This window comes from Trachemys scripta, chromosome 1 (assembly GCF_013100865.1).
Source record: "Trachemys scripta elegans isolate TJP31775 chromosome 1, CAS_Tse_1.0, whole genome shotgun sequence".
In the NCBI taxonomy this organism is placed as follows: Eukaryota; Metazoa; Chordata; order Testudines; family Emydidae; genus Trachemys; species Trachemys scripta.
In genome coordinates, this window is record NC_048298.1 from 97,089,764 (window position 1) to 97,233,942 (window position 144,179).

A 144,179-nucleotide genomic window follows, 5' to 3' on the forward strand; every position below is an offset into this window, starting at 1 on the left:
ACATATGATTGTAAAATTGATAGTGATACTCAAGGGCAGGTATGGTAACGGATAGTACTTTTAACTCATTACAAAAAAATTGACTAGATTTCAGGTTGATAATATCCCTTTAATCCATTATTGTAGTAACTTCTATCCCAAGCTTTAATTTGCAGCCACTTTTTAAATAGAAATAGATTAAATCTCATATTAGTTTCTAATGGTACCTTTGACTCACCAGCAGTGTTATTAAAAATGCACCTGGAAATGACATACTATTAAAAAACCCCTCAAGATATATGCAAAAAGAATATAAAAATGAACACAAAGAACAGGACAGACAGAACGTTCTAACTACCTCAGTTCAACCTTTATTTTTTTAAAAATGAGAGGACAATGCATCAATGCCAGCTGTATCAATTTAGGAGCTTAATGTAGTTTTTATAGGTAAGATGTATAAAATGATTATTTGAGTTTTTTCTCTCATGCTTTAACTGGCTCTGTTTTGCCAAGAAGTAACCTGAGTAAAGAATGTTATTTGTTCAACTCCCTTTCTGAGTAAGTGGCTTTTTTCTTAATACGGGCTGTCTTAGCCCTCAGGGCCTCGTTACATATCCACTGCTCACTTAGGGTGAGATTTATGTGGCCCTTCCTTTTATATCCACAAAAGGTATTTTGCCCTGAAAGTTCAGGGAAGTAATTGTACCTCTCTATCTTTGTGATAAAAATACATACCTTTTCACATTTCCAGGGTCAAGATATTTAATTATAATAGTGTATTATTCTGTTAGCATTGTGTCAGCTTATATAATGGCAACAAAATGGTGAAAAACTAAACAGGTAATAGTGGTCAGATAAAAAAAATTACTTTTAGAACTGCAGTGTGACTTCAGACATGAGTATGTATCCCCTGTTGAAGTCTGTGAGAATTATACGTGTTAAAGTGATTGAGTAGGACACATTCATTAGCACAGGGGTGGGCAAACTTTTTGGCCCGAGGGCCACATCTGGGTATGGAAATTGTATGGTGGACTATGAATGCTCACGAAATTGGGGGTTGGGGTGTGGGAGGGAGTGAGGGCTCCAGCTGGGGGTGTGGGCTCTGGGGTGGGGTTGGAGGTGCAGGAGGGTGCTCCAGGCTGGGACCAAGGGGTCCAAAGGGCAGGAGGGGGATCAGGGCTGGGGTAGGGGGTTGGGGTGCGGGAGGGGGTCAGGGGTACAGGCTCCAGGCGGTGCTTACCTCAAGTGGATCCTGGAAGCCAGGCAGCTCGGCGCGCTGACCGGTCCACAGGCACTACCTCTGCAGCTCCTATTGGCCATGGTTCCCGGCCAATGGGAGCTACGGGGGCAGTGCTTGGGGTGGGGGCAGAGTGCAGAGCCCCTGGCTGCCCCTATGGATAGGAACTGGATGGGGGACATGCTGCTGCTTCCGGGAGCCAAGCAGAGCCACAGCACGCACGGAGCGGGGCAAGCCCCTGGCTGGAGCACCGGAGTGGGGCAAACCCCAGACCCCACTCCCCAGTGGAAGCTTGAGGGCTGGATTAAAACATCCAAAGGGCCGGATGCAGCCCCCGGGCCATAGTTTGCCCACCCCTGCATTAGCATCTTCTTTGGGTATATTTGTAAATCTTAACACTCATGAGTAAAGTTACTTAAATTGTTGAATGACCTCAGTTTATTTTATTTTGCACATCCTGTCATATCTTTAATTTGATGATCTCAAAAAGCTTTACAAACATTAATTCATCAACCCTCACAACACTCTTTAAAGGAGATTGATATTTTTCAGACGAGTTAAGTGACTTTCCCAACATTATACAATATGTCAGTGGCAGAGCCAGAAATAGAATGTAGACTCCCAATCCCATTCTGTAATCACTAGATACACTTCACTGAACGATCAGCTTTGCCTTTCCCCGACTATATTAAGGCAACTCGGAACTGATAAAGGGATACAGACCTTGACTTTTTGTTTTATTATTTATTATTATTATTTTATATTTTATGTTGTTATTATTAATACTTCAATGCCTTTCATTAAAAGATCTTGATTGGCTTTCAGACACTAACTGAATTACCATTTGGCCAATGTAAGTTTTTACACCTTTAATCCTACAGTAAGTGTGATGCATGCTTTAATGACAAGATGTAGCGAGGAACCCAGATTTGTCTCATCCAAAAGACAGCAGCAAAGAACCCTCAACATCATAAAAGAAAGCTTGTTCTGTACTCATTCAGAGAAAAGAGTATCATCACCTGAATGGCCAATACTTATCCTAAGTTTTTAGTAGAGGTCTCTTATCCCAAGTACTAACCTAGGAAAAATTTCCAAATGGCTGTTGACTTTCCATGAGACTTAGGTGCCTGTCATTTTTGAAAATGGGACTTAGATACTTTTGTAAACTTTACCCTGGTGTTCTGAAATCTGTTGAGATCAGAATACTATACCACCCTTAAAACAGTGTTGTAGAATGTGAAGGGATCCTTTTTTTAAAACTAAGGTTTTTTTTTTCTTTACCTGTATTTTAAATAGCATTGGGAAGTGTTCAGAAATGTTACTGAAGTTTTTATCTTGGTTCCTGCACTACTTGGTCTCAAAGGTAATTTGGAAATGACCTTGGCATCTAGACTATCAACTGCAGTAAGTAATCTTTTTTTTCTCTTCTCACATGTCTTGTAATATAAAAAGACAAAATTAATTTTCTGGAATAGAACCTGGCTTAGTTTATTTACGTGTTGCAGGAGGTCCCCATAGCAAGGATGGGAAAAAATATGTTACTCTTCCAAACTCCATCCACAAAATAATCTCTACCATGTGAGTCACCAAAATGAGACTGCTCACAGATTGAGTAGTGTTCCAGATATGATCATGCATGGTCTGTGCTCTACTGGGATCCTTGACCTTGGTTCCCTGTTGGTTGGGTTTGAATATGCCAATGGGTTCTCATAGGCTTCATGGGGGAGGAGGGGAAAATGTGTTGGTATCTCCTAAACACCACCCATTCGTGGTACCAAAACAAGACATCACTCAAAGTAAATTATGCAGATCTATGATCCTCTCTCTCTTCTTATATGAAGAATGAAATAGTTAACAATGTCGACATTTAAAGTATCATTGGGCATCTGAATGATCACTTCACTGAGATGTATGGGACAGTTCACACCTCTAAGAGCAATTTGTTGCAGGCTCTCCATAGACTCACCATGTTCTCTCTGCATTGGTTACACTCAGTTTATATTTTGGAAGCTTTCTTCACAACCATAACAGCTAGAGACTGCCATTATAAAAAAATGAAAGCTAAGATTCTGGAGAACAAGATAGGAGCTTCAGAAAGGTATCTGAATGTTGTACCTTTGCATACTGACCCAATCCAAGCTCTGGCTGGCAGAGTATAGTCATTTAGGATACTGATTCAGAGAAGTGCTGAGAACCCAAAATTCAATTTGAAGTCAAAGAAGGTGACTTAGGATATGTCTACACAGAAAAAAACAAAAACAAAAAAACCTCCTGTAGCAGCGAGTCTCAGATCCTCAAAGTCTCAGGGCTCACACTGCAGGCTAAAAATAGCAGTCCAATCCAAGCCCAAATATCTGCACTGCTATTTTTAGCCCTACAGCAGGAGCCTGAGTCAGTTGACCTGGGCTCCCCACCATGGGTCTTTTTTGCTGTGTAGATGTACCCTTAGGCTCTTAATACTTTCTCTGGTTTACGTATGTAATGTTGGACTCGAGAGGTGGTGAAGGAATCCTTCCACTACCTCTCGATAATTTGAAAACACATATAAAACCCCCAATCAGGCTGAAACAGGAAACTTTTTTTTAAGCATATTATTTCAAGTCCTCTCTAAAATCCGAGTAGAGTTCACTTCATCACTTGGCAGTATGCAGGCTAACTAGATCTAAGGCCATGTCTACACTAAAACTTTTGCTGGCATAGCTCTGTCAGTCGGATGTGGATGAAGTGTGATTTGTGACTGACATAGCTATGCTGCCAGTAGCCCCTAGGGCAGGGGTCGGCAACGTTCGGCACGCAGCTCGCCAAGGTAAGCACCCTGGTGGGCCGGGCCAGTTTATTTACCTGCTGACGTGGCAGGTTCGGCCGATCGCGGCCCCCACTGGCCGCGGTTCGCCGTCCCGGGCCAATGGGGGCGGCGGGAAGCCGCGGCCAGCACATCCCTCGGCCCACGCCGCTTCTCGCCGCCCCCATTGGCCCGGGACGGCGAACCGCGGCGAGTGGGAGCCGCGATCGGCCGAACCTGCCGCGTCAGCAGGTAAATAAACTGGCCCAGCCCGCCAGGGTGCTTACCCTGGCAAGCCGCGTGCCGAATGTTGCCGACCCCTGCCCTAGGGTTTTGCCAGTGTAATTTATTCCATCAAATCACTCTCCTCCTCCTCTCCCCAAGTGAAATAAGCTGTATCAGTAAATGTTCAGTTTTGCTAGTATAAACTGTTCCCACACTAAGAACGCTTTTTCAGCATAGTGTACTGGTACAGCCATACCGATAAAGTGTAGACCTGGACTAAATATAGCTAGGGTTCTGCATCAGAACAGAAGATTCTAGGGAAAACACCTATATTAATTAAAACTGCTATAGGATGTTAATGTCCACTCAGGCAAACCTTGGTGTTTTTTAAGGATTCCTCCTACTAAGGAAGAAACTCCTCACGTTTTACCCATAACTCATTATACAGCTGGTTTAGCAGATGTATTTATTAAGAATGCCAGCAAGAAATAATTGAGAGATCTACTTCTCTATAGGACTATTTATGACTTTTATTGAGTGTACTTTGAACACTAACATATTTACTTTATATTGTAGGTTGTGATAAAGTACCTTATAATTAACTTTCTGTGAGTTTAGCTGGGTATTCCCTCTGACCTGCAATATTCCTCCTAAACCAAAAGCAGCAGGAGCAAAATAGAAAAATAACAGCAGTAAGAACCAACTTAAAAACATTCAACTGGGAAAACCAAACAGCAGGGCTTTAATTAATTTATTTAGAAAGTGATATTTTATCCCATGGTATATAAATTAATTAACTTCAAAAAAAAGTTTAAGCAACATAGTATCTTTGCTAGAAAACATGAACGTCTGGCCAGTTTGCTCTAAAGTCTTTTAAAATGTCCTCAGACAGTGTTCAGTGATTGCATGAGTCTCCACATTTTGTGTTAGTTTTGCTCTCACCAAAAAAATAAATATTAAAGAAATATGAAATACATTGTGGAAGATCTTGTATGAAGGGATTTGTTGTTGTTTTTTTAAAAAGTTTCATTTGAAATATATTGGATATTCTCAGGTCCCAGAACTGGATTGTGAAATTATTTACAACAATGTAGTTGCATTGGTGTAAATCCAGAACTGGGAGGCCAAATTCTGCTCTCAGTTATAGAACCTGATTTTGTAAACACTCGCACATGTATTTGTATTCATTTAGGTAGTTCTGTTGAAGGGAAGTTGCGTGCATAAATGTTTACATTATGAGGCCAATGGAGTGTAAGCTTAGTGGTATTTTAGACTGACTTTGTCCTTAAACGTTAAACATTGACACAATTCTTTTTTGTGCCAACTGATCTGATAGCTGGTGTATTTGGGTGTGTTCATGGAAATTAAGTAGCATTCACAATGCAATTGGCTAAAAAGTGTGTGAGAAACACTTAATTGGTAAGACTTTTGTTCATCAAACCCCATCAGTTTAGGGTAGTTTTGTAGATGCTATTTTAACTGAACAGCAGCCGCATCACTATATAAATATGGCTAATTTTTAATTCTTTTAAAATAGCTGAATTTAAGCATTAATCCTCCTGAAAAACTTTTCAAGTAAAATATTGTTCATGTCTTATCAATATCTTATTAGCAGTTGTGTTTAGTGAAATTATGCAGGCATGTTATTGATTTGTATTAATCTAAAGAATGGGTACTACAGCAACCTTTTTCTAGTATGACAACTGAATGATCATACACATCTTATGATAGAGGGGATATGATAGAGGTCTATAAAATCATGACTGGTGTGGAGAAAGTAAATAAGAGTTATTTACAGTAACTTCTCATAACACACGAACCAGGGGTCCCAAATGAAATTAATAGCATCAGGTTTAAAACAGACAAAAGGAAGTATTTCTTCATACAACGCACAGTCAACCTGTGGAACTCCTTGCCAGAGCATGTTGTGAAGGCCAAAACTATAACAGGGTTCAAAAAAGAACTAGATAAGTTCATAGTGGATAGGTCCATCAATGTCTACTAGCCAGAATGGGCAGGGATGGTGTCCCTAGCCTCTGTTTCCCAGAAGCTGGGAATGAGCGACAGGGGATGGATCACTTGATGATTACCTGTTCTGTTCATTCCCTCTGGGGCACCTGGCACTGGCCACTGTCAGAAGACAGGATACTGAGCTAGATGGACCTTTGGTCTGATCCAGTATGGCTGTTCTTATGTTCTTACCTTTACTTTACTACTAAACCTTAAAGTTAATAAATGGTACCATAAATTTAAATCTAAATGTCTAAAATTCACTTTTCTTATTTTGAAAGGTAAATGTTGGGAAAATGGATTCTCCCATTGAGAAGTGGAACCTAATAATTGGCAATTTGGCCTTAAAACAGGTAAGTACAACTTACTCATTTTGGCATACTCTCACAAGAACAGTTACTTAAAGTGCCCAGCACAATTTTTGATGCTGACAATAGAAAAAGAGTTAAAGGATACAACACTGCAACACTCAATCAGTTCAGAGTTAACTTACTTCACTTTAATTTCTAATTTCTAATGGTAGTATATAGTCAGTTTCTAAAGTAACACAAACTTGCAGCAGAAATAGAGCAGTTTTATCAGTAAAAGGTATAGTACAGGTAACATCCATGTAAATTTTCCCATCCTGCCTTGTCAAATATATCTCATCTCTTTTTTTGAAAGAGACTATTTCTAGGGATGATTAAAAAATAGTTCCATTGCCAGTAAAGTCCATTTAAACTTGACCTCTCAAATGCTTTCTATACTGTACTTTCACAGGTTATAATATTTAAATAACTGTGAAGTGGTTGTTAGACAATAAATAGTATTAATGTCACTATAACATTTGAGAAAATGACTGCATTTAAATCCAAAACAGCTGCTAGATTTTGAATACCTGCTTCATATTTATACATTATAGTTAAATACATACAGTGCTAAGAAGGTGTATAAAATACCCATGTTTTGACTCATTTATTTAAGTATTAGATGTAGTCTCCCATTTGCCTTCAGACATAGGTTTGTTGTGTATGTCTTTTTAGGCTCCTGAGAATCCCCCAGTTTTTTGTTGTTGTTACTAGGGCTGTCGATTAATCGCAGTTAACCTACGCGATTAACTCAAAAAAGTTAATCAGGATTAAAAAAATTAATCGCGCTTCATCGCAGTTTTAATCGCACTGTTAAACAATAGAATACTTATTGAAATGTATTAAATATTTTTGTATGTTTTTCTACATTTTTAAATATATTTATTTCAATTACAACACAGTATACAGAGTTGACAGTGCTCACTTTATATTATTATTATTTATTACAAATATTTGTACTGTAAAAATGGCAAGCAAAAGAAATCGTATATTTCAGTTCACCTCACACACGTACTGTAGTGCAATCTCTTTATTGTGTAAGTGCAACTTACAAATGCAGATTTTTTTGTTACATAACTGCACTCAAAAACAAAACAATGTAAAACTTTAGCACCTATAAGTCCACTCAGTCCTACTTCTTGTTCAGACAATCGTTCAGACAGACAAGTCTGTTTACATTTATAGGAGATAATGCTTCCTGTTTCTTATTTACAATGGCACCTGAAAGTGAGAAGAGGCGTTCGCATGGCACTTTCATATCCGGCATTGCAAAATATTTTCATGCCAGCTATGCTAAACATTCGTATGCCCCTTCATGCTTTGGCCACCGTTCCAGAGGACATGCTTCCATTCTGATGATGCTCGTTAAAAAAATAATGCATTAATTAAATTTGTGACTGAACTCTTTGAGGGAGAATTGTATGTCTCCTAACCCGCATTCTGCCATATATTTCGTGTTATAGCAGTCTCGGATGATGACCCAGCACATGTTGTTCTTTTTAAGAATATTTTCACTGCAGATTTCACAAAACACAAAGAAGTTACCAATGTGAGATTTCTAAAGATAGCTACATCACTCAACCCATGGTTTAAGACTCTGAAGCGCCTTCCAAAATCTGAGAGGGACTAAGTGTAGCGCATGCTTTCAAAAGTCTTAAAAGAGCAACACTCCGATGCGGAAACTGCACCCGAACTACCAAAAAAGAAAATCAACCTTCTGCTGGTGGAATCTGACTCAGATGATGAAAATGAACTTGCTTTGATCTGCACTGCTTTGGATGGTTATCGACCAGAACCCATTATGAGCATGGATGCGTGTCCTTTGGAATGGTGATTGAAGCATGAAGAAACATATGAATCTTTAGTGCATATCACACATAAAAATTTTGCGACGCCGGCTACAACAGTGCCATATGAATGCCTGGTCTCACTTCAGGTGCTATTGTGAACAAGAAGTGGGCAGCATTATCTCCTGCAAATGTAAACAAACTTGTTTGTCTGAGTGACTGGCTGAACAAGAAGTAGGACTGAGTGGACTTGTAGGCTCTAAAATTTTACATTGTTTTATTTTTGAATGCAGTTTTTTTGTACATAATTCTACATTTGTAAGTTCAACTTTCATGATAAAGAGATTGCACTACAGTACTTTTATTAGGTGAATTGAAAAATACTATTTCTTTTGTTTCTTTTTTACAGTGCAAATATTTGTAATAAAAATAATATTATAAAGTGAGTACTGTACACTTTTTGTATTCTGTATCGTAATTGAAATCAATATATTTGAAAATGTAGAAAACATACAAAAATATTTAAATACATGTTATTCTTTTAATTGCTTGACAGCCCTAGTTATTACTTTCACCATCTTTGATGCATTGAATCATTGTTAAAGCCTTTCTTATTGAAGAAGAGTGAACAGTTCTTCCTTCAGACTCCATAAATTCTGCTTCTTAATCATCCAGGGAGATCACAATTGAGCTATACAAATTCTCCCTTTCCATAGTGGCTGAGCGTACTTCCTCTGATGCCTCCCAAACATGAGACACGAGAGCCAGGGAATGGTGGCAATTGGTTTATGTCTAACAATTATTTTAAGTTGGTGACGTTTTCTGATATTAATGAACTTTTGTTTTACTCTCCTAGGTCCAGGCAACGGTAGTTGGTTTCCTAGCAGCAGTGGCAGCAGTCACACTGGGCTGGATTCCAGAAGGCAAATATCGCCTTGATCATTCAATCCTTTTGTGTTCTAGCAGTGTAGCAACTGCCTTCATAGCATCTCTTCTACAGGGTAAAAATATATTTGTAATGTTCTACAGTGTCTGTTTTTCAGTAAATACAAAAAGTGTATATGTGTCACAATGTTACTTAAGTTATAAATCCCAGCAGAGTACAATCTGTCTGAAGCAGACAGATGGCAGTTGGATACCCTGTGCACTTTTCATGCTAAAAACTAAAATCACAGTAATGAAATTGGATCAAAAAAAGAACCTAGGCATAGATTTTCCTGGATATCCCTTTTCCAAGATGTTTAATTTGTGGGGAAACAGCTGTGTTGAAATTTGCTTCCTCTGTTTATTATTGCTAAACTGATTTTGAATTATGACCACAATTCTGGCCCACTTCTTCATTATACTTGCCCATAGATTGTCATATCCTTTGAAGGAGTTTTAAATAAAACCTTACATCATATTCAATCACCCACCTAGCACTTATACCTTTTATTGAATCTCTTAGTGAAACCATGTTTAAATTTAAGTTTGAAAAAGTATGGTGCTAATTGTGTCCACAGCAAAAGAAACATTTTAAAAAGCAAATCTTAGGGGGCTTTAAGACAGATAGTGTGATGTGATATGTTATTCAATCACATGGCACTCCAGTCATGATTCTCTGTGAACAAAAAGGGTTGGTTTTAGATTCTAAGCTCTTAACAACATACACTGAGGTGGGTTTCCAGCAAAATGTCAAGACTGGAGCAGCTTTCTTAGACTTATATGCCACCTACAACACTGTATGGAGAAACAGCCTTTTCCTGAAAGCCAATACAATTATCCCATGCATTGTGACAATAATCTTCTTCAGAGAAGTTCTGATCAATCATAGGTTTCACATTTTCTTGGGTGACCCGTTCAGCAGACCACACATTCTCTATGATAGCCCACTATGGTGATCAGTCTTAGCGCTGATCCTGTTTAATATGTACCTTCCCCAAACATCATCACAGAAATTCGTCTGTGCTGATGACATTGCTCTAACTACATAGGCACAAGATTTATCTGTCAAAGAACAAATCCTAAATAAGGACCTGAATACCAGGAAAGAATATTGGTGGCTAAAACCAGACCCCACCAAGACTGTTGTGCCAGCACTTCATCTAAATAATCAAAAGGCCAGTGTGAAACTACATGTGAACTTCTGTGGCCAGCAGATAACAAACGATACCATCCTGAAATATTTTGGTGTAACATTTGACCAAAGCCTCACATACATCCAGCACCTGAAAAATATTCATGACTAAATAAAGATGTGTGTAAGTCTCATTAAGAAACTGGCAGGAATGACCTGGGAAGCTGTTGCAAAAACCCTATGGATCTCTTCACTGGCCCCTGTTTATTCTACCACAGAATACTGCTCAACCATATGGATACATAGCTTCCACGCTTCACTTGTCAACTTTCAGCACTGCCACTCGCAATATTGTGGCACAGTAAAATCAACACCACAACTGTGGCTTCCAGTTGTGGGGTACATCCACCCCCCAAAATTTTTTCCGATGTGAGAATCCTTCAAAAATCGTATCATATTCAAGGGAGCAAGGATCTCCCAGTATATGAAGTCTTAAATAACATACCAAGATTCTGACTCAAATCCAGAAAACCCTTTTTTGGCTCACAATGCAAGAGCTTAAAGATTCAGACTGAAATTCAATTGCAAGCAAAGTGGAAGGATGCCAAACTCCCGAGCAAATGTCTCATCAAGGACACAACCAGAGAAAACCCAGTGGCTTTTCATTCCCATAGAAAATATGGTCCACTTTGAACCATAGCTGCATATCACAAAGGAGATGGGCCTATCTCCTTCATAAATGGGAACTGAGACACAATCGTACTTATGACTGTGGAACAGGGTGGATAAAAATCAATGATTTAAATAAAATGTTTTTTTTTTATTTAAATCTGATTTTTTTATTTAAATCTGATTTTTTTGATAAAATGCTTTTTCAGGAAAAAACCTATCTAAAGATAGATACATTATAGCTCAAAGATATCTCATCATGGAGTAGGGATTATAAATTCTAATTCTGTAGTATGAGACAATATATTCATGTAATGTTTAAGAAAAGTTTTGTAAATGAGTTCCAATAGTTCATGGATTAGGGACCCAATTTTATGGGGTTCCAGGAGCTTCTGTATAGATTATTTAGTTTAATCTTTCTATCTACCCAATGGGACTCAGTGCTCAGTCTAGAAGATACCATCAGAGATGCTTAGTTTTGCAGTTCTCAAACTGAGGATTTGTGTCTCCAGAGATAACATGCTTGTTAACAGCAGAAATGTTTTTAAATACATAAATAAATAAATAATATACAGAGGTGAGAAATAACAGACCTCAACCCTATTGTCCCTCTACACAGAGTCAATCCCTTACCTCTCTCTAAAAGTGCAAAGTTTCAAAAAGTTCAATGAATAGAAGATTGTTGGGGGCGGAATAGATCTGGACAAGGAGAAGAAGTCTGGAGATAAATGTGAGAAGGGAGGGACAGGCAGTAGAAACAAAAGTGAAACTGTTTGAGCAGCATATTCCAGAAGTCTTGAGGTTTTTCTGAGTGTAGCCTTCATTGATTTGAGATCTACCATACCATTCTCTCACCAGAAGGGAAAATCTATTATGGCAGCAGGCTGTAAAAGAGACCCAGTTTGGGAATATTTTAATGAAGTTCCTCTACCTGTGGGTAAGACAGGCATGCGTGCAAAATGCAAACAGTGCAACAAAGAAATGCAAGGCCTGATTGCCCAAATGAAACAACATCATGAGAAGTGTTCCTTCTCAGGAGGAAGCTGCATTGAAGATGATTAAAGGAACATGTCTGAACATGCAGGATCTTCAGGTTGGTAAACTTTTTTATTTCATACTTCTCTCTTAAGGACTGCCTGTCTTCCTTCTGGACTATTCTTGAATTCACATGTTTGAGCAAAAAATATAGTTTTTACTCTATGGTATTATCATTTTAGATGCAGTTGTGATAAAAAATAAATAGCTGAAATAGGCAGATCTTCCTGTTACAATTTCACCTTTAAAGTAGTACTGAGTGTCAGTGAATGCAATGAGTAATACTAAATGAGCAGTACAGTAATAATAATTAAATAACTGCATTGACTTATTTTGTTTAGGAGAATCCATCCTCAACATACAGGATTCTGAAGACTATCCACCTTCAAAATCACTATCATTTTCTATAGTTTCAGAGTTATCTGCCAATGATAGTGTTTCAGTCACATCATGTATGTGAGATAGCCACAGTATATCACCTGTAGCAAAAAAAAAAAAATCTCCATCATCGAGAAACAACCATAGATAAATTTGCGATAAGAACCAGCAGATTACAAAAAGAAGTAATTGATGAAAAAATTGCCCGGTTTGTTTATGCAACAAACTCTCCTTTCCATATGATTGAGAACCCACACTTCATTAACATGGTTCAGTCATTAAGACCAGGATACAGTCCACCCAACAGAGTAGATGTCACAGGCAGATTGCTGGATAAAGTGTATGAAAGAGAAATTGAGCAGTGTGCAAAAGATCTAGAGGGTAAAATTGTTAACCTGAGTCTTGATGGGTGGAGCAATGTCCACAATGATCCTCTTGTGTGTGCTTGTGTGACAATAGAAGAAGGGAATGTCTTCCTTACAGAAACAATTGATACATCAGGAAATGCACACACAGAACAATACTTAAAAGAAGTAGCAGTAAAAGCTATAACAAACTGTGAAAAAAAATTCAAATGTCTAGTAGGCAGCTTGGTCACAGACAATGCTGCAAATGTATCCAAGATTAGAAGAAATTATTTAGAAGAGAGTGAAGATAGTCCCAAGCTAATAACATACGGTTGCAGTGCTCATTTGATGCACTTCCTAGCCAAAGACTTCAGTGTTCCAGAAATAAACGCTAATGTTGTTGAAATTGCAAAATACTTCTGTAACAACCACTTTGCAGCAACTGCTCTGAAAAAAGTGGGAGGAACCAAGCTAACTCTCCCACAAGACGTGCAATGAAACTCAGTAGTGGACTGTTTTGAGCACTATATCAAGAACTGGCCTAATCTGATGACAGTTTGTGAACAAAATGGTGAAAAAATAGATGGCAGTGTCACAGCCAAAGTTCTCAACATTGGGCTTAAGAGAAATGTTGAACACATGCTGAGTCCCTAAAGCCTATTTCTGTAGCCTTGAACAAAATGCAGGGAAATAGCTGTTTTATTGCTGATGCTGTTGAAATTTGGAAGGAACTAAGTGAGATCTTAAAACGAGAAATATGCAGTGACAGAGTTAAATTACAAGCATTAAAAAACGAATGGGACAAGCACTATCTTCAGCTCATTTTCTTGCAAATATTCTCAATAGTCGGTACCAGGATCAAACCTTAACTGTTGAAGAAGAGGAGTTGGCTATGACATGGACATCCAGCAATCATCCCTCCATAATGTCAACTATAATAAACTTCAGAGCTAAGGCTGAACCATTCAATAAATATATGTTTGCTGATGATGTTTTAAAGAAAGTCACACCAGTGAACTGGTGGAAGTCACTTAAGCACTTGGATTCAGAGACTGTTGAAGTGATAATCTCACTTTTAACAGCAGTAGCTTCTTCTGCTGGTATAGAAAGAATATTTTCTTCCTTTGGACTAATTCATTCCAAATTGAGAAATCGTTTGGGACCTGAAAAAGCAGGAAAGCTTGTTTTTCTTTTCCAGATTATGAACAAACAGGAAAATGAAGGTGAAGACGACTGAGTTAGCTGCAGAAGCCAATATTTTAAGATTCTCATGTTGACCTGGCTGACATTGTCAATTTTAATTTTTTTTTAATATTTCATTTAACTATTTTAGTTAAAAACAATTTTAACAAAAACAAACCTGATTTTAAAAAACTTGACTGTTTAACTAAATTCAAAAATTCATATGCTTGTTTTGTTAAAATATTATATGTTTGCTGTTGAAGAAAAAAAAACAGAATACATAACGTTGATGTTTTCGTTAAATAAAACAATTTAAATGTCTGTCTGGTGATGTTCTCCTCCTAATACAGCATGGCAAGAAAATCCTCCAAATATTAATGATTAACTTGTTGAATTGGAGATAGTTCACCTCCCAGTGACTTCATAAATATCTGCTTCAGTTACCTTTGGTAAATGAAATAACCAAATAATCATTCATTTTCTGATATAGCTGTAAAACTAATCTGAAAAGTTTTCAAAATAAATCACTTAAAAATGTATAGTGTGTACCTTCTAAAAATGAAATCTACATCTATCTCTGAGTTGTGAAGAGTATGTATTAAGGTTATTACAACCAACAAGAATGCACTTTTATGTAGAAATCCATGATTAAATTGAGTCTTCCTGACTAGTGATTTAAATCATGATTTAAATCAATTTGATTTAAATCAAATCCACCCTGCTGTGGAAATAGACTTCAAACTATGGAACATATTGTTGAACAATGTCCCATAAGATCATATTTTGGTGGTATCTCTGCCATCCACTCAGCTTCACCTGAAGCAATCATTTGGATTGCCAACCTAGACTTGGACATTTAACACTGCTGGTTTTTAGCCATATGAAATAAGACTTTGCCTATGTGGCCACATAGGGGAGTAAGAGGGTGTTGGAGAGGGCCTTATGCCCTGCGAGGCTGTGCAGGCTGACTCATTGTCCTCGTCTACACTAGGAAAAAAAGCATACTCTTAACTTGAGGCAAATTCCTAGTGAAGACAAGGCAGTTTGTAACTTTCATGTACTAGGCTTCCTCATAGTCTTTAACTTGACTTGTTTACTCACGTGAAAATGTGCAAACTGCCTTGTCTTTACTAGGATTTTACCTCAAGTTAAGAACACACTTCTTTTTTTAGTGAATACACAGCCATGGAGACCAATCATGGAAGCAGGGTGGGATCAGGAGTAGGGATGGGGAACAGACTTATGGCTGTGCATGCCCCCACCCGTGTACTGGCTGGACATGAGTGGGAAGTTTGCTATGTCAGATAGTGGGATGACATAGCATATTCCCTCCTAAATTTCCAACTCCTTCAGGAGCTCAGGAAGTACTGTGACTCACACTGTCCCTTAAACAGGGCTCAGAAAAACCTCCTAATCTACAATAAATAGTATATACAAATAAGGTGAAGGTGGAGAAGAAATTAATTTCAAAAATATGTAAATAATGTTAAAAATAAAAGAATAAACACATCTGAATTCTCTTCAGAGCTTCTCTTCTCTCTTAGGTCTACTGGATGATGAGAGGGAAAATTCTCTTCAGTACCAAATAATATTGCTAATGTAACACTGTGATTAACATTCTTGACAGCGATTTGAATACTATCGGGAAATTACTCTTAAAAATAATTTCAGTGTTGCTGTTTTTAGAAAGCATACTAACTATTGACCTCTGTGTAAAATGTTCTTTTGATTGACTGTGCATCTAATAGTGAATTTTTTTTTTTAAATGACACAGTTTAGTGACTTGTGGCCAAGTTTCTGGTAGGACATCCTGAAAAAATGTGTGCCTCTGATAATAGCTAATGCATATTTATTGAGTGATGAAATCTTTGACTGTTCATTCAGCTAGACCAGGGGTCGGCAACCTTCGGCACGCGGCCCATCAGGGTAATCTGCTGGCAGGCCGCGAGACATTTTGTTTACGGTGACCATCCGCAGGCACGGCCCCCTGCAGCTCCCAGTGGCCGCGGTTCGCTGTTCCCAGACAATGGGAGCTGCGGGAAGCAACATGGGCTGCAGGGACTTGCTGGCAACCACTTCCCACAGCTCCCTTTGGCCAGGAACGGCGAACCACGGCCACTGGGAGCTGCGGGGTGCCATGCCTGCGGACGATCAATGTAAACAAAATGTCTTGCGGCCCACCAGCAAATTACCCTGATTAGCTGCATGTCAAAGTTTGCCGATCCCTGCGCTATACCTAATTAAATAACCCTATTTGAAAAAAAGAAGAAATAATTTTTGTTGAGTCAGGTGGGAGGAAGCATGATCTTAGGACAGAGGCACAAGCTTGTATTTGTCAGGAGCTCTGGTTTTGATTTCCAGTTTTTCCATAGATTTCCTGTGGGATTACAATGTAGATAAAGATTGACATGCTTTCTTCTTACCTTCGATCTAGGGATAATAATGGTTGGAGTTATTGTTGGATCAAAGAAGACAGGCATAAATCCTGACAATGTTGCCACACCTATTGCAGCGAGTTTTGGAGACCTTATCACTCTTGCTATACTAGCTTGGATAAGTCAGGGTCTTTATAATTGCCTTGGTAAGTATGTTCCTAACTACATGTGCCTTTGAGAGGCTCTTCTTTTGTTGTTGTTAAACATTTAAATAGATACACATTCTTTTTAAATCAAATGATAGATCTTTGGTTGAAACATTAGGTCACAGCTATTTATTCTTTTTAAGATAAACAGGATCTCAAGCCACTAGCTGCAATCAGTTGAAGTCCCTATTTTTCCCCTTCGCCGTATCTATTACTATACTAATCAGTCCCAGTCAGTCAGCAGATGTACTTGTCACTGGAACTCCTGAACTAGCTCCTCTTCCTGTGAAAAAGAAGCTGGCTTTGTTAAGAGTTTCTGAATGTCCACCTTCAAATCAAATCTTAGCCCTCTCCAGACCATTGTTTGACTTGTCACACTTGCTCTGGTAGTTACTTGTTTCTTTGTTGACTAGCTGGTTTTGGGTATGTCTACACTGGCAGAGTTACAGCGCCGGCAGTTACAGCCCTGCTCAGAGAGTGCTGAAGGGAAACCGCTGTTATGTGTTCACATTGTCAGCTGCCGGCGCAATAACATGTTCACACTTGCGGCACTTGCAGTGGTATTTGGAGCGGTGCACTCTGGGCAGCTATCCTACAGAGCATTTCTTCCTCTTCTGCCGCTAAGAGTTGTCAGAAGATGGAGGGGGTCACGGAGCATCCTGGGTCCTGTCCCAATGCCCCGTGATGCATTGCTTTGCATCTCAGCAATCCCTGTGCTTCCATCCGCATTTGGCGCCATCTTTCAATGGTTTGTGTACTGCGAGCTCTGCCTTTTTGGTCTGCAGGAATGTATCTGACCACAGTGGAACTCCGCTTTTGGGCTCGGGAAACAAGTACTGAGTGTTGGGATCACATCGTGATGCACATCTGGGATGACAAGCAGTGGCTGCAGAACTTTCGGATGAGGAAAGCCACATTCATGGAACTGTGTGATGAGTTCGTCCCAGCTCTGCGGCGCAAGGACACAAGAATGAGAGCTGCCCTGCTGTTGGAGAAGCACATGGTGATAGCACTGTGGAAGCTGGCTACTCCAGATTGCTACCAATTGCTCGCTAACCAGTTCGGAGTGGGAAAGTCGACCGTTGGACTCATGTTGACAGAAGTGTGCAAGGCTGTTAATCACATCCTGCTCCGAAAGACCGTGACTCTAGGCAACATGTGTGACATTGTGCATGACTTTGCACAAATAGAGCAAAATAGAGACAATGGATTTCAGGAAGGCAGATTTTGGGAAGCTCAGAGAGCTGATAGGTAAGGTCCCATGGGAATCAAGACTGAGGGGAAAAACAACTGAGGAGAGTTGGCAGTTTTTCAAAGGGACACTATTAAGGGCCCAAAAGCAAGCTATTCCGCTGGTTAGGAAAGATAGAAAATGTGGCAAAAGATCACCTTGGCTTAACCACGAGATCTTGCACAATCTAAAAAATAAAAAGGAGTCATATAAAAAATGGAAACTAGGACAGATTACAAAGGATGAATATAGGCAAACAACACAGGAATGCAGGGGCAAGATTAGAAAGGCAAAGGCACAAAATGAGCTCAAACTAGCTACGGGAATAAAAGGAAACAAGAAGACTTTTTATCAATACATTAGAAGCAAGAGGAAGACCAAAGACCGGGTAGGCCCACTGCTTAGTAAAGAGGGAGAAACAGTAACAGGAAACTTGGAAATGGCAGAGATGCTTAATGACTTCTTTGTTTCGGTCTTCACCGAGAAGTCTGAAGGAATGCCTACATAGTGAATGCTAATGGGAAGGGGGTAGGTTTAGCGGATAAAATAAAAAAAGAACAAGTTAAAAATCACTTAGAAAAGTTAGATGCCTGCAAGTCACCCGGGCCTGATGAAATGCATCCTAGAATACTCAAGGAGCTAATAGAGGAGGTATCTGAGCCTCTAGCTATTATCTTTGGAAAGTCATGGGAGACGGGAGAGATTCCAGAAGACTGGAAAAGGGCAAATATAGTGCCCATCTATAAAAAGGGAAATAAAAACAACCCAGGTAACTACAGACCAGTTAGTTTAACTTCTGTGCCAGGGAAGATAATGGAGCAAGTAATTAAGGAAATCATCTGCAAACACTTGGAAGGTGGTAAGGTGATAGGGAACAGCCAGCATGGATTTGTGAAGAACAAATCATGTCAAACCAATCTGATAGCTTTCTTTGATAGGATAACGAGCCTTGTGGATAAGGGTGAAGCGGTGGATGTGGTATACCTAGACTTTAGTAAGGCATTTGATACAGTCTCGCATGATATTCTTATCGATAAACTAGGCAAATACAAATTAGATGGGGCTTCTATAAGGTGGGTGCATAACTGGCTGGATAACCGTACTCAGAGAGTTGTTATTAATGGTTCCCAATCCTGCTGGAAAGGCGTAACGAGTGGGGTACCGCAGGGGTCTGTTTTGGGACCGGCTCTGTTCAATATCTTCATCAACGACTTAGATATTGGCATAGAAAGTACGCTTATTAAGTTTGCGGATGATACCAAACTGGGAGGGATTGCAACTACTTTGGAGGACAGGGTCATAATTCAAAATGATCTGGACAAATTGGAGAAATGGTCTGAGTTAAACAGGATGAAGTTTAACAAAGACAAATGCAAAGTGCTCCACTTAGGAAGGAAAAATCAATTTCACACATACAGAATGGGAAAAGACTGTCTAGGAAGGAGTACGGCAGAAAGGGATCTAGGGGTTATAGTGGACCACAAGCTAAATATGAGTCAACAGTGTGATGCTGTTGCAAAAAAAGCAAACATGATTCTGGGATGCATTAACAGGTGTGTTGTGAGCAAGACACGAGAAGTCATTCTTCCGCTCTACTCTGCTCTGGTTAGGCCTCAGCTGGAGTATTGTGTCTGGGCGCCGCATTTTAAAAAAGATGTGGAGAAATTGGAAAGGGTCCAAAGAAGAGCAACAAGAATGATTAAAGGTCTTGAGAACATGACCTATGAAGGAAGGCTGAAAGAACTGGGTTTGTTTAGTTTGGAAAAGAGAAGACTGAGAGGGGACATGATAGCAGTTTTCAGGTATCTAAAAGGGTGTCATAAGGAGGAGGGAGAGAACTTGTTCACCTTAGCCTCTAAGGATAGAACCAGAAACAATGGGTTTAAACTGCAGCAAGGGAGGTCTAGGTTGGACATTAGGAAAAAGTTCCTAACTGTCAGGGTGGTTAAACACTGGAACAAATTGCCTAGGGAGGTTGTGGAATCTCCGTCTCTGGAGATATTTAAGAGTAGGTTAGATAAATGTCTATCAGGGATGGTCTAGACAGTATTTGGTCCTGCCATGCGGGCAGGGGACTGGACTCGATGACCTCTCGAGGTCCCTTCCAGTCCTATAATCTATGAAATGGGCTTCCCTAACTGTGGAGGGGTGATAGATGGCACGCATATTCCAATTCTGGCACTAGATCACCTAGCCACCGAGTACATTAATCGGAAAGGGTATTTCTGTATGGTTCTCCAGGCACTTGTGGATCAGCGTGGGAGTTTCACAGACATTAACACAGGCTGGTCCAGAAAGGTGCATGATGCACACATCTTTCGGAACACAGGCTGTTCAGGAAGCTGCAAGCAGGGACTTTCTTCCCAGACCAGAAAATCACCATAGGGGAAGTCAGAATGCCCATTGTGATCTTGGGAGACCCTGCTTACACCTTAATGCCGTGGATTATGACGCCATACACGGGGCACCCTGACAACAGCAAGGAGTGGTTCAAAAACAGGCTGAGCAAGTGCAGAATGACTGTTGAGTGTGCTTTTGGCCGTGTAAAGGCCTGCAGTCAATGCGTTTATGGGAAACTGGACCTGGATGATGACAATATTCCTATGCTTATAGCCGCGTGCTGTACGCTCCATCATATTTGTGAAGGGAAGGGTGAAAGCTTCACTCTGGGCTGGACCGCTGAATTCTGGGTCGTGCTTGGTTTGCTGGTGCCTGGAGCTGGCGCTGCCCAGAGGAGGCTAGCCAGTCTCACCTGTTGGAGCTTGGCGAAGCGCAAACAGGAGAGGAGGCTCCTGGTAAGTGGATTTGATTTTGGAAATCGCTGAAGAAAGTTGTTGGGTGCAGGAGGGTTGCAGACAGCAGGCTTGTGTCTGTATGATGCACGTACTACCACATGCCTAGTCTGAGCGGCGGAACAGGCTGTTGATTGACTCCCTCAGTTCACAGGAATCTGCCTCAGAGTTCTTCAGGAAACTCTCATGGAGATACTGGGCAATTCACTACTGCAAGTTCTTTGGCAGAGCTGCTTTGTTTCTTGCCCCATTAAGGGTAATGTTCCGGCACCACTCTGCTGTCATGGGGGGATGGGGACCACCATTGATGCACACAAGCGAACCGCGTAAGGGCCAGTATGAAAGCCGCAGTCTTGGAGAAGACCCTCCTTTGATTCCCTGCTCACCCTCAGCAGCGAGATACCTTCCATAATGAACACAGCCTGTGGAAAATGTGGGCACAGGAATGATTATCAGGCCCCTGCTACAGTGCTGGCTCTCCCCAAAAGCCACGTGCTCGGTGTACAGTAGGGTCAGGGAACACCCATTTCCCCTGTCCCTGCAGCTACTCACCATTTTGGGGGGTTTGTTGGCTCATGTGTGCTTGCCTGGGGTCAGCCAGTTAGTGACAGGTATGTGAATAGTGGCTGTGTTTTAAATCACTGAATCAGTGTTCTGTGTGTTGCAAACAATACTGCTTCTGTAAAATGTTGCGTTTTGGCTTCACAGAGTTGACCTTGGGAGCCCAGACTCCCTCTTTGTTATCGCAGAATTAGAAAGCGGCCACAAAGAACTAAGGAGGACTTTCTGCGTGAGGTTATGAGATGCTCCGCGGCAGAAAAACAGGAATTGAAGGAGTGGTGGGACAGCGAGAAGAGGGACTGAAAGGAGAACACGGCGCGCCAGAATGAAGCCACGGAGCGGCTCTTAAAAGTTAAGGAGCACCAAGCGGACACACTCCAGGCGATACTAGCACTGCAGACCGAGCAGCTCCGTGCCCACCCTCCCTTGCAACCGCTGTTGCAAAACTCTTTCCCATGCGCCTCCCAGACACCGCCAACACACTCTTATCAACCTCCTGGCTCCAGTCTGTACCTGCGGCATTCCACTCTTCTCCCCATCACAGTCCAGCACTGCAGACTCCCAGTACCCACTGCACTCAACACCCATTCCTCTGCAGTTTAGCCCTTCTGAAGTACAGTACCTGTTGCACTGTACTCCAAAGGAGAAGGCTGGATATGATCCCTGGACATACACAAATCCTTAACCATCCTGGGATCCTCTTCCTCCTGGGACCTTCCCTTCCCCCATTCCCCTCAGTGCTGATGTGGGTTTTTTTTGTTTGTCTCTCTCCTATGGTTGTTGTTTTTTAATAAAAGAATTGTGTTGGTTTGAAAGCAATCTTTATTCTATTAATTGACAGGAAACAGAGCTCTGCAAAGCAACACATAATTATCTTAAACCTTCATAGTGCATCGTCTGCACCAATCACAATCACCTCCTAGCACTACAAGCACTGCACTCCTGAGCATAGCAACAAATATTAGTGGCTTTCAGCTTCAAATTGCTGTCTCAAGGCATCCCTGATCCTTATGGCCCCGCACTGCGCCCCTCTAATAGCCCTGGTCTCTGGCTGTTCAAATTCAGCTTGTTTGTTTTTTTGTTTTGTTTGTTTTTTGCTTGGGGCAGCAAAAAACATAGAGCCGGCCCTGTCTCCAGGGTAGAAAAGAACTCCTGGCTGCATGTATCTCTGACCTCCAAGTTGTCCTCTGCTTCTGGGTCCCCCTCCACAACCTTGTCCAAGATTTCCTGTTCCTGGCTCAGTCCACTCTCGAGTGGCACGCAAGCCACCCAAGTATCCACAGTGGCCTTCGCAGTGGAAGTGGGGTTGCCACCGAGTATCGCATCCAGCTGTTTGTAGAACCGGTAGCTTGTGGGCGGAGCACCAGGGCAGCGGTTTGCCTCCTGTGCCTTGTGTTAGGCATTCCGCAGCTCTTTCACTTTGACCCTGCACTGCAGTGTGTCCCGGTCATGGCTCTTTTCTGTCATGCATTGTGAAATCTGTCCATAGTATCATAATTCCTGTGGCTGGAGCACAGCTGGGACTGGACAGCCTCCTCTGCCCAAATGTTGATGAGGTCCAGCAGCTCGGCATTGCTCCAAGTGGGGGATCACCTGGTGTGTGGAACAGGCATGGCCACCTGGAAAGATGTGCTGAGACCACTGCACGCATCACCAAGCAAACAGGAAGGGGACTTTCAAAATTCCAAAGGAATTTACGGGGTGCAGATGACGGTTGGTCACCTGAGGGCAGGGTAGTAGAGTTCAAACCGATGACCAGGAAGCAAAAACAGGCATTGTGGGACACCTTCCGGAGGCCAATCGCAGTGCTGTAATCTACAGCTGGCACCGCGGCACTGTAGCCCTAGCGCAGAAAGCTGTATGCCTCTCATAAGGGTGTTTTTTTTACAGCACTGCAACTGTGCAGTTTCTGCGTACTAAGTGGCTTGGCAGTGTGTACACCTCAGGAGTTACAACACAGAAAGCTGGTTTACTGCGCAGAAACTTGCCAGTGTAGACAACTTGCTTTGTGTAGAGAGGTCTGCTTCTGTTTTTTGAATGGTTTGTGGTTTTAGTCATTGTTAAAGTGCCTAGAGTCAAAGCTATATATGTATACACGCAAATCAAAATATCTAGATAAAATAAAGCTAAAAATAACATAACCTGGAAAAATTAATCCATTGAAATAACAACGGACTCTTGTTATTCCCCAAATTGCAACAAAATATTGGGCTTTTAAAGTATAAACATGAGCTAGCTTGTGGGCATCATCAAACTGGCCTAACTCTTTACTGCTTTTTCCTTTGGGAACCACCACTGCTCAACAGTAAATAATGTGATTGTTGCTAGCTGCTCCACAGAATGGTGCTACGCTTCCCTTGTTGTCTGTGTTTTGTCTGTCTTCCAAGGATGGAAAATTCTTTTCTGAACCTAAACTTGTTGATTTTATAATAGCCCTGTACATGGCAGCAAGGACTGCTCAACCATAACACTGACTTTCTAATTCAATCTTAAAAGATGAAAAGTGGAGAACTATCATGAGATTAGACCCACCACATAAATGAGGCCTACAATGAGGCCTACTGACCACTAACCTCAAATGGCAGTGTTTTAACACTGTCAGGTTGTCGGCCAGAGTTGCATTTTGTCTGGCTTCCTGGTGACCTTTTTTTTCCCCTCAGTCATCTAGGAATTGAGATTGGTAGGCTATGAACATGTGAATTGCATGTCCATCTCTCCCAACTCTGTTTGGTTGTGGACTGGTCATGTTTTTGCCTATTTTTCTACTTTTATGGCAGAACTAGAGTTTTTATGTTTGTGTAGCTCTTGAAACTATTGCTGTGGCTTCTAGGACAGGGGTCGGCAACCTTTGGCACACAGCCCATCAGGGTAATCCATGGCGGGCCATGAGACATTTTGTTTAGGTTGACCATCTGCAGGCACGGCCCCCCGCAGCTCCCAGTGTCCATGGTTCACTGTTCCCGGCCAATGGGAGCTACAGGAAGCAGCAGCCAGCATGTCCCTGTGGCCCGCGCTGCTTCCCACAGCTCCCATTGGCCAGGAACGGCGAACCGCAGCCACTGAGAGCTGCGGGGAGCCGTGCCTGTGGACAGTCAAGGTAAACAAAATGTCTCGCAGCCCGCCAGCGGATTACCCTGGTGGGTTGCGTGCTGAAGATTGCCAACCCCTGTTCTAGGACCTGGACTGCCTGTTTGAGTGAGAGGAGTAGAGTCAACTCGAACTGAAGAAGGCTCGGTGTCATGATGTTCACCAGACTGTAGATTCCTTTTTACAGGTGTGTGCTGATAGCTTAGTCTTAGATTCTAGCTGAAGTGAAGTTCTTGTGGCTTGTGAAGTTCTTCAGATTGTCCTATATGGCCGAGAATATAGCAGAACTCTAAAAAAGAAGAATCTTGGCCAATTTTAACTGTTCTTTCTCTGCTTCTGCAGCCATCCAAATCACTTGCTTACTGACATTGAGGAGCAAGCTATGTACGTAAATGCGTGAAAGGATGCTCTAGAATACTCAAATGGCATTTCAGTCATTTCCATCTCTCTTTCCTTAGGGCCGCTTCAGAGATACTGCCCTTTTCATGGAACATATAATCAATCTGGCTATTCTTGAGATGACTGCATCTACCCTTGGGTTCTTTGTTATTGTCTTTGTGTTCTCCTTTTATAGGGATATAGAGGGTTTTAATTTGCTGGTGAGGAATTCCTGTCTGGTACATCCCTCACATTGTTACTCTGTCTCATATGAGAATATACTGTAAAGCCCTTGGAAGGATTGCTAGAGCTGAATTTCCCAAGAATAGTAATGTCTAGCTTCTTATAGTTTCAGGCTTTCAGATGTTTCTTTTGGTAGAACTTTCCTGCAAAGATTAAGTTCTCTACTTTCATGGAACTGAGAGTCAGGAATGTCTTGGTGTTCTTCATTTCCTATGATTTATTTGTCCACTACTAGCCTCCTGCCTTTTCGGAAATCTTCTCAAGATCCGAGCAAGAAGAAGTAGAAGTGGTAACTTGGCCCATTGTAAAGAACCTCATACTCATCAAGGTAGTAATAAAGCAGTGTGAATTCACTTCTCCGTCTTCCTCTGAATATACTGTCCTTCCCTACAACCTATTAGGCTGACTGCAGAAATTTACTGAAGCGAGGTTTAAATTCCTGGCTCCATTAGCATAGGGAGAATTGTCTTAGGAGGAAGAGACTGTGAGGGGAGAAAGAACTAGTGGTGATTGCATACCTTTCTGCGGAAAGGAGTGGTCCCACTTTTGATCGTCCTATCGCTCTGTGATAGGAGGGACTAAACATATGTTGTCTTTGTCAGGGTGCTGGAGCAAGTGCCACCATGTTTTGGTCACACAATGCTATTGTGAAGCATGATGAGAATGATGATACAATGCAGAACAAATATAGAGTTGGGTGAAGTCTTTTTACTTGGAATCCTTCATGGAAACATAATAATAAGGGTGGGTTTTTTTGTGTTTGTGTTTTCTGAGAATTAATAAAGTGAAAAATCTACATGCTTTCAAGGTTTCAAATGAGTTTATCAGAGATGGACCCATCAAGACAATATATTTCAATATAAATCCTCTCATATTGGATTTTATATAATAAAAAAGTTATGTCTTCAGCTAACTAAGGGGAAATATGCCCGTGTGTCTAGACTGATACACTTTAAGTGAGATAATTATCAGATATTAAAATTTCTCATCAGATGCTTAAGCTTGTTAAAGCATTTAATCAGCTTTGGGCTAGCCTTCAGTACCCTGCCACCTTAAATGCTTAGAACCTCTAAGCCTGCTAAGGCTTTGTCTACAGTAGACAAATGAGTGGTGTTATAGAACACATTAACTAATATTTTAATTGTTCATATGATCAGTTAAAGGTAGTTAAATAGTGATGAAGCTCTGTATTCTGATGAAGAAGATGTACTACTTCACTTCTACTGACTACCAACAGGTTAGATTAGCTGCCTTGATCAAGTGTAACTTATTTCACATGAGTAGTAGCACTGCCTTTTGGAACACTAGAGGGCTCTATAGGATCATAATTGGGAATACAGTCTGTACTCTTTGACTACAAAATTTTTAGTATGCAAATGGTTTGAAATTCTAACACCTAATTTATTAAAGTGAAAAGTGTATCTGTGTTGTTGAAGCTTTGATAAATTCATTTTTCAGGATTTGGAAACTCAGTTTATAATCTTCAGAAAATACGGATTTTCCTCACAGAACTTTGTTAATTCCAAAAAAAATACATGTACACTTCCTGGTGCTATTGTGAACTTCAAAAACACTGGCTTTTCTCTTGTTAAAGATAAAAAATTCAATAATATCTCTTAACCTTCTCAAATCTATATTAAGAAGACAAATTACATTGGCCCCTATTATCCTATGAAGATTTTTAACTGTACTGAGAAGTATAGTATGTCCAATTATATTTGTCCAATAAAGGTTGCATTTTTTGAGTGGCATTAGATTTATTTTTCAAGTCACTGTAGATGTGCTGCACACTGGATAAATGTGAAGTGTATGTTTCTTGTAACCGAAGGCTGATTGAGATCACAGTTTTCGTGAGGTGGATGAATGAATGCATAGAATAAATGAGGGTTCATATGAAACTTCTTTGGGATCCTTGTACACCCTTCTTTAGCTAAGACTCATTTCACCATGTAATCTAAGTACTAGACAACAATTTTCTTTAGTTACTGTGTGTTTCTTTTTCTTCTTTCTCTCTGGTGGTGGTACTTTTTTCTTCTTCTTTTCCCTTCCCCATTGTGGATTGGCCATGCAGGGAAGATGGCTCTACTATAAAAGGGCCTCATAGAAGAAGTGGGTCTTGAATTCAGTCCTGAACAAGGTCAGACTCTGTCTGAACTCTTCTAGTAAACTGTAGCATAGCTAGAGTCTCTCAAAGCTCAGAATATTCTGCTCTCTGTTTCCAAAAGTCTGAATCTGGACCTGAGTGGCTGCACTTTCATTGTTAGAGCATCATAGACATTCATTCATAATCCATCATGACAGTCTCTGAGATACCTTGTCTAGCCTATTAAATGCCTTGTGTATTTGGACTTCTTATTAAATAGATAGGTAGCGAGTGGAATTTAGAGTATTGGTAGTGGGCAGCCATTTGCTTTAATTTTTGGACGGTCTTTGCCTTTGAGCCCACGTAGGTGAGTTGTAGTAGTCTAGTCTAGAGCTTGAAAACTGACTAATATAAAGCTGAGACTGCCTTATCATTTGCCCTTCCTATATTGTTAAGATGGTCATGGCCTCCTGATGTTTAGTTGTGACCCCTGCCCTAAAGAGAAGCTAATGAACTAATGCAGCTGTGAAGCAGAAATTAAAAGTTTTAGGCTCTGACTGTATCCTATGCTAGACTTAATTTTCTTAGGAACTGATTGTATTGTCTTCTCATTGGAAGTTCCTTCCTTAGATGGAATCCTAGTAATTAGTTTATCTACACTGTTCTGTTTATGCCAGGCTATTTGTATGGAGCAGGCAAATAACATGTTTCATATTTTCCCCCACTCTTCAAGGAATTGAAATGTGTGTGAATACTAAAAAGTGGGGAGTAAGGGTAGGGTTTAAAAAGCACTGGCCTAATTCTATTTCCTATTTCACTGTTGACTTCAGTGGGAAGAAAGTTAGGCCAGTTTTGAGCACCCTTCTGAAGTTTCATAATGCTTTTTGATTAATTGGATATACATTTTATATGACAGCCTGTGTTGATTTGTATAGTTGTATATCTGTTCCATACAGTTGTTGTTAACTTCAAAATTTACTCAGTTCAGCCTGTGAAAGCATTGATCGCCAGTTGAGGGTTAGTTTGGCTTCTTGAGATTTGTGAGGCAGCCCCTGCAGCTGGCTATTTACACAGCATTTTTGAAATATTACTGTCGTCTTGTATTGCAGAGGGAATCTATATTTGTTTGAACTGTAGTTCATTAATCATTTTCTACAATAGCTCAGGCTCTAACTCTAGAGTTTTTCTTTGTGTTGTCATCATAGATAGCGCTGTGGTAGTGTTAGATATTTGTATGTAATTCTAATGTACTATTTTGAAGTATTAGTATTTTATTTGAAAAGAAAACATTTGATCATTCTTATTTAGTATTCTTTATGTCATTTTCCTAGTTAATTTTAAGGGTTATTTCACCTGTGAGGAACCTCTCTTTCCTCTGCACCTTTCAAAAGAAAGGATCTATACCAGATACTTTACTTTGAGTGCGGAACTGGGGAGGTAACTACAAACAAACAAACAATTTCTTTATCCACTTTCCCTTGAGAACTGCTTAAATATGTCTCTTCCTTTCCAAATGAACATGTTCCAACAGGTTCGTATATTTGTTTATTGGGTTGCAATGATTGCTTTATTTTATTATAGTAAATAAGTGGCTTCATTTTAGAGTTTTAGTTGCCTTTAGAGTGTGTGTGTGTGTTGTTTTTGTTTTCAAATTACATGTTGTCCAAGGCTGTGGGCTAAATGTTTTTGTGATACAAGCAAGAGGCTTTCATGATTCATTAGGGTATCTTTTCTCTCTGCTAAATGTTGTTGTCCTTTTTGTTACTGTTAGTGTTTTATTATACAGTGAATCCTTATTAGCCTGTGGACTTTATCTTCTACACAAAATGGGCACCCACTCGGCATCCCTTAGCAAAGAGTTTAACCAGCAGAATATCTTAGAAATAAGTGACTTCATTAGGACTTCATTATTCTTACAAAATATGCTATAGTACAGAAATTCCCTTGACTGTGTCCCACAAACCACTACTTGGGTGGAGGGAGGGTGTCTGCAGAGAGAAACAGAACAGATGGAAGGGGCAATGGAATGAAGAGCAAAATTAGACAGTGTGATTAACTTTTCAAAAAGGACAAAACATTTAGTGCACTAAAGACTTTCAAAAATACATACATTACTTTTCCATGTAAGCAATTTCTGTAGTAGTCACAGGAATTTTATGTGATTGCAAGTGTGGAGGGAGAGAATCCTAATGTGACATACAGATGAGGAGGTGATTCACAAAAAATGTATTTTACGGTGTGATCCACATGATGAAAAAGTTGAAGAATCTCTGCAATAGTACATTTCTCTTTATGAAGTATTATTAAAACTAAGCTACAGTGGTTTAAAAAAAAAAAGGGACCCAATACTGTTTGATTTGTGATTCATTATCTTTCCTTTTTATTTTTTAGTGGTAATTGTTCTCTTACAGTTTCACAAAATTAAGTATTTGGAGCATGTAGCAAAGAGCCGGCTCACTGGCGTGGCGCTTCCTGCTGGTCAGTCCAGCAATTAGCTCATCCAGCTCAGGAGCGCCCTCCTCTGGCCAGTTTCTTGCCCTCAGTTACCTGCCCTGTTGTCTCCAACACCTCTGGCCCCATGTTCCTCCCGGACCCCGGTGCCCCTTATCTTGGGGTGCTGCCCCACAGCAGTGCCCCCACACTCTGGGTCTCCCCAGGGGAACTCCAACTCCCCTATACTCACCTTGCCTCAGTCACTACTGCCAGTCATCATCTATCCCCTTCTCTAGGGGCAAACTGCAGTCTGAAATGGCCACTCATCACTGGCAAAGGGGTTGGACCTGCTGCCTTTTCTTGGCCTGGCTGCCTCCCTGCAGCCCTAGTACCTCCTCAAGCCTTTGCTGCAAGGCCTCAGCCTGGGAGGTCGCCAGGCCAGAGCTCCCCAGCTCAGCCTGCCCTTTCCCAGTACTGCTCTGTCCAAGGTACCCCTGTCTGTAGCAGGCAGCTAAGTCCTTCTTGCTCCACTGCTGGAGCAAGAACTCACTTCCTTCTCCCTAGGAGCCGTTCTTATGCTGGCTCAGATGGGCCCTGATTGTCTGCCTCAAGCCCACTCCTGATTGATTGGCTCCCTGGGGCAGCCCTTTCCCCAGGCTGTTTTTAACCCCTTCCAAGCTGGAGCGGGTGACTGCCCCGCTACAGAGCAGATCTCCCAAAGAACTTTTGAAAATAAATTCTATTGAGAAACAATAGAACTATTCAAACACAGTTTTCATAGTTTTAAAATATTGCTTCAGTAAATGAGTTATCATTTGACTTCTGCAGACTCGTCCATGAAACTGACAACTAGACAGCAATTGACACACAAAAAACCCCAAAGGCTGGCAAAATTGCAGCCTGTCTCTAACTGGAGAACACATTTATTTAAAAATGTCTCTGGTCTGGGATATTTCTTGCATAATGTTGTTTAATTTTTCACTATGTCTGATGATCTTCATTATTTGATATTGATGAATCATTATGGGGTTTTTGTTGGCTGTTGTTTTGAGATGATGGAATGTCAAACTTTCTTTAGTTTTTTGTCCCTAACTCTTTTGTGACAACTCTTTTTTTCCACCTTTGCAATTACTTATTATCTGTTGTGCTGCTATGTTGGTATTTGCTCCACAAAGTTTTTCCTTGATCCTATGTTATGACCTGAATGCTTAGAGATGTCTAAACTACCAAAAAAAAAAAAAAAAAAAAGACCCACCATAGCTGCCAGCTTAGGGTCCAGGTCAACTGACTGAGGCTTGCACTGTGGCGCTTTTTCTCTCACATCCTGAAACACTCCCATGGCAGCAGCATTTTTGAAACTCTTTCAGAACAGATTTTTTTCTAAATGCCACCAAAGTAGTATTTGCTTGACTTGAAAGGCTCTGCAATAAGAATCTTGATGTTCAGGGATTTGATGTCACACTGATAAGTTATGGTGCTTGGGTGAAGTCATACCTATAAACTGATAATCTTCTATTTTCCAATGTTTTACATGCAGTTACATTAAAAAAATTTGCACATTCATTCAAAACTTGTTAGGGATAATTTTTTTGCCCAAATTCTGTACATGTGGGCAAAATACGGCCAGTTGTTTAATACTAAATAACAGTGCTATATTTTTCGTAAGATTAAGCATATGCAAAATAGTATTGGGGCATTACTGTGTAATTTACATTTATTTGCCATTAAGTGACTTATACCATTATTTATGTTGTTGCTGCATTAGGAAATATAGCATCAATGGGACAACTCATGTGGGGAAGGACTGCAGGACTGAGTCCTAAACTCATTTATGGAGAAAAACTGTACTCTTTCTATGCAGACAGACTACAGTTTGTATAAGCAATTCTGCTTTATAAATATATTACCTTACTGTGGAGTCCTTGTTCTCTGCTGTTTTTCCTATGAATTATGATGCAATTTTGATGAAATTGCTGCTGTTGTATTTTTAAGCATTACACTGTGCAAGCTGGTTATATGTATTTTTAAAATGAGCTACTCAAAGTAAAAACAAAAGTAGGCATTTTGGTATTCTGCTCAGAACTGTCCTAGATATTTAAAACCTAGCATGATTGATTTATATGCATAATATTAAGCACGATGATTTAATCAGTTAAGGCTTGCTATTTCTGTAGAGCGTACTTTGCAATCTATTGTTGGGGGAGGAGGAAGACTGGGTCCTTGTTTGTTTGTTTCAGTTGAATTAATAAATGAAAACTTGATTTCTACTTCTTTACAAAAATTGAGATATGCATCACGAAGTTTGTTCTATTTTCCAGGTCTTCTTTATCTTCTCTAACATAGATACACGGTGCAGTGTTTACACTTAAAAAAAAAAAAAAAAAACCTCCCAAAACAAATCACTACACTGCACACATGATTTGTCCCCTGGGCAAAGGATGAAAGAAGAAATGTATGTGATATTAATCATGTCACTTAATGCTCTACTGGAAGACACTCGGATACTATGGTGATACGGACAGTATAAAAATGGATAATATGTAGAACAGAATTCCATGTTAAAGTTTAAATTCCTTAGGAGAAAATTTGTAGGAACCCCAAAAAGGCTAAATCAATGTTTGTTTTTTTATTTTAGAGACATATTACTATATATCTCCTTTAGTTGGTGCCTTTTTCTTGGCTCTGACTCCTATGTGGATTGTAATAGCTGCCAAACATCCAGCTACAAGAACTGTTCTCTATTCAGGGTGGGAGCCTGTTATAACTGCTATGCTTATAAGCAGGTAAGTAATTTTTTTAAATTGTTTCACTGTGCTCCCCTGTCTGAATCTACCTGTTGTCCCTGTCTTATTAACCCCCCCAAACTTCATTAATGCAGAGTTAAAATTGTTCAGTGATGCCTTATGCCCTTCCAGAATGTGGAGAGTGGCTAAACTTAAATCTCTGAAAACCAGGATATACTGTACAGAGTTGAGATACACCTTACCCCTGCAATGTATGCAACCTTAGCTCTGACCTCCTAGAGCTGGCAGTAGCCTCTGAGAATGCTCAGTAAGGGGGAGGGATAGCACAGTGGTTGAGCATTGGCCTGCTAAACCCAGGGTTGTGAGTTCAATCCTTGAGGGGGCCATTTTGGTGTCTGGGGCAAAAATCTGTCTGGGGATTGGTCTTGATTTGAGCAGGGGGTTGGACTAGATGACCTCCTGAGGTCCCTTCCAACCCTGATATTCTATGATTAACAAACTACTAAAGGAAACGGTGGATTTTTCCATCTCTCTAAATCTTTAAATCAAGATTGAATGCCTTTCCGAAAGGTTTGCTTTAGTCAAATACAAGTTGTTAGGCTCAAAACTTGAAATTCTATGGACTAGATAATCTAATGGTCTCTTGTGGCCTTAAAATCTATGAAGCCACAATTAGTAGAGAAGAGGAAGGACTAAGGGAATTGTGCCCATTGTTATGTCGTGTTCCACAGATTTGGATTCCAACAGTATTTGCATGCATGCCCTTGCATTCACTGTGTTAGATGTAGCTGTGTTGAATGGTAGAAGGATTAGTTGGAGCGGCTTGCAGATCTGTGACTGTGCTGTGAACAAAGGTGCATACAGTATGTACCTTGAGAGGTGACATATGCCTCATTTCAGCACTGAATTTTGTGGGTTTTGTCAGTAGCAGTCTTCTTGCCATGGGAATTGTCAGCAGTTTGGTGGCATACATCAGTGGTCCTCAACCTGTTTCATTTGTGGACCCCTAAAAAATTTTGAGTGGAGGTGTGGACTCCTTTGGAAATCTTAGACATAGTCTGAGGACCCCCAAGGGTCTGCGGACTACAGGCTGAGAACCACTGGTATGCATGACAGTAGTCTCCAAGGCTTAGTGAAGGGTAAGTAAAGACAATGTCTCAGAAGGATTCCCCTGGACAAGGGTGAAGAGGTGGTAATGTTCAGCAAGACTGGGGTTGTTGGTGTGTTTTAGGCTCTCGGGTATGTCTGTACTGTGGTTGAAGGTGTGATTGCATCTTGGGTAGGCCTAGCCAAGGTGAGCTGCTAGCAGGGGTATAGGGCTGTTTAGCTGATGGGTAAAATTGAAGCGCCAGGTCTTCTTTTACCTTGGGATAGTTCTACATGTTAGTTACCTCATGGTAAAAAAACTCATCTTTATTAGCAGTGAAGACAAAGCCTGAGCTACACAGAACAAAAAGAAATGGCGGGAGAGAGGAGGAGCAGCAGCAAAGCGGGGAAGGAGACTCCTTTTCAAGCCTGAGCTGTGGGATTATGGTTGTGGGAATGGCAACGGAGAAGAAGCTCAGTTGCCTGTGATGAAATGGGTACAAGTTCCCTCCTCAGGTCCTCCTACTTGTTGCTCTGGCCCTTTTGAACTCCAGCAATTATGGGCTGGATGTTTATGAAGAGGGAATTGAGGACTGGAGGAAAGACTGGCCTGTGGGCCAAATGCTTGACAGCTCTGCAGGAACTTAAAATTTGCCAGGGATATAATGCTCAGGTCAGAAGAGAGGATCTGTTTTTGTCTATATCTTGTTTGTAACTAGAGATCTGTGTATTGTAGGCTTACAGTGGAGGAGGTGCAGCTTGTTTTGGAAGCATGGGGACTGTGACTGGAGCATTCAGAAAATAAAGGGACAAATCCTCACTGACTGGGCAGGGACTGTCTTAAGCTATGTTTGTATGGTGCTGATCTCCATCGCTGCCTCTAGGCAGTCCTATAATACAAATAATAAACAGTGCTGATAATTCTAATGTATAGTTAAAATAGTAATTCTCTATGATTTATAAATCTGCTAAATCTGAAAGGATTTTCACAAGGATATTGAAAGACACCTTTTTGACATTAGCACCTCCCTCTTTCAAATATTAGGTTCCTATTTCAAACCTCTTCGGTGCAAAAACTGTTTTTAAAAGGAGCATTGATAAAACTGTGTGTTTTTCACTAATAATCTCCTCAGGAGCAGTGGAACTGTATGCTCAAACTTTCCTTTAAAAAGGGGAGGCGGGCGGGAGGGACAGTGAGAGAGCAACCAAGCATAGAAAATTTTCAGGTCACTTTTTGAATAAGTGTTACTAAGAATTTTGAATACTTAAAGATTGATTGATAGAATTTGAAAAATAAATATTGATGCACCTATTTGCTTTGTTCTAAATGTTGTACTTTATATTTTTCAGCATTGGTGGCCTTATTCTGGACACAACTGTTTCTGATCCTAATTTGGTTGGGATTGTTGTTTATACTCCAGTAATCAATGGTAAGGCAGTAATAGGATTATTTTAGAATAAATATCAACAAGTCTCTATACATGTTTTATAAAAGATTATTACACTAAAGTTCAGCTGCAGTGGGTGGGTATCTACTACATTAATTTTAAGTTGTAACTTTGGTGTGAGAACAGGGTAATTTAAAATAGTAGCAGTGACTCCTGGTCATATGTACCAGAAACATCGAAGTGCATGTGAGAGAGAGAGGAAAAACAGGAGGCTAGTAGTACATATTTAAAGTTTGTGTAAGAAAGGGGGAAAGTTGAAAGAAAACATATTCAAATATTGTTTTGAAATTATTATGACTGTTAAATATAGGATTCCAAGATGTAATTCTTCAAGGGTTTTCTCTTGGACATATGGGGCAGATTATCAAAAACAGTCGCTTAAACGCCATCTCCAAAATATGCAGGTGCAAGTATTAAGTGGTAATAATGCAGGCAAAATATAGAAATCATAGAGCAAGTTGAGTGTTGGTTCATATGCTTGCCTATATGTGCAATTGCATGTACAAATCAAACATTTTGCAGCCATGCAGATATATATTTGTGAACATTAATTAGGTCCATGAATTAAATGTGGATATTTCCTAGATTCTTGTCTCTGAATTAGTTCTTTAAGCATAGATGTGGAATGTTGGATGAATTTGTCAGCATATTAAACTATTTTTTAAAAATAAAATGTCTTGTAAGTCAAGCCCTGCACAGATACAAAATTTGTATCCGCATCCGATCTGTGATCCACAAACATGGTCTGCGGATGCGGATATCCGCAGATTTGTACTCTACGTAGGCTCTACTTGTAAAAAATATATTTATTTTCTAGTTCTGATTTATTCTTCATTGGTCTACTTTGCAGTGTGCAAAAAGATCTCACGTAGAAATTAGACACGGGACTTTCTTATTTGCAGTAGGTTTTCTGCTTACTGTGTAGCAAGTGTGGAAGGTACACCTCTACCCCGATATAACGCAGCCCGATATAACATGAATTTGGATATAACATGGTAAAGCAGCGTTCCGGGGCGGCGGGGTTGCGCACTCCGGTGGATCAAAGCAAGTTCGATATAACGCGGTTTCACCTCTAATGCGGTAAGATTTTTTTGGCTCCCGAGGACAGCATTATATCGGGGTAGAGGTGTATAAAGGAACTTTCTCTAAATATAAATACATCTCTACCCTGATATAACGCTGTCCTTGGGAGCCAAAAAATCTTACCACGTTATAGGTGAAACCACATTATATCGAACTTGCTTTGATCCGTCAGAGTGCACAGCCCTGCCTCCCCAGTGCACTGCTTTACTGCATTATATCCGAATTCGTGTTATATCAGGTCGCGTTATATCGGGGTAGAGATGTATTGTGATAAATCTCTGCTCATTTCCATTCATAAAAATATACAAAAGGGAGCCTAAGATTCTTAGGGCTGGTCTACACTACAAAATTAGGTCAGCTTAACTACATCGCTCAGGGCTGTGAAAAATTTCATGTCCTGTGCAATGTAGTTAAGCCAACCTAAGCCTTGGTATAGACATCTCCAGATTGATGGAAGAATTCTTCTTGGAGAGGTGGATTTACTACAGCGATGGATAATGTTTCCTCTAATGTTTTCATCCTTGTGCGGAATGAATTTTTGTATGTGCACCAATATTGAGATAATGTGTGGATGTGCGTCACACATTATCTCAATATTGGTGCACATACAAAATTAAAAAGTAGAAATTAAAAACCTAGGTATAATATATATTTTTAAAAAGTTGTCATAGGGATAATTACTCCAGCCAAGACAGGTTAGGCATTTTAGAACCACTACTCAAAGAATTAAATTTAAGCGTAAGAGAGAAATAAAATTATGAAATGCATAGACCAGTCAAAAAAATAAAATAACAGCACTTTGAAAGAATAAAATTACAGAGCATATATGTGTATTGCAGGAAGTACCAAGAAGTAACAACAAAACCAATAATACAAGTTTGTGTTGGGAGGTGAGTGTAAAAGAGACAGTGTGTGTGTGTGAGAAAGAGTGTGGTTTTTTTGTGTGTGTGAGAGAGATAGTGTGTGAGAGAGACAGAGAGACTGTGTGTGTGAGAGAGAGACTGCGCTGTCACTTTAAGCACGGCTGTTACTCTGAAACCTGTCTTTAAGCAGAGCGACACTCACCAGTCTGAAAGCTTGTTCAGATACAGCAGCAACCGCCAGCAGCTCCGTCTCACTCCCTAGTGCTATTCCCCCCTCATCTCCACTGCTCTGTGGAGATAGGGTACATGAGGGGAGGAGGGGGACACCCTGACATCAGTGCCCCTCTCTTTCCCTTCCCTACTCTGCACAGCAAGCATGAGGCTCCAAGGAGCAGCTGGTCAGGAGTTCCAAGGCAGAGGGCAGGAGCAGCGCAGCAGTGGGGGAAGGGCACCTGAACACAAGTCGTCATTGCTGAAGATGTGTGCGACTAATAATCAAGTGTGCAGCACTTGATGGACTGTTGTATGGCCACACAGGCGTGCAGCTTAGAGGGAACACTGGCAATGGATGAACCCTTTCTGTCGTTTTAGTATTTATGCTACAGCGCTGCAGTTGTGCTGCTGTACCATTTCTAGGGTAGACTTATTCTAGATGCCTTTGAATTAATAAACAAGTGAAAATCAGTATCTAACCCATTAACATTCCCTTCCTCACTCCCCAAAAAACTCTACCTTCAACACAACTACCCACCTGAATTTCAGTTCCCCTTTCAAGGGAGCTGACTTTCAGAGGATCATTGCTCAGCATTTTTCTAAAAACCAGTTCTTTTTTAAGGTTTTTCAAGTTTGGCATCCAAAATCACATCACTTCTGAAAATCTTGGCCTTAATTGTTTTTCCTGTAGTGTGTGGCTGACAAGCTTCTTGATTCTGGACCTTTATGCAACAAGATCCTGGAATTAATAAGCACCAGAGATGACAAAGCTTTATAAGGCACCCACTCCTTACTATAGTGGCAAGAAACTATAATAGCTGAAGGCTTTGAGGCAACTGGACTATCAGCTAGAATTCTGATCAGTATAACAAAACATTTAAGAGTCTCCTAGCAGACAGCCTTGTGCCAAGTGAAAGAACTTATGTCAAAGAACTAACATCCAGCTTCATCAAGCTTTCACAGTCTTTGCAAAAGTACTGATGAAATACTTCCAACTATCTGTGTAGGACAGTAGTTGATTTTGGAATGGTGAGGTGGAGAACAGGCAATATATTTGTCTTAGTTACATCCTTGCACTGAAGTGGAACACTGCATCAAGACCGCCACAGATGAGTCCCTCCACTAATGTGTCCCTACACTGGGCAGAAATGCTAAAGAGCTGCTGACAGTGGTTGCCACGACAACCTCCGTCAATGTATCAAAAGCACACTAAGAAGAAAGGCCAATAGGTCCCCATGGCAACATCTCATGTATCGTGAGGAAGATTTGGCAAAGGTTTTTGTGTCAGTTTCCCTCCTTTGGCAAATCAGTGTTCATTAAGGAGAAACATTGGCCTGACAAGAAACCAATGATTATTTAAATTAGTATTGCAAAGGCATTAGTCATCAATGTTCTCATTTCAGCCAGTCTCTGAGACTTGAGCATCCAGTACTCCAGATGTGCAATATGAACTGAGTTTTCCTGCAGTTGAGCTTCCAAGCTAAACAAAGTATAATTGGGGAGATTCCAATTTTTCAGTTGATGCCACCTGTGTTAAAGTGAGGTGTAAAGAAGTCATGTTGTACCTTGATATAATCGTAACCTATGCTTTCCTCTTTTCTGGGCCTTGGACGTCTCACAGGCTTCTCTTTGAAAGAATTTGAAGGATGTGACAGCATCACCTCTGAGGTGCCATAGCCATCTGAGTCCATACTGACTATCCAAGTACCTGCTTGCTCACCTGGGATACTGGGAGTGTATAGGAGTCCAGACATTGAGGGTTTGGGCTCAAAACCATATTTCTACCTATAAGAATGCAATAAATTTTAGATTTCACAGGAGGTTTCACCATACCTACATCTACAAAAGTCTCATCATGCTATGAGATATTTTTATTTGGGTGCTGTCCAACTAAACCACTAGATCTTAAAGTCCCCTTTTCTTCTGCAGTAGTTCAGGACAGATAGTTCTTGATAAGATTGGGATTTAGCTGGAAAGATTTGCCACAGTCAGTAGTTTCAGCATAGCAGTTGAAACAGATAAATTCCATTGTAGATAGGTTCTTGTACCACTTTGAGTGGAAGTTGATAAGGTAGGTGGTAACTCTTAGTTCCTGTGGGAGCTCATTCCATAGTTTGGGACCAAACACTGAGAAGGCTCTGTTTCCTGCAGAGACTACCTTTACTTTTGTGGTAGAAAGTTTGAATGTGACTGAGGAGCAGAGTTGTTGACCAGGGTCCTCATCCCAGACCGTTAGGCAGTCTTTTAGATATCCTTGGCCCAGACTTAGGACCAAGACCTTGAATTTGCGTCAACATTTTATTGGAAGTCAGTGTGGAGAGCGGCAGACAGATCTGATGTACTCATGGTAGCCTGCATTGCTGAGGAGGTGTGCAGCTACATTGTGAATTTGGTGTGGAGTTGGTGATTCCTAAGGGCTGATGGCTTTGTGCTCAGGTATATTGCATTTTAGTCCATCCAGGAGGTAAGGAAGGCATGTATAATTGAGCCCATGTAATCATCCACTAAGATGAGACTAGTTAGCCTAGTCAATCAGAGGTGGTAGAAAATGTTACTTGTAGATGCTGCTATGCAGCTTAATATCAGTAAATTAATTCAGGAACCTATTTAAACTGCAGACTGAATTGACCAATTGATGGGTGGGTACCTGCAAGCAACGGAGACTGCACAATGGCAGCCAACTTCTCCACCTGGATTTCCTTTGCCCACGTCATCACCTTTGTCTTGCTTGGGTTCAGCTTCAGCCAGATGTTCTGCATCCCTAAGTTGATCTTGTCCAAGCACTGAGCGATCTTGGTGGTAGTGATATAGTCATATATAGTGAAGGATAACTAGAGCAGTTGGCATTCATACTGCTGGCACTTGAGTGTGTTCTCTTACCCTACTCCCCCTAGTAGCTGTATGGAGATATTGAAGAGGACCAGAAATAGAATTGATCATTGTGGGATCTTGCAGATGAGGGGTCTGTTGGCAGAGGTGCAGTTTCCCAAAAGGTGCAACTTGCTTTTGGGTGCATCCCAATGTTTATAGAACCCAACTGATACATTTCCTTTATACCACCTTGGTGGATTCTGTTGTATCACTGTAGTGGGTCACACAAGCTTTCATGGTGTAAAAATGGCAACCTATATCTGAGATGCACTGGCAGGGAGTCAGTCCAAAACAGTAAAATAAAAAGTGGATTTCCAAATTTCTGATTTGGATTCAGCATCCAAGAATGTGTCCACAGTGGTATTGTGGACATATACTAGGTGGGTTGATACACCACCATTGTGTGTATCAAGGGTGGCATCCCCTTAAATGTCTTTTAAAGGCTACGGCTGTCTAAGTCAGGGGTCGGCAACCTTTCAGACGTGGTATGCCGAGTCTTCATTTATTCACTCTAATTTAAAGTTTCGCGTGCCAGTAATACATTTTAATGTTTTTAGAAGATCTCTTTTTATAAATCTATACTATACGACTACACTATTGTTGTATGTAAAGTAAATAATGTTTTTAAAATGTTTAAGAAGCTTCATTTAAAATTAAATTAAAAAGCAGAGGTCCCTGGACTGGTGGCCAGGACCCAGGCAGTGTGAGTGCCACTGAAAATCAGCTCGCGTGCCGCCATCGGCACGCGAGCCATAGGTTGCCTACCTCTGGTCTAAGTAAAACTGTGCTTCTATTTAAAGTGGTACCTTCACACAAGTTGACTGTGTGAAACCTTCATTTACTTTCCCCCTTTTTAACATCCTCTAAGTAGTGATTGGACTTCATAGAGCTTTTTAATTGCTAAGAATGAGTCTGTTATAACATCTCTCTTCAGAAAAAGGTTATGTATAATTCTTGTTCTCCTGAAGTTATTGGGTTCATTGATTCTCTCTCATTCACTTCCCCAACGAGTTGGGGGAATATGTTCCTTAAAACCTTCTACCTCTTTCCTCAAAAATAAATAAATAAATAAATACTACTGCTGTTCAGGTACCAGGGGCTGCTGGTTTCCCCTCCTCCCCTTTAGCCAAGCAGTGGAGAACATAATATTTGCTGAGAGGGTACAGGTCTGTCTCATTTTACGGGGGGTTCCGTTCCGCGGTTACTGCGTAAAGCGAAAGCCGCGTATAGCCAAAACCCCATTGAGTTCAATGGTGGGCGAAATCGCTCGCACTACAGGTATAGTATTGAAATTGTTGTTTTTCTCTTTTTTTGTTTTTGCCTACCGCATAAAGTTGAAATCGCACATGTTAAATACACGTAAGATGCGACAGATCTGTATATGCTTGGCTACCCTCAAATTCTATAGCTAAGGGAATTTCTGCAAATTCATATATGGGACACAGAGAGCAAAGAGTAGTGGTTCTCAAACTTTTGTACTGGTGACCTCTTTCACACAGCAAGCCTTTGAGTGCAACCTGCCTTATACTTTAAAAACACTTTAAAAATATTTAACACTATTATAAATGCTGGAGGTGCAGCGGGGTTTGGGGTGGAGGCTGACAGCTTGCGACCCCCTGAGAGGTCTTGACCCCCAGTTTGAGAATACCTGGCTATATTATAATGTGCCTTCTGAAAGAGAAAATTACAGGTAAGTAATTTGCTTTTATTCGATGTAGGCTCTCCTGTGCTTCATGGTTGCTCTGGCGCCTCTTGATTATTGCTGTTGTAAGTGTAAAGTATAAAACTGGAATTTAGAAAATCCTTTTACATAAACATATCTGCACATACCTTATTAACTATCAAAGATCCTAAGTGTGGATTACCTAATAGGTAGCTTTTGAAATATCACTGTTGCTGACCAATCAAAAAAAAACAAAACAAAAAACAACCAACCCCCCTCCCCCTCACAAACTTCCCCTTTCTTTTCTTCTCTTGTGTTTTTCTGAAGATGGCAGGGCCCCTCATCAGAAAGTCAGACTCTGCTTCAAAGTCTGTCTTATGAAACCTAAAACTACTAGTTTACCCTGCTCCCTCGGTATGGTGTAAAAGAGAGACTGTATGGGTATGCACAGCACCACCTGAATCAGCCCTGCTGAGGGGATTTCCAGCCTTCCATACACTTGGAATTATTATCTTGGGCCCTAAACAAGGACAGCAGCTGGGAGTTTCTCCCTCAAAATCCCAAAATGCTTCCAGGACCCCTTTCTCTTGCTCAGTCCCTGTCCCACAAGACTTTTCCCACAAAACCCTCCTGGATGTAGTAATGCTGACCCTAAAGGATTTCCTTACCAGCTTTAAAGGACTGGTAACCCTGGTACCTCATTATAAGAATTTGCCAAAAAATAATATAATTATACTATAATAAGATAATGATCTGAACAATTTGCTTCAGACTGTGCTACAGACATGAAGTAAAGTGCAGCTAATGGAAATAGCTACTTTATGTTTAGGTTTTGGTATCATTCTCAAACAAAACATAATCTAGTGTTTTGGAAATAGGTGAGGTTTAGAAGTGATTTTATATATAGCAGCAGTGTATATGTAGATATTTTGTCCATTTTCTGTGTTATGCAAACGTTTTTTCTACAAAATCTGGAAATTCCTGCAAATCACAAATGCTTTGCAGGGTTAGATAATAAAACCTTACTATCCAGATGGCATAAAACCATCCTCTTTAATAATAAAACAGAGCTATACTTCGTATATGCTACTAGCTTATTCTGCTCATTAGCTGGTTTTGTTTATTATAAGATGGTCAGATATCTGGGGAGAAATTTTAAGTAGGGATCAAAGCGACTGGGAAAAGGTTTGCAGAAATCAATATGAGAACTTTAATACAAAACTCAGATGACTTGCATCTGAAGAAGTGAGGTTCTTACCCACGAAAGCTTATGCTCCCAATACTTCTGTTAGTCTTAAAGGTGCCACAGGACCCTCTGTTGCTTAATACAAAACTGTAATTGTATTTCTATTGTCAAGGAGATGAAAACTAAGATCACATCTATGCCATAAATATATCTTTTCTTTCATATTAGTATGGTAAGTTGAACAACAGACCCTCTGTTTTTCCACAAATATTTTGTAAATGGCCATTGCCTGTTATAAACAGAAGCACTTGTTTTCAGGTGGGATGGTGGTGATGTGGATTTGTGGGGGATATAGGAGGAAAATCCGGTGCAATCATTCCCCATTTTAAAAATGTAAAATATTTCCCATTAGAAGAGTAAAGTATCTTAATAAATACATATATTGCTTTAAAATAGAGTGTGTGTGGAGCTCTCAGACAACACAAAAGTGCTTTTGCTATTAGATAGCCTCAGACTATTCAACAATGAAATCTGATGCCACTATAAATCAGAAAGCAAATATATTCATAAGTTTGTATGGTAGCGGAGAGACTTGGTTGGGCAGAGAGTAGACTATTTTGCATCCTCAATTGGAAGAAAGTGTATTGGTCTCAGAATGGCACCTGTTCTGTATGAGTAAGTGCATAGTTCAATCTTTATTTTGGCATATACAGAAGTTGAGAATCCTGTTTATGGATATTTAATTCTGACATATTTGGGGTGATAGTTCTTACTTTTTCTTAGTTGTTACCTTATACAAGTAAAATGGTGTATACTTTGTGCTGTTTTGCGTTTTCTAAAAGTCTTTCTTTTAAAATTTTTACAAGAATATTTCAGGATTTATTAATTTCCACATCATAATTTGTTAGGTATATCCAAAATATTCTCACAATTTTAGTAAAATGAATCAATTTTTAAAATACATTATTTTCCTGGCTACATGCATTAGCCAAAACAAATATATATTGTTCCTATAAAAAAGTAATAACTTGCTTATACAATGTTGGCTCGAAATCTTTTCTGGAAAGACAGCTGTATAGGAGAACCTAATAGTTTATCTAATTCTGCCTATTTTAATACACTTAACTTTTAATACAAATGCATACAACATGCATCTCTGAAGACAAGAAATTTGTAAGAAAGGACAATGCATGTAGGTACTAAGACAAATAAGGGAGCTAATCTAAGCACTTCAGTTCTATAAAATGTAAGTTTATGAAATCGGTGGTCAGATCTCCATGGCAGTATTTCAATTTGAAGTTTCGGAGAAATAATTTGGTTATATTTTGTTAGTGGTGTGCCTTGTTATAGAGTTGTGGAGCTGCATTGACTATTGTAATGGAGAATATTTTTCTCCTTTTTGTGTCCTGGATGGTTATTTTTATTATAAAAACTGCATGAGAGACTATTTGGCAGAATGCCAGATGGACTAATCAGCACAATTCATTGCTTGCAACTGTGGACTGTGCTGATTAAAATCACTGCTCAGAGATCGGAATCTCCTCAGATCCTATATATATTACCTTATAATATTTTATAGCCAAAATCAGATTTCATTTGAAAATTGTGCTGAATTGGTTCTCTCCTTATTGTGTTGACTTCATTTAATCTTTGGCCTGTTGCACAAACTATATAGTAGGTATGACTATAATACCTCTTATACCCTGTGATTGGTTAACTCTTAGCTCAGAAATGTTCATAGATAGTATTGAAAATCTAAAATATTGTTCATCTAAGTATCATAAATATTAGGTTGCTTCTAGAAGGAGAAAAGTTGGGGTGAATTGTACATTACTTATATTCAGTATGCCTACTGATACTAACTGATATTATAGGCAGAGCTGATAGGTACACCAGTAGTTAAGGTTGACTAATGCTTCCCATTATAAGGCTCTGTTTTCAGTTGCCTGTAACTTTGCCCAATTTTAGCCATTAGTCTGAAACTTTCCTTGCCAGGTGTCTGCGTTAGGCATATCTGTTTTGGAAAGTTTCAGCTAAAATAGTTTGCCCATTTTGGGGTCAAGCAAATTTTTCCTTGCAATTTCTTCTCTTGGATGCTGGGGGCCACTGTGGCACTAGGAGCCACAAATGAGAGCAGGTAGGCAAAGAAAAGCCTAGGGCTGGCCTGTGCCAGCAAACTCAGGCTTGCAGAGGTAGGTCTCCGGCACTGTTTCATTGCTGTGTAGACTTTCAGGTTTGAGCTGGAGCCCAAGCTCTGGAACCTTGTGAGGTGGGAGGGTTCTAGGGCTCGTACTGGAGCCCGAGCACCTGGGCAAGGCATTTGAACTAGTCTTTCCACAGGTTGCCATTAATTGTGTGTACCTTATTTTTTCTGGGTATCCAACTGGAGACCCTGCAGTCTGATCTGCAGAAGTCCTGAGCATTCACAGCTGAAACTGAAGTCAGTGGGAGCTGTGCTTTGAACATATTAATTTCTATATCATGCTAAGTACTCTGAAAAATATGGTCCTAGATGTCTCAAATTAGGCATCCAAAATTACTGGACACTCTTAACCTTACTCTTTCTGTGCCATCTGTAAAATGGGAATAACACAACTACCTCACCTCATAGGGGTGTTCTGAAAATAAATTCATGAGTGTTTGTTAGGCATTCAGATACTATAGTGATGAGTACCTTAGAAAAGCCCATGAGGAAATTAATAATGCTGTATACATTTAAGATTTTGAATAGTGTGCTGTAAATAAGGTATGGGGCACACACCGGACAATAAGAATAAAATGAAATATTGAATAGTTGCTCAGTCGGTGACCACAATTCATCTTGTGCACTGAATGAGGTAGGGAGGGTCCTATGGAAGAAATAGTATGTGATCATGTTAAAGACTGTATCATAATGCGTACCAGCTCCACCTATAATAGGTATGTTTTTGGGATTCATTGCAACAATGTACATATAACTTATTTCTCAAATTGTAGATTAAAAAGTTATTGCAGCTTGATATAGCAAAAGTCATCAGCATTTGATTAGACGTATTGGGTTGGGGAGATGTGCACACAACTGGAAACTTTAAATATATTGAACATCTTTATACAGGTGGAGTCAGATTCTACAATATGCTGGATGTCGTCTGTGAATTGCTAAATGGCCTCCACTCCCATTGACTTGCAGGCAATGCTCAGTAGCTTGTAGGATCAGACCCTTGAAGGAGGGAGGTATATACATTAAGATTACCCAACTCTTCCCTTTATAAGACTCTGTTTTCAGCTGTTTACAACATTGTCAAATGTAAACCATTTCAGCTGAAACTTTCCATGCCAGGTGTCTGTCTCTGGCTTCAAAGTTTTTGGAAAGTTTCAGTCAAAACAGTTCAGCCATTTTAGAGAATATGTTGGCGGGGGGGGGGGGGGGAAATAAATATTTTATTAAAATGTTAAAAATATTTTAAAATTGCTATTGAGAAGTTCTAGATTTCCATACTTTAGAGAAGGGATTTGAAATTTGGCAGAGGGGTGATGTTTGTGTCAGGTATGTACTTTTTGCTGTTCCTATGGAAATCTGCCCAAGTGTTCCAAGAAGTCTTTGAAAAATCTGTTTGCACATGCTAAGTAGAGCCATGGCTAAAATCTTGGAAAATTCCATTCACAGTGAGCATGCTCCAGGATCTCTCAGGTCCTGTGTATGTGGACTGTGCATGAACCATCTCCATACAGCAACCACATATGTCCATTCCTAGGGTACAGAGGCTCAGCAGGACTTCCCCTGAACTTTCAGCTCTTGGCTGCTGTGGGCTGGGGTGGGACTGGACACCAGAACTGAGAGAGAACAGAGAGACTATTTCCCTTGTGCTCTCAATATCCCCACCCCACTCCCTGCAGCTGGTGCCCAGGCAGCATGGAAGAAGAAGGTGCCTGACTCAGATACAGGGAGCCAAGAGCCAGTCGAGGGTGAGGGAAGAGGAAGGAGTAGATTGGGAGAAGGGGCCACAGTGGTTGGGGATGGGGGAAGACTGAGAGTGGAGGCTGTGAGACAGAAGGGGAGGAAAAACTGACTGGGACCGGAGGGGTTGGGACTGGGAGATAGGAACTGGTTGGGCAAGATGGCTAAGGGGAACTGAGAAGCAGTTGGTGTGGAGGGTGAGACTGAGATTGAAGGAGGAGCTCAGGGAACTTGGACTTGTTAGGCAAGCAGACTATAATTGGGAATCAGTGAGGTGGGTAGGGGGAAAAGCAAATCTGATGAGAAGCTGTGGCACATTGGAAGAACTGGGACTAGCTGGGCAAAGAGACTGGGACAAGAAGCCAGTGAGGGGGGCAGACAAATGGGGGAAATGACTGGAGTTGGGGAAGGGTGAGAGACAGATTGGACCAGAAGTTGTGCGGGGGGACAACTTGGGGCTGGCAGAGTGCTTGACTTCACAATCTTAATATTCTTTTACCATAATCTCTGGCTGTGCACGTGCACAATAAAATGAAGATGATGGGTTGATGCAAAAATATGTAATTCTCTCTCTCTCACACACACAAAATGTTGTTTTGTAGAGCAACTTATTTTTTTGTAATCAAATACAGAGAGTCTGAAGATGGGCAAATATGTATTAGTACAACACATTAAGTATACTTTAAACACCTCAAATATTTAGAACGATGCTATTAACAAGCATGTTTAACCATAGCGTAGCCAGGACATAACATTGTTTCCATGATAAATTAGGACAGGTGTTTTTTCTTTGAGAAATGTTATATCCATGTTATATAGCCAAGCTAACAGACTAACTCAGTGTAGTCTGTAGCAAAGCTCCTTTAACACAGTTCTCAGAAAAAAATTATTTCCAGTACTAGACACTGAAATTATGTTAGCAACCATATTCATAGATATAACTGGCATGATTTTGGCTGTACCATGGACAGGGTCTTATGTGTTGAGAGTGTTTGTTAAATGACAATGAACAAGGCTGACAACTGTTCTGTAGAAATATTTATCCTAAGGAAAGGGGTTGTCTTTTAACTCTAAAATGGTTCAGTGAAGTGACAGGTTTTTTTGGTATTTTTTAATAATGAAGTCAGGGATGGCATCCTTCTCTACTAGAGAGCTTAACTTCTGTTATCCTTAGTGACAGTGTAGTATTCTTATGCAGAAGTTAAGCAGATCTACTTTGCTGTGAGGGATACAAGTCAATTTTTAAGATTTTACTTTCAAATAAAATGTCATTATATATTATGGTTCCCATGTGACTAAAAAGAAACTAGCAAAATTAGTCTTTATAATAACCAGAAGGCTATAGCATGATGAGAGCAACATTTTTTTTCAGGAAACATATTTCTGATATAAAATAAACATAAATTTGTGCTTTGAAACAGTCCATAGGCATGCCTGCAGTTAATTTCTTAATGCTATCAATTACAGGGCTTCCTTAGGCACTTAAAAGGAGTTCATTCAAAAGCTAAGGATTCACACCAGTAATTTGGTGAATTGACAACCTGTTGTTTTTCTAATGTTGTTAATCTACAGAATTGTATCTTTTAATGCTTTTCTGCTACCCTCAGTGATGTAATTAGTCTGGTATTGCCTGGGTGATTTCATGGGCATGGTAAAAAAAAGCAAGCAGCTATGAGAAGAAACAAATTGAATATTACTCCAGAAAAATACCTTTCCATTTGGCATTGATATTCTTAAGGTCTGAATAACTTAAAAATCCTTAACTCTGTAGCTGATGAGAATTTAGATAATTTAATCTGAAATATTTTCAAAACTAATAAATATGACTTGATGATCACCAGACAAGCTGCAGCGGCACAGGCACCACCAAACAGAGCTGTAAACAGGGGAGTTTCAGGGGGAGTTTGCAAGGGGAGTTTGTGTGGAAGACTAAGAGAGATAGGCAGAGGAATAGACAGGCTAGTGAAGGGAGTGGGTGGTATTCTGGTGCCTGTTGGGGGTTTGTTTTGCTGTGGGTGGTGGTGTTTTGGTTCGGTTTTTGTTTCCCAGACTAACAGGTTTTAGGTGGGAAGGCTATGACAGATACAGAGGCAGCAGTGGAAGACACAATGAAGATGACTGGATGTGGAAGCTGCAGCATGTACATAATCCTGGAGAGGGTACCTGAAAAGAGTTTCATGTGCATGAACTGCCGCCTGATAGAGCTGATGGAAGAAAAGATCTGAGGATTGGAGATGCAGGTGGAAACTCTGGTTGAGTTTAGAAGGGGGTTCGAGCAGATGATGGAGCAAAGACATGAGGAGGCTGAAGGGAAAAGCTCGGACTTACAGATGGAAGCAGGACCAAAGAACTCTGAGGGAAGACTGTTGGATGAGGAAAGTGGACAGTGGAAGCATGTGACTAAGAGAACCAGGCAGAGGAAAAGACGGGCTAGTGAAGGAGAAATAGAGCTAGGGTGACCAGACGTCCCGATTTTATCGGGACAGTCCCGATATTTCCTTCTTTGTCCCGCATCCCGACCGATGTTCGGTCGGGACACTGGACAAAAAAGCAATTTTGCCCTCCGCTCCGGCGCTCACGCCCCCCCACCCCGACTCCGCCCCCTCCTTCCCCCATTGGATCCCTCCATGGAGGGAGGAGGTTAGGAGGAGGGAGGAGGGTCGGGCAACTACCAGGAGCGTGGGAGGGGAAGGGAAAGTTGCCGCGGCTGCCGGGGGCTAGCTGGGCATGGCCCGGGCTGCGTGCAGGCAGCAGCCGGGGCTGGCTCTGGCCCGGGTGGGCAGCGTGGGCCGCCGGAGACACGCGGCGAAGAGGGGCTGCGGGGGCGAGACTTGTCCCAGGCAGGGAGGCCGGCGGACAGGGGCGAGGGGCCAGCCGGGGTCCCCATAAACTTCCCCGCCGCTGCCAGGGAGCCCCGCGCCTCTCTTGCTTGGCTGCGCTCCAGCGGCTCGCCCCGCCGAGAAGGAGCCGCTGGAGCGCAGCCGAGCGGGAGAGGCGCGGGGCTCCCTGCCGGCGGCGGGACGCGCCGCATGTGCCCACGGCGGGCTGGGGGGCGGGAGGCTCTGCAGGGCTGGGAAAAGCCCTGGCTCCTGCCCGTTGCCCAGCCTGGAGCCCCTCAGGCGACCGGCTGCTGCTGTGGCTCGGCTGTGCCAGCCCTGGCCCCTTGCACGCCTGCGCCGCGGCCAGCCTCGGACTTTGCTTCTTGTCCCCCCCCATGCCCTCTTTATCCCTAGCCCCTTCTGCATCGGGGCCAGCTTTTGCCCTGGGGTGGGCAGCACGTGCTCCCCCCGCTGCTGGGGCCTGCTAATGCTCCCCGCCCCTGCGAAACTGCTTTTTTTTTTTTCTCCCCCGCCATTTTTTTTTGCTCCGCCCCCCCTCCGCCCCTCTCCGCGTCCCGATATTTCATCCCTGTGATCTGGTCACCCTAAATAAAGCTCAGGAACAGGTTTGCGGAGTTGGAAAATGAAGGGGCACAACAGGTGGTCGCTGAAGGTGAGAGGGCAAGGAAGAAGAGAAGAGCAGCTAGTCCTATAGGAAGAGGGGAAGAATCAATGGAGATAACACCAAATATGAGCCCCAGGAGGATATGGGATGGGTCGCAGAGGATTGCAAGGGACAACAGGAATCGTGAGGACTTGCAGCCAGAGGGAACGGGATAGACCGGAGAATCGTACCGTCACCAGGAAAAGGCAGGTCTACATGATTGGGGACTTCTTACCGAGAAGAATAGACAGGCCTGTAACCAGAGCTGATCCGGAGAACAGAAGGGTGTGCTGTCTGCCAGGTGCTAAGGTACAGGATGTGGACCTGAGGCTGAAGAGGATCCTAATAGGAGCAGGAAAGAATCCGCTGATTGTCCTCCATGTGGGAACAAATGATATGGCTAGATTCTCGCTGGAACGTATCAAGGGAGACTATTCCAGGCTGGGGAAGATGCTTAAGGAAATCGAAGCTCAGGTGATCTTCACTGGGAGTCTGCCTGTTCCTAGAGAAGGGTGACAAAGGTGTGACAAGATTACGGCAATCAACAGATGGCTCAGACAGTGGTGCTATAAGGAGGGCTTTGGAATGTATGGCCCCTGGGAGGCATTCATGGACAGAGGACTGTTCTCTCGGGATGGACTTCATCTGAGTAAGGAGGGAAATAGAATTCTAGGATGGAGGCTGGCATAATTGATTAAGAGAGCTTTAAACTAGGAATTTGGGGGAGATGGTTGGGGGATGTCCAGGTAAGCTCCACGCCGGAATTTAACATTGAGAGGGAAGAAAATGAAGTAAGAAAGGATACAGCCGTGGGTATGAAAATGGACATAAAGAGTAAGGGTAGTGTAGATACCAGTCTAATAGGTAATACTGGTGGTAGAATGTCTGTGCCTAATCGGGTAAAGAATGTCATTGAAGCCAAACGGCAAAAATTAAGATGTTTGTACACTAATGAAAGGAGCCTAAGTAACAAAATGGAGGAACTAGAGCTACTGGTGCAGGAAGTGAAACCGGATATTATAGGGATAACAGAAACATGGTGGAATAGTAGTCATGACTGGAGTACAGGTATTGAAGAGTATGTGCTGTTTAGGAAAGACAGAAATAAAGGCAAGGGTGGTGGAGTAGCATTGTATATCAATGATGAGGTAGACTGTTCCTGGATGAGGGCAGACAAGGGAATAACTTTGCTTATTCACTCCTCTGCTCAGCAGATTATGGAACTGGCTTAACTCTAGAGATCAAACTCCTAAATCTGCTCAGAAGCTCTATAGATTTCCTAAAGAAATACTTTGTCTCCTTCAAAGTGGATTCAGCAGTAATAGCCTGATTGAAAAACAAAACAAAAAACCCCCTACCCTCTCTTTGGATGTATCCTTGTGGAATCCCATTAACAGAAATTTGGAATTGGGGAAATAAGAACATTTCTGACTGACTAATTACACTGCTCTACAGCCAAAATGCTTCTGAAATAAATGTAGTCAAACTTTACTAATTCTGGGTCACTGGGAACGAAAATGATGCTTAAAATTGTTGATTGGTTCTAGTTTTCAAGATATGCTATTGGGTCAGTATATACGACCCTTGACTTGGGAATGGCAGAGGATAAGTAAGTTATAAAGGGAAGGGATCTCAATTTAAACCTGAAATGACTAAAATACATCTTTGACTGGATCTATGAATAAATTTATGACTGTGTTTGGACAGTATTTGCTTTTTAGGCAAAACAATGAATGATGCAATCTGAAGCTGGTATTGCGTCATACATGAGATGAATTGCATCATGTTATTCCTAGAAGTCATGGATGATGCAATCATAACGAAGCTTACATCACTCTGCTGAACAAATTGCCCTATATCAGCTCTAGAAATCATACAGTGTCATGCTCTCTTATTTGTCAGTGTTTGATTTTGCAAAGGGACACATTTCTGTTTAGCCAAAGTGAGCAGAGATGCCTCGTACTTGTGTGAACAGTGCAGATAACTTCTGATATGTTTGTGGTGAAGTGACTTTTGCATCACAAAAGCGCAGTATAACCACTATGGTTAAGAAAGCCTATCCCCTTTATTTTGGCTGCAAAATTGGAGATCAGGACAAGAGGTGGGCCCCACACATATGCTGCAACACTTGTGCAACAAATCTTCGCCAGGAAACAGGTTGAACAGGAAAAGGAAATCTGTGCCTTTTGCAGTGCCAATGATTTGGAGAGAGCCAACAGATCATACCAGCAATTGTGACTTCTGCATGGTGCCTCCAGTTGGGAAAGGTGTGTCAAAGAAGAAAAAGTGGACTGTGCATTATCCAAACATTCCATCAGCTATACGCCCAGTACCCCACGGAGAAGGACTGCCGGTTCCTGATGCAGCAGAATCATTCTCACTTGAGTCAGACAAGGAAGAGGATGAAACTTCTGGTCCTGAACCATCAATGTCACAGGACCCACATTTTCTCCCATCCTCCTCCTCTGAACCACACCTCATAACACAAGGTGAACTGAATGACCTTGTCAGGGATTTGGAACTACCCAAGAGTAAGGCAGAGCTGTTGGGCTCCAGACTACAGCAGTGGAATCTCCTGGCAGGTGATGTTAGGGTTTCCATGTTCCGTGACCGTCAAAAGGATCTTGTCCCATTCTTCTTCATGGAAGGTGATCTTGTAGCCTGCAACAACATCGATGGTGTGATGGCAGCCCTCAACATCGTTCACGATCCAGATGAGTGGAGACTGTTCATTGATTCATCAAAGACGAGTCTTAAAGCTGTTTTACTGCATAATGGCAATGTTTTGCCATCAATTCCAGTTGGTCATGCAGTCCATATGAAGGAAACCTATGACAACATGAAACAACTTTTGAGGTGCATAAACTATGACCAACATCAGTGGCAACTTTGTGGCGATTTGAAGGTTGTTGCTCTCTTGCTTGGTCTGCAGACTGGATACACAAAGTACAGCTGTTTTCTCTGCGAATGGGATAGTCGTGCAAGAGATTCCCACTACATCAAGAAAGATTGGCCACTCCGACAGTCATTGGAGCCTGGGAGGAAAAGTGTTCAGCATCCACCACTTGTTGAATCAAGGAAGATTTTGTTACCACCCTTACACATCAAGCTGGATCTGATGAAGAACTTTGTCAAGGCCATTGACAAAACACAAGCAGCTTTCAAGTACCTCCGTGGAAAATTTCCAAGGTTAAGTGAAGCTAAGATAAAGGAAGGTGTCTTTGTTGGTCCTCAGATTCGTGAACTTCTTCGAGATGATGCATTTGACCATGCACTGCGTGGCAAGGAAAAGATGGCATGGAAAGCCTTCCAGTTAGTGGCAATAAATTTTCTTGGAAACAACAAGGCAGACAACTACAGGTTGTTGGTGGAAAACCTCCTCGAGGCATACAAAAGCCTTGGTTGCAACATGTCACTAAAGATACATTTTTTGCACTCTCATCTAGATTTTTTTCCACCGAACTGCGGAGCAGTGAGCGACGAGCACGGCGAGCGATTTCACCAGGACATTGCAACAATGGAGAAACGCTATCAGGGCAAATGGAGCCCATCAATGCTTGCAGACTATTGCTGGACAGTGACAAGAGATGCTCCATTTAATGAATACAAGAGACAAGCCAAGAAGCGCCGAGTAGACACTAAATAGGACTAAACTATGTACAGAATAGTTTTTTGCCTTTTGTTTCATAATAAATTTTATTTAGATAACCCTTTTGCTGATTTTTAAAGTGTTACATAAACAGGACAGGTGAAATATTATCATGTAAAGCAACCATAAACACATGAAAAGACCTAGGTTTACAATTTATGATTAAAACTCTACTATCTACACAATATACATAGACATAAAATGTAAAAACTTAAATATCTTAGAAACAGTAGCCAATCAGTTGTTTTAATTGTCATATTTGAATTCAGCACATCAAAATACATAATAAATAGCACATTTTATCTCTGAAGCAGACGACTTCTCAAAAATTGTAGACCAGTGTTACAGCTCAGTTTTCTGTTGTGTCTTGTCCCTTCTATCTCTATGCTGACATAACATCTATCTTCCTATCAGAGTTGTGAACATTATCTACATTTTTTGTTGTTCGCTTTTTGAATGCTATCCAAACATTTTGAGGCTCTTTAATTTCAGAAGAAGTCATTTTCTTTCCTATGACTCTTATTTCTATAGATTTATTTCAGAATATGTCTTTTAAAAAAACTGTTTACCATTTTGAGGCTATGCTCTTGTGGTTTATTAACACCAGAATTGTTTCATAGAAATGTGGCATTATACTGGTATGGTGCAGCTACTTTGCTTTATACTGCCAATATATATACACTGTACACTATTCATATATATAGTGGCTTAACTTCAAATATGTTCTATTTTAAAATATTTTGGCAAAATGCTAATAATAAAATTAAGTTCAGAATAATCTTACAGAGGCCAGCCATGGGCCAGTCCAAAGAAGTAAAGTGTATGTGGGTGGTTGGTTAGCCAAGAGGTTGATTGGTATCAGGGGCAGTCCGGGGCACTGGCTGGAGTTCTCACAGGGGTCAGTAACTGGAAGATCCAATCAAAGGGACTGGGTTAGCAGGTTAGGGAGGCGAGGTAGGGCAAGGCAGCATGGCAACAAATTGGCATCAGACAAGGTAGGGTGAGGCAGCAAGGCAGGATCAGGTGAGGCAACCTAGGCAGCAGTGAGCAGGCAATGGTTTGTTGCTTAGACAGCGTCCTCTTGGGGCCTTTGTATAATCCAGGCTCCCAATGAGAGTGCTGCCTGTCCATCCAATCAGAGACCTGGGGTTTAGTTGCTGTGGCTCTGTAGGCCTTTAGCACTAAGGCTGTTGGTCCAGGGCAGTGGTTAAGTGCTCTGTCATGGTTCAGCAGCTAAGTATGCTGCCTAAGGACCTCGAGAGTCTAGGTTCAGTATTGATATCCTGACAGTATTCCAAGACAAAAATAACTACATTAAAATAGTGTTAAGTCTGAAAGAACTTATAACTTAAGGATGAAAAAATGTAGAGATGTTGTCTTCATCTCTAAACCAAGTACTGGAAATTCAGCATTAAGATTTCACTTAAAAGAATTCCAAACATGTTAACGTACGGATATGCACAGTTAATGCAGCCAAACAACCTTAATTCCTGCCCAGTAGCAAAGCTGTGCAGTAACCATCTGATTATGCTTAAGACATTTGGTGTATGTGGTCCTAGATTAGATTTTGTTTTTTGAAGACAAGAGGTTTTTCTCATATTTTTTCCCTTTATGGTGTCCTTAGCTCTTTAACTATTGTCCAGAGCTCCACAATTAATACTACTCTCGTCAGCTCCCTGCGTTGGAATCAAACTCTCTGCCCCCTCCATCATTTTTAGTTATTATCCTGAGTGGAGTGATCTTTGGTGGTTTAAAGTGATACATTCTACTCTATTGTCCAATACATGAATATATTTATAATAATCAAACTTTTATTCCTTAAGCGAAAAAGTGATGAAAAATTAGATAATTTGGAAAAATTTACTATAAAGATGGAAAATATAAAAACAGGTGAAAAGTTCTCTATACCTGCTGTCCAAAGACAATTATTAAGATGATAGATCTAAAATTCTTGAATCCAGCCCTCCAGCAGATGAATAGTAAGAATTCTCTGACCATAGAATTCTGCAACCATTAAACTGCCTCACCAGCATGCAATCCTCTTCATGCTTCTAAGGGTATCATGGCTCTCTTGCATTGGTTCCAAAAGCAATTTAGTCTTTAAATGAAGACCGGATATCTTTTTAAAGAGATGTGCTATAGCTTAAATTGAAGTTATGGGCTTGATATAGGAATTACTGGCTGAGGTTCTATGGTCTATGTTGTTCAAGAGGTTAGACTAAATGATCATATCGGTCCCTTCTGGCCTTAAAAATCTATGAATCTATGCAAATCAAATCTGGGCAAGAGCTGAGTTCAATTTTATTTTGAGTCTTCCAGTCACATTGTGTTTAGTGTTGGCCTGACTGGAAGCAGAATAATAAATTTCCATGGTGAAGATGTTTTCACCTTTTGACCTTTGTATGCTGTGTGATGGGCGTAATAGCAGTTGATAAGTTTGATAAATTGTTATCTGTCTGAGAAAAATCAGTGAAAGATGTCTTTTTTTTTTTTCTGTTTCAGGTATTGGTGGTAATTTAGTGGCAATTCAAGCTAGCAGAATTTCTACCTACCTCCATTTACATAGCATTCCTGGAGAGTTGCCAGAAGAAGCAAAGGGTTGCTATTACCCATGCAGAACCTATTATGGTACAGGTATGTGTTGGTGGTTGTTAATTGTTGCAACTAGATTGTTGCACTCTTTTTTGCTTCTGTAGACCGACCTGTACACCCAGTGAATGTGGGCACCATATTCAGTTGTTGCTGTGATAGGTAGACAGTAATGAAAGATTCCTCTACCTGCAACAATTGAGCGGTAGGGAGGTCATGTATAGGGCTTGAGTGGGAGAAGTGTAACAGGGACCGAGAGACAGAGATGGAAGTCAGGAGTGGCTAAAGACACTCCCCAAATGGCTGCACTCAGAGCTGCTTTGTCCTTTTATCCTCCAGTAACTCATTAACTTCTGCAGAAGTTAATCTGCAGAAAAGGACCTAGGGGTTACAGTGGACGAGAAGCTGGATATGATAACAGTGTGCCCTTGTTGCCAAGAAGGTTAACGGCATTTTGGGCTGTATAAGTAGGGGCATTGCCAGCAGATTGAGGGACATGATCATTCCCCTCTATTCGACATTGGTGAGGCCTCATCTGGAGTACTGTGTCCAGTTTTGGGCCCCACACTACAAGAAGGATGTGGAAAAATTGGAAAGAGTCCAGGGGAGAGCAACAAAAATGATTAGGGGGCTGGAGCACATGACTTATGAGGAGAGGCTGAGAGAACTGGGATTGTTTAGTCTGCAGAAGAAACGAATGAGGGGGGATTTGATAGCTGCTTTCAACTACCTGAAGGGGGGTTCCAAAGAGGATGGATCTAGACTGTTCTCAGTGGTACCAGATGACAGGACAAGGAGTAATGGTCTCAAGTTACAGTGTGGGAGGTTTAGTTTGGATATTAGGAAAAACTTTTTCACTAGGAATGTGGTGAAGCACTGGAATGGGTTACCGAGGGAGGTGGTGGAATCTCCTTCCTTAGAGGTTTTTAAGGTCAGGCTTGACAAAGCCCTGGCTGGGATGATTTAGTTGGGGATTGGTCTTGCTGTGAGCAGGGGGATGGACTAAATGACCTCCTGAAGTCCCTTCCAACCCTGATATTCTATGATTCTATTAACTTCTCTCTCCCATCCAACCTCAGAAGTTCACTCCCGTTCTCCACCAACACCCTGTTTACCCTCGCTGTCAAGTCCTGGCTAGGAGTCAACCAGGGCTGGCTCTAGGATTTTTGCCGCCCCAAGCAAAAAAATTTTGGCCGCCCCCCCCTTTTTTTTCATGCCCCCCTGCCCCCGGCCCTGCCCCAACTCCACCCTTTTCGAACCCCTTCCCCAAATCCCCAGCCCCGCCTCCTCCCCCAGCGTGCTGCATTGCCCCCCATTGCTTCCTGCGGGCCCCCCGCAACCTCCCGCCCTAGCTCAACTCCGCTCCGCCTGCTCCCCCCGGGCATGCCACCACTCCGCTTCTCCCACCTCCCTCTCAGGCGAGGGAGGGCGGAGAAGCGGAGCAGCAGCGCATTCAGGGGAGCAGGCGGAGCGGAGGTGAGCTAGAGTGGGGGGGGGGGCGCAGGAAGTAATGGGGGGGTAGAGGAACCACTCCCCGCTCCAGCTCACCCCCGCCGCTTCCCCCGAGCGCCCCGCCACTCGGCTTCTCCTCCCTCCCAGCGGTGCTGCGCGAAACAGCTGTTTCACGCACGGCGAGCCTGGAAGGGAGGGGGGAGAAGCAAAGCGGCAGTGGCATGTTCAGGGGAGCAGGCGGAGGTGGAGAGAAGGTGAGCTGGGGTGGCAAGCTGGGGCGGCGGGGGCCCTTTTTCCCCATGCTCCGGAGTCGGCGCCTATGATGGCCGGCGCCAGAATGCCGCCCCTAGAAATGTGCCGCCCCAAGCACCTGCTTGTTTTGCTGGTGCCTGGAGCCGGCCCTGGAGTCAACACACATGCACACATTGTCCTTCTCTTTCCAGTATTTGTGGAGTGTGGCTGATTAAATACTGGGTTAATTATAAATAGTCTCTGCTTTCCCCTTGCAAACCAACCCTCTGACTCTCTTGGACCTCACCCCCTTCTCTGGGTCCTTGCTTCTTCATCACCACCACCACTCCCACCTCCCAATCCCTGCTTCCTCATCACGACCACTGCTCCCCTCCAACACACCCCTCCAGAATGCCTGCTTCCCTCCCATTCCCAACTCCACTTTATCACCTTGCCTTCAGGTGTCTGCTTCCCCTTCCATGCCCTAGTCCCCACCTTCCCCCTTTACCCCCCCCAACCCTATCTTCCAGGCTTTCATGTCTGTTAGCCTCCTAGCTACTCAGTCTCCCCATACAGCAAGTTATGCTGCTGCCTCTGATCTGTGTAGGCAGCAGCAGAGATTCCATTGCCTGCAGCACCAGGTAGTCTGACTTTCCTCTAAGCTGAGATATTCTGGTTTTCTAGTTTCCCCAAAAATCAACACAGTTCTCTCCACTCCCTGAAATTTTGGAAATGATCAGATGCGGTGTTCCAACATTAGCACCTTACGAACAGAGAAGCAAAGAAATGCCATCAAGTTGAGTGTAGAGTCTCGCTTTGCTTGGCTAATAAGGAATTTCATTCATTCAAGTGTAAATTTTGTAATATGTCAGCCTATCCTGTAGGAGTTGAATCGTATTAAGGCAAAGACTTGATTCTCCCAGAACTTGTTTTGTTTCCCGACTTTCTTCACCCTCTTTACTAATTGGGAAAAGTATCCTTCAGCTATCTAGTGCTGTTCTATAAACCAGCAGATAGTGTTGTAGCTGAAACTTTACCCAGATGCCAAGAACTTTTTATTTCCTGCTTCACCTTGTTAGCCTAAGTCATAATGGTTTTATTCCATCCATGTGATAATACTTGAATGAGAAGTTTCCAGTCAAGTTGTTATCATCATGCCACACAATGGTTGCTCTGACTTCCACAGTTTTTCCTTAAATTTAGAACAGAAGGTACCATTTGTAAATGTGTGATAGCTTTTGGCAAGAGTTGATTTTTGAGACGCTTCAGTTGCTCTTTGATATTTATTAAATGTACTTCTAACTAATAAATAAAAAATAGGTGAATGTGAAGTTACTACTTAGCAATATAAAAAGCCCTCTGAGGGACTTATGTAGAAGGTAAGGGTGGCCAAAACTTCCCTCTCTTGAGGGAACATATAGGGGCCTACTGCAATTTAAAGTGGGTGGTAATGTTTAGGTAAGGAACCCAATCAAGGTGGCCAGGGGATGGTCTGATTCAGAGTAGACCGTCAGCAGTCCTGTTGATCCCCTGGCAGACACTAAACATAGAAGAAACTCTGAGGGAATTTGATGGTGAAAGTCATGCATGCCCTCCCAGAAGGGTACAATTTGCACTCCTTCTATTATTGATAAAAATATTTTCCAGCTTTCAAAGGGATAAACAGCATTTTTATTTTTATTTTTGTATTACAGGAGTAAATAACAAATCAGCCCAAGTTCTTCTCCTTTTGGTGATTCCTGGGCATTTAATTTTCTTGTACACCATCCATTTAATGAAAAGTGGTCATACCTCTTTGACTCCAGTTTTTATAGCAGTATATTTGTTTGCAGCCCTGCTACAGGTAAGAATAAAAAATGGTTATAATATGTTTTAGCTCTCAAAGAATACCATGTTTGATACTTGCTTTTAGATATGTAAAGAGTAGAAGCAATAGGGTGTGTGTGTCCGTGTTATGGGTTATCTTTGTAATAAATTATTATCACACATACCCAACAGCTTCTACAACTGCATTTTGGGGTTTCTCATCAGATATCTCACCGTGTCATTTTCCCAAGTGTATGTTGTGCTTTTTCTCTGTTCCTCATGTGTCAGCACCATTAAAGCCAGTAAGCATTATGATAAACAATGGGAAAGGAATATGGCCTTTATTAATAGAAAGCAGGCCAAGAAAAATTCCTAAAAAAGTCTCAACTTGGTTTCATTCAAATAAAATGGATCACAATCTTGTTGGTTAACATAACCCACAAATGTAACAGTCTTACCTATATGCTTGTGTGCATCTCTTAAACACTCATTAAAGGTGAAGTCAGTTTAGCAGTAACCAGAATAATAATTGTTAATTGCATCTGTTGTTTTTATTAATTTTTATTTATGTATTTATTTTTGCATTACTTTTGCTGGCTTTATTTAAGTCTCTAGCCCAAGCAATAGCAGCAGTTGAAAGGAGCCTTTGAAATAGTCATAGCGTAAGCTGAAGTCGCTCCAAATAAAGAAATCAGCTTATACATTGAATTGTTTTATGTACAGTCAAGTTTTAGTTAAAACTTTGCTGAGTTGAATAAAACATTTAGTTATATTTTTTTTTTTTAAAATGAAGGACATACTTGAAAGATCCATATGTGGAGTGTAGGTTTTACTTCTAAAATAACTATTACCAAGTTATCTTTAAAACTAACATAATCCTAGTCAACAAATCTCCTACATAAAAAAAACCACCTGTAATACAGTGTTCTGAACTCTGTTTCTCTGTGTTTATTGTAGTGGTGTTGTTTCAGTTTAATTGTAAATGGATAAAAAAAATCACCTGGATTGTATATTTTAAATATACTAATATTTTTGTGTAGATCTGCTGAAGTTAGAAATTCAGTGATTAAAAAGATGAATTTTGCGAACTGCCAGCATTTGAATTTTATTTGAGAACACCACCATTTTTTCAGCTAGTATACAACTGGAAAACTCAAGGCCTTGCATATAACTGTGTCTCATACATAAATTGTCATGCTATTATTTTTAACTCTTTTCCTTCATACTTCATGTTCTTTCCCATTCTATCACTTTGATTTGTTTAATTTCTCCTTCTCCACCCCACTCTCATGGACTTACTTTACATTGTGCTGATGCAGATTTCACTGAAAGCAATGGAACTGCTGGAAGAAATTGATTTTATGTTTTTCTGTTATAATTATATTAGCAACTATGCAAATACTATATTATAATTTCCCTCAGTTTTGAATTGGCATTTGGAAAGTCTCAGGTGTCTCTTGCTGCTAACTGCTGATGCTAAGAATAGGCAGGGCTTTTTAGAATGGCATGGTAGAAAAATCTTGGCATCAGCATAAGTACACATTTAAAGTACATTTTCAAAAATGCAAGAAAATTGCAAGGCCTGATTCACCTTTCACTTATGCCAGTTTTAAAGTAGTAATATTCCACTGACATCAGTACAGTCCATCCTGATTTTTAATCTGATATAAGCAAGAGGAGGCTGAAGCTTGCAGTTTTTCCTTTTGTGGATGATTTTCCCTTTACCACCATCTATCTCTGGCCATGACAGACATTTTGCAGTTATTGTTCTTTAGTGGCTGAATCACAACTATTGCACACTATAATTTTTCAAGGGTCTTTTGCAAAGTTACAATTAAGAATCCCATATTTCTAGTCACCTTATGAAAATGTTCCACTACATTGATGGTTTCTTTTCTCTTCCTTTATTCCCATTTTGTTATACCAGATATAATCACATTTCTATAATGCTGGTATATAGAAAGGTTTTGTATAGCTTTAATTAGCAGAATTCAGATTTTCATGTAAATGACACTTCCCTGTCCCTTGAGTCATGATTACATCTTCAATTATCTGTACCACCTTAATCAGTTATGCTGGTGCTCTTTCTTACTGCCTATTGGGACCTTAAGAGTGGGGGCCTCCCATGCAATTGCACGTTTCTTAGTTTTCTTCTTTTTTAACATTAAACCACTTCACTTCTTGCCTTTCATTTTCTGCTCAGCACTAGTGACCACATCTAGACACCTTGATAGTAATGAGAATAGTTTGAAATTACAAACTCAATCCTTCTCTGCTGGCCTTTCTTTAGAGATATGCATAGATCAACTCTAATCTTGTTCTAATTCTTTTTTTCCCTTGGGACTTTTATATTTTGTCCTCCTTCAACAGTTAGCCTTTTCAAGGATTTAGTGTTTTGCCTTCATAGTAAGATTAGAAAATCTCACAGCTAATTACTCTCATTTCAGTTATCAACCAAACCACAATCTCTTGAGCAATGAGATGCAAAACTTGGAGTTGTTTCCACTTTGTGTTTAAATCTTCAGTATACATCTTGTTTTATGAAAGACCTACATTTTAACAGGGTAAAAGTGCTTTTTTTAAATCTGAGGTAACAAATGAATATCTGTAGACAGCCAGAACACAATAATACCCAAAGGCAATAATCAGTTATGGGCAGTCTAAACTGAACAGGTTTGATATCCTATTGTTTAATTCATTATATTCATTTAGGGCAAAAATCTGTTGTAGAATATTGGCACTTTCTTTCTGTTATGGTGATCATAGCCACATACTGAATCTATTTATAGTCCCTCTGGTATACTAAAATTCTGCTTAATAAATGAAAATGGATGACTTTTCTAGCCCTAAAAACCTCTTGATATTTTCAAGATGATTATAAAGGAGAACAGAGCTTTGATCATGATGGGAACCACTGGTTTAATGTAACTAATCTCTCCACAGCAACACCGCTGTATCTTCCACCGAGTAGCCCACCCAACAATATCCCATCAAATTGTCTTTATTCTTCTTCATCACCATTGTGATGTCTCTCTTCCTGTTTATCGCCCCTCCCTGGGTGTGATTCAAAGCTCACAGAGTCAGTGGCTTCCATTAAATTCAGTGGTCTTTGGAGCACTTTCATGGGGTGTCTTCTTTCCCTATCCTCACCCCTGTTGTTAATTTTGTCTTCATCCCTTCCTTTCTTTCTTATTTCTAATACCTTTATACTCTTTTCCACTGCTACTTTATTCAGTTCACTTCATATTTCTCTGCTGCTTGCTCACTCCCAGATGTTCTATGCCTCCTCTGTGTAATATAGTTAAAAACATTTATGGGAATGGAGTCATTATGATTCGTTTACATTAGGGCTGTCAAGCGATTAAAAAATTAATCGTGATTAATTGCACTGTTAAACAATAAGAGAATACCATTTATTTAAATAGTTTTGGATATTTTCTACATTTTCAAATATATTGATTTCAATTACAACACAGAATACAAAATATGCAATGTTCACTTTTTATTTATTTTTGATTACAAGTGTTTGCACTGTAAAGAACAAAATAAATTGTATTTTTCAGTTCACCTAATACAAGTACTGTAGTGCAATCTCTTTATCATGGAAGTTGAATTATGAAATGTAGAATTATGTACAAAAAACTACATTAAAAATAAAATAATGTAAAATTTTAGAGCCTGCAAGTCCACTCAGTTCTACTTCTTGTTCAGCCAATCACTCAGATAAACAGACTTGTTTGTATTTGCAGGAGATAATGCTGCCCGCTTCTTGTTTACAATGTCATCTGAAAGTGAGAACAGGTGTTCTCATGCCACTGCTGTAGCTGGCGTCACAAGATATTTACATGCCAGATGTGCTAAAGATTCATATGTCCCTTCATGCTTCAACCACCATTCCAGGGAACATGTGTCCATGTTGATGATGCCCGCTTCTTGTTTACAGTGTCACCTGAAAGTGAGAACAGGTGTTCTCATGGCACTGCTGTAGCTGGTGTCACAAGATAGTTACGTGCCAGATATTCTAAAGATTCATATGAACATACGTCCATGCTGCTGCTGCTGAGTTCTGCTCGATAACAATCCAAAGCGGTGCAGACAGATGCATGTTCATTTTCATTATCTGAGATGCCTCCAGTAGAAGGTTGGTTTTCCTTTTTGGTGGTTCGGGTTCTGTAGTTTCTGCATCAGAGTGTTGCTTTTTTAAGACTTCTGAAAACATGCTTGACACCTCGTCCCTCTCAGATTTTGGAAGGCATTTCAGATTCTTAAACCTTGGTTCCAGTGCTGTAGCTATCATTAGAAATCTCACATTGGTACCTTTTTTGAGTTTTGTCAGATCTGCAGTGAAAGTATTCTTAAAATGAACAACATGTGCTGGGTCATCATCCAAGACTTCTATAACAAGAAATACATGTCAGAATGTGGGTAAAACAAAGTAGGGGACATACAGTTTTTCCCCCAAGCAGTTCAGTCACAAATTTAATTAACGCATTATTTTTTAATGAGTGTCATCAGCATGGAAGCATGTCCTCTGTAATGGTGGCCGAAGCATGAAGGGGCATACAAATGTTTAGCATATCTGGCACGTAAATACTTTGCAATGTGGGCTACAAAAGTCCCATGCAAATGCCTGTTCTCACTTTCTGGCGACACTGTAATTAAGAAGCAGGCAGCATTATCTTTTGTAAATGTAAACAGACTTGTTTGTCTTAGTGATTGGCTGAACAAGAAGAAGGACTGATTGGACTTATAGGCTCTGAAGTTTTACGTTGTTTTGTTTTTGAGGGCAGTTATGCAACAACAACAAAATCTACATTTGTAAGTTGCACTTTCACGACAAAGAGATTGCACTACAGTACTTGTATGAGGTCAGTTGAAAAATACAATTTCTTTTATCATTTTTACAGTGCAAATATTTGTAATCAAAAGTAATATACACTTTGATTTCAGTTACAACACAGACTACAATATATTTGAAAATGTAGAAAAATATCCAAAATACTTAATTCATTTCAATTGGTATTCTATTGTTTAACAGTGCGATTAAACCTGCAATTAATTTTTTTGAGTTAATTGTGTGAGTTAACTGCAATTAATCAACAGCCCTAGTTTACATAAATATAAATTAGCATTAATATAGATTTAGTTATTACTAATTGATAGTACGCTATGTGTAGTAACAGAAAAACTTGTAGAAAGTCACGGAATGAATTTACAATCACTTTTTAAACATAACCATTGACCTCTGTAAATACTGGTTTTGATTTTGAAAATAATGTGAACTAGTCAGTATTATGGACTAATGATCATTTTTATAAACAAAGCTGTTTTGATTTTCAAAAGATGAAAAAAAATTGCAAACAACTTTGTTTTGTTCCTCTAACTGTAAATGTACCATGTCTTTTAACTAAATAAATGATTTGGATCTATTGCTTGAAATCTTGGCTCTGTTGAACTTAATGGCAAAACTTCTGCTAACATCAATGGGGTCAATATTTCAATCATTTTATTTACATTACATCTGAGAAAAAGTAAACTACTTTTCATGCAGGGATACTTTTTTTTTAAGATTGAGTATAAAATCTCAGAAATAGGTTTCTAATATAAAGCCTGGCACATGCTTATCTATGGCACCATTCTCAGGTAATGCAAAATAAGTATTGTAATTATGCCAGCACTATGTACAAATACCTACTGAAACCTATACATTACTTTCATTTTATGAAAAATGCAAATAATACAGCATATATTGTCTGGGCAAACAATTGTATATTGCTGAAAATCAAACATGACAGCAGACTGATTTAAACATGGCTTGGGTTTGGTGTGTATTGTATTGTTGAGGGGGGAACATATTTGTTTTCTGAAACCTATACAAAGCCAAGCTTTTGGTACCTTCTTCATGAAGATACAGTCTGGCTATGGACCAACGATGCATATCTGATTGAATAGCTCAGGGACATGCAAAAGGGAGGCAAGCAGGGGTACAGGGTTCCCCCTCCCCCAATAATCGGCACAGAACTCCTCCAGCCCCAGTGCCACGGCAGGGAGAGAAAGCGAGCTCCTCTGGCCCTGGCTGGAGGAGCTCTCTCTTTCTCCCCTCCGCGGCCCCAGGGCCAGAGGAGCTCTGTGACCCCACCACAGCCAAGTACTTGTGAATACATTTATTCAGAGGGCTCCACGGTGCATGGATTTTCGATGAAATGGTGAATGCACTGCTGTTTATTTCTATGCATATAATGTATGTGCGTGTGTTGATATGGTTTAATGCACATGGCCCATCAGGGTAATCCGCTGGCAGGCCATGAGACATTTTGTTTACGTTGACCATCCGCAGGCACGGCTCCCTGCAGCTCCCAGTGGCCAGGAATGGTGAACCACGGCCACTGGGAGCTGCGGGGGGCCACGCCTGCGGACGGTCAACGTAAACAAAATGTCTGACGGCCCGCCAACGGATTACCTTGATGGGCCGCGTGCCAAAGGTTGCCGAACCCGGGTTTAATGTGTATACTATATGTTTGTTTAACATGCCCCTCCAAAAATGGTCAAATTTAAATTCCTGCACATGCCCCTGGAATAGCCATACGGTCGTCGTCTTTTTTTTTTTTTTGAGGCACAGCGTGCTTTAACTATTTGCAGCTAGGCAAAAAGAATAAGGTTCATTTTCAGCCTTGTCATCCAGCAATAAAATGAAGGCAAAACTGGAGTAATGAAACCATCAGTCTTACAGCAAGCTGCTTTGAACATTCAAAGGCTGCCTCTGTGCTTCAGGTTCCTGCTGAGCCAATAAAGAGCCCTCTGAGGAATTTTCACACCTACCAACCAAATCTCAGCGTGCAGCTGTGTTATGGACTCTGGAAATAAACAAGTAATGGGAAACTCTAGAAGCTATCACCCAGTAAATTTGCCGTGATAAAATACAACTACTCGTATCAGTAAAAATCAGAACAGTATTCTTGTGGAGTGACATATTTTGAACATTCCAGAGTAGTTTTCTATTTGACTGCAAACTGGAGAATTCAGTGGTGTTTTGATGACTCCTTTCTTTACAATTAAAAGGTGTCTTGGGTGCTACAATAGCCTGAGGCCATAAAGAACCTTATTTTTATCATTTGGGAATGTTTACTAATGGCCCTATTCTGTACTACTTACACAGAGGGGAAAAATACCTCATGAAGTTCAATGCAGTTTTTGTCTGAATAAGGATAATAGGTCTATATGGAAGGAGAATATTGCTGAATTTTAAAGACTGCTTTTTATATTATCCAAAGTTGACTTCCAAAATCTACAGCATGTACCGATACCAGAGGTTCTCATGATTCAAGAAAATGTTAAAATAAACGCCCAATCCTGGCCCTGCTTCTGCCAGCTTTGTGCCACAAAGGAGCTGGAAAGCCAGTTGAGGATTCCAGGTTTACACTGTTATAAAGGTGTCCACACATAAAGTTGCACTGGTTTAACTAAATTGATTTGAAAACATACCTTAAGGGTATGTCTACACTATGGGATTAATCCGAATTTATATAATTCGAATTTTGGAAACAGATTGTATAAAGTCGAATGTATGCGGCCACACTAAGCACATTAATTTGGCGGTGTGCATCCATGTACCGGGGCTAGCGTCGATTTCCGGAGCGTTGCACTGTGGGTAGCTATCCCATAGTTCCCACAGTCTCCCCCGCCCATTGGAATTCTGAGTTGAGATCCAGTGCCTGATGGGGCAAAAAACATTGTTGCAGGTGGTTCTGGGTACAGCCTCACCCCTCCCTCCAAGAAAGCAACGGCAGACAACCATTTCGTGCCTTTTTTCCTGGGTGAACACTGCAGACTCCATACCATGGCAAGCATGGAGCCCGCTCAGCTCAAGACAGCAGTCATGAACATTGTAAACACCTCGCGTGTTCTCGTGCAGTTTATGCTGAACCAGGACCAGAAAAATGAGGCGAGGAGGCGACGGCGATGGCACTGCAGCGACAAGCGTGATGAGGACCTGGACATGGACATGGATACCCAGAATTCTCTCAAACCGCGGGCCCCGGTGCTTTGGAGATCATGTTGTTAATGGGGCAGGTTCTATCCGTTGAACGCCGATTCTGGGCCCGGGAAACAAGCACAGACTGGTGGGACCACATAGTGTTGCAGGTGTGAGATGATTCCCAGTGGCTGCGAAACTTTCGTATGCGTAAGGGCACTTTCATGGAACTTTATGACTTGCTGTCCCCTGCCCTGAAATGCCAGAATACCAAGATGAGAGCAGCCCTCACAGTTGAGAAGCGAGTGGCGATAGCCCTGTGGAAGCTTGCAACGTCAGACAGCTACCGGTCAATCGGGAATCAATTTGGAGTGGGCAAATCTACTGTGCTGTGATGCAAGTAGCCAAAGCAATCACTGAGGTGCTGCTACGAAAGGTATGTGCAGGTCATAGTGGATGTCTTTGCTGCAATGGGATTCCCTAACTGTGGTGGGGCGATAGATGGAACCCATATCGGAGCACCAGGGTACCCAGTACATAAACCGTAAGGGGTACTTTTCAATGGTGCTGCAAGCACTTGTGGATCACAAGGGACGTTTCACCAACATCAACGTGGGCTGGCCGGGAAGGGTTCATGATGCTCGCATCTTCAGGAACACTACTCTGGTTAAACGGCTGCAGCAAGGGACTTACTTCCCGGACCAGAAAATAACTGTTGGGGATGTTAAAATGCCAATAGTTATTCTTGGGGACCCAACCTACCCCTTAATGCCATGGCTCATGAAGTCATACACAGGCAGCCTGGACAGGAGTCAGGAGCTGTTCAACTACAGGCTGAGCAAGTGCAGAATGGTGGTAGAATGTGTATTTGGCCATTTAAAAGGTCGCTGGCAATGGTTACTGACTCGCTCAGACCTCAGCCAAACCAATATCCCCATTGTTATTTCTACTTGCTGTGTGCTGCACAATCTCTGTGAAAGTAAGGGGGAGACCTTTATGGCGGGGTGGGAGGCTGAGGCAAATTGCCTGGCTGCTGATTACGCGCAGCCAGACACCAGGGCGATTAGAAGAGCACACCAGGAAGCGCTGTGCATCAGAGAAGCTTTGAAAACCAGTTTCATGACTGTCCAGGCTACAGTGTGAAATTTCTGTTTGTTTCTCCTTCATGAAAACCCGCCCCCTTTATTGACTCATTCTCTATAAGGAACCCACCCTCCCCCTTCCCCCAGCTTGCTTTCAAAGGAAATAAAGTCACTATCGTTTAAAAATCATTTATTCTTTATTAATTGATTATAAAAAGAGGGAGAGAACCCGGGTGGGAGGAGGATCGTCGGGAAGGAAAAGGCCACTAAAAAAAGGTTAAAAAAAATGACAGCCTTTTGCTTGGGCTGTCCACTGGGGTGGAATGGGAGGGTGTACGGAGCCTCCCCCCCGCCCCCCGCGTTCTTACACGTCTGGGGGACGAGGCTATGAAACATGGTATGGGGGGAGAGAGGTTATACAGGGGCTGTAGCGGCACTCTGTTAGCCTGCTGCCATTCCTGAAGCTCCACCAGATGCCGGAGCATGTCTGTTTGCTCACGCAGCAGCCCCAATGTTGCATCCTGCCTCCTCTGATCTTCCTGCCGCCACCTCTCATCTCGAGCGTCCCTCCTGTCCTCACGTTGGTCCCTCCTGTCCTCATGTTCACTGGCTTCTTTCCTATACTTTGAAACTGTGTCCTTCCACTCATTCAGATGAGCTCTTTCACTTCAGGTGGATTCCATGATTTCTGCGAACATCTCGTCTCGCATCTTCTTTTTCCGATGCCTTATCTGAGATCGCCTTCAGGACGGAGGAGGGAGGCTTGAAGAATTTGCAGCTGCTGGAGGGAGGGAAAAAAGGATAGAATTTTTTTAAAAGTTACATTTTGCAGAACAATACTTATACTCTTTCACGGTGACCAACACTATTCACATTACATAGCACATGTGATTTCTGTGCAAGGTCACATTTTGCCTCTTAATATTGAGTGCATGTGGCTTTGCTGCTAGAGATCACAGACGCAGGTCCGGGCAACAGAATTCGGCTTGCATGCGGCCATGGTAAGCCATTGTCTTTCGGCTTCTGCGCTCTCCTTTCCCACATACCAAGCAAAGCCCGTTGAGTGCTGTGGTTTTCCTGTTAACCTTCAGCAGCAGAAAACAAATTAACCCCCCCCCCATCCAATTCTCTGGATGATCGCTTTATCCCTCCCCCCACCGCATGGCTGGTATCAGGGAAGATCCCTGAAGGAACCAAACTAACACCCCCCACCCTGCCATGAATTCTCTGGGATGATCGCTTTACCCCTCCCCTGCATGGCTGGTATCAGGGAAGATCCCAGCTAGCCAAACGCGAAAAGCTCTGGGCCAATTACCCCCCCCCGCGCTTGGCTAACTACAGGGAAGGATTTCCCCACAGGCAAACAGCCCAGTAGGAACGGCCACCTCTGTCCCCTTAATTAAATTCCCGTATTTCAACCACGTTACCATGAGCGATATCACTCTCCTGAGGATTACACAGCGAGATAAAGAACGGATGTTGCTTGAATGCCAGCAAACACCGGGACCATACGCTGCCTGGCTTTGTCATGCAATGATACCAGATTACTTGCTTCAAGCATGGCACGGTCAAGTGTCCTACCATGGAGGACGGAATAAGGCTGCACTGCCCAGAAACCTTGTGGCAAGGCTTTTGGAGTACCTCCAGGAGAGCTTCATGGAGATGTCCCTGGAGGATTTCCGCTCCATCCCCAGACATGTTAACTGACTTTTCCAATAGCTGTACTGGCCGCGAATGCATCCCAAGTCCTCAGGGCAAAGTAATCATTAAAAATGCTTGCTTTTAAAACAAGTTTTATATTTTAAAAGGTAAACTCACCTGAGGTCCCTTCCATGGGGTCGTGGTCTTGGATACTGGCTTGGGAGGGTTGGGAGGGTACTTCAGTCAGGCTGAGAAAAAAATCCTGGCTGTTGGGGAGAACGGAGTGCTGGGTGCTCTCCGCAAGCTCATCCTCATCCTCCTCTTCCCCGTCCGCAGAATCCTCAGGTGTAGCTGATGAGATTATCCCCGCCTCGGAATCCACAGTCAGAGGTGGGGTAGTGGTAGCAGCCCCCCCTAGAACTGCATGCAGCTCGGCGTAGAAGCAGCATGTCCGCGGCTCTGACCCGGAGCGACCGTTTGCCTCCTTTGTTTTTTGATAGGCTTGTCTGAGCTCCTTGACTTTCACACGGCACTGATCTGAGTCCCTATTGTGGCCTCTCTCCATCATGCCCTTGGAGATTTTTTCAAAAGTTTTGGCATTTCGTCTTTTTGCACGAAGTTCTGCTAGCACTGAATCCTCTCGTCATATAGCGATCAGATCCAGTACCTCCCGTATGGTCCATGCTGGTGCTCTTTTTCGCTTATCGGCCTGCATGGTTACCTGTGCTGATGAGCTATCTGTGGTCACCTGTGCTCTCCACGCTGGGCAAACAGGAAATAAAATTCAAATGTTCACGGGGCTTTTCCTATCTACCTGGCCAGTGCATCCGAGTTCAGATTGCTGTCCAGAGCTGTCACAATGATGCACTGTGGGATAGCTCCCGGAGGCCAATACCATCGAATTGTGGCCACACTAACCCTAATTCGAAATGACAATATCGATTTTGGCGCTACTCCGCTCGTTGGGGTGGAGTACAGAAATTGATTTTAAGAGCCCTTTATTTTGAAATAAATGGCTTCGTTGTGTGGACGGGTGCAGGGTTAATTCGATTTAACGCTGCTAAATCCGAATTAAAGTCATAGTGTAGACCAGGCCTTAGTTAAACCAGTGCAACTCTGTGTTTAGAGCAGGCCTTAGTTTTTGTCTATCAAGGTTTTTATACCACACTCATCTAGGTACTCGGATACCATGGTGATAAGCACTTTAGATAGATATCATGTAATTATACATGTTGCTTAGATACATTTTAAGAATTTTAAGGCCCCATCCTAGCAAACCTGGGGATCATCAAAGCACAAAGTAGTCTTAAGCAATGCCTCCTTTTTCTTGGCCTTGCTCCCAATACATCTTCTCTGCTGGGATTGGGAGGGAGGGGCACATAGAGCTGGTTATGCTGTCAATGCCACTTAGAGATTTTCCAACATTTATCTTGGTTTATCTTATGTCTGTAAATTTACAGGTGCAGGTTAAACTGATATTATAACCAGTTTTAAACGGATATGATTATCCATACACTGAGTCACACCAGTTTAAAAAAATTAGTTTGATGCAACTTCTGTGTGTAGACCTAGCCTTAGTGTGTTATGTATCAATTTGTTTACCATTTTGAATTTTGTCCAGAAGTAAACGAGGAGCAAGTGGAATATACCCATGCTGGTGTCTATTGCTTAAGAGGCAGGCTGTTGAATGATGAATACATTGTAGCTTTTGCGTTTGGTGTCCACTTACACCCCCAAGCAGCGTGAATTGCACTTTTCTAACATGGAAGTAATTATGGCATGGCTGACAGTGGCAAGGTCCTTCTTAGAGAAGAAAGGGGATAGTATTTTTTTGGAGAGCCAGAGGTGGTAGAAATTCTTTGTATATTTGGTGAAGGCAGTGGATTGATTCCTCTGGTTATGACATGGAAAGAACCAGGACTGTTGACGTGTGGCCACCAGAGAAGATTGGTTATTGTTTTGTTTTAAAATGTAATGGAACAGTCTGCTTTTTTGGAAAAATGAGGTATCTGCATCCAGCAACTATATTCTCTGAGTATTCAGAGCCTACTTTGCAAGTACTTTGAATGCAGAATTTTCATTGCAGTCAATGGGAACTCCATGAATGGAGGCTTACAGAATGAGACCATTATAGGTACTTTTCAGTTACTATTCAGACAAGGCCCCATAGGGATGCCATGAAGGGGAAAAAATCTGAGAAACCTAATGTGGAATTAAAAATAATTTTAATCTCATCTGGGACCACAGACAACTAAAATGCTATAATCATAATCCTGTGGTTATTGCATGACATCACGTACAGGTCAGAGTTGTGGTTGTTTTGGTGCCTTAATTGTGCATTTCTTATATTAACATGTTTGGAGTTCTTAACTGTAAATTTAACTCTGAAGTTTCTGGTTTATAATAGTTGGTTTGGGGATAATTACTACATCCATCTGATGGATTTTACCCAATATGCTACATACTCACGACCTTCATTCTACCTTTCTCTCAGAAACAGAATACTAGAAATGAACATATTATCCAGTGCTTCACGCATGAAAAATATACACATGTAAACAACCTCTGTCCTGTTTCCTAGCGATAGCTAAATGAATTAGTAATGGGAAAATAAAACTGTATTTCATAATACATTATCACATTGAAACAAGGGTAAAAGCATGAGGCGTAACAGCAGTGAATTTAGTACTAGCAGCAAGCCACAAGAAATGCTGCCAATACACCTTCCCCATAAAAGAATCTTCAGCATTGGTAAAACCACTGAGTGGTATTGGCTCCAGACCCAAACTTATGGCTGAATGTTGAAGTGACCTGGATATTGAAATGATAGAACATTAGAACTATGTAGCTAAATTTTACCCATTTCTGTAGTTCAGTATTGGCACTCTGATTACACAAGCTACATATATCTTCATGAAAGATATTTAAAACCTCTTATTTACATATAAATAAAAAGATAATGGATGTGCTTATAATATTATGTGGTTCTAAAACTTTTATCAGCATGAATTAATCTGGGTTTTATCATCATGTATTTGGCATGCATCATAATGGTGAAACCATAAGTCAGTCATGCAGGAAATCCTAAATTAATATACTGTACCAATAAAACCGTTATAGTATACCGCAACATGCCATAATGTATTCTTTTGACACTGCATAAAACAGGAAATCTATTTTAGTAATGTTTAAGAGATTTTTTAAATGTCGTTTTTTATTGGAAATATTTTTTGTTTCTTTCTGCTTGTGAAGCCAGGTGCCTTAATAACCATGAGTCCAACTGCAGAGGGCTCAGAGGTAGTAAAGATATCTAAAAATGACCAAAAATTAGCTTTTTTTAATCTAAAATCAGAAATTGAAAGTTTATCCCTAGCCCTACAAAGATGAGAAGCAAATTCTAAGTCCCATTAAAAAAGAAGTAATATTTCTTTTTCTGTGGTATAATGCTCCCATTTCTAGCCCTGCAGAGTCATGAGATATTGAATTTCAAACATTAGGCACTTAGTTTTGAAAATATAGGCATATAGTTTTAATATGAATCTGAGATGGCTGCCACAAACTTCATTCTCAAAAAGCCCTCATTTCCTCTCTGGTTAACAGGGCCGGCTCCAGGCACCAGCCCTACAAGCATGTGCTTGGGGCAGCACCTGGAGTGGGGGGGCGCTCACCCGGGGAGAGTGGTGCCGCGGCCGGGCTCACCGCCCTCCCCCCAGCGCTCCGGCCGGCCGGGAAGAGCGGGGCTGCCCTCCTCCCGGCGCTCTAGCCGGTCGGGGAGAGCGGGGCTGCGGCCGGGCTCGCCGCCCTCCCTCGGTGTTCCGGCAGGCCGGGGAGAGCAGGGCTGCCGCCGGGCTCGCCGCCCTCCCCGCAGCGCTCCAGCTGGCCGGGAAGAGCGGGGCCGCCCTCCCCCGGTACTCTGGCCAGTCAGGGAGAGCGGGGCCGCGGCCGGGCTCTCCACCCTCCTCCCTGCGCTCCGGCCAGCCGGGGAGAGCGGGGCCGTGGCTGGGCTCGGCGCCCTCCCCTGCCGCGCTCCCCGCCGGGGGCTGGGGGCGGCGGGAAGCTTTTTTGCCTGGGGCGGCAAAAAAGCCAGAGCCGGCCTTGCTGGTTAATGACTATCTCTTCCAGTTTTATGTTATATACACATATGTACTATTTACTTTATGACTTTGCATCATTAGTACAGTGTTTAATCTGAACAAGATTTGTCTTCTCAACAGTCTCTTTTTGCCACTTCCATTATACTGTTTTCCACTGTTCTCTGACCTCAGCTGCCAATATGTTTTTATCAAACTGAGTTTTACCAACACCATCATACATGCTAACTTTACATACTGTTTTTTGTGACACTAAATACAAAAGCCTTCTTGAAGTCCAGGTTGATTATGTCATCTGTTTCAATTCTGTCAATTTCTTTTGTCAGTCACATTAAGAAATTAATCCGATTAATTCAGCCTGACCTTCCTTTTAAAATGTCAATATTTCGTTCTTTAACCAGTCTGCCTCTTTCCAAGTATTATCCTATCTTTTCCCTGATCCATGACTGTAGAGTCTCTCAGTTCTGAGGTCAGTCCTTTTATGTATGCAGCTACTCAGTTATGTCTTTGACCTTTCTGAAACACGGTGGTCAATTTATCCTCCCTTTAAGTCTTGTAGAATTCAAGGACTACTTTTCTCCCAAACCTACGTCAGCCAGATATTTTAGAAATGGAAATATATAGGCACAATTTGGAGTTTTAAGTCTTTAATTTAAAAAATGTCACATTCTGCACTACATTTTACTGTGTATTGTATTTCTAATTAATCATGTGTCTCTTTTTGCAGTAAGTAATATTCTTCTTAAAAAGAGTTCCCGCATCATTAGATTGATAAACCTGTATAACTATTGTCTATTTAAGTTATGGAGTCTGCTATGTAGGGCCTGCAAGGGACTGTTTATGTACAGTATCTCTATATACAGACCTTTTTTGTCTGTGTTGGTAGAAGGAGCTGAAAGAATCTGACATAATCTTCCAAAGAAAACATCTGCTTTTAAATATATTTGTTTGGATTCCAGTAAGCACACCTAGCACATGCATAATTAGCTTAAACTACAGAGTTGCCTATTGAGAAGATGTGTTTATCTAAATAAGTTATGCATATTTCATAAAGAGAAAATAGGGAGAGTGTTTGGTAATTTCTTAAAAAATTCACAAGTTTAGATTTAAAATATGCTTTTGTAGTGTAAACCATGAATTTTTTAATTTTTAAAAAACGAAGTGCTGAGAGGAAGTTTTGTAACGTATTTAATCATTTTAGTATATTTAACGTGATATTTTCTAAACTTGGCTTTAATCTAGAGATCATTTAAAAAAATCTTATGAGCACTGAAAATGTTTTAGCAACTGATAGCATGTGGAAAGATAATGTATGCATTTAGTTTTAAATGTTCTACTTTTACCATTTTTGTATTACCGGTACATATATTTTCTTTAATGTATATAGTAAATCTTCTTCTGTATGTTAGTAAGATAAGAACTGTCCTTAGTTCAGACCTCATGTTATAATACCTGAAGACCTGATTAGCTAAAAAGACATTGTGGTGTCTGACCATTTATTTCAGCCTAGGCAGTACCATCCAAAGAGACAAGAAGAGATGGAGATTTCCCCCTACTCACGCCATGCCACATGATTGAAATGAGCCAGAAATTCTTATACAGCTGTGGAATATTCAAAAATGAATCCCTACTAGTACTGGATTACTAGTCACACGTACCTTCAGCATTAAATTCATATTTCTTAGGTGTTGAGATAGTCACAGCTGGGAATAAAGTCTTTAACACAGCACTCTGAACCAAATTCAGACCTGGTGTAAAAGTGCAGATCTCACAATGCCTATGGGAATTGGGCCTGGGTTGAAATTGATACTTCATGATTTCTAGGCCATTTACATTGGTTCCTACTGTCTGGGTGAAATGTTAGATCACATCTTTCTAATTGTTAGAAAGATGTGATCTAACAAGTGCTCCTGTGCATCACACTAAACTTCGGTTTATTCAGCACTGCTCCCCTAAAGCCAATCTCCCCACTTACTCTCCCAATTTCAATCAAATTATGCCTTGTGGCATTTGGTTATTTTGATATTAACCCTCAAAATTTCATTGTTTCTTATATTTTTGTATTGAAAATATAATTGCACTGTAGGACAAAGTATTGGGAAAGAGCACTAATGGTGTGGACACCAGGGAGACAGCTTTGGTTATTGGAAACTAGGAGGTAGTTGAGACTTTACGTACTGGGGAGAGGATGCATCTTATCTTTCCTTCTAAAGGGCACATCAAGTGGGGTCCCACAGGGATCAGTTCAGGGGCCCGTTCTATTCAATATCTTCATCAATGATTTAGATAATGGCATAGAGGCACTTATAAAGTTGGCAGAGGATACCAAGTTAATGGGAGTTGCAAGTGCTTTGGAGAATAGGATTAAAATTCAAAATGATCTGGACAAACTGGAGAAATGGTCTGAAGTAAATGAGCTGAAATTCAATCAGGACAAATGCAAAGTACTCCATTTAGGAAGGAATAATCAGTTGCACACATTCAAAATGGGAAATGACTGCCTAGGAAGTAGTACTGTGGACAGGGATCTGGGGTTATATAGATCACAAGCTAAATACAAATTAACAGTGTAACCCTGTTGCAAAAAAAAGCAAATATAATTCTGGGATGTATTAGCAAGGGTGTTGTAAGCAATACATGGCAAATAATTCTTCCGCTGTACTCCTTGCTGATTAGGCCTCAGCTGGAGTATTGTGTCCAGTTCTGGGTGCATTTCAGGAAAGATGTGGACAAATTGGAGAAAGTCCAGAGAAGAGCAACAAAAAATGATTAAATGTCTAGAAAACATGACCTATGAGGGAAAATAGAAAAAAAATTGGGTTTGTTTAGTCTGGAGAAGAGAAGACTGAGAGGGGACATAACAGTTTTCAAGTACATAAAAGGTTGTTACAAAGAGGAGGGAAGTAAATTGTTCTCATTAACCTCCGAGGCTAGGACAAAAAGCAGTGGGCTTAAATTGCAGCAAGGATGGTTTAGGTTGGACATTAGGAAAAACTTCCTGTCAGGTTAGTTAAGCACTGGAATAAATTGCCTAGGGAGATTGTGGAATCTCCGTCATTGGAGATTTTTAAGAGCAGGTTAGATAAACACCTGTCAGGGATGGTCTAGATAATACTTATGAGCACAGGAGACTGGAGTAGATGACCTCTCGAGACCCCTTCCAGTTTCTGGTTTCTACAATTCTGATATTTCACCTTTTAGGTAAGGGTGAAAGTGATCTTGAATTTGTGCGGAGAAGGGTTTGAATTCCTCATTCCCCACACCACCAAGGCACTAACTGCCCCAGTTCACCCAGTGTCTACAATTAACCCACCAATACACACACAGTATGACTGTCAGAGTTGCTGAGCATCCACCACCTCCTGCTGAAGTTCAATGGGCATCCCAGATGCCCAGCATATCTTAGAAATCAGGCCTGTTAGGTTAATGTTTCAGCTAAAATAATCAGCAGTGAAATAGATCAATGTTAACATTTAGGGTGGGATTTTCAAAAGTGCTCTAATTCCATTCCCACTGATTTTGGATTATCTTTTGTTTAATGTTCTGCCATAGGTGTTTACTTTGTTATGGATTGCTGACTGGATGGTGCACCACTTCTGGAAAAAAGGAAAAGATCCTGACAGTTTTTCTATCCCTTACCTTACTGCGTTGGGAGATCTGCTTGGAACTGCCTTATTAGCTATGAGTTTTCACTTTCTGTGGCTCATTGGTGATAGAGATGGGGATGTTGGAGACTAATCATTCAGATGGACATATTGTTCCCAGTAGATTCAGAAGAAAAATAGGAGAAAACTGCTTACCATTCCACTTGAAGGATTTCAAAACAATTGTTCAATTTAGTATGGGTAATTCAGTTGGCACAGATTTTAAATGGCCTTAATATTTTTTAATGAAAGGTGGAACAGGAAGGATTTTATCTGACTTTTACCCTGAAAGTGAGGACTGTTACCACTTGAAAACATCTGACCAGATACAATGAAATGTAGGCTGATTGTTTGACAGGTGTTTTGTATTAGGAAAAAAATGGAGCGTTTAAAAAAGGAAAATCATGGGATATCATATAAATCAGAGCTTTCTTTAATTGACAATAAATGAACAGTGAAGAAGGGAGATGAAAACAGATCAGTGGCTTATCATGTCTCTTTTAGCCCTCACAAATTGGGTATATATTTCAAATCACAATGCACAAAGGGTTCATTGAGTCAAAATAATTTCCTTCTCACAGACACAACTACTTAATTGATTATGTGTCTTTGCCATTTTTAGGATTTCTCCAGTTGACACAGGCTGTACATCAAGAATAATAATTATTGTAATGATTTGGGCCCTAATCCTTCAAACATTTTGACACATGCTTAACTTTACGCACATCAGAGGAACTACTTGCATGTACTGTTACGCTCTTTGAGAAGTATTTGCATGATTGGGCCCTACCACAGTGTAGCAAGAGAACTGCAACCTACTTCTTTTGCCCTTGGTATCTATCTAAATCAATGATGTAAGCTAGGGGTTCTCAAACTTCATTGCACCATCACACTCTTCTGACAACAAAAATTACAACACGACCCCAGGAGGGGGGACTGAAGCCTGAGCCCACCTGAGCTGCCTTGGGTGGAGGGGCCAATTCCAAAGCCTGCTGAGGCCAAAACTGAATCCCAAGGGCTTCTGCCCCAGGCGGGGGGGCCTGTAACCTGAGCCCTGCCACCCAGGGCTTGGGCTTTGACCCCAGGTGGTGGTCAGGGGTGGTCCTAGCTTTTTTGCCACCCCAAGCATCGCAGGCAGGCGGCTTTCGGCAGCATGTCTGCGGGAGGTCCCCGGTCCTGCGGATTCGGCAGCATGCCTGCGGGAGGTCCGCCGGTCCTGCGGATTCGGCATACCCGCCGCCGAATTGCCGCCAAATCTGTGGGACCGGGGACCTCCCGCAGGCGTGCCGCCGCCGAATTGCCGCCAGACCTGGGACCTCCCGCAGGTGTGCCGCCAAAGGCTGCCTGATTGCCGCCCTCACAGGGACCAGCAAGGCGCCCCCCGCGGCTTGCCGCCCCAGGCATGTGCTTGGAGCGCTGGTGCCTGGAGCCGCCACTGGTGGTGGGACTTGGGCTTTGACTGGCCAGTGGGGCTCAGGCTTTGGCTTTGACCCCGAGCCCCAGCAATTCTAATGCCAGCCCTGGTGACCCCATTAAAACAGGGTCGTGACCACCTTGGGGTCCTGACCCACAGTTTGAGAACCGCTGGTATAAGCAAACACATTTAGCATGATGCTGCACTGATCTATATTAAGGAGGATAAGCTAGAATGAAGCTAGTTTTCTGTTGAAAAATGTACTTTTAGTTGGCAACTGGAGAGGCTTCTAGTATTAATATTAAAAGTACTGTCATGGCATTGACATTTATTATGTACTTTAAGGTTGTGTCATTGTTCCCATTATAATAATCCGTTTTCAAGTGTTTCGGTTGTAAATATTTACCCCTGATCAAAACTTGGGGCGTATAAGATTGTGTTGCTTCTTAGACTTTTTTAAAATTTATTTGGACTATTTGAAAGTTTATGTAAACTTTTAAAAATATAGGGCCAGATGTGCCATCAACTTTTAAGCAGAAATCACCATTGTTGTTAATAAGGATTTCTGTTTAAAAGCTGTGGCAGAATATGGCCTATAGAGAAAGAAATTACTGGCTGAATGCTTTCTTATATTTGTTTAACTCAAAGCTTAAAACATGAAGTTTGGCAAGTGATTAGTCTAATTAGTAATTTGAAAAAATATATTAAATTGTACAGATATATTTTGAAAATTGGCTACAATTCATGCACAGCAAATGTTTCTAAAATTTAAAAATCATGGTGGACATCCTAAATACATAATTGCATGAATCATTCTGGTTAATTGTGTAAATACGATAACCAAAAATTTCAAATTTGGAGACTTAAAATTAGACACCTGAATCCATATTAGACTCCCAAATTAGACTCCTAAGTCAGCGTGTATCTTTATCCTGCAAACATTTGTGTGTGTGATTTTATGCATATGAGCAGTCTCTCTGAATTTAATGGGACTACTCAAATTCATAAAGTTACATTTGCGCATAAGTTTTTACAGAATTGGGGCATTAGACACTTAAAAAGTTGGCCTGACTTGCAAAGAGCTGCTGAGCATCTTCATCTCCATGGAAAAAACAGGGTGTTTGCAAGTCCAAAAATAAAGCTAGATGTGGATTTAGATGCCTAACTTTAGGCACCCTCATTTGAAAATTTTTACTTGAGCTTTTTCTTAAAATTATGACTACCTAGTTGACAGATTGGAAAGGATCATAAACCTGTTATGTCTTCTACGTATGTGAGGTAAAGATGACTATCACTTTAAGTTCCCTGACTTTTGATAGTTTTGTATTAATGTTATTTAAATTAGTTTATTGTAATGTAAATTGTGAGAAATATTCTAAATTGTTTAAAAACGGGATGGTTATAATTCACTTTTTGTTTGACTTCTTTAAAATGCTGTTTTTATTCTGTGCTATAGACCTAGAAATAATTACAGAATTTAATTCTGGTGGAACCAGAACCTTGTTGAACTACATTGTCATGGCAAACTTTTTTATTGGAGGAATTTCTGGATTTTAAAATCCTAATAAATGAACTGCAAAGCTCTTTAAACAATAAAACATAGTTTCTTCACTGCATTGAAATACCTGAGTGAACAGTACTTATATAATGTATGTTTGTATTGTAGTATTTGTTGTTTGCTGATGGTAGCACCCTTGCTGTACTAAGTGTTTTCCAGACAAACAAGAAGGAGTGATCCCTGCCCTGAAGAGTACACAATCTAGGGAGACGCAGAGAAGGTATGTGTACACTGTAGCAGGGAGCGAGCTTCCCAGTCTGGGGAGACAGCCCTGTGGCTAAAAACAGCAGTGTAAGCATTGGGGGTTGGGTGTCCAGGTCAGAAGCAGTGAATGGACTTGGGGGGAGGGGAGCTGTGGAAGCAAAGAAGGTAGAGGAACTCGAGCATTAAGGCAATGAACAGGGAAACTAGAGGGATGTGAAGCGGAACTGAGAAACAGAGGAAGACTAGATATATTGAGGGAGAGAGGGGAGGATATTGGGGTGACAGAGCAACATGAGTATCTTGTGGAGGTAGTGCGTGTAAGGTCCAGAGAGACATTAGGTGAGGCAGTGCCAGGGAGCAACAAAGTCCTTGCTGTAACAAACAGAAGGCAGATATTTGCAGAAGAAGAAAAGTCTGGGGGAATAAATGGTGGGACCCACTGCACTGTTTTCAAGAAAGGAAAAGGGAATGGTCTTGGAAGGGAAGACAGATGGAGGAGGAGAGAATGAGGGCCCTGGGGGGAGAGGGAGTGGGGGATTTGGAGGGAGCATGAAGGGTATAGGGTGAGATAGTAAGGGGGGATAGATGAGTGAGGGAAAATGAGGGCTTTAGGGGAAAGGGAGGGGAGAGTGAAGCATTAAGAGAGGTTTGTGCTGAGAGGGAGGAAAAGTTGGAGATCTGGGAGCAAGAGAGGGGGAGGACATGATTGTGGTGAATGGGAAGATTTATGAACCTGGTGGGGTGGGTTAAAACAATATATAGTGTGGGGGCCTGAGGCAAGCTTGTGGTAGTTTTCAGAAAGAATCTTTATCCCCATACGCTGCTGCATGGGAGCAGTATGGAAGAAGAAACAAAGGAGTTGTCAGGGTCCATACCAGGGGTAGGCAACCTATGGTACATGTGCCAAAGGCGGCACGCGAGCTGATTTTCAGTGGCACTCACGCTGCCTGGGTCCTGGCCACCGGTCCGGGGGGCTCTGCATTTTAATTTAATTTTAAATGAAGCTTCTTAAACATTTTAAAACCCTTATTTACTTTACATTCAACAATAGTTTAGTTATATATTATAGACTTATAGAAAGAGACCTTCTAAAAACGTTAAAATGTATGATTGGCACGCGAAACCTTAAATTAGAGTGAATAAATGAAGACTTGGCACACCACTTCTGAAAGGTTTCTGACCCCTGGTCCTTACCATCCTTCAGCCACACAGGAACCATACGCATGAGGTCCAATTTTGATTCTGGCATTGTTGAATTCAGTGGTAGGAAACTGACAGCTCTGCAGTACCCCACGATTACAGGCCCAATTGGCCACTCACTAAGCTGCTGTGAGGGAACACAGCCACTGGGTCCACAGGTGTTTTAGGCTTTCTGAGCCTGAATGGAGCACACCCATTGCCCCGCACTGGGGATCAATGGGCACAATCTAGGGGTATAGACATTGTCTAGCACCCTTTCCTGAAGTCTGGAACCCACTGTCCTGCTGCCTAGTCTCTGGGCTAAGTGTTGGCCCTTCAGACTCTCCCATGTCTTACACACACCCTCTTTTGGAATCCCATTGAAGGTGAACTCTCTCAGGGCTGGTCTACACTGTGTGGGGAGAAATTGATCTAAGATACACAACTTCAGCTACGCGAATAGCGTAGCTGAAGTTGAAGTATCTAAGATCGAATTACCTGGGGTCCACATGGCGCAGGATCGACGGCCACGGCTCCCCCGTCGACTGCGCTACCGCCGCTCACTCTGGTGCAGTTCCGGAATCGACGGTGAGTGTGTTCGGGGATCGATATATCGCGTCTTAACGAGACGCGATATATCGATCCCAGATAAATCGATTGCTACCTGCCGATACAGCGGGTAGTGAAGATGTACCCTCAGAAGGCATGTGGCAGTTGCAGCATATAGCACAAAAATGCTTTGCATCAGCTGCGAACACCATTGCTCTTTTACTTAACAGATAAAACAGATGACTACAGATTGTTTAGAAAGCAATAAACATCCTAATACATGCCCTTCACTTGCTCACGCTTCCCTGGTGGGACCATCTGGATTCAGGTGCCTCATCTGGCTTTTAGGTGCTGGATTGTTCTCCCTCATCTTGAACTGGAGAAAAACAGCCAGGGAAGACCCAAATAGAGCAGCTCCAGTCCTGTAATCTTCCAGAGATTGCTGGATCAGCTTTCCCAGGGGATCAGAGACCTCCAGTAGGTGACTTTGTTGCCAGGTGACTTCTCCTCTGATAAACCAGTTCAGGATGGGAGTCAGTCAATTGTTCAGATCTGTCCCATTTCAATGGGAGAGCAATCCAGATTTAACAACCTGCTATTGTCTGTCCTGTACCACTACCCTGTTGGAATTGCAGGCCAGTATGGTGGGAAACAGCCATTAAAGAAGGCCCAAAGGCTACACATTCAATTTGTAACTTGGTAAAGATATATTCAGAGAGTTCATAATCTCACGCAATTCATAAATTGAACAGACATGTTCCATAAATCATCACACAACAAACTTTTTGTTAAACCACAGCCCAATAATAGTCATACTTTTTTAAAAAGTAAGATTTTTTAAATATAATTTAATATGGGTCTCTTTCCCGCAACTATTCGCCTCCCAGCCATATCTCCTACCTCACCTCTTTCTCTCGCCTGACCTGCAGAAGACACTTTGCTGTAACTCCATTTGCCTGTCCTTTTTCCTCTTTCATTCTAGTGGCCACGTACATAGATAGGACTGCTTTGCTCTTGGTAGATGCTGCAGGTCACTCTAGGTTGGTAGAGGATTGAGCATTTCATGAATGCCTAGAGAATTGTGGAGAGCCCTGTATACTTTATGGCTACACATGTACTCTGTTAAGTAAAGGTACACAGATCTTTTATTTTCTAGTTTTAGTTTATTTTGCAAAAGGAAAATTTAAAAAGTGGGATATTTCCCCCCTTCAAGTTACTTTCCTGTTGGTTTCTGCAATTCCCCTGCACTACTTGAAGTCACAGCTATTTGAAACTGCAGAGATCGCTGTCCTAGCAGGTTGAAGTGGTATTATCAGTAGTAAGCCTCAGTCAAACAAGTGAGTCCCCCCTGGTTTTCTTTTTCATAAGGCAGTAGATTCCCCTTCCAGGTGTCTGTATTTATTCAGACTTTACTGACTCAGCTAAAACCCAGTATCAGTCAGCCATACATTTTACTCCAACAGCTAAATCAATAAACCAAATGAGATGAAATTTTGTTTCAGTATCCTCCTGGTCAAGCTATTTTTTTAAATTCAAATGAACTTTCATTTCCAGTCTTTCATATCCACTGATCATGTTATCAGGACCTATTTGTTTCTGCTGACAGGGTCAGAAGCACAGCTGCCCACTCTCAGCCTAATAAACCTGGGATGGGAGGAACACAGCTGTATTTCCTTAACCACTCCCAGTGGCCTGCACATTTTCTGTAGTTCTAAGTTATTCTTAGTTTAAAAAATAGGTGGATGGGTGCTGAACTGATGTGAGTATCACTTGGAGCTTTGAAAGGGCTGAACTCTGCTGTCACACAACAGAATCTTGAACTCTGATAATCTTGGTAAGTAAAGGGAAAATATTTTGTTTTTCAATGTATTTATAGTTTTACATACAAAATTAAAATCAAAACTAGGTTATTATGGGGGGGGGGGGGTTACTTCTTTAAAAAGCTTATCCTTAAATACTTTTCAGGAATTGAATTGCTATTGTTTACCTTATGGTAACAGTGTTAACTTTGTAATCATCTTGTTAGGGCATTTCCATGTATTGTGCTACATTGAGACAGATTTTATGTTTTGACTTAGTTGGAACAGCCATCTTCTTTTGCTATCCTAGGTATGGGCTTTGTTTTTACTTTATGATGTTTTGTTTTATTATATTCCCCTTATTTTCTCTTCCAAATTGATAATAAAATTGTCCCATCTTTTGAAGTTAGAGTATTTAAAAATATGAAAAAAGTGATTTTTCTTGCTTTCATGTCACGTCACTACCTAGAACAAGCTGAATCTCTACTACGAGGATTAAAACTACCACCATAGTGGAGCTTTGTAGGCTTGGGGCCCAAAATGGTAGCCAGTTTCTCAATTTAGGTGTATGTATTGGTTAATCTAAATCCTGAAAATACTTGTATTAACTTAAATTAAATAAATAGGCTAAAAGTGTTAATGTAGTCCTGTCCATGGTCACTGTCCAAAATTCAACAGTGTTAAAGGTCCAGGGATTTGTATACAGAGATCCCAGCTATGGCAAGCACACCATTAAAAATCCTTTTTACCTTTTATTAAGATACAAAAGAAGGAAAAACAGTTAAAACATTTGAAATGTAAAGCATTAAGTAAGCCTTTTATTTTAACATCTTTTATTCCCTTTCCCTTTTTAGAAGGAAGAAATTCTTGTTTTACAGTCCTTCACATGGAATCAAAGATAGTAATAACTGTCCTTTCGGGTAAAAGACAATAAGTTAGTTGTTGTGAGCTGGAGCTGTTGCTGCCGCTGTTAAGGTCCGATCTTGCTTCATCTGAGGTGGTGTTTCTGTTCAGCTGGAGCTGGTAAGGGTGGTGATTTTATCTGGATCCCTCTCTCTGGCCTGGTCTGGTCAGGACATCTCTCAGGATGACAGAGGCCCAGGGTCTCAGAAAACAGTGGGAGTGGCAGCAATGGTGATGAAGCTCGCTCCAGTAGCTTTAGTCAGTTCTTCCCTTCTTTATCCCCAAAGTCTCTTTAAGAACCCCAAAAGGGAGTGATGGATGGAATATCCCATTCCCTCATTATTTTGTCCACGAATTATGCGTAGTATCTGACACACCAATTTTGGTTCATTTATTTCCGGTCCCACATCTTCTGTTTTTATCAACCATGATTTCCATATAGTCCTTGAACCATATCAGTAGGCCCTTTTTGCTTAGACTAATGCAGTTTGTCTGTCTCCTTTCCCCATCAAGATTTGTAAGGTATTGTGGCGCTTTATGGACTTTCACATACTTTGTACAGTTGAGCTCACAATTAGAGTAAATTTGTATCACAACAGATAGTAACTGGTTCACTATACTTAACATTTTAAAATACAGCATCTGGATGCATACTTAGGAGAACTCTGAAATGGAGTATTTAAAACACCTTGTTATAAAGAAAAATTGCTCTTACAAAGAAGAGAGCATGTCAGTGGAGGTAGGAAAAATTGATATAGCCCCTTAATTATTGAATGACTATATGGGTCAAAAACTACAGCAGTGGTTTTAGAAAACAGCAAGTGCTATATATTTGTTAGTAATGCAAACTCTCTGGTGAAATGACTGCTTCTTTTTGCTGGTGTTATGTAACTGATAATGTTTTTCATTTTTTTATAAATGAGATTGAATATTTTAATTTCTAATCAAAACTAGTGTTTGCTCTCCAAGTGTCCTTTTCATTAGCAGTTACCCATACATGTTCAGAAAGCTATAAATCACTCTTCTGCATTTATAAGTGGTGGGTACAAGATTTTAATCAGAATTGGTGCATTTCAGCATGAAGGGCTCTTACCTAATACTCATGGAGATCTTTTCATTGATTTTAATGGGTGTTGGATCAGTCCAGTACTGTTCTGCACTGATGTTCTACTGTAAGATAAAAGTACAAAATACACTATTAAGGTAAAAAAAACAGGAGTACTTGTGGCACCTTAGAGACTAACAAATTTATTAGAGCATAAGCTTTCGTGGACTACAGCCCACATGGTCCACGAAAGCTTATGCTCTAATAAATTTGTTAGTCTCTAAGGTGCCACAAGTACTCCTGTTCTTTTTGCGGATACAGACTAACACGGCTGCTACTCTGAAAACTATTAAGATAATCACAGTTGTAGCACCAGATACAAGTGCAGTATGTGTAGGGGTATCTAAAATTCTGGATGAGTGTTCAAGATCTACAAAGGGGGCAGTGGAGACCAAAAGGGTGAACATAGGACAGAACTGGGTGGAGTTTAGATGCTCTGCAATAGGGAATTTCACTTCCGCTTTCACTTTACATCCTGCTGGCGGTCTCCTTTGTATGGAGGGGGGTGGAGTTTAGAATACACTGTACTTATGCCCCTTTTTGTGAATTTGGTCTTGTACTTGAAAATTAGTTCCTCCTTTATTTAACTTGCCCAAATCTATGTTCATATGTTTTTGGTGGTGGTTTCATAGGGTGGGGGATATCCTCTGCAAGTGTTAATGGCACCAAGAACCTACAGTGATCCAGAGAGTTCAGAAAAATATTTTGCTTGGGAAATTGTTTTTTATTTAATAATGTTTTTGCTAGTGAAATGGGATCTTGAATGACATTCTTGGTAGATATGTAAGGTAGTAACTGACTTTCCAATCTTTGTCTTGAAAAATTATAGATATTTGTATTTTAAGTGCTGCACCACACATTCTGTTGTTGATCTGGGATCTTAAACAATTTTTGTCTATTGCAACATCTTTTCAGTCTGTACTTGTATATTTTTTGTATACATATCCTAACTACTTGAGCCAAAACATGCAAACTGTCATGTGTCTTTAATAGAATTGAAAATCTAAAATGTTTAAATAATCTGGAGGTATTAGATGTCCCAAATGAGTGTGTACTTGGGAGGCAATCTGACTTCCAATAATTCATTAGGCTATTTTCCTACATCATCATCATCATCATTATTTGTATTCTGGTAGTGCCTGTAGACCACCTAGTCACATATCGGGACCCCACTGTGCTGGGACTGTATGCACACACAACCAAAAACTGGTCCCTGCCCTAGAGAGCTTACATGTGCCACAATGTAAATATTGGACAGTAGAGAGGTTTTTTTTTTTTTTTTTAATCCAATGTATTAAAATATTTTTAGTCTCACAGCAAACTTTCAGAAGTACCTCCAATATTCATAGTCTATTCATTACCTGTTAAATGTCCCGTTACTTGTAATGGATAGGTATACTATGAGCAGTGCTCATTAATAGTTATCTAGGGGTGTGTGTGTGTGTGTGTGTGTGTGTAAGTATGTCCTGGAGTTGTTATATTCCAAGGTTTTTATCCTAAAGAAGCACATCTGCTCTGTATAACTAAAGTTAGGAAATGCATATCCCTGGGAAATATGTATATCAAATTGTAAGGGTATGAAATAGCTATAGTTCAAATCACAGAAGATATCAGGAACCACTCTCTGTTCAAAATGCACACATTTTTAAGAAATGCCAGACAAGAAAAAGCCCTGAATAGAGCCTGAGGATTATTTTATTTACTATTTGACAAGGCTACTGGAGATAACTGTCCCTCTGGTCTTGGCCTTTACTGTCCTTTTTGAATAATTTAGTATTAGGTTGCATGTGGAAGGAAAATATTAGGAATGCCACTAGGACTGTTTTATGCAAATTATTGCTGAAAACCTCAACTGCATATAAAACAGCTAAAGGAAATCTAGCTTGTTAATAAGTGAAGTGAGAAGGAGCTGTCAGAGTTTCCCTCCTCACTCTGAACTCTGGGGTAAAGACGTGGGGACCCGCATGAAGATCCCCTAAGCTTATTTCTACCAGCTTAGATTAGAAACTCCCCAAGGCACAGATCCTTCCTTGTACACCTCTACCCTGATATAACGCTGTCCTAGGGAGCCAAAAAATCTTACCGCATCATAGGTGAAACTGCGTTATATCGAACTTGCTTTGATCCGCTGGAGTGTGCAGCCCCATCCCCCACCCCCGGAGCGCTGCTTTACTACGTTATATCTGAATTTGTGTTATATCGGGGTAGAGGTGTACTTTGGATTAGGAAATGCTGCCACCACCAAGTGATTTAAATAAACATTTAGGGAGGGCCACTTGGAGCCTTACCTCCCCCAAATATCCCCCCAAGTCCCTACACCCCTTTTCCTGGACAGGCTTGAGAATAATATCCTCATAGACCCAAACCCTTGGATCTTAAAACGATGAAAAATCAATCAGGTTCTTAGAAGAAGAATTTTAATTAAAGAAAAAGTAAAAGATTTACCTCTGTAAAATCAGGATAGTAAGTACTTTACAGAATAACAAAAGACTCAAGAAGATAGAGGATCTCCCCTCTAGGCAAAACCTTAAAGTTATAGATCCAGGGATAAACCTCCCTCTAGACAAGGAAAATCACAAGCCGAAATAGAAGTAATCTAACGCATTTCTTAGTACTTACTAATGGAGTTGGATAGCTTGCTTTCTTGATCTGTCTCCGGCAAGCACAAAGAACAGACAGACAAAGAACAGACACAAACAAAGCCTTTTCCCCCTCCCCAGATTTGAAAATATCTTGTCGCCTTATTGGTCCTTTTGGTCAGGTGCCAGCTAGGTTACCTGAGCTTCTTAACCCTTTACAGGTAAAAGGATTTTGTGCCTTTGGCCAGGAGGGATTTTATAGTACTGTATACAGAAAGGTGGTTACCCTTACCTTTATATTTATGACAGGAGCATATCTATTGGCTTCAATCAAAAAATAATGATCATTACTGATTATGAGTGCTTTGATTATTTTTTTTAGATGAGTTGATTTAAATTGCACTACTTAAGATTTTTTTTATCTTTGATAATTGAGAAATACAGTAGAACCTCTTAATTATGAACACTTCAGGAATGGAGGTTGTTCATATCTCTGAACAAAGCGTTATGGTTCTTTCAAAAGTTTACCACTGAACATGGACTTAATACAGCTTTGAAACTTTACTATGCAGAAGAAAAATGCTGCTTTTACCCATCTTAATTTAAATGAAACAAGCACAGAAACAGCTTCCTTACCTTGTCACATTTTTTTAAAATTTTCCCTTTATTTTTTAGTCATTTATGTTTAACACATAGTACTGTACTTGCTTTTTTTTGTCTCTGCTGCTGCCTGATTGCATATTTCCAGTTCCAGCTGAGGGGTGTGGTTGACCAGTCAATTTGTAATCCTGAGGTTATACTGTATGAAGGTGTACTAATGAATTCTGGATAACCTACTTTTTTTCTTTGGGTGACAGCCCCTATGTGTATTCCATGCTTGATAAATCTTAGAAGTACATGCAACAGCTCTTGACCATAGTTCACCTTTTTCTCAGAATCCAGCTATCTATCTATATATTTAATATTAGGGGTGGAAGGGACCTCAGGAGGTCATCTAGTCCAACCCCCTGCTCAAAGCATGACCAATCCCCAGACAGATTTTTACCCTAGTTCCCTAAATGGCCCCCTCAAGGATTGAGCTCACAACCCTGGGTTTAGCAGGCGAATGCTCAAACCACTGAGCTATCCCTCCTCCCCTTGCCATTCTGTGCTCTTACCTTTAATGGTTAGTTTTAAGTTGTAATTTCCAACTCTAAAAAATAATCCTTTTCTGAGATTTATAATGCATTTGTGTGGTGTAATTTTGATCCTAAAATATTATCTACTAGGTAAGTTGTATGACCAAGTTGCACCTGGAATTTTTACCTCTGCTGTATAGTTAAGCTGCTATGTCATTTACTACAGTATTCTATTTTTTTTCTTTAAAAGTTTCACCTTGAAACATCCAAAACATATTCAGTTTTGCCTTTTGTTGAGGCAACCAGCTTTCTTTTATTATAGGATCCAAGTGATCACAGTAGAAGAGGGCGTTCCATAGCAATTGTACAAAGATGTGTAAATTTGGAGTACAGAGGACACACGCAAAATTAATTCTGTTCTAAAGATGTTAATGATATACCCTATATGCAACATGAGGAGTAACTCTGAAACCTAGAATGTCTTTAAAAGAGGAATCAGCTGTTTACATGTGCCCGCTTTATCTCCACTTAAGTCAATGGAGTTACTCTAGATGACCTGAGGGTAGAATTCGGTTCCTTATTATTAGGCAAGGTGGTATAGTGGGTAGGACACTAGACTGGAAAACACAATGCCTCTGATCTGTTGCCAGCCTTGCACTGACCTGCTGTGTGACCATGAGCAAGTCACTTCACTTCTCTGTGCCTTAGTTTCCCCTTTCACCCTCTTGTTTGTCAATTTAAATTGTAAACTCTCTAGGGCTGGGATTTTCACTTAGTTTGTGCCCTCACAGCTCACTGTGGCCTCTGGGTGCTACTGTAGGATAAATAATACCATGCACATGAAATCTACATCCCTCTTATAGAACTGAAGCAAGGCGGTGTGAAGAATCTGGAAACACTTCTGCAGTAATCAAGATAATGGAGGTCTTCCCTTTCAGGTTTCATTGCCAAATGGCCTTTGTCTGAGTGCTGCTCTAGAATGCTTATTCACTTGTGTCTTTTACAAAGTCTCCTTAAAAGGCATTACAAGCATAACATGCCATGTAGCATTAAACTCTGCACACTTACAATATCATGTCTGCTTGTGCATGAGGGTATAGAACTAGGATAGGGATGAAAGGATTAAACTGAGCTATTACTATGTCAGACTGCTAGTATAGACTAAATCCTGGGCCCTGCACACAGCTTGGAATAAACAGGCTTAGCACTAAGGAGGAGAAAGGACAGTTACCTGTTCTGTAACTGGCGTTCTTCGAGATGTGTTGCTCCTGTCTATTCCACAGTAGGGTGTGCGTGCTTGCCACGTGCACTGGTGCCGGAAGTTTTTTCCCTTAGCAGCATCTGTAGTGGAGGAGCACCGCTGCGACTCCTGGAGTGGCGCTGACATATCACGCCATAAAGGGGGCTGCGTGCTCCCCCCACCCTCAGTTCCTTCTTGCCAGACAACTCCGACAGAGGGGAAGGAGGGTGGGATGTGGAATAGACAGGAGCAACACATCTCGAAGAACGCCAGTTACGGAACAGGTAACTGTCCTTTCTTCTTCGAGTGATTGCTCCTGTGTATTCCACAGTAGGTGACTCCAAGCTATACCTAATGGAGCTATACCTAATGGAGTTCTAAACGATAAGTGTTAAGGGTTACCCGGGCGGAGCACCGCCCTACCAAACCTGGTGTCATCCCTTGCTTGGGAGACAATCGCATAGTGCGATGAAAAAGTTCAGTGAAACTGGACACCACTAAGGCTATAAACACTGCAGCCAAGGCTGGAGCACAAAGTTCCGACCACCTTCACTGGTGGCAAGAAGGAACTGAGGGTCGGGGGAGCACGCAGCCCCCTTTATGGCGTGATATGTCGGTGCCACTCCAGGGGTCGCAGCGGTGCTCCCGGACTACGGATGCTGCTAAGGGAAAAACTTCCGGCTCCGGTGCACGTGGCGAGCACGCACACCCGACTGTGGAATAGACAGGAGCAATCACTTGAGGAAGAAATGGAATTCTCCACCTTAGGCAGCGGACCAGCTCCACAGCTACTACTATAGAATCAAGACAGGGGCATTTATATCTATTATGTTTCTAGTATAAGGTCACTGGAGTCTGTTCCTGACTCCAGTGACCTGACCTCTCCATGCACAGCTATGGACAGAGAGCTCCTGTGGAGTTGTCCTCTACCACTGCTTGGGCTTTCCTGTACTGTCTCCTCCCTCATATGAAGGAGCCACACTGATCCCACTGCTCTCAGGCCTCTCCATATCCTCAAGCATAGTGTCTTATTAGATGTGGTCAAAGGTTTTAAATGTATGCTTGCAGTTTTGGTATTAAAACTGTATTTAAATATTTACACATCTTAATAAATATTTTAAAAACCTTTTAAACTAGGAGACCTTTACATGTTTAATAGATCTAGAATCTACACTCAAAGCGCTCATATCAATTACTATACCTTTTGGGATAATGCGTCATCTTCTGAACAGTAATGGTAAGAGAAGCAGATCTGAGCATTTCTGGCACCCATAAGCCCAGCAGCATGTATATATTTTGTACAAATTATACTAATAGTGATAATTCAGCTAATCAGATGACTGATTCTCCATTATTAATTGAGATCAGTGCTAACAATAATAATTCAGTCAGTCTAAACGCATCTTACATGCAGTACTGCAGAACTGTAGTTATTAAGCTAGTCTCTGATTACCTGACTTTCAGAGGTGTGGGGCAGCTCCTGTTGACATTAAGGTACCTGTGAAAACTAGGCTATGACAGTCTGAGGCACTCAAATATAGTTTCACAATCAAAATGCAGTTCTTCAGTATGGACCAAATCCAGTAGTCCTTACTCCGGGCCCATTCTTGTCTATGCAGTGACACCCCACATGAGGGAGGAGAAACTCCCTCAAATTCTTCTATTGGGAGGGCAGGGATTGCAGCCCTGTGGATGGGGCTACGAATCTTGCCTCTAAATTTATAAATCCTATGTAATCCAGATAGGTCCACTGTCTTTTTGTCTCCACGCTGCTTCCTGCTGCCGCTGGACAGCTTGGATCTTTCTACCCTTCTCTCACTCTATTCCCCAGAGGCTGGAGGAGATTTATGGTAACGTGGGTGGGAGGGGGTGTACTTCAAACTCTAGTCGCAATATATGGCCCAGTTTACCCTGTGGATTTTGGGGAGGAAGAGTTTGGCAGCGTTATAAGCTCCCCATGCCTTCCTCACCTGCAGATCTAGATACCTGGAGAGGGGCTTCCATAGAATCATATGACATCTAGATGTCCCGTCCAGTCCCCCTCCATTTGGGGCGGAGAAGGGAGAGCATGCCACAGGGCCAGTCTTCTCCCTACCAGCTTGATCGTATTTTGATTCCTTTCATGGAAAAGATGAGACACATGTGGCCTTGACTCCTTAGTCAAAATTGCTCTGAATTCAGTAGTTTGTCTGAGTGTAAAGACTGCGGGATTGGGGCTGCTAATACAACAGTAAGCCACTCTTGCTGTGCTACACCTATAACAGTTATTTGGTAATATGAAGTAGTTACCTGCTTTTAAAATGCTTCCCATCTGTGAAGCAGCTTTTGAAAATATGGAACACGTTTCAGAACAGCGTTACTACACTGTCACTAGTGTATCCAAACCATGTGGATAGGCTTTCTTTTTCTGATGTGGCATGAGGCTATTAGCTGTAACTATGTTCTTTTCAATTGGCATTTTCAGTTGTTGTTGAGGTGTGTGGTTTTGTTTGTTTTTTAAATATCCTGCATGATCATCACTTATATTTGTGGTTATCTAAATTCTTTTATATTTTAAAGAGGGAGTACACATGTGGTTGAACTGTTCTAGTGGAATGTTCTGCTAGAAGGCAAGTTATCCTTCCCCACTGACTGGAAATCACCATGAACCCGAGAGGAGAGTAAGAGCACTTCAGAATTGTGGTATCATTTTGAGTGCTAATTGAGTGGTGAGGGAGAAATGTCAATAATACTTAGTGGGTCCCTTTTTGGTTAGATGCACAAGGGTCTGACTATTGGTGTGTGTTTGTTTGTTTTTTGTCTAGAGATGAAGAGGACCCACAGCTCCTATTGACTTCACTTGGTCCCTTGACAACTGTGAAAAATCAGGCCCAGGAGCCCACCTCCTCAGAAGTCATTTAGTCAGTCCCATGGGAGATATGTGCCTAAGTGCATTTTGAGAATATGGCCTAAGGTGTCTTAAGTTGGACACGCAAAATTAGTGAACATGTTTAAAAACATTGACCCAAGTGACTTGCTGAAGGCCATACAGCAAATCTGTAGGACGGATACCTAACATAGTCTACCCAGCAACTGAGCAGCTGAAGACCCAAGGAAGGGGCACTCTAGACAGTCTTCTTTAGCTAGGGTGACTGTACCCATCGCAACCCCCTGAGCTGGAAGACTCTCTAATAATAGAGCATAGCTCTCTACCTGCCACAGGGCCAGGAGCTCAGGGGTCAGGCAGGACAGCCGGATGTGGCCTGCGGGCCGTAGTTTGCCCACCCCTGCACTAGACACACTGCCTACTCTTCAGTCTCAAAATGCTCATATTCCAATTAATAGCGCTTATAAATTTCCAATATGGCTGGAAAAGACTCATCGGGTGACCTACAACATGTTGTAAAGGTCAATGCACTTCACTGTGTCCTGAAATGTTTTCTCTAATCTTATTTTAAACCATCTAGTGATGAAGCTTCCAACACTTCCTATGGGAGAGTTTCACAGTCTAATATTTCTCAGAGCTTGAAGTTCTCCCACATCCCGCTTATTATTCTAGTTTAATTTTCCTTTTGCTTCTGTTTCTAACCCATAGGCTGCTAACTTCAATTTAAAAAAATAATTGGAGAATTTTCATTAAGAAAAATGAAATTACAATGGGGAGTTAGAAGCATCTGCTGCAGAAAAGATACAATTTGCACATAAAATCTTACTGCATATCTTGTCATACATTTATAGTCCTGTATAATGTACATTCTATATTTAATGCATGATGGCTGAGTTGTTTGTATCCTTCCATCTGACTAAAGGTAAATGTCTTAATCCTGCATGGCTACAGTACCTGAAAAAACACCCCAAAAATCCTATTTGTAAATAGAGCACATCACTAGGTGGCTGCACTATCCCTTTTCTGACTTGATTTTTTTTTTCCCTGCACGTCTGCCCTTTTATTTAGAAAAATAGCAAAAATTAAACTGACTGACTGCATTGATGGAACAAGGTGAATAGAAGGAAAAAACGTACAAGTTTAAGCCTTGAACTACAAAGGCGTATTCACTCACTCCACTAAGCTGCAGTGGGTTTGGGTAATGTGTGAGTGACGTTCTCCTTGGTGTAAAGGGCCAGCGCTCTCCTTCATTTATGTTTTTACAGGACCTAGCACAAGAGGGCACTGATGTGGATTTGGGCTTCTGGGTGCTACACTAATACAATTATCTAATAGCAACATGGGAGCCCTCTTACTAGTTAAACACCCCTGAATTCCCACAGTACAATGTTAGTTTGTAAACACCAAATATAGTGGTGTTTGGTATAGTCTAGTCTAGTGGATAGCTCAGATCCAGGTGACATAGATGGTTTTATTTGAGCTGGTCGGGGGTAAAACATCCATGAATAAAGCTGGGTGAATATTTTTAGTGAATAGTAAAATTGTCCCAAAATGCACTTTGTGGGACACCAAAAATATTTTGTGAATTCAGTGACTAGTTTTGGCTGGATTAAAAAGGTGGGTGGGATTTCACAAAAGTAATGTTTTGGCCATAACAAAACGTTTAGACCTTTTTTCTTTAAATGTAGCTGATTTTTTTTTAAGGTAGGTGTGTATGTGACATTCTAAAATGACCACACGTGAAAAACAAACGTTTATTTTGGGTGCAGCTGACTGGGGCGGGGGACAGGGACTCTTCAGTTCAGGGACTAAACTTAAGTCAGTTATTCACTTAGCTATGTTCACAAATGTTTCCTGAGATTATTTTCTCTTGTGCTTTTTTTTTTTTTTTTTTTTTTAATTTCCTTCCCATTTAAAAAATCTTGTTTTGATTTTCCAAAGCTGAAATTCTGAAACTTTTAAACCATTTTTTGCCAATGAATTTAATATAATTGTCTATTTTTTCACATTTTCTTTTCAGAGCTTTTTACTTTTGTAAGTTACTGCACATGAACTGAGACAATAAGAACTCCTTGTTTATCCTTATTAACATTTCTACATATTGTAAATATGCATAATTACAAAACCTTTGCTTTTCATTTTTCCATTCTCTGCTCTCACATTTCATAACTTCTCTACCTTTTGGAAAACCAACAAGTGACAGAAGGAGAATTACACACACACTCACACTTCTAGGTTACAGGCAGTGTGACTAATGAACAGAGCACTGGACTGGCACTCAGGAGACCTGGCTTCTAGTCTCAGCTCTGCCCTGGTTTGTTGGGAGCAAGTCATGTCACTTCTCTGAGGATCATTATCCCCATTTTACAAATGGGGAAACTGAAGCAGGCTTCCTTTATAAAGTGCGTTGAGACCTGTTGCTGATGAGCACTATATAAGGGTATTATTAAGAGTATTCCAGTATTATTACTATAACTTTACCATGTGGTAACTTTTTCAAAAGTTGAGGCATTATTGTAAACTTGCAAAAAGTTAGTTTCACTTTCCCTTTTTTCTACATCTTGAGGTTTTGAAAACCAAATTGAAATGAATTTTTTTTTCAGTAAATTTTTTATTGGGGAGGGGCTTTTGACTAGCTCTAGTGAGCATGCACATCTTCATGTGAAGAAGGGAACATGCTTTGTTTGAACTTTACAGCATTTATATGTTTAAATAATTTCATCTCCTGGTACCCATCAGTGGGTAGAAGCCTCTGAACGGAGCAGAATCACTATAGTTTCCACACCTTCTGTGCAGTGCCCCACATCCCCGACTCCATGGCAGTGCAGAAGCATCTATGGAGACGGGAAGATCAGAGGTAGGCTCTGGCCAGTGGATTGATGACTAAGTGGAGCCACTGATCAAAACACTCCCCGCATGGGGCAGCAGCTGATGGGCTGGAGTACTGACTGCCCTAGGGTATGATGAGTGGAGGTGCACTCTATAAGACTGTAAAGGTGTTTAGCCATGAAGGGTTTTACGGAGGTTTTCCTCTAATGAAACAGAAATGGAGAGACAAAGAGACAAATGCTCATCCCTCTGCTTCAGCAAAGCCTGGTTTACTCTGTCCTGCAATATCTTCATGTAAGTCCAGGGAGCAGAATCTCTGCTTTTCCCCCCTCACTGCAGACTTCATGGGAGCCCATGGGTTATAAGAGAGGCTATTCCCATTATATGGGGAGTTTTGATCAGGGATCCACATAGCCATGGAGACAGGGAATGCATGGGGAGGGGAGGGAAGGAGATGGCAAGCAGGGGCACCCCCCAATCAGTAGTGGTACAGAACTCCTCCAGGGCTGGGGCAGGGAGAGCAAGCTCCTCCAGCCCCTGGCTGGGGCAGGAGATTACAGGTCTTCTGGCCCCAGGGAGGGGGAAGTGGGAGCCAGCCCCTAGCTCTTCCAGCCCAGGGATGGGGGAGAGCCAGCTCCTCTGGCTGTGGGGGGCACAGAAAAGTGCCCCTCCAAAAGCAGCCAAAAATTTTTATTCTGGTGCACATCCCTGCATGGAGAAGAAGGGTTTCAAATTGATGGCATGTGCTGTTAATTCAGCATTATGCCCTAGATTGCTCTATTAAGCTGTGTCTTCCGTAGAGGATGATTATTTTCTGAGTTGCTAGCCAAATCCTCAATATGCAGGGGATATAAAGCAAATTATGTCCTTAAACCAATTTACCAGACTTGCATTAAAGTTAAATGAAGACTTGACAGGTGATCTAGCAGTCAGACACAGATCACCCTCTACGCTGTCAGTAACACGGAACTGAACTGTGCCTGTTTATTTTCTGTGTACATATTGTCTCATTTGAGCTTGGTACAGTGCAAATATTTCCCTACCTCTCGCTCTGTGTGATACTGCAATTTATCTTTATGACTGCAGATATGGTTGAAATTGATAGACACTTAGAGAGCTGAATAGTGGTTTCTTTGACCTATATACTGACAGGACACACAGATGCTTTGTTTTGTAATGTAATCTATGCATTCTTAACTGCCAAGAGAGATTGGGCAAGGTAATTGGTATAGCAGCTAGAGCTTGGGTATAGTTTGTTACATCTTGCACACAGATAAACTAGACCACCTTAAATTATTTCTCTTCCTGACTGAGGCTGCAGAGAAACACAGTTATGGTATTTTGCAAGTTCCTTATTAAAAATTTTTTAGTTCTACACAACGGCTGTAGCATTACATTGCCATACTTCTGCTGTTAATGCAACTTTAAAAGTTGCACTACAAAACTAAAATGAAAATTATTATAGGCCCCACTAACCAGGTTATGTGAGGTGGCATTCAGCATGGAAATTAGTTTTGAACTTACCTTTAAAAATTATATAAAACCCATTTGGCACTTCCAGGTTCATTAAAGTTATCTCTGAGTGCATCACCCTAGGCTATTGCATCTATGTATTGTGTTTTTTCTTTGAAAGTATTGGTCATGGCCAGGGTTTGGCCCACCTCTGAACAGTTCATAATACAGCCATCAGAACTTGCTCCTTTTAATACCAACATAAGCGTAAGGATGCCATTTTCCTTAGTAAAAGAGGAACATTCAGTGATGCATAATATAACTGCTTCTAGGGAAACAAATTCTTTCACTGGTTCATGACCAAGAGCAACAAATGCCAGGCAACAATGTCTCCCATCCACAGGGCAGCTCTCTGATCTGGAGCACAGATCGCTACTGCAGGCTCTGCATTCTTCCCACGTACATTACTCTTTTTATTATGGTATTGCCAAAATGCTCTAATCCTTGTGTCTGACATTATACATACACCTATTAAGAGACAATCCTTGTCCCAGGCACAGACCATGTAAATGACAAGAGAGGCAAAGCATGAGGGGAAATGAAGTATTATTCTCCTCAACATACAGCTGGGGAGCTGAGCAAAGAGGGAGTAAGACTTGCCCAACGTTCCACAGGAAGTTTGTAACAGGGATGGAAATTGAATCCAGATCTCCGACTTCAGTGCCTTTAACCACAAGACCATCCTTCCTCTGGTACAAAATTACTGTTGATGCCAATGGGAGTTCCTTATGCAGAATGACTGTAGAGCGCACACAATAAAGATCTGTACTCAGAGTTCAGCAGTGTAGCATAGAGAAGATTTTAGATGCATTTATTGCACTTTATCAGCCAGTTAAAGGATAGCCAGGATGTTTTTAAAAAGAAACAGATGCATTTGGAAACATCTGAATATTTTTTTCTTAGCTAAGCAAAGGCACTTCTTAGGCTTCTCGATCTGTGTCCGTTCAAGTGCCAAAACCCAGAAAGTGCTTTCTAGTGGTTGAGATGATTGCAATCAGTACCTTCCTGATGACTGATCTACCCAATACACATACATACACACACACACATACACACACACACACTTAAAACTGGTGGTGACTACAGAGATGGTCACTATAAATACCTTCGATAAACACTTTGTGGTGGTTGAGCTCTTTAAAGCCCTTGTACCACAAGGGGGGAAAGGGTGTGGTGGTCAGGCAGAGGTTAAAGAGCTCTCTGGGCAAAATCAGCCTTAACTTGGTGCATCTGTGAGGCCTGTGGCACCTGGAGAGGGATGGCTCCTGAAAAGGAAGGATCGAAGCCCAGAATGGGGTGGAACTCAGAGGGAAGCAGCGCTAGAGCTCCCTGCCCCCATAGAGCAGGAGCTGCTTACATAGATAGCTGCTTAAGAATCTCTGCTGCTTGGGCCCTCTGGAAAGGGTAGAGGGACACCATATTTGCCTTGCTTCTAACTAGACCCCAGGATGCCCAGCCTGGGCCCCCAAACACTCAAGGGGTTAGGAACCAAGCTCCCTTCACAAGAACTTTTTTGCCTTTTGCAGAGCGCGCCCTTGCTTGGGAGGCTGCAAGATTATTTTGTTTGCCTCGCTTTTGTTTTGGACTGCTGTTATGCCTGGGCGGGAGGTTATAGGCATAGACCATCTCCTCCTCCTATCTCTGCTTCAACGCCTGCCCCACTTTACACATCCAGGGCGTTCTAAGCAGGCATTTTGATAGGATGTACCAAGTCCTAAGATGCCAGACCCTGTTTTTCCTTTGTTTGCAAACTGCATTTCCCATTTCCTTAGTGCTTGGTTCTGTATCACCATGCACCATTGGCTGTTCAGCACTGTAGAAGTGGAATACACCCTCCAATGTATTCTTTCTCAGGGACCCTTCTCATGAAGAATTTCTGGTCCATGAGGTTCAATCTCCCCTTCAGATTGGAGCCGTAGAGGAAGTTCTGCAGAACTTCAGAGGGAAGGGTTTCTACTCCCATTATTTCCTAATCCAAAAACCAAGGTCTCAGGCCTATTTTAGACCAGCATCAGCTCAACAGCTATCTCCAAAATATAAAGTTTCACAGGGTCACCCTGGCATCCGTTATTCCCTTTCTGGATCCTGGAAACTGATATGTTGCCCTCGATTTAAAAGATGCCTATTTTCATATATCAATATACAAAGGACACAAAGTTCCTCTGATTTGTAGGGAAGTGCTCACGTTACCAATTCACAGTGCTTCCATTCGGGCTACCTGCAGCTCCTTGGGTGTTCACAAAATGTATAGCCATGGTAGCAGCGTTCCTCAGGAGATTAGGAGTGCAGCTATACCCTTATCTGGATGACTGGCTAATCAAGGGCCAGTCCAAAGCTGAGGTTATATCCAGTGTTCAGCTTCTTCAGCCTTCAAGGCCTTAGGACTACTGATCAGTGCAGACAAGTCTGTCCTTTGCCCGGTACAGAGGATAGAGTTCATAAAGACTGTGTTGGACTCTACCCAGGCCAGAGCATTCCTCCCAGAGTCAAGATTCCAAATCTATTCACTCTCATGTGGCAGACCTCAAGATTCATCTGATCACAAAAAAATGAAACTGTATGTGGCTCCTAGGGCACATGGCTTCATGCACATAGTATAACACACAAGACTGCACCTCAGACCCCTTCAGACGTGGCTGGCCTCCGCATACTCACCAACCTATCTACATCTGGACACTGTGCTCTCCGTGCCTTCGCAGCTTCTAATTTCACTGAATTGGTGGTTGAATCCTCTCAACGTTTGCATGGATGTTCCCTTCTTCTGCCCTCAACCATCCATGACTCTGGTCTCAGATTCATCAGCTCTAGGGTGAGGAACTCACCTGGGGCCCTCTAAACTCAGGGTCTTTGGTCCTCAACAGAATTTGCTCTTCATATCCATGTCAGAGAGCTCAGGCCGATTCATCTTGCCTGTCAGGCTTTCCTACCTCATAGCAGGGGGAGAAACTGGTTTGCCATTATGGATAATATCACAGTGATGTTTTACCTCAGCATGCAGGGAGGAGCTTGATCATCCCGCCTGTATCAAGAAGCAATTCACCTATGGGAATTTTGCATAGCCCACTCAATCAACCTTGAGGCCTCTTATCTTCTACACGTGCAGAATGAGGTAGCAGATCACCTGAGAGGTGTTTCTATAGTCAATACAGGTGGTCTCTTTGCCCAGATATAGCCAGATGCATTTTCCATTAGTAGGTGACTCCCCAAATAAACCTGTTTGCGAACAAGTACAACAAAAAATGTCACCAATTCTCCTCCCTGCAAGACCACAATCAGGGTTCCATCACAGATGCCTTCCTGCTGCTCTGAATGGGAAAGCTATATTATGTTTTCCCCCTAATCCTACTGCTACACAGATTAAGGGGGGGCATGGACCTACCAACACTGGTTCTCCACTCTGCTGGACCACTCAGTGGTGACTCCAATCTCACTCCCATTACACCCAGATTTGATCTCCAGGACCATAGTCAGCTGCTCCACCCAAACCTGCAATCCCTTCATTTAACAGCCTGGAAGCTCCGTGGCTAAATCCCAAGGAGTAGGCTTGCTCAGACCAAGTTCACCAGGGCTTACTAGCTAGAAGAAAGCCCTACACGAGGGCCACCTACCTGTCAAAATGAAAGTGGTTCTCTATCTGGGCTTGTCAAACTGGAATCTCACCGATGCATTTGTCTGTCCAAGAAATACTCAGCTATCTGCTGCATCTGAAACAGCAAGGTGTAGACATTTCCTTTGTCAAGCTTCACCTGCAGCAGTATCAGATTTCCACCCTCCATATGGATGGATAACTGTATTTGTTTTTTTCCCTAATGACATGACAATTAGATTCCTTAGAGCCTGGAAATATTGTACCCTCAACTACAGGAACCCGTTTCCCTGTGGGACTTGAACTTAGTTTTGCCTAAACTTATGAGACCACTATTTGAGTTTTGCATTTTTCCTGGAAGGTGGCTTTCCTAAGTGCTACCACTTCTTCTGTCAGACCAGTCTCCGAACTGCACACCCTCCCATCCAAATCACCATACACAATCATCTTTAAAAATAAGGTGGATTTACGGCCTCATCTGAGGTGTCTCTCTAAGGTAGTTTCAGATTTTCATATTAATCAATTTACTTGCCTATATCTTACTCCAAACCACACATAAATAGGGATGAGCAATGGCTATACACATTGGACGTTAGACGAGAACTGGTGTCCTACATAGAACCAAACCATTTCAGGTTTGATTGTTTGTGGCCAGAGCAGACAGAATGAAAGGTCTTCCAATCTCCGCACAAAGAATTTCATCTTGGATAACTTCTTGTACCCACACATTATGATCTGGCAGACGTTTCTCCTTCAGACAAGCTGACTGCCCTCTCCGCAAGTTCACAAGTATCCTCAAAGGTATTCCTAGAGCAGATCCCTATTCTGGACAGTTGCAAAGCAGCAACCTGGTAGTTGGTGCACACTTTCTCTCCCATTACTCCACCACTCAGTATTCAAGAGAGGATGCCAAATTTAGCTGAGCTGTACCCCAATCTGTGTACAGGAACTCCAGTCGCTCTACCTATTTAACTGCTTGGGAGTCACCAAGAGTGCATGTGCAATTGCTCGAAGAAGAGAAAAACTAGTTACCAACCTTTTGTAACTGTTGGTCTTTGAGGTGTGTTGCACGTTCCAGGACCTGCTCTTACCCCTCCGCAGTGGAGTTTCTGGAAAGAAGGCACTGAGGGGACTCTGGGTCAGCTGGGCCCTTTATACTAACACCAAGGGCAGCAGATGGCGCTTGAGCCACCCTGACGGGTGACACTGAAGGGGGAAAAATATTTCTGGCAACACCAAGAGTGGAATGGACCTGTGCAACACATCTGAAAGAACAACAGTTACAAAAGGTTAGTAACTGTTTTTTCTTTTCTGCTCACCTAAACTCCCCAAGCACTTTCAATTGGAAATAGTGTTCTTCAGTGTTTTGCTCTAGGTGGGTGTTGTGTTGCCGTATGCTCTTAAACAGCTGCTGTGTTTCATCCCGGAAGTAGTTTTGTTTCAGAAGTGGAGTTAGCAATTCTTCTATAAATATAGGGGCTGGGCCTGCTCCCAATGAAGCAGGAGAGTTTTGCCAATGGGATCAGAAGTAAACATACTTTGAGATCTTCCGGATGAAGCATGGTCTATAAATGTACAATGTTAATACATTTCAGACCCCCAGGGGTACTTCAACAAACTAAACCATTCCTGAAAACAGAGGAGGAAGTAGACTGGAGCGGAGGCAACTGAGCTATGGAGCTCGGTCGATACCTGCCTTCAATAGACTTTATTACCAGCTCTCATTTTAGCCCAGCCCTGTGTGTGTAGGGCTATTTGTATTGATTATCATATGTTGCATTTATTTATTCTTGACAGTAACTTGTAATGAAAACATTTACTGCTAGTTCACTAGGGCTAGAAATATTAAAATGCAGGTGGTGTTACAATCATCATATTAAAGAAACCTAGCACTGCTTTAAGTGGGGTGATGTAAAGCAGGGGTGTGTTTGCGCGCATTTTCTATTCCTGATCCGGGCCTGCCAATCCTGCCCACATTGCATGTTGTGGGGATGGAGCCTGGCACTGAGCCCAGACATTTGCTGCATGTACTGTCAGTGTAATCTGTCCTTGAGTTGATGTTGCTGGCTTCCATTCAGTGGCCAGACCCTTTGATATTAGAGAAGGAACTCGAAGAATAAATTTGGGAGAATCAGTTGACTTTAAATAATTACTAGTGTGAATGTTGGAGCGTTCCTGCAGCTAGACGCCCTCGAGGGCTGAGGGGATGGGTCCATCCGTGCTTTATCAGGAGGCTTAGTTGGCTTTCTGATGAAAACTTGCCATACCGTAGATTGACTCCATTATCTTTTAACACTGAAATGGCTCTCCTCTAGGGAATGTTGTCATGAAGAGGATGTGTGGGATTTATTAACACTAGCTGAAAGTACATTATGCAGTTCTTGTGTGCGCTGTTGGATAGCTACTGCTTTTCACTGCAGAGGTGAATTTAAGGCAGTGTAGGTGAAGTGAGCCCTCTGCATAAAGTGTTCTGAAATGTTCACATAGCTGATACGTTTACTGTGGTTAAGAAATGCACATGCTTAATCCCCATTAGTGTTTTGTCTGGCTATATGTACACTACAGTTAGACACTCGGGGCTGGCCTATGCCGGCTGACTCAGCCATGCGGAGCTCAGGCTGCGGGGCAGTTTCATTGCAGCGTTAACTTCCGGGCTCTGGATGTAGCCCAAACTCTGGGCCCCTCGCACCTCATAGGGTCCTAGAACCCAGGTTCTAGCCAGGCCCAGAAGTCTCTATTGCAATGAAACAGCCCCGCAGCCTGAGTCAGCCGGCATGGGCCAGCCGCAGGTTGCAGTGTAGACATACCCAGGGAGTGGTTTCATTGTATGCCATTGCACAGTCTCTCAAATACAATAGTTTTAGGAGGCTTTACATGTGGGCTGCTGGCACGGGATCTTTAGCATGCCATCTCTCCCCTCCGCAGTGTGTGATATAGAACAAAGCATTGGCTAACTGTATCTGAAATGTTAGTCTTGTTTTTTGTTTGTTGCGTTCCTTTCCTTTTGGCTGGAAGCCCTGTGTGTTGGTTGAAATGTCAGGACTTTTATCCCCTTCCCAATTTTTTCCACTGCTTTACATCCCTAGGGCCTTCTTCTGATTTAGACTGAGGCTATGTCTACAATATAAACTTTTGCTGGCATAGCTGTGTCAGTTAGGGTGTCATTTATGACCAACCCAGCAGTGCCAGTAAGAGGGCCTAATACAGATGCAGTTATACTGGCCAAACTGCATTTAACAGTATAACTTGTTTTTCTTAGGGGAGCTGGTAAAAGCTTCATTCACTAGAGTACTTTGCCAGTAGCATATACTGGTAAAGCACTCCTAGAGTGGGATTCACAAATGTAAAGTACTCTTAGGGTAGGATTCACAAAGGTCTTTAGGTACCAATCTAACTCCTACTGATTTTCTTTACACTGCCAGAGTGGCGCAAGGGGCCTCAGTGAAAATGAGAACTGGGCCACTAGCATTGATCTGTTGTAATGCAATCCTTGGTTTCAGGACCTGTCAATGTTGAAAGTATTGCAGTCCGACTCTCCTCCTTGGGGGAAAACTACCTTCACATTACTCCGACCCCTAATTTAGGGGTGAAAACTAATTTAGGTAGGATTACCATATTTAAAAAATAAAAAAAAAAGGACACTCCATGGGCCCTAGCCCCGCCCCTTTCCCCACCCCTGGCCCCGCCCTAACTCCACCCTTTCCCTGCCCCTTCCCCAAAGTCCCTGCCCTAACTCCCCCTCCTCCCTCCCAGCCACGCGAAAAGGGCTGCCCGAGCGCTACCGGCTTTACGGTTTGCCGGGCAGCCTCCAGACCCTGCGCCCCCGGCCGGCGCTTCCCCAGAGCAGCTGGAGCCCAGGAGGGGAAGCACCCAGCCGGGGGCGCAGGGTCTGGAGGCTGCCCAGAAAACCATGAAGCCGGTAGCACTCGGGCTTCGGGCAGCCCCTATGCCTCCGGACCCTGCGCCCCCGGCTGGGCACTTCTCCTCCCTGGCTCCAGCTGCTCTGCTCCTGCGGCACAGGGTCCGGAGGCACGGGGGCTGCCCGAAGCCGGTAGCGCTGGCTCGGGCAGCTTGGCTCTTAAACAGAGCCGAAGTCTGAGTCCGGGGAGGAGCAGAGCAGCTGCGGGAGAGGAAGTGCCCGGCCGGTATTTTTCCCGGACATGTTCGGCTTTTTGGCAATTCCCCCTGGATGGGGGTTTGATTGCCGAAAAGCCGGACATGTCCGGGAAAAACTGGACGTATGGTAACCCTAATTTAGGCCATTGCCAAGAGCAGCCCTGTTTTCCATGCTGGAGACCAAGAGTCTACTTGCAACCTTGCAGGCAAGACTGCAAATCTTTCTAAGAGATTGGCTGTAGCTCAAACACAAGTTATGGGGTTGATGGAGGAATTAGTGTGTGGTTCTATGGTCTGTTATGCAAGAGATCTGACTAGTTGAGCATCATGGTCCCTTCTGGCATTACCATTTTATACAATCTGTTGCTTACCTCAAAGTGCGTGTTCTCTATTTTTGGTTTAAAAACCCCTCCCTAATCTGTATATTAGAATGCAAGACAGAAATAAAACACACAGAGAAACTCTTTCTTCAATTTAATTGAAGTTAATTAGAAAAATAATCAGGCTTGAATGGCTTTTTTTCTTTCAGGGAAAGATTCGTGAGCAGTTCACACTTTTGTTGGCAATGTATAAGTTAGCTTTTTTTTTTTTTGTTTTATTAATAGTATATTCATCTATGAGGAGATACTTTTCTACAACAAGCCTTCTACTGCATACAAATAGGTGGGGGAAAAAATCAAACCGCACATTGATGTTAAATTATATGTACATGTATTGTGCATGCATGTAAGAAAATAACACTCTCTGTAACAAGAGTAATAGTAAGGACAGTCCCTTTTTGTACCTGAAAAGTGCAGCAGACTACAGTTAACCTTAAAACAGCAGGGGTCAATTTACTTCTAAAAGCACTTTGCTGTTGCAGTGTGTAAGACTTGGTTAGACAGTCTCTGAAAAGGTCTCTAAACATATTTTTAAGGAGGCTGAAGCATGGAGGAAGTCTGATTTCTGTGAACTCTAACTAGATGACATTTCATGATGTGGACTCAGTATAGTTTGGAGTCCCAGAAGCTTACAGGTTTGGATCCACTGCAGACAAACTACTCTAACAACACTGGTAACAACTATCAGAGCATGAAGACATGGCCTCAGGATTTGTATGTACTGTTTGGGATCAACGTTTTGTACTTAGTTTTATACTCTTATTTTTCAGCTCAGGTCACTTTGCCCCCCTCCCTCCAAATCTGCAAGCCTCAGGCAGGCATGGAATTTGTACCCCCCCCCTCCTCCATGGCCCTGACTGGAACTGCTTCCCCTCACCCCCCCCCCCAAAATTAAGTCAAACTACACTTATGGAACCTCTCTTGTGTGACGTTTGCATTGGTCTTAACAAATATTAGGTGTGAGTGATGTGTTAGTGGAATTAAGGATAAATGGTTACAAGGCAAGGGCTAGGGGCCTAATCCTGCTATAGGTATGCTCTGAATTCCATTGCTGGATTCGATCTTTTATCTTGGGTTTGGGAAATTGTGGGAGAAAAAGAGAAATTTTGTTTTTCTGCCAGTCTCTTCACTGTGAAAGGATGGTGCCTTTTTGAATATACCGGAAGATCCTCAGAGCCATATCTCTATGGGTTCAGGCAAAAGAAAATCTGGCTCAGTCAAATCAATATACCCTGTAGTTTTAAGTAGATCCTCTTGTTTAGTCCCAATTAGGAAGTAGGATATTACCATATTCTATTTGTCAATTGTTTTTTCTTTTCTTTTTTTTTTTAAACTATGCTCAATGTTGTCAAATTTGTTCCACCTTATTTAAATCAACACCCTGTGATAATCTAGGCCCAAGACTTTCAAGAACAACAAGCGATTTTGGGTGCCCCATTTGAGACCCCTTTGATAAGGATTTTCAGAAAGTGCACCTGCCTTCTGAGATCAGGCTTCTTTAAAGTGCCTCAGTTTAGGCATCCGAATCACCGGCTGCTGTTGAAAATCTTGGTTCTTTTAATAGCAACTTCCTCATTTTTCCAAATGTTCTTCACCCAGTGCTTTTTATCAAAAAACATGAAATAAAATGTGCCCACAAAACAGTCAAATGAAAAAGAATATATAAGAACAGATGAAATTGTGGTGATGACAAGGGATGAGTAGAAACAAAAAGACGGAGGGAAAGTGCATCATTCCTTAGTTTTTAAAAATTTACTGACCAGCATTTTTTCTTACACGACAATTTAAAAATAACTTCCTGTAAATGGGGAAAAAACACCCAACGGATGATAGAGAAAATTGGACTAAAATACTAATACTGCCAGGCACAGCATTGAGCAAGCAGATACAACCTATAAATAACTTGTAGAAAAAAATCCACCATCAGTGTAGATGGGGTTTTAAAAAAGCAAATATATAACCAGTGAACTACATAATAAAAGAAAGACAGGGCACACCCTGTGATAGGCACTTGCACCAGATCCCACACACGCTATCCAAGACAAAACTGCTTTCAAGTAAAAAACGAGTAGGCAATCAGAAACCACTTAGGAATTCATAAATTCAGCCAGCCAATTGCGTACTAGCCCTGCTGCTATCCTCTCTCCCAAATAGTATCTGGGTTTTATATATAAAATGTCCATTTTAGAATTGACAGGAGGGGGGTGTGGTTGTTTTTTTTGTTTGTTTGTTTTTTTTAAAGGCCAAATTTCAGCTGTGAAAGTATGTTAGTTGCTTCTTGTTAGCTTTGTTACTTTGTCCTGACTGAGATTTTTGTCCAGCAATAGCTTTGCAAAATAGGACCAACTCCTATTTCCTCTAAGTCCTCATCCCCTTTAAAAGTCAACAATGTCTGTGTGGGTCCTGGTGATTGACACAATTGTAAATCTATGTAATTCCATGGTCTAGCCCAGAGACTGATAAATTGGGTCAAAAGCAGAGCTGTTTTATCTAACCCTCTTCACAACTTCTTGAACGCTGGGAATTTGATTATAGTGAGAGATGGATATGGACAACTCGAAGTAAAAAAGCATCACATGTAGGCTCCTAAATCATAGGCACCTTTAAAAGTTTTTTTTTTTTTACCCATCACCTTGTTTTTTGCAAAACAAAATCCCAGCCCAATGAATGTTTGCAAAATCAATAGCAATCTTTGATTTTGTAAAATCTATAGCCTTTATGGTAATAAAGAACTTTTCACTTGTCAAAGTGACAGCCTAGATTATCAACACCTGGTTCAAACAAATTCCACTGTTCCATTTTCAGCTACAGGAAAATAAGCCACAAGAAAGTGGTAAAGCAATGTATTGAATTAGTTCCCTCTGCTACCTCTCCAGGTCAAGATAGCTCAGTAGTGAGTACATGATATTTCATAAATAGCATACCCACTGCTGGATCCCATTTACATCCAACGCAGATAAAATTAAATAAATTTTTGCAGTTGGAGAAGTCTGTATTCTTCGCACTGAGTTTGCTAATAGTTCTAGATTAGAATACCATTTTTCGTATTTATAGTGACTAAATTATCCATACTTTGTTTGTTCAAAACATTCTCCATATAACAAAATAATCTACTCCTCCTAGTACAATATTTCATCTCAACAAATGTTATATACAGAGCAACTGCTACTGAAACATTCACCTTACATCAAAGGGCCATGTTCTCATACTAGACTTAACTCAGGTGCAGAATTAAACAGCTGGAATTAGAAACACGCTCACCAATGGTGTTTAATATTGACTAATAAACAGAAAACAACACTACCCCTGGAGGGGAGAGGCCATGAAACCAACATGTATTAAGGATACAGGAGTGCTTTTATTGCCCCGTATGCTCAGATCAATATGAAGGTGATCTTTTTGGATGCCTATATAGTATATACAAACTTATTATTGCCAAGATTCTCTGAAGTGACTAGTGAGTTTGGGTGCCCAACTTGAGATCTTTTAAAAGGGCCTGATTTTTTTAGAAAGCGTTCAGCACCCACTTGCTGAAATCAGGCCTCCATTAAGGTGGCTCAGGTTGAGCATTCAAAATCTCTAGTTAATTTAAAAACTCTTGGCACATACTTTGTTGGTATGTAATATGCACAAATCCTTGTCAGCATTCATTGGACTGGCAGGCTTGGAAATGCCAGGCACTGGGACACGAATGATATTGGTGATATTACCCCATCCAGATAAGAAAAATGTATGCTTGAATGTATCCCTTGAAGAAAGCAATTTCTTTTAGTCCTGGATTTTAAATATTTTTGTAACAAAATGTGTTTCATATTTTTCTTTCTTGTATGAGAAGATAATTTTCTAATTTTGCTTTAAGTGCAGAATCACCTTGGAAGAAATTATTTCTACTAGGGTTTCCAAAACATATGGCTAGTAACAATATACAAATCAATTCAGCTGAGGAAAGCACAAAACCAGATTCCCTTTGTCCAAATATTATCGTATTTCTGCTGCTAAAGTGAAACCTACCAAGAGACCATGTTTTAAATAAGTATAAATAACATTAATTAGAATTTGTTGAATGCAAAGATAAATGAAATTCACCAGAACACAATTAACGTTTATAAACAATGTAGCAGTAATATTCATTTCTAAAGCGAGATCATCACCATCCTGTTACCCTGCAAAGAGAACTGTCCTTTCTTACAGATGATTTAAATAATTTTGACTGTGCTGCTCGCAGCATCATTCAAAAAGAAAATATTAATTTACAAAATAACAATTCTCCATATTTATTATGACAAATAAAAATCTTAAATAAAACAGGCTTTCTTTCTTCCTTCTCCCCTTCATTCCAGTTTCAGGTAGCTTGGCACTGAGTAATTGAACATTAAAAAATCAAGTTTGTAGACTTCGTACAGTTGTGTTTGGTGTTCCGAGCTGATGTTCTGGAAGAACTCTGTGGTCATTTCATCAGTAGTTCTCGTAGACTTTGCATAGGTGGGGAACTTCAGGTAGCTGCCTACTCCTGCAAGTTGAAGGATGTAATTGGAATCATCTTCAAGTGTTTCATACTTTCCTATGAGGTCATAATGGATATGGCAGGGGTGGCAGAGGGAGTAGACAGTTTGCCAGTGCTCATTGAAAGGTTCTTCTCTTTGGGTATTTGGGTCAATGAGATATGCCACAAACTCCTCGAATTTCACATCATCACCTTTACGCAGAGCCTCCTGGGTGGCATTTTTCCTTTGGCGCCTCACAATTTTGGTACCGTATCTCTTGTGAAAGGAGGTGTTGTACTTCTGGGTGAACTTGTTCCTGTAGGCTGACACCAGTCTCTCGAAAGGCTCACGGACAAACAGGAACTTCATGTAGCTTTTTAAGCGGTGGTTGATCTCTGGAATGCTGTACTGGTTGAGGGTCTTCAGGTTTGAGGATATATGGGCTTCATTGGCTGGTATTTCCATGGGGTCACTGTATTTGCCCCTTCCTGTCAAGACCATCATGACTCTCTTCCAGTTTGTACAGGCCACCTTGGGTACATAACAATAGATCATTTCATGATCTTCATCCACCACCAAATGTTTGAGATCGTTGGGTGTTAGCACACGGCGTTTCCTGCTAGACATGCTGTTGGCTCGACATGTATCTGTGACTTGGTCTCTCCTAATCTGATGAAGGATTGCTGTGTTAGACAACTCCAACTGGAAAGAAAACATAGATACAAATAATTCAGTACACATAGGAAATTCTTGCTGCCTTTTTACTTACTAGGTTAATCCCCACTGCTCCATTTGTAGAAAAACAGACCATTGCAAGCACTGTATTTGAAAGACTTAATTCTTTGGCTGAATGCAGTAATTCCAAAGTTACAGGATAACCTTTTGCCTCTAAACTTCTTGATTCGAGCTGGTACAAATGTGGTCCTTAATATTTTACTGCTTTTCCCCTTCGGCACAAGGGCAAGGGACTGTACAATCCTATGTATCTTGGCAGCAAATTTATTTGCCATGTAATTTTCCTGAAATGTCGTCATTGCTTTCTTAGATATAGAAAAAGAATCTCTTTTGACCACTGTAGTCAAACTCATTCTAGAGAAGTACAGAACCCAGCTTGACCTTTACTGTTGAGACATGGCTGGAGAACACCACTGTCAGACAGTTTGCCAAAACAAAAACAGCGTGTGCTCTTGTTGTAGATGTCTTTCACGCTACAGAATTAATAATCTCAGCTCATTTCTTGGTTATGACCTTGTCATGTGAAATGAAACCCAGGGAGATTTCTGCTTTTCCAAGGAGAGCAGTCACTGAAGTGATATCTCGAGGAGCAGGAAGAGAATTCCTTCTATAACTTCCCGTCTATTGATTAGTGTTTAGTGGAAAGTGGTGAAGAGTGTGCAGCCTTTTTACACACTAGTACTGCAAACATGTTACCCTTTTTTATTTTGTTATGTTAACTTTTTTAACTGTTGTGGGCTGTTGATGGGGCTAGCTGCTATTGTCAATTAACTTACGTCAAGCACATAGAATGTGCCTTTCTGGCATATTTAGAAGGAATATCTATCTGAAGAGTTCATAGAGCTTTACATATCTTAATTAACTTAGCCTCCCTATCCCCCCCCCCCTCCCTCCAATGTTCTGTAGTTAAGTATTAATATCCCTATTTTACAGATGGGAGAAATAAGAGACACTTGGGTTAAGCACTGAAATCTCACCCAGCTCCCAGGTGCCTAACTCCATTGGCAGTCGGCCCCTAATTCCCATAGGTGCTTTAGAAAATCCCGCCTAGTGACATTAATGCTTTAGGGTATGTCTACATGGCAGTCAGAAGGTGTAATTGCAGCAGGCATAGACATACCAAGCTAACTTGAATAATAGCAGTAGTAAAGCCATGGCAGAACAAGTGGCTACACAGGCTAGCCCCACCCTCCCAGAACACTGGGCACAGGTTTGAGTGGCCACTGTCTGTGCTGCAGTAAAGGATCATCATAGAGCCAGACGAGAACCCAGAAGTCACCTCCTACAAGACAGGCCCAACAAAGAAAATAACAGAACACCACTAGCGGTCACCTTCAGCCCCCAACTAAAACCTCTCCAGCGCATCATCAGAGATCTACAACCTATCCTGAAAGATGATCCTTTACTCTCACAGATCTTGGGAGACAGACCTGTCCTCGCTTACAGACAACCCCCCAACCTAAAGCAAATACTCACCAGCAACCACACATCACTGAACAAAACCACTGACCCAGGAACCTCTCCTTGTAACAAAGCCCGATGCCAACTCTGTCCACATATCTATTCAAGTGGCATCATCATAGGACCTAATCACATCAGCCATACCATCAGGGGCTCGTTCACCTGCACATCTACCAAAAACCAGTGGGAGAACACTTTAACCTGTCTGGCCATTCAATGACAGACCTGCGGGTGGCTATATTACAACAGAAAAACTTCAAAAACAGACTCCAACGAGACACTGCTGAGCTGGAATTGATATGCAAACTAGATACAATCAACTCAGGACTGAATAAGGACTGGGAATGGCTGAGCCATTACAAACATTGAATCTATCTCCCCTTGTAAGTATTTTCACACTTCTTATTAAACTGTCTATACTGAGCAATCTTGATTATCACTTCAAAAGTTTTTTTTTCTCTTACTTAATTGACCTCTCAGAGTTGGTAAGACAACTCCCACCTGTTCATGCTCTCTGTATGTGTGTGTATATATATCTCCTCAATATATGTTCCACTCTATATGCATCCGAGGAAGTGGGCTGTAGTCCACGAAAGCTTATGCTCTAATAAATTTGTTAGTCTCTAAGGTGCCACAAGTACTCCTATTCTTTTCTCAGAGTTGATCACGTCATTCGGGTGACCCCACACTGCAATTCCACTTGCTAGGACATTATTACATTTACACTGTGAATTTCACCCTCAAGGATCTCAAAGCACCACTGAAATGCTGTCACCTTTGCAACGTGCGTGGTGGCAACAAGCTCATCATGCTGCATAATGGTTGGGAAAGGAGGTGAAAACTTGGTCAAGGACGCTGAGGCAACCTTCTTGGGCAGCCCAAGTCTTTCAAAAATAGGCGGCTATGGACGGACTTCTAAATCCCTATTCAGGCACCTAAGTGGCCTGTTTTTCCCCCAAATGCTGAGCCATTGAGATTAGTGGGACCTGCTGGGTGCTCACTGCTTTTGAAAAGCAGGCCACTCATTTAATTGATTAAATTGGGATTTAGGCGTCTAACCTTCTACTTCTTCAAGTCTTGGCCCTGATTAATATGTCAGTGTTTGAACATTTAAGTGCAGCTGGTGACCGCTTACAGAGTACTATGGAATCTTTAGTGTCTACGGAAAGGAGACAAGCTGGCTTTGTAATTCATTTAAAATATAGAATATTAATGATCAAGCAAACAACTATTTAAATATTTCTATTTTATTACAGAAAAATAACCCAGCTTTGCAAAAAGTTACAGAACTAGGCAGCCCTCCTAACCCACTGTGTGACTTGGGCAAGTCACTTCACTTCTCTGCACCTGTTTCCTCTCCTACCCTTTGTATTATCTGTTTAGATTTTCAGATGTCAGCCAGAGACCGTCCCTGGCCCCTGCCCTATGTGTCTGGACAGTGCCTAGCACAATAGGTCTCTGGTCTTCATTGTGGCCACCAGGTATTACTGTAATACAAATAAAATGAAAACCAGCCATTCTATCTTCTTTGGCTCTTTCCCAGAGTTTTAATCCATACACAAATGCCTAACACAAGCAGTGTAGACAATCTGGATCATCTCCTGTGTGTGGCATTCCTCTGAATGTTGGCCAGGCACATTTAAAGTGCAGTTTGATGTTACAGCCCTGGAGATGGGAAGCCAACTGTAGAATGTGCTTCCTATGTCCTATGGATGTTGACTAGCAGGGAATTTGTAAGTAGGATGTCTAAATGCTGTTGTCCAGGATCACACTGCTGTTTAAAGAAAATGTCTTTTCTGAGGGTAGAAGGAAAAGAAATTCAACAGTTGAAATTCACAAAGCTACAGGAGCAACTTTATCCATTAAATTAACTGGATTTTCACAAGAGATTAATTTTGTCCATGGTACTGAACAAAATACTGCTCTTCATACAGGTAGAAACACCCCTATTTTAGTTAATGGCAATATTGACCTCTGTTGACAGCAGTAGGAGCAGGATAGGGTCCAGTCCCTTATTTTACTTCCAGATTTAGAACAACTTTTAAAGTTTGCAGTATTCTAATATGTGTTTTTTCTTATGGCTCTGTTTTTGGACTACATAGAGGAATTACAGGAAATCAATGAAGATGATGTAATGGTCTCTTCTGGCCTTAAAATTTATGAATGAATCTTTAAAGTGATATGCTTTGTACTTCCCCTTACATACAATTACTCAGTTTCTCCTCTCAGGGCATATGCACATTACCATTAATAGGAATTTCATATATCCAGGGAAAGGAGAATAATGTCTCATTTTGGATTGCAACTAAATTGGGTTGCACACAATTGAATTCACTCCTTAAAGGGCACATTCCAAATTGGCGCTTATTGTGCCTTTTGCTCTTTCAATATGAAGAAACCACCTGGGCACAGTTAGGTCCCAATTACCACGTTTACTAAAAAGACACAAGCCTAGCTACATATATACTGCTGCTCTGGGTCTGGCGGCTTCTAAACCACACAACACAATGAGCACCACTAGGGGGCTCACTATTTAAAAACTCATCTATTTAATCTACACTACAGCACTTGAACTATTCAGCCATCCTCAGAGTGCGGAAGACAATCAACACCATACAGGAGACCTGGGACTGGGAGCTTCACTCTAGACTTTTGCCTATTGGGTCAGGCATTTTGAAGAACACGCTAACTTCACTGCTGTTGCAAGGTGGTGTAACTGCAGTGAAATCAATAGTTGTGCTACATCCCTTGAGCAGTGAGGCAGGTGCATTGTTCTTGGCATTTATAGGCAGGTTTGCTCCCCACTAGTAAAGCAAATGTTCTTTGGTGGCTGACCCACATATCAAATGAATCTTAGGAAGCAGGTTTCATCTTCTTTACCCAGAGGAAGAGCACACGGCTGGCATTCACCTAGTGATAAGAGGCCTCAAACTGAAGCGAAGGGAGACATCAAAGGACTCTCACTGTGCAGCCAGAGGTTAGTTAAGGTAACGCAGCCAGTGACTGAAGTCATAGGGTGACACCAAGCAGTCTTTTGCCAAATTGACCTATATTCCATGTACTGTCTACCCCAGGGCCTAGGGTAATATACAGTGCAATTTTAATAAGTGTGCCCTAAGGCTTAATATTTAATATACTTATTTTAAAATAACTCAAGTTTCTTGTGCTGTGGCTCAGAACCATTTAATTCTATATCTGTGCAGGGACAAAGTCACTTATTGACTTCATTGGCTCAACGTGGAAAAGAGACGCAGTTCCAGAATCAGCAGCGGATTTGCATCTACTTAACGTAGGGATGAATTTGATCCTGCAAGTTTATTTTCTCTAAAGCTGCACAGTTAGTTTCCTTTAAAGACATGCTTGTGGTTCTAAGGTTAGCTATGTCAGTGCAAAGCAAAGGAAAATATACCCAGAGGCTATTTGAACAATTTACTCTGGGTGCTGAAATAAGTTGAAGATCCCATGGATCGGATGAGAGGCAAATCAAACAACTAGTGCATGCTCATGTTCCCCACTGAAGTCGTCATATGCTGGGCTTCAGTAGCAGTTATGCAAATGCAACTGAAAGGATAATGTGGACCTTACTCTTAGGTTTGCATAAATTCACTGCTAGAGTTAATTAATTGCAGCCTTGATTCAGGAAAGTACTTAAGGAAACACTTAAATCCATCCTTGGTTAGGATAGCACTTTAAGCATGTGCTTAAGTCCTACTGAAGTCAAGAGAGGGGAAGGGGAATGGGAAAGGCAGCAGGAGAGGAAGATAAACACATGTTTTAGTTTAAGTGCTTACCTGACTCAAGGCCTAACATAGTGAATACAGTTTTTGAGGACATGCTAAAATGCATTAGTTTTACCCTAATGAGACTGACCCTCAGTCGCTATTTCTTTCCTGTTGGCGTTGTAACCTGAGACAGATAAACGACCATGTAAAAACTGAAAAGTTTTCTCACTCTCCTGACTTGGCATCGGAGTGAAGCAGGACAACACACCACAAATAGGTTCTTCAGCTCTCAATCTCAGGTGCAGCAGCAGCAATAAATAATTAGCCAACAGTCTAATACCAGAAATAGCTACTAATAGAGGTGCTGGCCTTATTTAGACCCCAGATGAAGTACAAAGGAAAAGAGACCTGTTTTTTGTTGTTTTTTAAAAGGGTTCTGCTCACCTGGGGATATTTTTGTGTGTGTAACATAGACGGGTCCTTTAATGTTTTGAGGGTTAACAAATCAGCTGCTTTCCATACTCTTGACTTCTGCAGAAACTGTCAGGCAGGGTATGTGTGTTAGTTTGTTATCTTTAAGTGACATTAGATGGAATATCTAAAGCATGGCTAAATTCAAAGAAAAGAGAAACTGCCTGTGTGTTATTGCTAAGTTCATGCAGTGCCTTGCAACGTCTGGGCCTGATCCAGGGAGGGGCTGAGCTTCTCTTGTGAGATGCTGATCATCATCCATTTTCACTTCAGGACGCTCAGCCCTTTGCTGGATCATGCCCATAGCTAGGCATGTGTCATGGTTTTGTGCTGTTTCTCTGCAGGGGTATATGCTACTGGGACCTGCATTTGCTGACAAATTGACAGCATCAACCTTCAACACAGACAACTACAGATTGATTGATTGCCAGTGGATAAACTATAGTAATGAGCTGGGAGGTATTTTCTTCTGGCTAGGTAAGCACAGCAGGGTGAGCTAATCTTTGAGGGCCTTTCCCGGCTTTGTGGTCAAGCAGCATGTTCAGAATCTGACCTGCTAATTGAAAACATTTCCTTAAGTAGTGTGTTATACTTCAGGCTTTATGGGTATTTGGCTTGTTCTGGTTCATTTAGATATCTGCACTTAAGGCATTTCCCTAATGGGGGAGTGAGGAAATACCTGTATGTCACTCAAAAAAAAAATCATCAAGGGCTCAATTCTGTCTGTGAAAGGGACGCAGACAAGTGCATACATGCTGCAGAACGAATATTTTTGTGTGCCCAGATTCTCCTGCCCTGCGGCAGCTACTCCTTATGCAGACTGTTGCTACTAGAGCCATGAATAACCTAAGCAGTGAGCACAAAAGCTGTTAGGAGCAGTAATAATGTGAGCGGGGTGGCTGCCAGGCTGCAGGGAAGCACACCTGGGCATGTGGACCATGTCTTCAGTAACATGGAATGCCACTCCGTTCAGTTCTGGGGGACAGTTGAGATTTGCCATAGCGAGGACTGCAGGATTTGCTTTGAATTACTTTGTGGTAGAAGGTTGTCTCCTGCTCAACCTTGTATGCAAAAAAATTCTGTCTACTCTTTATCACTGTGGTAGCTAGCTTGGGTGCTACTGAACTAATCTGTGTTTCTGATGAAGATAATGTATTTTATCCACTATCATTAGTATAAATCAAAGCTAATCTCCACCAATTTTTGTTAAAGTTGAAGATGTTTTGCACCAGTGAAATAGGCACATACCAAATGATAACCTAGTATGACCAGCTGAAAACAGGGTCTTATAACAGATGGCGTCAGGGAGCCTTAACTATAATTGGTGCTACCAGTTCCACCTATAATACATGTAACACTCATGCATAGAATATTTCAGCTGTAGAAAACGTCTCCAATATTAACAACAACAACAACAACAACAAGATATCAACACACCCAGTAAGAGTGCTATGATGTGGGTTAGTAATTTAATATAGAAAATGTTTACCCTTGCAAATATGCAGAATATTTTCAGTCTTATTTGCAGCTCAGAAACATGAATTTGATTCTTGCAACTTTGTGTTGTAACTGCAAGACAGTCCCTCACACCGATATTATGCAATATTTTAAATTCTTGACTTTAGACGTTTGTGGGCCCCAGCCACCACAATAGCTATTTGTCCTCAGAATAGATTTTCCTCCGATACCTCAGCATTGGTTAACCTCCCAATTTGCCCTTCTCAAAAGAATTTCTGTTGTAGTTTAGACTCTACGTTATTTCGTACCTGAAATGTGCACTGTAGGTCAATAATTTAGAACTGTGCCTTGAAATAAACTTGAAATAAGCTAGGGGGTTGATTTTTTTTTTTTTTTTTTTTTTTTTAAAGGTAACCCAGTAGATTTGGAGATATTGTCAGAACTCTGCTTTATTTAGTCCCATGGCAAATCCTGTAAATGTTAAACACTTTAAAATTCATTTTTTGTAGCTAGACTATTAGTACTACTACTATTAGTAGCTCTACTAAAGTCAAGGTTGAATTTGGCTGCATCCTGAGCCTCTACAACAGGGGTGGGCAAACTACGGCCCGGGGGGCCGCATCCGGCCCTCCAGACGTTTTAATCCGTCCCTCAAGCTCCTGCCGGGGAGCAGGGTCAGTGGCTTGCCCAACTCTGCACGGCTCCCGGAAGCCGTGGCATATCCCTCCTCCGGCTCCTACGCATAGGGGCAGCCAGGGAGCTCTGCATGCTGCCCCCACCCCAAGCACTTCCACTGCAGCTTCTATTGGCTGGGAATTGAAGTCAATGGGAGCTGCAGGGGTGGTGCCTGCAGACAGGGCAGTGCGCAGAGCCACCTGGCCACGCCTCCGCATAGGAACCGGAGGGGGGACATGCCACTGCTTCTGGGAGTTGTTTGAGGTAAGCGCCGCCCGGAGCCTGCACCCCTGGACCCCTCCCATGCCCCAACTCCCAGCCCAAAGCACCCTCCCACAACCTGAACTCCTCATTTCTGGCCCCACCCCAGAACCCACACCCCAGATAGAGCCCTTACCCCCTCCCACACCCCAACCCCTAATTTTGTGACCATTCATGGCCTGCCATACAATTTCCATATCCAGATGTGGCCTTCAGGCCAAAAAGTTTGCCCACCCCTGCTCTACAGCCTGGCAAAGAGTGAGGGTCCCAGAGCTCAGGCTGCAGTCTGAGCCTGACTGTCTATACCACAATTAAACAGCCCCTAAGACTGCGCCCTGCAAGCCTGAATCAGCTGGCACAGGCCGGGCGCGAGTGTCCAAGTGCAGTGAGACATACCCCGAAAGGTCACACTGTGCTCTTAAAATGAAAAGAGCCCAACACTGCCCATTTCCCATTAGAAAACGGAGGGGGTTTACAACACTTAATGTTGGTCATTAACAATACAAACAACTCTAGTACAGCCAATTCAGATAATGTCTGGGAACATGATTCATGCCAGGGAACAGAAGAGATTTGGATAAGAGGGAGATTTAGCCAAATCTTTGGTTCAACTGACTTGGGCTGCAGTGATTCTTCTTGAACAGCTTTGTAATATTTTACAATCCATAGAGCAGAATACTCTACTGCCCGCATATTTTATGTACTTCATCGCTCTGCAGTCTCATGTTTGAGGGTCTTTTTAAATTGCCAGAATTAGCATCACATGAAATCCACAACAAAACTTCAAAATTAATATTTCCTCCCCCCCCCATTTAATAAAACACATCAGACAATATATAAACCTGGTACATAAAAGGGGGTGGTCTGTGTGATTGTGTACCACGTTTCTGTCTGTCTACAACTCTGTCCCACGGTAATCCTGACACAGAGGTTGGATAGTAGAGGATAATACTAATACTGGTGTAAGAGAGTACGGGCACAATGACAGAAAATGAGCAAATAAACCCACTTGAAAGGTTTCTTAAAATAATGTGGTGTTGCTTTTCCTTTTCATGTACCTTATTGTATAGCAACACTTTCAGTGAGCCCAAGTGAAATAAGTCTCATTAGTGTTACCCAAGATGCAGAACAGTCTCATCTATTATGTAAAATGAATGACTGGGGGAGGGGGAAATCAATAGAGTTTTTTGGGGTGGGGGAAATTCCTCATAGTGGTAGCTTGCACTTTTCATCTCCAAGGATCTCAAAGTGCTTGGGTTTTTTTTTATAGACACAAACACACACCACTGAAGATGGGGGAGGGGCTTAAGAGGAAAAGTAACATGAGGACAGACACCCCCCCCCCCACTACTGAATTAAATTCAGGGATTCACTTATTAGCAGGATTTAGGTCATACTGCAGGAGATGAAAAATATGGAACCCACTCAAATAAAGCAAAAGGAAATGTAGGTACAATACTTGTCCCCCAGGGTACCAGGGCTAACTCCCAATTTAGAACAAGTGTTACAAATTACAGTAACTCTTCTCCTCACGGGGGAAGTACCATGGTGCCTCTTATGAGCACAGCGGCCAGGGATTCTGTATTACATCTCATTTGGAAGACAACAGCCAGATCCTTAGCTACTGTAAATCCTCGTTGCTACACCCAGCTGAGGTTCTGGCCTAGCATCTCTAGCAGCACAGATGCCCATAATACTATGCTGGGTCAGAGGAAAAATGGATTCAGAGCAACACCTTCTGAATCAACACTATTTCCTCCATCACCATAATTTTCCTAGAAGGACCCCCATGCCCATACTCCCTGCTGCAGCGCATTTAGCTTGCAAGAGTCAATGATGTCACCCTCTAAATTGTAATCCGGTTTTATAAAGGGACTACAGACAGACCCTTTAAATACAACTTGGAAATAAGCATTCTGGCAGTATCCTAGACTGGCAACAATGGAGAACAGTGGAGACAAAGGTCCAGCTAAAATAATCAATTTAAATACAGCATTTTTGGGGGACAGATGAGAAGCCTCAGGAAGGATCATGAACCCAGGATAATTTGAAGAGGAATGTTAGTGCTGCAGCATTTCTTGGGACCTAACTTACAGAAGGGAAACTTGGTGTCTCAAGTTGCATCTACTAAAAGCATTCAGTGTTATAAGATGGCTGGTAGAAAGAAAAAGAATTTAATTGGGCAGATTTCCAATTCCTTGTCTCATAAAACAACAGCAAAAACAAGGAAACCAAAGGCTAAACCCTCGGTGTAAACTGGTGTCGCTCTGTTGTAGGCAGTAGAGCCTACAACATTTATACCAGCTGGAGATCTGGCTCCAAGATTCTAACAATAATGTGACTTTGATTTGGTCCTTCTATGACAAAAAAGGACAGTATGTTTGATGAATTTGTCCACTTTTGGCTCATTCTTTAAGTACGGTCATAAATCACTGTTCATATTAAAAACTAAAAGTTCCTGCCATTTACGAATTTAATTTAAAATGAAAAACCTTCCTGCTGTCTCACCTGCATTGCTAGAGGTCACCACACACTTTCAGTATCTGTTATGACGCTGCTAACACATTGCTGAATTCCATAAAAAGGAAGAGGTTCCCAACGCGGTAAACTGGAAAGAATCAAGGAGAATGCAGTTACGTTGCAATCTACCTAGATTTCATCCAAAGTTGTTCCTAGTGGGGGCTTGAGAGTTCCCATCATTTCACTTCGGGGAATATCCCCAGTAGCCACTGTTATATTGTCCCTCTCTTTCCTGATGGTATGACTGCCACATTGTTTCAGACATGCTGTGGACAGCTATCACCAATTCATGTGTATGGTACACTGCAGTATGAGCATTATAAGGTGACATCCTGACACAGGAGTCGAATCCAGGACCTTCTGGGTGAGTGAAAACAGACCTTTCAGTTTGATCTTGTAAACCCTCTGTGTGCAGAACTGCCACTGAGGTCTATAGTAATTAGACAGGTGGAGGGCTTGCAGAATTGGGCCTTGAGTTATTAGACACTGATCTACATAAGCCACAAGATTTTGAGCAGCTGACTTAATTTGCCTTGCAGCCTTCCCACTTATCTCTTAAATAACTATGAGTTATTATAAATTAATGTACAAGGCACTGATGAGACACAAAACATATCAGCCCAAGCACAAAGAACTTATCTAAGATAACTACAGAGAAGAAAGGATGTGCTAGGACACCCAGCAGAGAGAGTAACCTGACATTTTGTTCTATGTTGTTTGCTCCCTCCTGTAGCCTTTTTGAAAGAAAAGTGTCTCAAGAGACTTGAATGAGGACAGAGAGGGGGCTAGGGAAAGTGGGTGTGAGTGGGCATTTCATATATAGCAGCATCGAAGGAGATTATGAGACAAATGATGCGTTAAGAGTAGCACTCCTGATCTGGGCCAGGGAGTGCATGGGGGGGACATCATAAGAGATGCAAAATGGATGGAGTTGCATAGGGCTTTAAATGCGAGGACAAGGAGTTTCATTTTGCTGCAGCGGGCATAGGGAGTCAGTGGAAGGATTGGCTCTGGCATCTCTCTCTTTCAAGATGTAGTCCAACTGCAATTCCATGTTGGACCTAATCCAAAGACCATTGACGTAAAGGGAAAGACTCTCTCCTCCACTTCAGTGGACTTTTGATCAAGCCCATTTTCATTGAAGTGGAATAGCTGGTATTTCGCACACTTCAACCAGAAACTTTCCAGAGATGCACTATAAGGCCACTGAACCGAAGCTTCTATGCCAATGATATTCATTATCAAGCCTACTTCATGAAAATGCACCTAACTCTAATTCACAGGACAGGCTGAAGGCTTGATAGATGTTCTGATACCGTAATGATGGGCATCAGAGAAGAGCCTGAATACAACAGAAGAGATGAAAAATCTGTAGTTTCCCTAGGTTTGGAGGCCCCTAGGATACATACTTCCTTCTGACCCCACATGGCTCTGGCCTGGCATCCGATATTAATGGATTTATCTGTAACCCGGTGTAATGTTGCACTGTATATGATTTTATGAAAATATACGAATGTAACTGGAATATGCTTCATGCAAAATGTCTCTTATAAGGTATCATTACAAAGCTTATAATCTACTGAGTGTGATCATCCTATTTGTATACATTTACCACTCTTGTATCTGAAACTAGAAATATGAAATATAACTGAGGGCCTATTGTAATTATGCAATGTGTGGGCCATTAATGGTGGTTTGGAATCTTGATGGCTCCCATTAACCAGGACAATTGACTGCAGATGGCTCTGTTTTACCTGTAAGTCTTCCTGTATAGGTGTGTGATGGCAAATGGGTAATGAAGTCTTACAGTGATATGTGATCAAGTCACCTGAACTGGAATCCATCTTTAACCTAGTGCTTTTCCATTGAGAAGAGGGGGGGAGGGGATGACCCAGAGGGACAAAGGATTCCCGCCTTATACAAAAGATATATAAATGGGTGGAACAGAACAAAGAGGGGAGCCATTACGAGGAATCCCCTAGCTATCACCTGAGCTGGAACAAGGGCTGTACCGGGGAAAAGACTGTGCCCAGACTAGGAAGGTGTCCAGTCTGTGAAAGAGACTTATTGAAACATCTCTGAGGGTGAGATTTTTACCTGTACTCAGTTGTATTACTGTATTAGGCTTAGATTTGCATGTTTTATTTTATTTCACTTGGTAATTCACTTTGTTCTTTCTGTTACTACTTGAAACCACTTAAATCCTACTTTCTGTATTTAATAAAATCACTTTTTACTTATTAATTAACCCAGAGTACGTATTAATACTTGGGGGTGAGGTGGCAAACAGCTGTGCATCTCTCTATCAGTGTTATAGAGGGCGAAAAATTTATGAGTTTTCCCTGTATAAGCTTTATACAGGGTAAAACGGATTAATTTGGGTTTAGACCCCATTGGGAGTTGGGCATCTGAGTATTAACGGAAAGCAGCTTACAGAAGTGTTCTTGTCTTTAAGTCTGCAGCAAGTAATTCAGACCCTGGGTCTTTGTGGGAGCAGGCTAGTGGGTCTGGCTCAAACCAGGCAAGGTCCTGGGGTCCCGAGCTGGCAGGGAAAGCAGGGGCAGAAGTAGTCTTGGCACATCAGTTGGCAGTTCCCAAGGGGGTTTCTGTGATCCAACCCGTCACACCCAGTTTCTGCTCTTGTACCTCTGGCACAGTCTAGGTGTTATATTTTCTATTTGCGTCTCAGCAGGGTAACCCCTATCCTGTCTCAATACAATTTACTCAGTCTCATCCTAAATCAGTTTTCCATTTTCAATTTTTAACTCAGCAGGGTGTGTACCAGTATTGCTCTGAAGCTTTTGAAAACCAAATAGCTTTTATTTTTCTAACTGCTGCTTAGCTGGTTTCTCATAATATAATTTCCTAGCTTTAGTAATTTGCAAAGAAAAAAACCCAAACTTTTTACCTGATACTGCATGTGTTTAAATGTGCGGAACTTCCACTCCATGCAATGGGTGTTCCGTGCCTGGAGTGCTGGCAAGATCAGATCAGGGCATGATCCTGCTATTCTTACCCACCCAAGCAGTTCTGCTGAACTCAGCTCATATGAGTAAGGGATGTAGGATCAGAAAAGGGCCAGCTTTTGCCAAGGAATTACACTCGCTGCATTTGTTAAAATAAAAAATTAAATAACATTAGATGCAAGAACAGATTCCACAAAACACCTACTCCACTTCTTACAATGGTGCCCAGAGGCCTCAACAAAGATTAGGGCCCCGTTGTGCTAGGCACTATATAAACACACAATTAAAGTCCTGCCCCAAAGAACTTACAATCTAAAGAGACGACATAGACACAGGAGGGGAACACAGACACTGAAGTTATTTCCTCCAACGTCACATGGCAGGTCATTGGCAAAGCGGGGGATAGAACCCACAGTCACCCGAGTCTCAATCCAGTGCCCTACTGGACCACACTTTCGATCTAGTTTCGATTTCCTTTTAAACTAGTTTGGTTTGTTTGTTTGTTTGTTTAAAACCTCCTAACTCCATTCTATTTTTTCAAAGTTCTCACTCTTAGCTCATTTCCTTGGAAAAAGCTTACGGGGTGGGGGTGGGAAGCCACTCTTAAGGTTTGCTTTCTGTTTGCTCCTGAATTGTCAGGCTGCAGACTATGGCTGCCTGCCCTGCATTATGCTCCTTTCATGGATTCTGAACACTTGCCAGATTCTATTTTTTCCCCTCCACTGATCTGGTTAAAACGCTGACTCCCCTTTTGCTGCTCTCGCAGCCTGCCCTGCTCTGTTGGCTGCTTGAAGACTCCATCAAGAATGGGAGGCAACAGAGCTCCAGCAATAAGTTTTTCAAAGATGTGCCAAGCTGTAGCTATAAGCATGTAAAGCCTTAAGTAGCTAGGTCCTTCCTCTCTCCTGGCATAATCCTTTTTACATTGCCTAGCTCCTGCTCACTGGCTCTGTGTGGTCACAGGACTTGGGAACGTTGCCCTCTCCCCATTCCCATGAAAACAGCAGGGCAGGACCTAAAAAGTGGTAGAAGACGGTGCTAGCTACAACACAATGGCCCAAGAGAGGCACAGTCTGTAGCCAGTGGCAAGTCCAAACACTCAGCTGTGTGTATGGCTGGGATCAACAGCATGCACTAGATGGAGGTGCACTCACCTCCTTTATAATGGTGAAGCAACACGTGGCTGGCATAGCCTTGAAGCTGCCCACCTTGAGCCATCCTGCCCAGCACAGGCATGATGGCTTCCATCCCTGAAGAACAGCCAGCACCCTTCCCTTCATCCTCTGCGTGGTTCCCTAATGTGAGGGTGGTGCATGTTGACATAAAATGGTACCATCTGTAGCCTCTCCTTCAATGCAGGTGAGACTAGTATTATGTGGTTTAAACCCACTGCACTTTCCCCCCCACATTATAGCCGTGGAAAGGGACTAGGTTAAGAGATCCTTCAACTTGACTATAATTATATACATATGGAATGGGTTTTCATTCTGCCCAATTTTTTACTTGCTTGTCATTGTTTTTTCAAGGGAAACGGCTCATTTTCTCTGGGTTTAACACGTAATGCTAGTAACATGGAAAAGAATGAAATCCATACGTGATGGATGGGCTTTGAAAGAGTAGGAGACCATATTTCAGATCACGCCTAAGGACTGAGAGGGCAGGGAAGCTGAACTGCCTTCTCATGCCTAGAGATGGTCCTTCCAGAGCAGGACTGAAACATTTTGGTAGGGCAGGGTGGAGGCAGCACATGCTGCCCACTGCCTGTGCTACACCTGTAAGATGAGTGAATAGAAAATGTCCTTAGCTAAGGCTAGCAGTATGACACCTTAGCCCAGCACTAAATTCACACACCCCTTTTTATCTTGTAAAGTACAATCCATGAAGACGTGGTCCATCTGCTAGCAGAGGCCACACTTTTATTGGCTGCAGCTGGAGAATGTGCTCCTCTGTATCCTACATGGATTCACATAAGTAAGGAGCCAGTGGCAACTTCTTCTGGCCCACTTGCGCTGTCCCTCTCTGTGCTGCTGAGTGTGGGATCCCTCCTGCCCAATGAAACCTCTGCAAGGGTCCCACCGAGTTGCTATGGCACAAAGCACGGTGAATTTCTATTTGCCCTTTGAACACTGATGCTAATACATCTACTGTAAGGTGGCTGACCGAGCAATATAAAATAATGGGCATAAAATGCCTCAAGCTCCCTTTCACGTTGAATTTAAAATGCAAACAGATGTACAGGCAGGATGTTTATCCTTCCTTCTTTAAATTATTTATAGTGGTTTAGACTGGGCGACCCTATTACACTGAAGTAAATGCATCAGCTTAGACCAGGAGTTACAATATCTTCCACTGCTAGAAAATGAAGCCAAATGGTGCTTGTATCAGAGATGCAGCAGTTCCAGATCACAGAATTCACTAACTGGACAATAGCCCCTTGATGTCACAGAATGTTTTAAAGACCGTATCAGGGCAAGGCATCAATGCTTCCCTTTGTGAGCATTTCACAAAGTTGGGTCGAGTCCAGGTGAGTTCTCTGTCAGTCGGACATCTCACGCTGTTGGTCTTGAGGCACTTTGGATACTGTGTTTGCTCGCTTTCTGTTTTTGACTTAGGGTGAGAAGAGACTGCTTACTCCCCACAGAAAAGATGGGGAGGGCACCAGAAGCCTTCTCTTCATGCATCCAGGCATGGACCAGTCACAGGGGGTCTCCAGCATGCCAGGGTTTCCATCCACCACTGTTGCTGCAGGAACTAGCAAACCCAGAAACATGGCTCTCCCGAGAAGCTGCCTTGTCTACCCCTGGACACATCGTACCTCAGGGCGGCACAAGCTTCCAGGAGTTCCAGCTAGGGAGGTGCGACTCTCTACCCCCAGTTCCCTTTTAGCCTTTAAAATATGGCTCCACATTCAAGAGAGACTAAAATGATGGCATTGAAAGGTTTCACCCCTTGTCATGTCTCAAAGATTTCAAGAGCAAATGTTTTCAGGTGACAAGTAGAAATAGTTAACCCCCACCCGACTTTCAGCCCTGCAAACTCCAGCTGGAGCTCTAAAAGTCACAACTTGTTAGTTTTTCCATTTCATGCATTCTCACCAGCAAGAAGGGTTGTGCAGGCCAGATCCATCTCCTCTCAGCCCACAATGATTTGTTCATTTAAAAAAAAAAAATCCCCAAACCCCCTTGTTTTCCTAGCTAAAGCGAAATCTGTGCCATGTGTTCGGAATAGAAGAGCGTGCCCACGCTCCAAAGCTACAAGTGTGGGAGCGTCACACCGTATATTTACTCTGGGTTTTATTAGTTTTTCTCCTTTTTTCTTCTCACTTTTTTTCTTCCCCCATCATCTTTTTGCCTTTATAAATAAAACAAACACTGTAATGGTCCAAAGCACTTCCTCTCACATTAGCAATACCACCGTGTTTTGGCTGCCTTGGAAGAGTCCAGCACTCCTGTTGGCAGGGGTTGGAGGTGTGCACTGATTGGAGTTCTATAGGATTTTGATAGTTTAAGGTTTGCATTTATTTTTCATTCTGCCTATTGTCTGCTCTGGGGTCACAGTCAAGTTGAACTTTCAAACCCGCAGTTCAAAAAAAAAAAAAGAGAAGAAAAAAAAGACGCAAACATTTTCCAAGGAAGGCACAAATATTAAACAGAATGGATAAGAGGCTGCTCCAAAACATACATACTATTTAGAAGATTAAGATAAAGCAGCTACCACACACTGCTACTTTAAACCTGATACAGAACATCTGCTCCTGTTTAGCTTTTAATGATTCACAGTCTCTTGCCTGCATCTACAATGAGAAAAGAAACACTTGAGTGGCGCTAAACAGCAGGTTAGCTTATCCCATTGTGAGGAAGAGAGAATCCTTCCCATGCTTAGCTGAGCAGAGATGAACCACTAAACAGCCAGCCAGGAGACTTAAAGCCCACACATGGAGAAAAGGGATGTCCTTTTTTGCAGCTCAGAGTTGGCTCTTGCTGAATTTTCTTTTTACCCCTGCAGTTTATGGACCTAAATTAATCTCCTCTTCACTCCACACAAACACTTTAGATGGAATTATTCCTCCCCTGCCACTCTCAATGATTTTTCTATGCTAGAGTCGATTGTACCAATAATGCTTAAGAACCCAACTATGGGCCTGACCTAAAGCCCACTGAAGTCAATGGGAGTCTCTCCATTGACTACAGTGCACATTGGATCAGGCCCAAGTGTGTTAAAGTCTGGGCAGATAGTAGGTGTGAGTGGCAATATTAGGGTCTGAGGTAGCAGATATACCTACAATAGGAATAAATCCTAGTTGCAGTTTTAACTCCCAGGAAATCGACTTCTGGCAGGGAGGACGGCAGGTGGTGACAGAATGGATTCCTCCTCCTGAAGCTGCATCTGCAGCCACTCTTGCGGACTGAGGGCTGGGATAAAAATAACACTTAGCTTTGAAATGGTACTTTTCATCTGGAGACATCAAAGTCGACATTTCCCCCACTTCCAGATGTGGAAACTGAGCCACAGAGAGGTGCTCCCACACTGCTGCACTTCCCCTCCTCTGCCACTGGGGGAGTTTGCCAGCAGAGCCACACTACCATAATGCCACCCAGTCAAGCCCTGGCCCTAGCCTCTCTCTCCACACATGCCCAGCAGCATGGAAGAAGCCCCTACAGAGCACAGCTCTGCCTTGGGTGCTAACCCAGAGTGGCCAGCTCTCCCAGCTTGATTGTCTGTCTTATTTTTGTCTTGCAGTCCCAGCTCCCAGAGTCATATGTTTTGTGTGAGAATTTCAGCCTTTTTTTTTTTTTTTTTTTTTTAAGTGAGTTACTAGCTTTCCTGCTTGATACGCCCCAGAAAGTGGGTCCTAACTCCTGATTATGGAGCTCTTGGGACTGGCAGGACTGGCTAACCACCCGCAGGGACTCCTCGGATGCTGTGTCACACTCTGCACAGAGAAACCGTTCTATTGGTGGGGTCTGTCAGGCCCTTCACAGCAGCAGAGACTGGGGAGTGAGACCCTGGCAGGATCTGCCTTAAAACATTGCCAAGGCTCCTTCCCTGCTATGGCCCCAATTCAGGACAGCACTTAAAGCACATGCTTAAAGTGCCATTGAAGTGAGTGGGTTTTAAGCACATGCTTAAATGCTTTCCCGAGTAGGGCTGCTTTAATGAATCAGAATCTACGGTTGAAATGATGCTAGTTACACTGTGACTATGATAGGTGCGAGCAGGGTTTCAGTGGTAATAGACAAGGGGCCAAAAGTTATTGCTTGGATGTACATCCTACCTTCATTGGCACTTTTCCATTTCTCACCATCGCTCTTAAGAACTCACCTTTGGGTTTAATTTCCAAGCTAAATCAGTGACACTGAAGAACTTAACAGGTAGACAATTGGCATTACCTGTATGTTAAAATGTATAGCGCCTATTCTAGCAGTACATATAGCTGTTTTGATAAATCATGAACTTTGAGTCACTGAGAGCAGATTGGAAGTCAGCAAAACCCTTAGTTCAGTGAAAGTCGTCAGTTCCAAGACATTTTGCAATGGAAGAAAATCATGTAACCTTGTACGCACGAACAAAGAGGAGCTTCATGTTTGTTTGTTTGTTTGTTTAAATGTAAGAATTTAAATGAAGATTTAGCTCCTCACTGGAAATCAACCAGTATGTTACAGAAAAATAACTGGCCCATGCATGTGTACTTACCAGGCTCAATGTAAAAGGTAGTGTTGTTTTCCTGGAAAAGTACTACATGTTTCGTAAGGAGCAGAGACACACAAGAGGGATACAGTTTCTGTGGAAAAGTAGGGCGAAACATTGTGCCAAAAGTGGCCAGCTTAGAGAACCAGTATTAATTATGAGAAACAAAGCATGTCGGTGGGTGAAGCCAAAATAAAATATTACCAACAGTCCAAATTAACATGCACGTTTTTACTAATCCAGACACCAACATCTCTAGATGGGTTTAAGCCATGGTATGCATGGTAGGCGAGAAGGCGAGCAGTTACAGTGATCCAGTTGCTCCCAGGCAGCCTGCAACTATCTGGCTTTAAATGGCAACTAGCCAAAAATGTCCTTTATGTCACTTTGACGCTGGCACATATGGTTAAATATTCTGAAATGCTGGCCTGCTAGACAGGATTTGGTTAACTGATTAAAAAAACATAGAAGTCCCCTCCAAGGGAGCAGGTGAACAAGAGCCTGAGAGGGCAGATTGATGCATTAGAAAATGAAGGGAAAAAACCATAAAGAACCACAATAAATAATACATGCAGTAAAATATTGCTCATGCATCTCTGGGCTGAACAGCTTCTTTTGAAAAGGCTCATGCTTTTGATGGCAGAGAATGACATCTGTGTGTGACAAGAGGGGAAAGGAAAGCAGAAGAGCCTGTGATAGATGTGAACTATTAAATAACAGGGAATATTTGGGGAATTAATATTTATGACATGTAAAAGACTATGGTAAAATAAAAGCTGACACAAACTTATGAAAGGAGGATGATTTGAGTTAAGGCAGATGTAAAACCTGCAGTCTGTCTATTCTGTCAAGAAAGTAATTCGCCTCTGTGAGGTCTATGTACCAAGCAATGTCAAAAGAAGAAGAAAAGAAATATATAATATAGGCCTGATCCAAAGTCAACAGAAAGATTCCCGTTGACTTCAGGGGGCTTTAACTCCAACCCTATATGAATTTCAGCTTCTAATAGGATTTGGGGGTTAGCACTCTCCCCCAAACAGACAGATTGTCCACAACCTTTCCATAGCCCCACAGATCCAGTTGACAGTAGTGAAACAGGTACTTGTCTCAATAGCATGGAATACTGATGGGTGGTGGGGGACCCTTGATAGTGTGGGAATGACAGGTTTCAGGGTAGCAGCCATGTTAGTCTGTATCCTCAAAAAGAACAGGAGTACTTGTGGCACCTTAGAGACTAACAAATTTATTAGAGCATAAGCTTTTGTGGGCTACAACCCACTTCTGCATCTGAAGAAGTGGGTTGTAGCTCACGAAAGCTTATGCTCTAATAAATTTGTTAGTCTCTAAGGTGCCACAAGTACTCCTGTTCTTTCAGTGTGAGAATGGGTGCTTTAGAAGTGCTAATAGCATCACTGGGGGATTTTTTCAAAGGCACAAAAGGAAGTCAGGCACTCAACTTTCCATGGGAGTTAGGTGCCTAATTGCCCTTTATGCCTTTGAAAATCTCCCTCATAAGAGACGGAAAAGTTCTGTTTGGTCACCCGGTCCAACTCCCTGCCATACAGCACTGTTCCCGATACTACTGTATAATCTCTAGTGTGCTGGTTAGTCTTCGTTTTAAAAGTCCCACTACTTTTCTTGGGAGCTCATTTTACAGCCTAATACATCTCACTGTCAAGAGATTTCCCCCCCCCCAAATATTCATCCTAAATGGGATCTTTCCTAATTTCTTTACCTTAAAGAGTGAGCTCTGTGGATAGAAGATCTTAAATGCTGGAATGGCTCAGATAAAAAAGGACTAAATCAAAACCACTGTGACAGCCTCAGTTCTGAATTTGTTTCCTTGTGGTGGGTACATTTCCTGGATGTGACTTTAGTTTTAAGCAGGGTTATGTTTAGTTTCTAGACATGGTTTCCTCTTGTTTTGACCCTGCTGAATTGCAGTAGCATAATCATAAGGCTACCGTGAGAGAGCTGTATATATGGATGCTAAGAATCTGAAAACTTCAGCTGATGGATTACATTTCCTCCTTCACAGAACCTCACGGAGAAAAGCTTCTTGATAATGTCATAGAAAATAGGTTCTCCAGACCCACGGCTCAAGGAACAATGTAAATCACTGTGTTCTCTGCACCAGAGCATATATTTAGAAGAGTGTTTGATCTTCAAAGGGAAGAATGTGTTTCAGCCAAAGGATCCTGTCAGCACACACCCCGGCACCTACTGCAGACAGGTTGAAATAGTTTCTTTTCTGCAACCCTTCCTCACGTGAATAGTCCCTACTCTCACAAGCAGTCCCAGTGACTTCACTTGGACTAGTCTCGTGAGCAAGGGTTGCAGAATTAGGTCCCAAACTGTCCTCCTATCAGCTATTGCCCAGATTTCAGCCTATTCTCTAGTGGTGTTAGTAATTGCAATGCCAGTTATGTTTATTGGCTGACCAGCTGGTTTGCATGGAAATGATAAATCTTTATTGCAATTCAGAACGGGCCCTTACTCTGGGGAATGAGACTGCACTGCACCCATCCCCAAATTGAGCCAATCCAGTTATAAGCCTGCTTTGAAAAAAACCATACTTCTTCTCCAAGAAGAAAGACCCCCTCATGCAGCATCTCAGGCTTTTTAATATAAATTCAGAGGAAAAAAAATCCACCCAGGGACACTAGCAATAACCAGGCATAGGCGTACCAGGGAACGTGAATAAAACACTGCATTAAGCTGCAGCCGTTTTGCTCAACCTCAGAACATAAAGTTTATTGAATGACTCCCAGAAGAGGGGGAAATGCATGTGGCCCTTAGTAATAAAGTCTATAATTAGTTTTTATAGAAAATCCACAAACTGTGCTCAGCTCCTCACCAAAGTGTTTTTTGTTTGTTTTTTGGACTCGGGTAATGAATGCTTTATACCTCTGCGCAGTGATAGGTGGGCACAGAAATGAACACTTAAGGCAGGTTTTGGTTCAGCTCATAGGTCTATCCATCTGGGGTCTAGCAAAGGAGGAGAAAGTTCTCAGTTATACTTGTTTGGTCACAATTGGCCAGCTCCCACCACAGCTCCTTTGTGCCACTTTGGCTGACCAGCCAGCTGAGAATTCCCACAGTGTGGCAATTCCTGATGGTACTGAGTTAATTCCACTCCTCCTACTTTCACATCTAGCATGTGGCTCAGGAGAGAGCATGATCAGAGTGCTGCTGGATTGTGGCGATCCCTGACTGGTGTCACGGCCCCTTTAGGGCCACTATCACTCAATACAAGTTAGAACAACCCTGAGGCGGTTCTAAGTTGAGCCAGAGGCTGAAGTGGCCTCCAGCTAGGCCCAGGATTGGCGGAATGGGGTGTAACAACTGATCCCTTCACTACAGCTGCATAGGAAGGACTAAATGCTGTGCAACCCCAATAGAGTTCTTGGAGAAAATTAGGGCAGAAATTGACTCTACAACTCAGACTCTCTCTTGCTCAGTTCTACCATCTGGCTTCTTCAGCTCCTGTCAATCTGACTATTTTGCTGCCAGGTCTGAAGTCTCCATATTAAACCAATTACTAAAAAAAATAAACAAATGTATGGATGTGTAAATCTGTGTGAATGCAGATGGACAGATAATGTTTGTTTGAGTTTTATGAGGTTTTTAAAACTCAGCACCATAGAATGTAAAGTTTAAATAAGTTCAGGACTAACATTCTACAAGTACTATAAGAAACTACTTGTCTGCAACAGTCAATGAAGCAAAGTTTTGGAGTGGAGGACACTGGAGTCATTCAACAAGTGACTTAGTTATTCTGGGTGCTACGAAGAACGGGATGTTATTTTGGGTGCGAGTTTGTGTGAATTGACTTTTTAAAAACTTTCTGATAAGTTCATTTGACTTTTCATATGGTCCCTGTTTTCTGTTTATTTGTGGCTTTATTGAAGCTGGATGCAACATTCTGAAAGGTCTTGTAAATCAGTTACTACATGGACCTTTAAATAGCAACTGATTAAAACTAAAAGCAATCTCTAATTATATCAAAGAAACCACTCAACTGGTTATAGCCGTGGTCACCACACATGATGTAAATTCTCTTCCTCTGAGGCTCAACAAACTAGACAAACCACAGACTGTTCCCAGCATGGATACTTAATAACACAGTCTAGACAATGCCAATCCATACGACATTCACTTACCCTAACATAGCTCCATGCATTTATTTTTATAGTTTCAGACTCTGGAAAATACATCCTCTAGTTAAGGAGTAGCATTCAGCATGGAAATGGACGTTTCAGAAAGGAGTGTACCAATAAGAATACAAATATATCAGACTTCCACATAATCCAATTTACTAGTGTCTTTATATCATACTTTCCACTCAAATCTCTCAAAGAAACAGACGTTCTATCAAGCAACTTATATGATCCTCACCACTACAGTATCTCAGTGTCCCTGTGGAGTAGGTAAATGCTATCCCCATTTTACAAACTGGAAAACTAATCCAAAACAAAATTGACTTGGCCAAGCTCACATGGTAAATTAGTGGCAGAGCCACGGGCTGGTTCTATTGTTCTCTCACTTCTAGCAGTTTAAATCAAGAGTAACTCTACTGAAGTCAAAGAAGTTACACAAGTATAAAGTGACATGAGAATCAGACCGAAGAGGTTCTACCTCCCCATCCTATCATTTCACCGCAGGCTATACTCCTTGGTTTTCTTACCTAGCTTACTATTTAGCCTAACTCTTTGGTAGGGCTGGTCAAAAATCTTATGTCAAAATTATTTTTGACAGAAAAATTGGATTTTCCACTTTGAATGAAATTTTGCATGAAAAGTGTCCCCTAACTTCAGAAAGTTAACTTGGTCAAAAAAACACACCGACCCCCCACACATCAAAAATGTTTATCTCTCATGATGCAGCTCATAACTCCCCAAGAGGAGAGACTGTGATGCATCATGGGAGATATTGTCTAGGCAAAGAGTCTGACCTATTGAGAACAATGGGCGCACGAAGCGCCTGAACTACAACTCCCATGAGGCATCATGATAGGATTTCTGAATCAGAATCTTTGAGTTTTCAGCCAAAGGGTCAAATACTCTGTGGAAGAAAACCCCATTTTCTGAACAGCTCTACTCTTTGGTCCACCTCCTGTCCTCACACATGTGAACTTAATTTCCACTGAATTCAATAAAGGGGGTGTTTACACATCCTGAAGTAGATTTTGGCCCTTTGTGTTGTAAACAAGCACTTCTTCCCTCACAGCTCATCTTCTCCTATTTCATCCTGAAGTTAAATCATAATGCTAAATATAGGACATCATGGAAAAGGTGGTGACAACACACAATGCTTTCATTACCAAAAGGGGCCACACCTGGCTTTCTTAATGAGACAAAACTCCCAGTGGCCTCATTTCACCACCGGATCAAGAAGATGGTGGGTGAGATCCTTGCCCCATTCAAGTCAATGACAAAGCTCCTATTGACTTCAATGACTTGAATGAGGTCAGGATTTTGCTATGTGTATGTGCATGTGTACGCAGTAGGGTGCTAATCCCTGACTGGCACTCCACTGCAACTGCAATACAAATAATAAGTAAAGGAGAAGCTTGGTTGTGTAGGAGCAGACCCTTACTAAAAAGCAAAGAAAATGAACAAGATAGACAAATACTGGCGAAGCGCATTTCTTTTTGTGGAAATGTTTTCCCTTTTAAAACTTGCTACAGGATGAAAGTTCACTTCTAAAAGGCTTCAGCTTGTGCATCAGCAGTAGTTTGTGAGAACAGCCACAATTTTTGTAGTGCTGAAATACAAAGGGTGCTCGTTTTTACCTACAGATCCTCCAAGACCATGTGCTTTGGCATATGGGGAGGAGGATAGCTCAGTGGTTTGAGCATTGGTCTGCTAAACCCAGAGTTGTGAGCTCAATCCCTGAGGGGGGCATGGATCTGGGGCAAAAAATCTGTTAGGGACAGTACTTGGTCCTGCTGTGAAGGCAGGGGACTGGACTTGATGACCTTTCAAGGTCCCTTCCAGTTCTATGAGATAGCTATATCTCCATATATTTTTAGAACTGCTCCATTTTATCATCATTGCTCATATGATAGTCACTTGTTCTGTACAGCTGATTAAAATGTCCCACTAGGATCTAGATTTGGAAGCTGTCTTTTTGCACCAAACTCTGTAGTGCATGGTCAAACAGATGATCTCCTAACCTGAATGGAGAATGTACAGTCAGAGGTATTTCTTTCTTGATTTATTAGGAAGTTTTCGTGCTCTTCAGAAGGATTTAAACATCTGGGGAAAGGATTCTGCTTTCTAAAAGTGCTGGAATTCTTATTCAGACAAAACTCCTGTGACTTCAAATGGTGTTTTGCCTGAGTGAAGACTGCAGGGTTGTTTTAAAAAAAGTGATAATTTGTTCAACAGACTGACACTGATCCCTGAATGCATCTAGCTCAGCTGCAATTTCTTTTAGTTTTTCTTTTCTTGGAAGACCTGTGTGCATGCAGGCAACATGCAAACGCACACATAGATTTTGATGGCCTGGCACATTTCTGAATAAAATATACTTTTCCATCCTCATGTGTCATTTTTTCTGTCTGCATTAGAACAAAGGGGACGTTTGGGGTCAGCACAACATTTTGTACTTGTGTCAACAATCACATTTCTTTAACCAGCTATTTGGAGCAAGTCTGTAAGGAGCTTTCATTTTGGGCGGTATGAGGGATCCTCCCTCGCCCCAATTTATACGCCACTCTCCTAATTTTCCCAGCTGCCACAGACTTTTCTTTGACCAGGGATGGATGGGACTCCCTTTGGAACTCTTCAGCACTGCTCCAAGTGTAGCCAGAAGAGTTACTATAAGGCAAGAAGCGGCAGGTTCCTTTAACTACCCCCACCCATCAGAAGCAGCGTGCTGGCTCCAGAGCTGCTGTAGCTGATTATTTTGTATTAGACCCAGAACTGGAGGTCCATTGTTACAGGTGCTGTACAAACATAAGAAGATACGTTTCCTGACCCCAAAGAGTTGAGTCTAAAAATGCAACTGACATAAAAGGCCTGGGGAGAAGGATAAAATTGATCAGGTTGATATGTCTGATGATATCCTCAGTGAGACTCCTTCCATTTACTTCAAAGGGACTACGGTAAGTACTCAATCTTGCATCCCTCATATGGCAATGCAGACCTCTAATTACAGGGCAAGGAAACCAACAACTCTATATGTTTTCATTTTAAATCATTTATGGCTGACCCCTCTTCCCCTCCCGTTTTAGCAGATTGACATGTGCTTTTAACTTACTGTTATAAGGTGGACATCTGGTAATGTAGTCTATTGCTATTTGTGTTACTGCACTTCATATACTTCAACATAATTGATATCTGCAGCACCTTGCGAAATACAAGTCGGAACTATGCAATTTTTTTAAATGAAAAAGCAATTCTCTGGAACATTTTAATTTGGACTTTGGAGAAAATAATGTAAGTTGCTTGGCCTGCAGATTTAGATTCAGATGAGACAGAGCACTTACACATTTTTTAAAAAAGCAGAATCATCAACATCCACAACACACAAGGAAAAAACTGCATGGCTGGAAATGTGTATCATTACACATAATTTCTTGTTATGTGGGTTATTGCCCTGGGCATCTCATCTAAGAATGCACAAATCATTAGACTGGTCTTTGATGACCACATCACATCCACTGGATGGCTGATCAATGGTGAACCAGAATCAAAAGGCTATTGATTTTAACATGGGTTTTTATAAAGTTGTTATACTATATATTTTCATATCTACATATAGCCTTACAATTTGAGGGCCGATTTCTGCATTTAGATCCATAGTACACAGAATATAGTGAGTATCAACGGGAATATCACCTGGGGAGAGAATACAGAATAAGGATGAGAGACTTGCACTTTCATTTGCAGTGCAGATCGGAGAACAGAATTTTGCTCTGATGTTTGAAAAGAACTTGATGAAAATGATTGGTTGATGCCATCATCAGTCTCTTTGCTGAATATTTCATAGTCATGGGGCCTGAGTTTTCAGTGCTTTGCACCTTGTATAGTCGTTTCTGCCTTTGCAAAGTGGGTGTATAAAATACTATCATTCTGATCTGGTAGCACTTGACACAGGTCTAACCACTGAAATCAGGCCCCATGTGTATACTTGTATATCTCTACTAAGTACATAAGATCCCTATTGCCAGGGTACCTGAGTAGTTTGCATCATAACAGCTAACATATTAAGAGGAAGTATGTAGACCTCACCTGTGTATTATTTATGTTAACACCCCACTGCAATGTTAAGGGGAGAGAGAATAAATTAATATTACTGCAGTTAATATAACCAAAAATCTAAATAGGTTACATCTGTTGAGTCAGACCAGTGGAAAAATCACCAGTGACTTCAATGGCCTGTTATTAGCAATTCCTATCTTGCTCATATTACTTAGCAACAGGATTTACCGGCTGATTTATGTAGTCTTTAATATGCCATCTCTGTAGGCAAGATTTTCAAAAGTGCTCAGCATTGGCCTAAACTCTGCTCCCACTGAAGTCAATGGGATACTTACCATTCACTTCAGTGGGAGCAGAATGAATGCAATGCTGAGCCCTTATGAAAATCCTACTCTTTCCCTTTTTGTAGGTTTGCTCCATTACCGTTTCAATTGAGGAAACCATGTATGTTGATCTTCAGCTATAATAAAGCAAGTCCAGGCAGCGGTCCCTCTGATGGGAAGGCCATTCAGACAGAAAAAGCTGTTCAAAAGGACAGCTGAAGCAACAACTAACAAATGCTGGACTTTTACTGCAATATCTCATTGAGCTAGTGGCACAATTCATCTGATACTACTGTCCGCTTGTTCCACTTCCACTCATTTGAATAGGGTCTGTAAACAAGTCCTTAGCAGATATGTAGCCTATTTGTTGATTTTTATTTTTGTTATAACAATAAAAATCACAAACAGATTCATGATAACGTGCACTGCACACAATTGCTACCGTCTACAAGCATCAGCAGTTATTACCTTCCAATAATGCACTTAGTACTCGGCGTACAAAGTGTGTTTCCATCTATTTTTTTTTTTTATTTGCACTTGAAGCACAGAGCATTTAGTCTTTGAATTTGTCAAACTATCTCGGCATTAACTGAATAAATATATTGAATGAATATTCAATGAATAAATATCTTGAATAAAGTATTAGGAATCATGAAACTCCTAATAAAAGACAGAGGGCAGGTCACATTTTTATATTAAATGTGACATTTTCCACAACTGTTTACTCTGCAAGGGATAATGGCCTACATTTTCAAGAGCACTGCATTTAACCGTATGGAGTGGAAATCCATCAACTTCATGAAAAAACTAATGATTGTGTGTGTCTCAACTTGAGTTACATTAAAGGAACTTGAGTTTCAAAAAGGATTGAGCACCCACTGTCTGAAAATCAGGCCTGTTTAGGTTGTCCCAAGTTGGATACCTAAAATTGAAGCATCACTTGTTACTTTTAAAAATTAAGGTCAATGTGTCCAAGATTAAAATCTCTCTAGTCCAGCTAAAACCCAGGCAACACTGAACAGTCAGTCTCATCTCCTGGGGGTCTCAAGATCTAGTAAAAATATAAATCCAGCAGAAGTTGTCAGGTTCAAATGGTGAAAGCTAAATATGACTGTGCAGTCATTTCAGTTATCTAGACATAGAGCAGACACAATTTTGATTATTTTAAACAAAAACATGTTGGAATAGACACCAAACCATAATCTTGGGAGCACGCATACAACTCCTGCAAACCTTAATAGGAACCGAGTTTGCAAAACTCTTGTGCAACTGCACCAACCCTAACGCAACCAACACAGATGCAAAATCTATTCACCCACCATTGATATGAGGACAATGAAAGGAAACACTAATTATATTTTGCTCAGCTGCCTAAAACATTACTTGCCAAAACAGGTAGGCAAACAGACGTTTAAGTGAAGCTGGTTTTGGTAGGAAACTCAATTAATTTCCAAAGGGAAGAATGAGAAAAAACAAAAAAGAGAAGAAACAGGCAAAGAAAGTGGAAATGGACTTAAATCCCTTTTTCTTTAGAGGTCAACATTCAGTGGACTGCAAGAAATTTTTGAAAACATCAAAGAGCTGTGATGGCCATATTGCCATGTTTGTGTTCATTTATTTTGGTCTCCTTCTGGCTTAGGTTGTTGTGCCCTAAGTCTCCCCAGACTTAGCTTTGCTAGTTGACTTTATCAGAGTTTTCTCACCAATATAACAAAATACATCTGTCTGTCATAGGGGCTCATACTGCTGTCCATCACTATAGGAACTGAGTGCCTGATCAAAACCTGAACTTTTCTTTCAACTTTTGATTCAAGACCACTTGTATTCATCATGAATTTCAGCTGCTTGAGAGCAACATTGAACACTGTTTGTAACCTGTTACATGTATTTTTTAGTACAGTATAAACAGGCTGGTAGAATGCACACAGTACATGCCTGAGATATTTCCTTATATTAAAATGATCCAGTAATATAAACAAAATTGAGATAAATGGAGAGTTACATACCATTTTGCTCTTCCTCTGGAAAGGAAAGAAAAAAAATGGTTGGAAAGGTACTTCCTGATCAAAATGCCATATACTGCATGGCCACACCACAGGTATGCTAAAAGGCATTACTGTTTTAAATATGGTAAAAGTTTGGTGGAGCTGTGTAATTCAGTAGATTAATGTATTCATCTTTCAGTTGTGGAGCATTGATTCAAATCCTGTCTGAGTCACAATTTGCGTGGTCTCCATTCCCTCTGGATACTTATCCACATGCCAAAGTTACCATTCTATGTGGCATAGGGTTACCATATTTCCAGAATCAAAAAAGAGGACACGGGGGGGGGGGGAGGAAGAAGCCCTGCCCCCATCCAATCCCTCCCACTTCCCACCCCCTGAGTGCCCCCCCAGAACTCCAACCCCCCCACTTCTTGTCCCCTGACTGCCCCCTGCTGAGAACCCCCCACCCTAACTGCCCCCCCTAGGACCCTACCTGTCCCCTGACTGCCCTGATGCTTATCCACTTGCATGGGTGGCAGGGTTGTAGAAATTTTGGTGGTGCCCAGAACCCCCCCCACACACCTGCCTAAGGCTCTGGGAGGAGGTCTGGGGTGCAGGTCCTGGGCTGGGGATTAGGGTGCAGGAAGGGTGCAGGGTGCAGGTTCTGGGATAGAGTTTGGGTGCTGGGTGCAGGCTCCAGGCTGGGGCAGGGGGTGGGTGTGCAGGAGGGGGTGAGGGGTGTAGGCTCTGGGATGGAGTTTGGGGGTGGAAGACAGTGCAAAGGGAGGGGGTGCAGGCTTTGGGAGGGAGTTTGAGGGCAGGAGGGGGGGTGGGAAGGGGAGAGGGGGTTTGGGAGGGAGTTTGGGGATAGGAGGGGATGCAGGGGTGAGGACTGTGGGTCTGAGGATGAGGGGTTCATGATGCAGGAGGGGGCTCAGGGCTGGGGCAGAGGATTAGGGTGCGGGGGGCTGAGGGCTGGGGGGTTTGGGGCATTGAAGAGGCTCGGGGCTAGGGTGGAAGGGCAGGGTAAGGGCAGCCTGTCTTCCCATTAGTGGATGGGGGACGCTAGGACCTGGGGGCAGCAGACAGCAGTTGCTGCTGGCTCTGGCAGTACAAGCAGGCAAGGGAGAGGCAGGGAAGGGGGGAGGCCCACGGGGGGGGTGGCATGTGGAGGCCGGGGACCCATCCAACATTCCCCCGCTCCCTGATTGCCCCCCCCCTGGACTCCCCTTACCATTCTGGCTCTGCAAACACGCTGCCCGGTGGGTCGGTTTGTGTGTTACACAGGGCTGCAGACAGAGGAAGGGGGGAGCAGGAGAGGGCTCTGGCTGCTGGAGGCCAATGGGAGCAGCTCAATCGGCCAAGCCACCCAATCAGCAGCCGCACTCTGCATGGAAGGGAGGGAGGCGAGGGAGAAAAAAACCCCGGACATTTTAACCTTGGTACCAATTCCTCCCAGACGGCTATTTAGAGACACAAAAGCCGGACATGCCCGGGGAAATACGGACGGATGGTAACCCTAATGTGGCAAGACTGGCAATCTTTGTTCACAAAAGGCCCAGGACTGTAACAGCAGGCACACTGCAGATCAGGCTTGCAGGACTTTGACCAAGTCATGCAAGAGAACCTATGTAGTGCCTCCCTGTGTAGTGAGTGGGATAGCCCTTGCCTTATTAAGCACTAAGTGCACCAGAACAATTTTGAAAGTTTGTAAATAAACATCCAGATCTGCTCAACTTGCTTTGTGTCGAAGTAGAACATATAAAAATGTTCTTGGATTCAAGCTCATTGGGAGTTTTAATCAAATTGTTCCATGCATGGGTAAAGTATGCAGAATCTGTAAAAGCAACTTGATTACTTGGTTAAGCTGACTAGACTGTTCCTGCATTTTAAAAAAGTAATTAATTTGGTTACAAAATAACTACAGTTTACTGCAGGCTTTAGGCTCCGATTAGCTCAGAATCCAGCAGGTTTCTACAGGAGACACATCAGCTGTAGGAATGCAAGAGAAGTTTTTAACTTTTCTGCCTGCCTGCAAATGTCAGGTGTTAAGGAAATGGGTGGCAGGGAGCAAGTGAAGTATTATTGGAAGGCCTTTGAGGACATAGGACTGGAATGGCATGATT

The 144,179-nt window shown here is 41.8% G+C and overlaps 2 protein-coding genes across 3 annotated transcripts in view; one reads left to right on the forward strand and one right to left on the reverse strand.

Annotated features, from left to right (window-relative positions):
- Window positions 1–2,516: 2,516 nt before the first annotated feature.
- Window positions 2,517–79,293, forward strand: SLC41A2 (solute carrier family 41 member 2). Its single transcript, XM_034778426.1, has 9 exons — window positions 2,517–2,620; window positions 6,515–6,586; window positions 9,224–9,368; window positions 16,469–16,615; window positions 32,059–32,206; window positions 34,604–34,683; window positions 56,152–56,283; window positions 59,616–59,764; window positions 78,066–79,293. The coding sequence occupies exons 1-9, from the start codon at window positions 2,591–2,593 to the stop codon at window positions 78,249–78,251; spliced, it is 1,089 nt and encodes a 362-aa protein (XP_034634317.1). The 5' UTR covers window positions 2,517–2,590; the 3' UTR covers window positions 78,252–79,293.
- A 31,603-nt stretch (window positions 79,294–110,896) lies between these two features.
- The window catches only part of CHST11 (carbohydrate sulfotransferase 11), a 240,620-nt gene continuing 207,337 nt past the window's right edge, over window positions 110,897–144,179 (reverse strand). For both annotated transcript variants that reach the window (XM_034778446.1, XM_034778439.1), the window contains exon 3: window positions 110,897–112,280. In XM_034778446.1, the coding sequence (XP_034634337.1) occupies window positions 111,426–112,280 (855 nt within the window). In that variant the 3' untranslated portion in view covers window positions 110,897–111,425. The remainder of the gene's footprint in view (window positions 112,281–144,179) is intronic.

Bases quoted from the DNA above. Each gene is read 5' to 3' on its own strand.
- SLC41A2 (XM_034778426.1), top strand. From the start codon at position 2,591: ATGACCTTGGCATCTAGACTATCAACTGCA. The intron at 6,587-9,223 runs GTAAGTACAACT...TTACTCTCCTAG, and splicing joins GCAATTTGGCCTTAAAACAG to GTCCAGGCAACGGTAGTTGG. The intron at 9,369-16,468 runs GTAAAAATATAT...CCTTCGATCTAG, and splicing joins CATAGCATCTCTTCTACAGG to GGATAATAATGGTTGGAGTT.